Source organism: Triturus cristatus, chromosome 4_2 (assembly GCF_964204655.1).
Source record: "Triturus cristatus chromosome 4_2, aTriCri1.1, whole genome shotgun sequence".
In the NCBI taxonomy this organism is placed as follows: Eukaryota; Metazoa; Chordata; class Amphibia; order Caudata; family Salamandridae; genus Triturus; species Triturus cristatus.
The window spans coordinates 938,539,699-938,683,877 of record NC_140586.1 but is presented as its reverse complement, the minus strand read 5'-3'; the positions used below and the strand labels follow the sequence as shown (position 1 = coordinate 938,683,877).

At 50.0% G+C, this 144,179-nt stretch overlaps 1 protein-coding gene across 1 annotated transcript; it reads right to left on the bottom strand.

The window, feature by feature from the left end:
- Positions 1–63,910: 63,910 nt before the first annotated feature.
- On the bottom strand, positions 63,911–135,122 carry LOC146838985 (uncharacterized). The gene is made up of 4 exons (XM_085603012.1): positions 134,918–135,122; positions 130,590–130,734; positions 125,218–125,342; positions 63,911–66,702 (listed from the first exon to the last, which is right to left on the bottom strand). The coding sequence occupies exon 4, from the start codon at positions 66,191–66,193 to the stop codon at positions 64,523–64,525; it is 1,671 nt and encodes a 556-aa protein (XP_085459138.1). The 5' UTR covers positions 66,194–66,702; positions 125,218–125,342; positions 130,590–130,734; positions 134,918–135,122; the 3' UTR covers positions 63,911–64,522.
- Between the last annotated feature and the right edge of the window lie 9,057 nt (positions 135,123–144,179).

Genomic DNA, 144,179 nt, shown 5'->3' with positions numbered 1-144,179 from the left:
TTTGCTCAATGATCGTGTGGGGCCCAGACCATTTGTCTTTGAGTGCTGCTGGGGCCACTGGCTCCAGCACCCACACCTTCTGTCCAGGCTGGTACACAGTCAGGACAGCCTTTTGGTCGTGCCAAGCTTTTTGTAATTCTTGGCTCGCCTCAAGGTTTTTAGATGCCTTTTCCATGTATTCGGCCATCCGCGAGCGGAGACCGAGCACATAGTCCACAATGTTTGATGCCGGCTTTTTGAGAGGTCTCTCCCATCCTTCCTTTACCAAACAAAGGGGTCCCCTTACAGGATGTCCGAACAGAAGTTCAAAAGGGCTGTAGCCAACCCCCTTCTGCGGGACCTCTCTGTAGGCGAACAAGAGGCAGGGTATCAGGACATCCCATCTCCGCCGGAGCTTTTCAGGTAGTCCGTGAATCATCCCTTTTAGGGTCCTGTTAAATCTCTCAACAAGCCCATTGCATTGTGGGTGATAGGGTGTGGTGAACTTGTAGTTGACACCACACTCCTTCCACATTGCAGTCAGATATCCCGACATAAAGTTTGCACCTCTGTCTGAGACGACCTCCTTAGGGAAGCCCACTCTGGAGAACACTCCAACTAGGGCCCGTGCCACCACAGGTGCTGTAGTGGTCCTAAGGGGAATAGCTTCAGGATACCTGGTGGCGTGGTCCACCACCACCAGTATAAACTTGTGCCCTGATGCTGTCTGGGGTTCCATTGGTCCGACAATGTCGATCCCCACTCGTTCAAAGGGAACCCCCACCACCGGCAGTGGTATGAGGGGGGCCTTTGTCGTGCCACCTGACTTACCACTGGCTTGGCAAGTGACAAAGGAGCGGCAAAACTCCTTCGTATCTTCGGACATGTGGGGCCAGTGAAAGTGTGGAACAATTCTGTCCCAAGTCTTATTCTGGCCTAAGTGACCTGCAAGGGGAATCTCGTGGGCCAAGGTGAGAAGGAAACCTCTCAGAGACAAGGGGATGACCAGCCTCCTGGTCGCGCCAGGTTTGGGGTCTCTTGCCTCGGAGTACAGGAGTCCATCGTCCCAGTACACTTTGTGGGTACCTGTGGCGTTCCCTGCAGCCTCAGCAGCAGCCTGCTGTCTGAGGGGTTCAAGTGAGGGGCAGTCTAACTGTGCCTTCCCCAGGTCTTCCCTAGAGGGTCCCCCTGAGCCCAGAAACTCAACCTGACCAGGTTCAAGCTCTTTTGGCTCAGTTTCCCTCAGTTCTTTAAGGTCAGCCTCCTCAGAGACTTGATCCACGACCTGGGGCAAGGGGGAAGGCGAGGCCTTACCCTTACTGCTCCTTTTCTTGGAAGGTGTCTGGTTCGTTCTTCCAGGATCCAGCACCTGTTCAGTGGGGCATCTTTTGGCCTGTGACCTGGTCACAGCAAGGACATGTGCTGGCAAGCCTAACATTTCCATGTGAGTCCTCTGCTCCACTTCTGACCATTGTGATGTTTCCAAATCATTGCCCAACAGACATTCTACGGGGAGGTCTGAACTAACCACAACTTTCTTTGGGCCACTTACCCCTCCCTAGGAGAAATCAACAACTGCCATACTGTGATTGGTAGTGACATTGCTGGCATTGGTCACTAGGTAATCGGTACCTAGCATGATCTGTCCAGGGTCCACAAAGTTAGGTGTCACCATCGTGACACTGGCACAAGTGTCCCTGTAGGCCTGAGCCACTTTTCCATTGATCAAAGGCGTCTGCCTGTATTTGCCCAAAGTATTGGGACTGGCATCAGGGGACATATCCATATCCCCTGTACAGACAAGGACGGCCTATATGAGCGTGCTGACTAAGTCGTCACCTCCCTCGGTTCCCAAGGTTAACCCAACTAATGCCTTGGGAGGCGCACTACCACTGCTGACTGTACTAGGGGGTGCAGGTGCCTTAGGGGCTGCAGTGGCAGGAGTTTGCCCTCCTTTCTTGGTGCACTCACTAAACCAGTGAGTCTTACTTTTACAGTATTGGCACCACCTTTTTGACTGGCCTTCTTGAGTCTTCTTCTTCTGTGAAGCCTGACCCCCACCCTCTTTGGTTTGTTGGGGACCTGTCGAAGACTTCTGGTCATTTTGTTCGTTCTTGTTACTACCCTTTTGGTCTGCTTTCTTCTGACCACCCTGGTTCTGAGTCTGGTTCTGCTTGACCCTTGTTCTGACCCATCTGTCTGCCTTCTTTCCCAATTCTTGGGGAGAGGTCAGATCCGAGTCGACAAGGTGCTGATGCAACAATTGGTTCTGACAGTTGTTTAAAATCTGTTCTCTCATGATAAGATTGTACAATCCTGTGTAATCAGTAACCTTGCTACCCAGCAACCAGCCTTCCAAAGCCTTAGTGGCACAATCGACAAAGTCAGTCCAATCCTGAGACTGAATTTTCTGGGTGTCCCGGAACAGCAACCTGTACTGTTCCGTGGTTAAGCCAAACCCATCAATCAGTGTATTCTTCAGGACTTGGTAGTTGTTTACATCCTCAGCTCTAGTAGTGAGGAGCTTGTCTCGCCCTTTACCTTCAAAGGAGAGCCACAGTATAGCTGCCCACTGACTTGGGGGGACGCACTGGACAGTGCAGGCCCTCTCCAAAGCAGTTATCCACTTGTGGATGTCGTCCCCTTGTTTAAAGGGGGGCACTATTTTACTCAGGTGTCTAGTGTCTATACCCCTGTCTTTCTCTCTAATGAGAATGCTGCCACCAGTGGGGTCTGACCCACTCAATTTCTGCTCTCGGGCAAAGGCAAGTCTTTCTTTGGCGAGGGCAAGTTCTTCCCGCTCGATCCTCAGATTGACTTCCCTCATCTTCGCTTCATGCTCCCTTCTCTGAGGGGACGTCATTCCTCTCTGAGAAGATGCCTGAGAGACATGTGTTCGAACAGATCTGTTAGAGCCTCTGGAGAGAGACCTAGCTCGTCCGTTCCCAATGTTAGGCCTGCTTGAGCGTGGGCCCGCAGCTCCCCCAGTTCCATTCTCATGCCTGCTTAAGTTGGTCCTCGTAAGCCTGCTGACTACTACTGGACCTTTGTTTGCCTCGTCTCCTGATAATTCCTCCTCGTCTTCCTCCTCTGTATGGAGGTCGAGGTCTGGGTCACCAAGGGTTCCCTCTAAGGGGGGCATGTTCCCATCCTGTTCAGGGGGGCCTGCGCTAGCGGCCCTCCTCGCATCATAAGTCTCTAAGAGACCTATCAGAAATGTGATGGTAGGGTTAGAACCCTGGTTTAGCTTCCTGGAGGCACACAGTTGTCTCATCTCCGTGAAGCTAAGAGCTGCATATCTTGACGTGACCTGTGGAGGGTCAACAACCACTAGGGGAGTCTCTGAAGACTCTCCGTGGTTAGACATGCTTTCTAGTGAGGTGTAAGTGATGCACCTACCTACACTATGTGTTTTCCTACTGATCCCTTGCTAAGAGCTGTAGTCAGGGTGTGCTACTCCCTGTTACACTACAACAGCTGGTTCAGTAGAACTCAGAGTATTCTAAGTTAAGTTATATGTACCTGGGTACTTATGTGATCTTTCAACCGATGTTCTTAGGATACGTGGGTGGCAAAACACAGCAAGCTCAAATCCCAACCGCTGCTCACCAATGTGAGAAGTTGGCCTGATATGTAGTGCTCACTATTCTAGTGATCACTGTGTATCATTCCAAACGACCCTTATCAATGATTGGTTGTAAGTCAACCTTATAGACCAGCTATCCTAGTAGCATGGACAAGAGCAGTCTTTAGGCTAAACTCTAGAGGGCGTGTTAAGCCAGCTGTTTTACCACCACATTTACCCTTTGAACACCACGTGAAATGACACACACAAGTTGTTATGAAAATAAAGGATATTTATTTATAACAAGACTACCCTGGCTCTTTATGAGTCAGGGAGCTAATCACACTACAAAACTCTTATGAAAATACTTCAAGTTGCACAATTTACACAGATGCCCGAGGGGCACGAGAAACCATCTACACTAACAGTGGAATGCGAATGGTTAGAGTCTAAAGTTACTGATTCCGGAGAGATCCGATCAGTGGGACTAAACGAAAAAGTAGCTGGACACTTGTAGAGCGTGTGAGAAGTTGGCCTGATATGTAGTGCTCACTATTCTAGTGATCACTGTGTATCATTCCAAACGACCCTTATTGATGATTGGTTGTAAGTCAACCTTATAGACCAGCTATCCTAGTAACGTGGACAAGAGCAGTCTTCAGGCTAAACTCTAGAGGGCGTGTTAAGCCAGCTGTTTACCACCACATGTACCCCTTGAACGCCAAGTGAAAGGGCACCACACAAGTTGTTATGAAAATAAAGTATATTTATTTATAACAAGACTACCCTGGCTCTTTATGAGTCAGGGAGCTAAGCACAATACAAAACTCTTAGGAAAATACTTCTAGTCGCACAATTTACACAAATGCCCGAAGGCACGAAACCATTTACACTGCAAGTGGGAATGGGAGAGGTTAAAAGAGTCTAAGGGTACTGATTCCGGAGGAATCCGATCAGTTGGACTAAACGGGAAAGGAGCTGGACACTTGTAGAGTGAACCTACGATGGAGCACCAAGATGCTCGAGTTACCTAGCCAGAGGCTGCGGCTGCGTGGGGTTCAGCAAGATGTCGGGAGTCCTTGTTGTAGTCTCGGGAGCCTGAAAGAAGCAGTTGCTGGCAGGCGACCAGTGTCGATGTTCAGCGAGATCCAAGCCAGGATAGGTGATGAAGGAAACCTGAAAGCAGAGGGGACTCAGTTCTCAACCGCTAGCCAGCGATCGGGGGGGGGGGGTACCAGGAAGGTACCGGCTGAAGTCACCTCGACCAGGTGAGTGGATGACGTCGGGCTCGGCTGTTCCTCGGACCAGGAGGCGCGGCGGCGAACAGGATGGAGGGCGAGCTGTCCCACGAAGGTGTCTGCTGTCGATGATGCTGGGCCCAGGAATGGGGCAGCGGATCTTGGCAGTGGCAAGCCCACGCGGGGGAGTCAAGATGGCGTCTGGAGTGGACCAGGAGGGTCCGGGGTACTCCTCTGTTGAAGGGGAGCAAGAGCCAGTCTGGAGCAACCAGACCAGTGATACAAAACTGTCGTGGTGCGTCGTGAAGAGGGCCACAAGCCGGTCGGCGAGTGGCCGGACAACGCGGTGAGCAGCAAGGAGCAGAAGGGCCCCCACGCAGATCTCGTGAATGCTGGGGAGGCGGCCTTCGGTGCTGGAGCCGCTCAGGGTTAGGGCTTCTCAAACCCTAGGTGCACTCACTCGAGGGTCCCTCGGTGGGCGTGCTAGATAAGCGTCGTGCAGGTTCTGAAGATGGCCGGTCCCGCAGGTCTCGTCACACCTACGAATCTCAACTGGGCTGACGATGTAGGTAGAGGTCAGAGATGGCAGGGAACCCGGGTCTCGTCGAGCTGGGCAGTCTTGATCCATGGGAGAGACGTACAGCAAACCGCAAGCGCTTAGGTGGTGCCTGCTGGCGCAGGGTGGCTACTCCTTAGCCACAAGGGAGAGTCTTCGGAAAAAGTCAAGAGTTCCTTTCGTGGAAAGTAGTTCAAGATTCAGAATTATCCAATTTGGGAAGGGACTCGCTCCTACCTTTATTCTAGAAAAAGGGGCTGGCCCATTACTAGGTCCTACCTATGGGTGGGACCAGGAGGGGGGGTGGTTACACCCCTACCCTTTGTCCGGCTTCGCCTCAGCTCAGGGGCTGGTGTGCCCCCGAAACTGGTTTGAGCCGGGCTATGCACAGTGAGCACCGGGGTGCCACTTGCAATCACCTTCCTTTCAGCCCTGCCTACCTGGGATACACAAACCCTGTCTGGGATGGTGCTAACACCGCCCGCGACAGGAAACCCTTTGTCCAAGCTCCCCTCGCTGGAAGGTCTCCCAGCAGCAGGAGGTCAGACTTGTGTCTGGTGGCAGCATCCATTTTGTGATGCTGAGGCTTGAGTCAACTTTAACCGGGGTTTAAGGTTACTTCCATGTCGTGTCCCTCTAGAAGGGTGGAATGCTAACCCCGTCGCCAGAATTGGCGAGGGGTTCGTATTCCAATTCGTATGACACCTCACTCGACATGTGTGGGTGATGCGATGCCAAAGTTAGCAAATAACCGCGAGGGGTATAATGCCGTTTAAGGTAGTTGGCCCGCGTCACCATGGAACGGCTATTAGGACTTGGTTCCGCAAGCCGTCGACGGGCTCAGCTCGCGCCAGAGCACCATCCCACATGATTCCCCACACTCTGCCTTCAGGATTGATAAGGCCTGCCATAGGAGTGACTGATAGGAATCCATGTGTCCATTTTAGGGTTAGGTATAGGAATACTACACCTACAGCAACGGGTGATTACACCACCTTGCCCCAGCTGTCGTGCAGCCAGTTGTGTCAGATTTGGGTGGCCATCCAGGGGTGGCATAATACATGCTGCAGCCCCTGGTAGGCCCTGGGTACACCGATGCCCTGGATACCTGTGGTATGCTGATACAGGGACTGATAAGGCGGCCCAGTTCCAATTAGTGGATGCACCTAAGGCACATGCGTGTTAATTTCGAGAGAGAACAGCTAGGCTGTGGGTCTGATTGGCAGGCCCACAGCCGGGGAAAGTCGTAAACCAATGAAGCAAAAGCAAAAAAATCTGGGTGATCATAGGATTGCAGACCCTACTCTCCTACATGACCCCCCCCCCCCCAAACTTTGGGACAATAAGCTAACCTTGACCAGGTGAGTTTTCTTGCTCTAAGTGGAAATACCTGGAGAGCCCATCTGCATTGCCATAATCAGTGCCAGGTCTATGCTCCACCGTGAAGTCCATCCCCTGTAGGGAAATGGACCACCTAAGTAGTTTGGGGTTTTCACCCTTCATTTGATTTAGCCACAAGAGGGGCTTATGGTCGGTCTGAATCTTGAAGTGAGTGCCAAACAAGTATGGCCTCAACTTCTTCAGGGCCCAAACCACAGCAAAGGCCTCCCTCTCAATAGCTGACCAATTCTTCTCTCTGGGGGTCAGCCTCCTGCTAATAAAAGCTATGGGCTGGTCATAGAACAGCTCCCACACCCAACTCCGAAGCGTCTGTTTGGACAATGAATGTTTTGGAGTAGTCTGGACTCTTTAGGATAGGTGCTGTGCACATGGCCTGCTTTAGGTCATCAAATGCCTTTTGACAGCTTGCTGTCCACTGAACTTTTTTTGGCATCTTTTTACTTGTCAGATCGTTTAGCGGGGTCACAATGGATCCATAATTTCTGACAAATTTCCAGTAATAACCAGTCAGGCCCAAGAAAGCTCGAATCTGAGTCTGGGTGGTTGGAGGAGCCCAGTCCTGGATGGCCTGTATTTTGCTCTCCAATGGCTGAACCTGGCCTCCACCTACAAGGTGGCCCAGGTATACAACCTGTGTCTGCCCTATCTGGCACTTAGTGGCCTTGATAGTGAGGCCTGCCTTTTGCAGGGCCTCTAACACTTTCCTCAGGTGGACCAGGTGATCCTCCCAGGTGGAGCTAAAGACAGCGATATCGTCCAGATACGCCGCGCAGAAGTCGTCCAACCCAGTGAGAACTTGATTCACCAGCCTTTGGAAGGTGGCAGGTGCATTTTTCAAACCAAAGGGCATTACCACGAACTGATAATGCCCACCCGGGGTAGAAAATGTTGTTTTGGGCTTGGCCTCCTCAGCTAACCTGATTTGCCAATACCCAGCTGTCAGGTCAAATGTACTCAAGTAGTTGGCCGAAGCCAACCGGTCTATAAGTTCATCTGCTCTCGGTATCGGGTGGGTGTCAGTCTTAGTGACTGCATTGAGGCCTCTGTAGTCCACGCAGAACCTCATCTCTTTCTTACCGCCCTGGGTGTGAGGTTTCGGCACGAGAACTACTGGACTAGCCCAGGGGCTGTCCGAGGGCTCAATGACTCCCAGCTCCAACATTTTCTGCACCTCTGTCTTGATGCAGTCTCTGACATGATCAGGCTGTCGATAGATTTTACTCTTTACGGGCAGACTGTCCCCAGTGTCGACCTCATGGGTACACCAATTGGTCTGACTGGGTGTCAGAGAGAACATATGTCGGAAGGATTGAAGAACCTGTTTACAATCCTGTTGTTGATGTCCAGAGAGGCTGCCACAAAAGACAACACCATCTACTGACCCATCGTCCGGGTTCTGAGAGAGCAGGTCCGGGAGAGGGTCACTCTCCTCCTCCTGTCCCTCATCTGTGGCCATGAGCAAGCCCATGCCCTCCCTGTCGACATATGCCTTGAGCCTGTTTACATGGAGCACCCGGTGGGGGCTCCGGGGAGTTCCCAGGTCTACCAAGTAGGTGACCTCTCCCTTTTGCTCAATGATTGTGTGGGGCCCAGACAATTTGTCTTTGAGTGCTGCTGGGGCCACCGGCTCCAGCACCCACACTTTCTGTCCAGGCTGATACACAGTCAGGACAGCCTTTTGGTCGTGCCAAGCTTTTTGCAATTCTTGGCTCGCCTCAAGGTTTTTAGAAGCCTTTTCCATGTACTCAGCCATCCGCGAGCGGAGACCGAGCACATAGTCCACAATGTTTGATGCCGGCTTTTTGAGAGGTCTCTCCCATCCTTCCTTTACCAAACAAAGGGGTCCCCTTACAGGATGTCCGAACAGAAGTTCAAAAGGGCTGTAGCCAACCCCCTTCTGCGGGACCTCTCTGTAGGCGAACAAGAGGCAGGGTATCAGGACATCCCATCTCCGCCGAAGCTTTTCAGGTAGTCCATGAATCATCCCTTTTAGGGTCCTGTTGAATCTCTCAACAAGCCCATTGCACTGTGGGTGATAGGGCGTGGTGAATTTGTAGTTGACACCACACTCCTTCCACATAGCAGTCAGATATCCCGACATGAAGTTTGCACCTCTGTCAGAGACAACCTCCTTAGGGAAGCCCACTCTGGAGAACACTCCAACTAGGGCTCGTGCCACAACAGGTGCTGTAGTGGTCCTAAGGGGAATAGCTTCAGGATACCTGGTGGCGTGGTCCACCACCACCAGTATAAACTTGTGCCCTGATGCTGTCTGGGGTTCCATTGGTCCGACAATGTCAATCCCCACCCGTTCAAAGGGTACCCCCACCACCGGCAGTGGTATGAGGGGGGCCTTTGTCGTGCCACCTGACTTACCACTGGCTTGGCAGGTGACGCAGGAGCGACAAAACTCCTTCGTATCTTCGGACATGTGTGGCCAGTGAAAGTGTGGAACAATTCTGTCCCAAGTCTTATTCTGGCCTAAGTGACCTGCAAGGGGAATCTCGTGGGCCAAGGTAAGAAGGAAACCTCTCAGAGACAAGGGGACGACCAGCCTCCTGGTCGCGCCAGGCTTGGGGTCTCTTGCCTCGGAGTACAGGAGTCCATCGTCCCAGTACACTTTGTGGGTACCTGTGGCGTTCCCTGCAGCCTCAGCAGCAGCCTGCTGTCTGAGGGGTTCAAGTGAGGGGCAGTCTAACTGTGCCTTCCCCAGGTCTTCCCTAGAAGGTCCCCCTGAGCCCAGAAACTCAACCTGACCAGGTTCAAGCTCCTTTGGCTCAGTTTCCCTCAGTTCTTTAAGGTCAGCCTCCTCAGAGACTTGATCCATGACCTGGGGCAAGGGGGAAGGCGAGGCCTTACCCTTACTGCTCCTTTTCTTGGATGGTGCCTGGTCCGTTCTTCCAGGATCCAGCACCTGTTCAGTGGGGCATCTTTTGGCCTGTGACCTGGTCACAGCAAGGACATGTGCTGGCAAACCTAACATTTCCATGTGAGTCCTCTGCTCCACTTCTGACCATTGTGACGTTTCTAAATCATTGCCCAACAGACATTCTACGGGGAGGTCTGAACTAACCACAACTTTCTTCGGGCCACTTACCCCTCCCCAGGAGAAATCAACAACTGCCATACTGTGATTGGTAGTGACATTGCTGGCATTGGTCACTAGGTAATTGGTACCTAGCATGATCTGTCCAGGGTCCACAAAGTTAGGTGTCACCATGGTGACACTGGCACAAGTGTCCCTGTAGGCCTGAGCCACTTTTCCATTGATCAAAGGCGTCTGCCTGTATTTGCCCAAAGTATTGGGACTGGCATCAGGGGACATATCCATATCCCCTGTACAGACAAGGACGGCCTGAGTGAGCGTGCCAACTAAGTTGTCACACCCCTCAGTTCCCAAGGTTAACCCAACTAAGGCCTTGGGAGGCGCACTACCACTGCTGACTGTACTAGGGGGTGCAGGTGCCTTCTGGGGCTGCAGTGGCAGGAGTTTGCCCTCATTTCTTGGTGCACTCACTAAACCAGTGAGTCTTACTTTTACAGTATTGGCACCACCTTTTTGACTGGCCTTCTGGAGTCTTCTTTTTCTGCTGTGAAGCCTGACCCCCACCCTCTTTGGTTTGTTGGGGGCCTGTCGAAGACTTCTGGTCATTTTGTTCGTTCTTGTTACTACCCTTTTGGTCTGCTTTCTTCTGACCACCCTGGTTCTGAGTCTGGTTCTGCTTGACCCTTGTTCTGACCCATCTGTCTGCCTTCTTTCCCAATTCTTGGGGAGAGGTCAGCTCCGAGTCGACAAGGTGCTGATGCAACAATTGGTTCTGACAGTTGTTTAAAATCTGTTCTCTCATGATAAGATTGTACAATCCTGTGTAATCAGTAACCTTGCTACCCAGTAACCAGCCTTCTAAAGCCTTAGTGGCACAATCGACAAAGTCAGTCCAATCCTGAGACTGAATTTTCTGGGTGTCTCGGAACAGCACCCGGTACTGCTCCGTGGTTAAGCCGAACCCACCAATCAGTGTATTCTTCAGGACCTGGTAGTTGTTAGCATCCTCAGCTCTCGTAGTGAGGAGCTTGTCTCGTCCTTTACCTTCAAAAGGAGAGCCACAGTATAGCTGCCCACTGACTTGGGGGGACGCACTGGACAGTGCAGGCCCTTTCCAAAGCAGTGATCCACTTGTGGATGTCGTCCCCTTGTTTAAAGGGGGGCACTATTTTACTCAGGTGTCTACTGTCTATACCCCTGTCTTTCTCTCTAATGAGAATGCTGCCACCAGTGGGATCTAACCCACTCAATTTCTGTTCTCGGGCCAAGGCAAGTCTTTCTTTGGCGAGGGCAAGTTCTTCCCGCTCGATCCTCAGATTGACTTCCCTCATCTTCGCTTCGTGCTCCCTTCTCTGAGGGGACGTCATTCCTCTCTGAGAAGATGCCTGAGAAACATGTGTTCGAACAGATATGTTAGAGCCTCTCGAGAGAGACCTAACTCGTCCGTTCCCAAGGTTAAGCCTGCTCAAGCGTGGGCCCGGGGCTCCCCCAGTTCCATTCTCATGCCTGCTTAAGTTGGTCCTTGTGAGCCTACTGACGACTACTGGACCTCTGTCTGCCTCGTCCCCTGCTAACTCTTCTTCCTCTTCCTCCTCACCATGGAGGTCAAGGTCAGGGTCGCCAAGGGTTCCCTCTAAGGGAGGCATGTCCCCATCAGGATTAGGGGGGCCGGTGTTAGAGGCCCTCCTAGCATCATAAGTCTCTAAGAGACCTATCAAAAACGTGATGGTAGGGTTAGAACCCTGGTTTAGTTTCCTGGAGGCACACAATTGTCTCATCTCCGTGAAGCTAAGAGCTGCATATCGTGACACGACCTGTGGAGGGTCGATGACCACCAAGGGAGTCTCTGCAGACTCTCCGTGGCCCGACATGCTTTCTAGTGAGGTGTAAGTGATGCACCTACCTACACTATGTGTTTCCCTACTGATCCCTTGCTAAGAGTTATAGTCAGGGTGTGCTAGTCCCTGTTTCACTATAACAGCTGGTTCAGTAGAACTCAGAGTATTCTAAGTTAAGTTATATGTACCTGGGTACTTATGTGATCTTTCAACTCGATATTCTTAGGATACGTGTGTGGTAAAACAACAGCAAGCTCAAATCCCAACTGCTGCTCACCAATGTGAGAAGTTGGCCTGATATGTAGTGCTCACTATTCTAGTGATCACTGTGTATCATTCCAAACGACCCTTATTGATGATTGGTTGTAAGTCAACCTTATAGACCAGCTATCCTAGTAGCGTGGACAAGAGCAGTCTTCAGGCTAAACTCTAGAGTGCGTGTTAGGCCAGCTGTTTACCACCACATGTACCCCTTGAACGCCAAGTGAAAGGGCACCACACAAGTTGTTATGAAAATAAAGTATATTTATTTATAACAAGACTACCCTGGCTCTTTATGAGTCAGGGAGCTAAGCACAATACAAAACTCTTAGGAAAATACTTCTAGTCGCACAATTTACACAAATGCCCGAAGGCACGAAACCATTTACACTGCAAGTGGGAATGGGAGAGGTTAAAAGAGTCTAAGGGTACTGATTCCGGAGAAATCCGATCAGTTGGACTAAACGGGAAAGGAGCTGGACACTTGTAGAGTGAACCTACGATGGAGCACCGAGATGCTCGAGTTACCTAGCCAGAGGCTGTGGCTGCGTGGGGTTCAGCAAGATGTCGGGAGTCCTTGTTGTAGTCTCGGGAGCCTGAAAGAAGCAGTTGCTGGCAGGCGACCAGTGTCGATGTTCAGCGAGATCCAAGCCTGGATCGGTGATGAAGGAAACCTGAAAGCAGAGGGGACTCAGTTCTCAACCGCTAGCCAGCGATCGGGGGGGGGGTACCAGGAAGGTACCGGCTGAAGTCACCTCGACCAGGTGAGTGGATGACGTCGGGCTCGGCTGTTCCTCGGACCAGGAGGCGCGGCGGCGACCAGGATGGAGGGCGAGCTGTCCCACGAAGGTGTCTGCTGTCGATGATGCTGGGCCCAGGAATGGGGCAGCGGATCTTGGCAGTGGCAAGCCCACGCGGGGGAGTCAAGATGGCGTCTGGAGTGGACCAGGAGGGTCCGGGGTACTCCTCTGTTGAAGGGGAGCAAGAGCCAGTCTGGAGCAACCAGACCAGTGATACAAAACTGTCGTGGTGCGTCGTGAAGAGGGCCACAAGCCGGTCGGCGAGTGGCGGACAACGCGGTGAGCAGCAAGGAGCAGAAGGGCCCCCACGCAGATCTCGTGGATGCTGGGGAGGCGGACTTCCGTGCTGGAGCCGCTCAGGGTTAGGGCTTCTCAAACCCTAGGTGCACTCACTCGAGGGTCCCTCGGTGGGCGTGCTAGATAAGCGTCGTGCAGGTTCTGAAGATGGCCGGTCCCGCAGGTCTCGTCACACCTACGAATCTCAGCTGGGCTGACGATGTAGGTAGAGGTCAGAGATGGCAGGGAACCCGGGTCTCGTCGAGCTGGGCAGTCTTGATCCGTGGGAGAGACGTACAGCAAACAGCAAGCGCTTAGGTGGTGCCTGCTGGCGCAGGGTGGCTACTCCTTAGCCACAAGGGAGAGTCTTCGGAAAATGTCAAGAGTTCCTTTCGTGGAAAGTAGTTCAAGATTCAGAATTATCCAATTTGGGAAGGGGACTCGCTCCTACCTTTATTCTAGAAAAAGGGGCTGGCCCGTGACTAGGTCCTACCTATGGGTGGGACCAGGAGGGGGGTGGTTACACCCCTACCCTTTGTCCGGCTTCGCCTCAGCTCAGGGGCTGGTGTGCCCCCGAAACTGGTTTGAGCCGGGCTATGCACAGTGAGCACCGGGGTGCCACTTGCAATCACCTTCCTTTCAGCCCTGCCTACCTGGGATACACAAACCCTGTCTGGGATGGTGCTAACACCGCCCGCGACAGGAAACCCTTTGTCCAAGCTCCCCTCGCTGGAAGGTCTCCCAGCAGCAGGAGGTCAGACTTGTGTCTGGTGGCAGCATCCATTTTGTGATGCTGAGGCTTGAGTCGACTTTAACCGGGGTTTAAGGTTACTTCCATGTCGTGTCCCTCTAGAAGGGTGGAATGCTAACCCCGTCGCCAGAATTGGCGAGGGGTTCGTATTCCAATTCGTATGACACCTTACTCGACATGTGTGGGTGATGCGATGCCAAAGTTAGCAAATAACCGCGAGGGTATAATGCCGTTTAAGGTAGTTGGCCCGCGTCACCATGGAACGGCTATTAGGACTTGGTTCCGCAAGCCGTCGACGGGCTCAGCTCGCGCCAGAGCACCATCCCACATGATTCCCCGCACTCTGCCTTCAGGATTGATAAGGCCTGCCATAGGAGTGACTGATAGGAATCCATGTGTCCATTTTAGGGTTAGGTATAGGAATACTACACCTAAAGCAACGGGTGATTACACCACCTTGCCCCAGCTGTCGTGCAGCCAGTTGTGTCAGATTTGGGTGGCCATCCAGGGGTGGCATAATACATGCTGCAGCCCCTGGTAGGCCCTGGGTACACCGATGCCCTGGATACCTGTGGTATGCTGATACAGGGACTGATAAGGCGGCCCAGTTCCAATTAGTGGATGCACCTAAGGCACATGCGTGTTAATTTCGAGAGAGAACAGCTAGGCTGTGGGTCTGATTGGCAGGCCCACAGCCGGGGAAAGTCGTAAACCAATGAAGCAAAAGCAAAGAAATCTGGGTGATCATAGGATTGCAGACCCTACTCTCCTACAGAGCGAACCTGCGATGGAGCACCGAAATGCTCGAGTTACCTAGCCCAGAGGCTGCGGCTGCGTGAGGTTCAGCAAGATGTCGGGAGTCCTCGTTGTAGTCTCAGGAGCCTGAAAGAAGAAGTTGCTGGCAGGCGACCAGTGTCGATTTCAGCGCGATCCAAGCCTGGATCGGTGATGAAGGAAACCTGAAAGCAGAGGGGACTCAGTTCTCAACCGCTAGCCAGCGATCGTGTGGGCACCAGGAAGGTACCGGATGAAGTCACCTCGACCAGGTGAGTGGATGACGTCGGACTCGGCTGTTCCTCGGACCAGGAGGCGCGGCGGCGACCAGGATGGAGGGCGAGCTGTCCCACGAAGGTGTCTGCTGTCGATGATGCTGGGCCCAGGAGTGGGGCAGCAGGTCTTGGCAGTGGCAAGCCCCCGCGGTGGAGTCAAGATGGCGTCTGGAGTGGACCAGGGGGGTCCGGGGTACTCCTCTGTTGAAGGGGGAGCAAGAGCCAGTCTGGAGCAACCAGACCAGTGATGAAAAACTGTCGTGGTGCGTCGTGAAGAGGGCCACAAGCCGGTCGGCGAGTGGCCGGACAACGCGGTGAACAGCAAGGAGCAGAAGGGCCCCCACGCAGATCTCGTGGATGCTGGGGAGGCAGACTTCGGTGCTGGAGCTGCTCAGGCTTAGGGCTTCTCAAACCCTAGGTACACTCACTCGAGGGTCCCTCGGTGGCCGTGCTAGATAAGCGTCGTGCAGGTTCTGAAGATGGCCGGTCCCGCAGGTCTCGTCACACCTACGAATCTCAGCTGGGCTGACGATGTAGGTAGAGGTCAGAGATGGCAGGGAATCCGGGTCTCGTCGAGCTGGTCCGTTTGGATCCGGAGGATGGGCGTGCAGCAAACCGCAAGCGCTTAGGTGGTGCCTGCTGGTGCAGGGTGGCTACTCCTTAGCCACAAGGGAGAGTCTTCAGAAAAAGTCAAGAGTTCCTTTCGTGGAAAGTAGTTCAAGATTCAGAATTATCCAATTTGGGAAGGGGACTCGCTCCTACCTTTATTCTAGGAAAAGGGGCTGGCCCGTGACTAGGTCCTACCTATGGGTGGGGCCAGGAGGGGGGTGGTTACACCCCTATCCTTTGTCCGGCTTCGCCCCAGCTCAGGGGCAGGGTTGCCCCCGAAACTGGTTTGAGCCGGGCTATGCACAGTGAGCACCGGGGGTGCCACTTGCAATCACCTTCCTTTCAGCCCTGCCTACCTGGGATACACAAACCCTGTCTGGGATGGTGCTAACACCGCCCTCGACAGGAAACCCTTTGTCCAAGCTCCCCTCGCTGGAAGGTCTCCCAGCAGCAGGAGGTCAGACTTGTGCCTGGTGGCAGCATCCATTTTGTGATGCTGAGGCTTGAGTCAACTTTAACCGGGGTTCAAGGTTACTTCCATGTCGTGCCCCTCTAAAAGGGGGGAATGCTAACCCCATCGCCAGAATTGGCGAGGGGTTCGTATTCCAATTCGTATGACACCTTACTCGACATGTGTGGGTGATGCGATGCCAAAGTTAGCAAATAACCGCGAGGATTATAATGCATTTTAAGGTAGTTGGCACGCGTCACCATGGAACGGCTATTAGGACTTGGTTCCGCAAGCCGTCGACGGGCTCAGCTCGCGCCAGAGCACCATCCTACATGATTCCCAGCACTCTGCCTTCAGGATTGATAAGGCCTGCCATAGGAGTGACTGATAGGAATCCATGTGTCCATTTTAGGGTTAGGTATGGGAATACTACACCTACAGCAACGGGTGATTACACCACCTTGCCCCAGCTGTCGTGCAGCCAGTTGTGTCAGATTTGGGCGGCCATCCAGGGGTGGCATAATACATGCTGCAGCCCCTGATAGGCCCTGGGTACACCGATGCCCTGGATACCTGTGGTATGCTGATACAGGGACTGATACGGCGGCCCAGTTCCAATTAGTGGATGCACCTAATGTACATGTGTGTTAATTTCGAGAGAGAACAGCTAGGCTGTGGGTCTGATTGGCAGGCCCACAGCCAGGGAAAGTCATAAACCAATGAAGCAAAAGCAAAAAATCTGGGTGATCATAGGATTGCAGACCCTACTCTCCTACACTGACGATGAGGCCGGGCCATCCGAACTTTCCCCCGACGAGGCCGCCTCCCTCAGCGAGATCCCCGAGCTGGCCCAGTGGCGCCACGACGGGGGCCCCACCCGCGAACAATTCCAGCAAGAGCAGAAGGCCAGCCCGTCCCTCGAGGGGGCCCGACAGCAAGCGGCCGCCCAGGCCTCGGGGGACCCCACGGGAACCCACTGGATCTATTGGGACAATGACTTGTTGTATAGCGAGCAGAAAGTCGCCGAACTGGGAGCCGGCCGGGTGTTGGTGGTTCCCCTCCGATTCCGAGAGTTCCTCCTGAACCTGGCGCATGACGTGCCCCTCGCCGGACACCTCGGGCGAGACAAAACCTACAGCTGCCTAGTGACCCATTTCTATTGGCCCGAATGCGGAGAGACGTGGACCACCACTGCCGGTCCTGCCAGACCTGCCAGGCCAGCGGGAAGACTGGGGGTCGAGTCAAGGCCCCCCTCCAACCGTTTCCAGCCGTCCACACCCCATTCGAACGAGTAGGGATCGACATCGTGGGGCCCCTCGACCCCCGAACCGCCCTGGGACACCGCTTCATCCTGGTACTGGTCGACCACGCCACCCGATACCCCGAGGCCATCCCGCTCCGCACTGTGACAGCTCCAGTGGTGCGCCGGGCCCTGATGGGCATCTTCTCCAGGGTGGGGTTCCCCCGAGAAGTGGTGAGCGATAGGGGTACGAACTTTATTTCGAAGTACATGAGATCCCTCTGGCAACAATGTGGGGTCACCTACAAATTTACCACCCCTTACCACCCCCAGGGGAACGGACTGGTTGAGCGGTTCAACAGAACCTTGAAGGGGATGATCAAGGGCCTGGAAGAGCCCCTGAGGAGGAGATGGGACGTCCTGCTGTCCTCCTGTTCGCCTATCGAGAGGTACCACAGAAATCCCTGGGCTTCAGCCCCTTCGAACTGTTGTATGGGCACCCCGTCCGAGGGCCCCTCAGCCTGGTCAAGGAGGGCTGGGAGGCGAACGTCCAAGATGCCCCCCCCCCGATGTCTACTGGTACCTCCTGGCCCTGCGGAACCAGACCCGGAAGTTCCGGGCCCTGGCAGAAGCCAACCTCGAAGCCAACCAAGAAGACATGAAACGCTGGTATGACGAAAATGCCTCGACCATCGAGTTCGAGCCGGGCCAGCAAGTCTGGGTCATGTCGCCCGTGGACCCCTGCGCCCTGCAGGACAAGTGGACCGGGCCCTTCAAGGTGGTTGAGAGGAAGAGCTTCGTCACCTACCTGGTCGACATGGAGTCCCCAAGGAACCCCCTCCGGGTCCTACACGCCAACCGGCTCAAGCCCCACTTTGCCCGAACAGAACTAAGCCTGCTGCTGGCTACCGACGATGGGGGCGAAAGTGACTCCGAGCCCCTACCCGACCTCCTGGGGTCGTCGGGCCAAGACGGCTCCTTGGAGGGCGTCCACCTCTCCGCCACCCTGACCCCAGAACAGCGCCATGACTGCCGGAAGCTGCTGCAGCCCTTCGCTGCCCTCTTCTCTCTCACGCCCGGGGTGACCCCCTGGTGCGTCCACGACGTGGACACCGGGGACAGCCCCCCTGTGCGACACCGCGCCTACAGAGTACCCGACCGAGTCCGAGCCTGCATACAGACCGAGGTCTCCAAGATGCTCGCCCTCGGAGTCATCGAGCCATCCGACAGCCCGTGGGCCAGCCCTGTGGTCTTGGTGCCGAAGGCCGCCGCCCCCGGCACCCCCCCGGAACTCAGATTTTGTGTAGACTACAGGGGCCTGAACGCAGTCACCAAGACCGATGCCCACCCCCTGCCACGGGCAGACGAGCTGATCGATCGCTTAGGGGCCGCCCGCTACCTAAGCACCTTTGATCTCACCGCTGGGTACTGGCAGATCAAGCTCACCCCCCGGCGCACAGGAACGATCCGCTTTTTCCACCCCCGATGGGCACTACCACTTTCGGGTGATGCCCTTCGGTATGAAGAACGCCCCAGCGACCTTCCAGAGGCTGGTGAACAAGGTCCTGGCCGGGCTAGAAGCTTTCAGCGCGGCCTACCTCGACGACATTGCAGTCTTCAGCAACCACTGGGCCGCGCACCTAGGACACCTCGGAGAAGTCTTGGCCGCTCTCCAGAGGGCCGGGCTCACGATTAAGGCCAGCAAGTGCCAGATCGGTCAAGGATCTGTGACCTATCTGGGCCATCAGGTGGGGAGTGGCCAGGTGGCGCCCCTCCAGTTAAAGGTCGATGCCATCCAGGCGTGGGAGCCCCCCGCAACCCAAACAGCTGTCCGGGCCTTCTTAGGCCTCACAAGCTACTACCGGCGATTTATCAAGGATTATGGCAGTATTGTGGGGCATCAACCCACAGAGTAGAAGAGACGAGGGATAGCGCTGTCTCTGACTCCCTCAAACAGACTTAATCACACTTAACAGAGACAAAGAGTAACAGGAAAAAGCAAATCTTGCAGTCTAGGATGCTAGAAAGTGGGAAAATCAATAGATTTTATAATACTGCCCTCACACACCCGAGAGTGTCATGCTTCATCATTGGGCCGCATCATACACCAAGGTGCAGACCAACACCTTTGGTGGAGCACAATTTTTTAGAGTGAATGATGAAAGATGGTGGTGAGGGTAGAGTATAAAGACAGAATAGTTAGAATAAACACAAAATTGTGCTTCTCGAAGAGAAAGACAACAGATAGTCTCTCAGAGTCAAGGGACCAAAAGAAAAGCAGAAAGAAATTTAAAACTGTCTAGGGGTTGACTCTCGCACTTTTATTCTTGTCAACCTCTGGCAGGGTGTTGGTCCAAAAAGAGCGAAACGGGTATACTGTCCCGAACGTTTAAGGTAATAAGTACACGACAAGGGGTACACCAAAGGGACCAACACCCTGATGAATGCCAGAGTGACCCGGCTGGGCACGCAAATAGCTGGCAGAAACATGTTGGTTTTAGCAGGGGGATTATAGGGTCGTTACCTGCCCTGGATACCCCATTTTCTTCATTTTAACCCTGCCAGAGGTTGACAAGAATAAAAGTGCGAGAGTCAACCCCTAGACAGTTTTAAATTTCTTTCTGCTTTTCTTTTGGTCCCTTGACTCTGAGAGACTATCTGTTGTCTTTCTCTTCGAGAAGCACAATTTTGTGTTTATTCTAACTATTCTGTCTTTATACTCTACCCTCACCACCATCTTTCATCATTCACTCTAAAAAATTGCGCTCCACCAAAGGTGTTGGTCTGCACCTTGGTGTATGATGCGGCCCAATGATGAAGCATGACACTCTCGGGTGTGTGAGGGCAGGATTATAAAATCTATTGATTTTCCCACTTTCTAGCATCCTAGACTGCAAGATTTGCTTTTTCCTGTTACTCTTTGTCTCTGTTAAGTGTGATTAAGTATTGTGGGGCCCCTCACGGAGCTCACTTCCAAGAAGCAGCCCAAGGCGGTGCACTGGACGCCCCGCTGTCAGACCGCTTTTGAAGCCCTCAAGACGGCCATGTGCGCTGCCCCTGTGCTACAGGCCCCTGACTACAGCAAGGAATTTGTGGTTCAGACCGATGCCTCGGAGTACGGGGTTGGGGCGGTCCTCTCCCAGATGGACACCGAGGGTCTCGACCGACCCTTGGCCTTCATCAGCCGCCGAATGCTGCCACGAGAACAGAGGTGGAGCACCATCGAGCGGGAGGCGTTCGCTGTGGTATGAGCTCTCAAGAAACTCCGGTCCTACCTTTTCGGCACCCACTTCAGAGTCCAAACTGACCACCGGCCCCTGCGGTGGCTAATGCAAATGCGGCGCGAGAACCCCAAGTTGTTGCGATGGTCCATCTCGCTGCAAGGAATGGACTTCACTGTGGAGCACCGGCCCGGCAACGACCACGCCAATGCTGACGGCCTGTCCAGATTCTTCCGCCTCGGCGAGGAGAACCCCCAAGGAGATGGGTGACTCTCCCTGCCTTCAGCTGGGGGGGACGCGTGTTGGAGCCGGCCTCGTGGCGTGGTCCTGTTCCCCCTCGCTAAGCCGCACGAGGTCCCCTGCACCTCAGGGCTCCTCCATTTTGTATTGTACGTGACTCTACGCACCCGCCTACGTGACCCCGCTCCACCCGGCCTCGGTCCCAGCGAGGCCCGACATCGAGGCGCCAACCCCTGGCCAGGGGGATACCACGTGGACCCTTCCCACTCCCGGCGGAGGGCAATATCGATGGGACCCCCAACCGTCCTTCCACACCTAGGTGCGATCGCCCCACAGCTCTCTGGGGCCTGGCGCCTCTCCTGCTGGGCGTCTGGCCACTCCCAACCCGGCCTCTCTGCCCCCCCGGGCGCAAGGGTCCGGACATCAAAGGGCTCCAGACCTATATCTGGGGCGACCCGGCAACAAGACAGTAGTTGTATCCCGGAGTCAAGAGCCCTGCTGATCAGATCGCGGCTGACCCTACGGAGAAAGACTCACCCTGGAACCACGCTCTGAGCCCTGCTGACTACGTCGCGGCTCCACCATGCTTAAAGACCTTCACGAACCTTTGGGGCCCTGCTGACGCTGTCGCGGCCCGACCTTGTTGAACTCACCATCAGAGCCCAGCTGACCTCGTCGCGGCTCGACCGAAGCGAACCTACCACCGGAGCCCTGCTGACTGTGTCGCGGCTCGACCCAAGCGGAACTACCACCCGAGCCCTGCAGACACCGTCTCGGCTCTCCACGTTCGAGCTGCTTTGAGACCAGCACGCAAGGTCTGGCGCAGAGCCTCTCCGTACCAGGCTGGTACTAAGACTGTCCCGCTACCCTGTCCCTACAAAGACATTGAGACTCTTTCTGGATCACTCGATCCCACTGTAAATATATTGAATGTGCTACCATTGATAAAGTACCGAGATAATCAACTGATACGAAGTCCTGTGTGGTGGTGTTACTGGGCCTAGTACGATCACAAGAGAAGGACCTCTCCTAGGAGGCTTCTCAGCGGCGCTCGGCTATAACTTTGCGGTAGGAAGGTGCCCCGGAGTGGTCCCCCCGACTCCCCGGTGGTCCTCCCTCCAACACTCTGCATGAGCTGTCTCAAATTCATAAGGGGTGGGCACCCAGCATGTGTCGCAGGCTGTGCATGAGCTGTCTCAAGATCATAAGGGGGAGCACCCAGCATGTGTCGCAGGCTCTGCATGAGCTGTCTCAAGATCGTAAGGGGGGGCACCCAGCATGTGTCGCAGGTTCTGCATGAGCTGTCTCAAGATCATAAGGGGGAGCACCCAGCATGTGTCGCAGGCTCTGCATGAGCTGTCTCGAGATCGTAAGGGGGGGCACCCAGCATGTGTCGCAGGCTCTGCATGAGCTGTCTCAAGATCATAAGGGGGTGGCTCCCAGCACGTCTTGCAGGCTCTGCATGAGCTATCTCAAGATCATAATGGGGGCACCCAGCATGTGTCACAGGCTCTGCATGAGCTGTCTCAAGATCATAAGGGGGGGAAGCACCCAGCATGTGTCGCAGGCTCTCCATGAGCGGTCTCAAGATCATAAGGGGGGCACCCAGCATGTGTCGCAGGCTCTGCATGAGCTGTCTCAAGATCATAAGGGGGGGCACCCAGCATGTGTCGCAGGCTCTGCATGAGCTGTCTCAAGATCATAAGGGGGTGGCTCCCAGCACATCTTGCAGGCTCTGCATGAGCTGTCTCAAGATCATAAGGGGGGGCACCCAGCATGTGTCGCAGGTTCTGCATGAGCTGTCTCAAGATCATAAGGGGGGGCACCCAGCATTTGTCGCAGGCTCTGCATGAGCTGTCTCAAGATCATAAGGGGGGGCACCCAGCATGTGTCGCAGGCTCTGCATGAGCTGTCTCAAAATCATAAGGGGGGGCACCCAGCATGTGTCGCAGGCTCTGCATGAGCTGTCTCAAGATCATAAGGGGGTGGCTCCCAGCACATCTTGCAGGCTCTGCATGAGCTGTCTCAAGATCATAAGGGGGGGCACCCAGCATTTGTCGCAGGCTCTGCATGAGCTGTCTCAAGATCATAAGGGGGGGCACCCAGCATGTGTCGCAGGCTCTGCATGAGCTGTCTCAAGATCATAAGGGGGAGCGCCCAGCATGTGTCGCAGGCTATGCATAGTCTGTCGGTACTGTCAGTGATGCGATTGTGGCAGCCAATAATCACACATGAGAGTAGCAAAGGGGGTCAACTCACTGTTCCTTACATTATTGTCCACAGAGCGTATCCCTCTGGTCCTCCACTGTGTAATGGGAGTTCAGATCATACTTGGCCCCAAGCAGATCCTTGAGAAGAGCAAGGGTCAGCAATGCGTTATACGTCTGAGTCAGGTGAAACGTGAGGTCAGTCAACCAACACTGTTATGCCTCACAGTGGCACTTATAGGCAGCCAAATCGTTCATCAAATTGCCTCTCAGAGGCCATCCTGCTCTCCCACAGCACCTGTGCAGAGGAGATGGACCCAGCGTTCTCCTCCAAGTACTGGCTCAGATATTGGCACCGTCTGTGCTTGTCTTCAGGGGCTTTATACCGTGCTGTATACATACGCCAACGGGCCTGAGGGGTTTGCAACAGTCGAAGATTATGGTCGAGTAGCACAGGATCATGATCAGAGGTACTGCTCAGGAGGATCAAGGCATAAACGTTTACAATGGACGCAGGAGGTGAAAGTATAGTCCATGTCCCTCAGGTGCGTTAATCACCATGGATCCATCAAGGCATGATCATCAATAATGTCAGAAAGGATGAAACGTCTTGGGGCTGCCTGGACGTATGGTTTCTGGACTTGTCAAGGTGCCATATTCCAGCACCCCCTCCCTCCCCCCCCCCACCATGAGTACCCTGTATGTCCCAAAGGAGAGCAGGAGTTTGGTCAGCCGCCGGGGCATAGATAGAGCCCACACACAAAGGCTCACTGAGTATCTGAACCTTGGCAAAATTATATCTGCCCAGTGGGATCCCGCCATGTCCGCAGTGTGCGAATCTCCAGGGATTTGTGCAATAAGATGTCCAACCCACTCTCCCCATGTTCCAAAGGAGTAGATGGCTGTGTGAGGGTAGCCAGGATCCTGCTGGCATGTATTCATCCAATCCCTTCTGAGTTTATCATGTTCAATAGGTGACAGGTGTGTTTCCTGGAGCAATACTTCATCAAGGTGGTGCATCTTCTGAAATGAGAGGATTTTCTGCCTCTTGATAAAATAGGTCAGGCTGCTGTACTTAAGGGGCATATTTACAAGGAAGTGGTGGAGAACGGCGTTGGCCTCCTTGGCTTAACGCCGCGCTCTCCACTTTTGAAATGCAGGGCTGCACCGTATTTACAAGAATACGGTGCAGCCCTGCGTTTCCTGCAGGTGCTAAATTTAGCTGCCTTGCACCAAGGCAGGCAGCCTTGTACCATAGTGCAAGGATGCCTGCGTTGAGGAGAACAGGCCTGCCAAGTACCACGCATCAGGGGTTATACTAACGCATTTCAATGTGGTGGTCCGCATCACTGTACTGAAATGCAGAGTTACACATTTTTATAGCTTTCTGAGCTGTCAAGTGCTGGAGTGCCACTATAAAAATTAGAAGTCAAACTGAGAAAAGCTGGCAGCGCACATTTAGGGGTTCTGGTTTGGCTACATTCAGGCACGGTACTCCGATCCATCACGTGAGACTGCAAAGATTTGCCCAGTGCTGAGCTGTTTGCCAGGGCCGGTTTCGGTTTCCAGTCGGGCCGTGGCTCGCTCTGTCACAATAGTGCCTGCCACAACCGGTATTTATGTCCTACAGCCCCAATCCTGGGGAGGGAGGCGCTTGCATTATGTTGTCGATTTTACTCAGGTCTGGGTTCTGGCGCAGGCAAAAAGAAAATCCTAAATCATTATTAGTACCGAGTCAGCCCGTGTCTTATCGGCGTGTGTAGCTGCTCCTCAATTGGTGATAACATAACTGCCAACACCTGCAGACAGCACCAGGCATATGTGGATCCGTGGGACAGCACCTTGCCTGTTGATATGTTCTTGCAAGGCTTGCCACGCTATTTCATAATTGCCACAAGACAGACATTCCAGCACCTCCCCAAAGGCCCTTAAGCTTTGCAGCAGGCAGCAGCATTGAATGTACTTTTTCCTGGTGTGCTTGAGTCTGCCATGGTCAGGTCAAGAGAGCAGTCGGTCTGCTGCATCCTAGCGCCAGATATCAGAGTGACAACTCAGACAACTTTATGTTTGCAGCCAGCAGACTCTCATACAGGTGGACTTACAGCAGCCCTGAGCTGGGGCTTCAGCACAAGCACCACTGCCACGTCACCAGTGAAGCGCTCCAATGGGCAGACACACTCCCCCAGGCACTAGTGAACTGGCAGCCTGGGGGAGTCCCGCAATTAGGGCCCGATTCACAACGGTCAACTGAGACGAAAGTCTATCTTTACTACTCGTAAATGCCCTTTGTGAATATCGAAAATCGTAAAGTTAGACTGTTGTCTCAGTATCCCTTTGTGCATCGGGCCGTGAGTCTGTACTGAAGTTCACTCTGACTGCTGCAGGCAGATGTTTTAACAGTCGTAGGACCTAATTCCACTCAGTTTACGCCAAAATGAGACAGAGGCATAGTTTTCTTGATTCATATCTCACTCATTTGAAACGGACAAAATTTTTATGCATGTAGATTAACTTGTTCCATCCACAAAGAGTGAATGAAACATGCATGAAAAATATGAGATGAATGTTGTGTCTTAGGGACTTCTTAGAGTTTCTCGTTGCTCAAATGGGTGTCATTTCTGATATTTATGTTGCCACCAAGATGTTGTCTCTCATGGAAGGAATAGGGTGGAGTTCCCACAGATACAATGCCCACAATTGTGAGTCAGGTGCCCAAATACCCTGCAGAACAAGTACCATATGTGTGCTAGGCTGGGATTACACACATGCATAGTGCTGAAAAGGGAGAATGTCTCCATGAAGGCATTTCAACATACTCAATACACAAGTACAGTGACTAGCAAGTATGGCACAGACGATGCAGCCGGAGACATTGCTGAGCAGGCATGGCCAGAGTTGAAGGGATCCGTCACCAACAAAGGAAATGTAGACACAGGTCAACACAACAATTGTGCAACTCTCTGCAGGGAAGATGTCAGGTGCCACAGAGGAAGGAACACTCCTTGGGACAATGTCTCCAAACACAAAGAGCATACACGACCAAAGAATCTTTGCAGAGACCTTGTGATGGCACGCAGATACTAGGTTCCACCCCATGAGCAGCAGACTACAACATTTCCCTGAAACATAACACATTCCCACAACCCCAACTCCTGTAGCATCAGCATCAACATCAATACCTGAAATGCAAGACTGTTCAAACGAAAAAGAAAATGCTTTATTCAGCATGAAAATAATAATGTGTAAACAAGACTATTCACAAAGGCCAATGGCCAGTCCATATCATTAGTCCTTGGAGGGGACACATGGCCACGCGTCTCCCCTAGCTTGCCTGCACATTCTAACCCTCAGGTTCATCGACTGGGGGGGGGCATCATGTGGGCAAGGACCAGGCACTGCAGGGACAGGAGGGGGAAGGGTAGGTGTGGTGGGTGCAGGGACGGACGACTCCACCACAGGGGGTGGGGCAGCGCCAAATGTGGAGGTCAGCACGGCGCTGCACACTTCCGCAAGCTCATCAAGCGTCTCCTCTGCACCCGGAGAAACAACAGGCCCCAAGGAGGGGGGGTCGGAGGGATGGGTTGCAGCACTACTGGGGGAGGTGGTGGACAGGGGGGGGGACTCAACTCCCCTACCCGTGGAGTGTCTTGACCGTTTGCGGGCTGGTGAACCAGTGGGGCTGAGGCCCAGCCAAGTAGGTCTCCTTCTCCAATTGTGGGACAGGGGAGCCGAGGGGAGTGACATTGGAGGGACTGGGGAGTGAGGCATGCAGACTCGGACTGTGGCTGCGTGTCTGCCTGTGTGCCCCAGACCCAGTGGGTGTGCCTTCTTCCCCCTGAGTGTGCGTGACAGGTGTGCGCTTGCCCTTGCGTGGTGGTGTGCTGCCTGTGTCTGGTGGGGTGCATGCCTGGGAATGTCTGTGTGCGCTTGGGACAGGCATGGGAGTGGGAATTGTGGATGGTGCAGGGGTAGGGGGGGACGCAGCGCTGCAGGAGACTCACTGCTGCCATCAGTGACGAGTCCATGGACCTCAGCAACATCCGTTGGTCAGACATCGCTGATGACATGCCCTCCATGTACGACACCATCTGTGTCAGCAGTCTGGTGTGGCCATGGAGGACAGTCAGCATCGATGTCTGCCCAACCTGCAACTGCCGCTGAATGTCCACAGACTCGGCAGTGAGGGCAGCAGGGGGGACAGGGGCAGGGTGCGGTGCCTGGAACAAAGGAGACGCGGTGTTGCCTAGCACGGACAGAAGGGACCGGAGCAACTGGGAGGGCGGTGATGGGAATGGTGGGGGCGGTGACAGATGTAGTGCTGCTGCCAGCTGTTGGAGCAGCCTCCGCCCCCTCTGGTAGTTCAGCCTCGGACCCGTCAGCGTCGTAGTCGGTGTTGGCACTAGACAGGTCCTCCGCATGACTTCCCTCACCCTCCGTGCCACTTGCTTCCACCAACTCGCCAGCAGTGGAGGCACCAGTGCTGGATCCCTCCTCAGGGTCCGTGCCAGTGTCTCCCTCGGTGTCCTCCGATGATGCTGTGGGCAAGGTGAAGATTCAGAAAAAAATCAGTCACCTGTATACATCTGACACATGAGTCCAAACAAAATAGGTTACAGTGCATATCAGGCAATGCATCATGAGTAGAACTCCCGGTTTTATGGTATTTATTTTTGGGGCATTTCGGTCAGTATTTATCCATATTTATTTTTTGGCCATTTTATCTGGGATTGTGATAACAGTACAGTACATTTCGCTCAGTCACTTGTGCCCAGTTGTCCTCAGAGAAGTACACAGAATAAATGATGGAGCGTTTTCAATGAGGATTTATTGAACCAGTATCATTCTTGTGTAAAACATATGTGCTGCAGCAGTCAATAAGACAGAAGCAAAGGTATAAGATCACTACCGCCAAGAGAATGAATAGTAGACAGATTTCTACCATAGTGCTAAAGCAATAAATATATGCGGGAATATAAACTCAGTAATCTTTGCATACTACTACCAATGCTGACCCTATCTGTGTGTACCTATATGTGCCTATATGTTTACTAACATGTATATAGATGTAAAGCATGTATGTGGATGTAAAAAGCCAAGAATTGCCTGGGAGAAAACCAACCACATTACTTCGTGGGAGAGAATAAAGGACCCCATCTTGGTCTCAAGTAACCCGCGCGGGATGTCAGACCGCTGCGTGTTGATGAGTCAGCATGCAGGACCCCGTGTCAGCATGGAAGTTTGTCCTCTGTAAACCCTGTGATGGTGTGCTTCTTTTATACCACAATGTATCAACAGGGGTTCTATCTCGATCGATATGTTGTGGTTGCAATTATGTAAATAAGCCTCAATCAATAGTTGCAACTTTGCACAGCAGTCCTGTCGTCCAAGGATGACGATGGCTGTGACTTTTGTAGGCCTAACTTATAAAGTATAACACCCACTCCTCATCCAAACTGCGATAAGGTCACCTGATACTAAAAACAAGTTTGCTAGAAGCATTAAAGCATGTATATCAGCCAAATAGATGCCTACGATCAGGGGAGAAATCTCTGCTCCCCATTCCCTGTTTCAAGAAATCTCGCATGGGTGGGAAAGCTATCTTCCACTTAGCCCCCTACTACTGGAATCTACTCCTGATTCATCTCCGTAAGAGCCCATAATATTTTTCATTTTGAAAACTTCTTAACACTGAGCTCTTCTAAATTGTCCGTTTCTGGTCTGTTCTGACAGCTGTCCTTCCTACAGTGCGGAGATACCCCTAGGGGGTTGAATCGGGCGCTCTATAAATAATAAAATTAATATAAAATCAATTGCTAAAAACATAGCATCTTTAAAAAGTGTTAAAATTTAATGTTTCTAGAGGTTAAATGGAGTTCGCAAAGTCAATATATGATCAAGCTCACTGAGCACATCCAGAGCCGAGGTGCTCAGTGCAGAGCAGAAACAAAAAAACCCCGATGTTTTCATTCCAATTTGGCTGTATTGGAAAAAAGGTTGAATTGTTCCCATCACACGGAGAGCCGAATAGTTTTTGTGTCCTGTGAGGGAGACACAACATCACTCTTTCCCCGCATTCGCAGACAACGGACCCTCCAACATGTATAGGGTCAATTGAGCAAACATGGTCCTTTTCCTTTCCCACAGCAGCCAATGAGGAAGCACTCAACACCTGCATGCCCGTTTAAGAGCTGTTATCCGATTCACTAGGCGCTCAAGCATCCTGTGGAGGCTCTAGGAATGCTGTCATCAACATGGGAATACGCTGGGGACATCGATACACGTGGGCCTTTAAGGGGTCCAGGAGTACGTCTATGTCTGGCGGTGCAACCTATGGAAGTGTCAGACACAGGTCTAACATGCATTACAATCCGCAGAAGAGGCAGCAGAACACAGATAAGATGCATTCAAACCAGGCCGGTCTGAATGATAGGAACCAATGCTCACTTAGCTCCCGAAGCCGAGGTGTGCCTAGATGAGGCACCATGTGTTCACGACAACGTCGCACCAGCAGGGCTCTTTCCATCTCCCAATGAGACCGTTTATGGAGGGAAAATTAGAGAATACAGGATCCAGCAGGTGCCCTGCTAAATGCGTTGAGCTGGGAACGCATTGCAGCAGCTGGCAAGCCTCTAGATCCGCTAAAAAACTAGCAATCTCCTTCTTGTGGTCGTCTTCCAGATGGAGATTAAGGTCTCCCAGGATATAAAAATTTGCAGATTTACTGGCCAATATGACGACCTTGTTAACCAACTCTTCCCTAAATGCTTTAGATGGCCCTGGCGGTTGATGACTAAGCAGGCCGGAGATTGTAAGATTGTGGTTTAGGGTAGTTTTAAAAAGAGCACTTTCACAATCTGGGATATCCTCCCCAATGAAACTGCAGAGATAGGACTCTTTAAAATGATTGCGATGTCCCCCCCTCTTTTACGGACTCTGTTTTTTTGCTTCATAGCGTAACCCTGAGGTAGTGCTAACCAAGGTTCGGCAACGGAGTCCTGTGTCAGTCAGGTTTCAATTAAGAACAACACATCTGGGGATTCCCCTAGTATTGCCACTATAAGCCCCCCTAGTCCTTACCAAGGAGCGAATAGTTTCTGGCAACCACTAAACATGACAACCCAGACCCCTCAGGGATTGTGGTAACAGTACAGTACATTTCGCTCAGTCACTTGGTCCAAGTTGTCCTCAGAGAAGTACACAGAATAAATGATGGAGCGTTTTCAATGAGAATTTATTGAACCAGTATCATTCTTGTGTAAAACATATGTGCTGCAGCAATCAATAAGACAGAAGCAAAGGTATAAGATCACTACCGCCAAGAGAATGAATAGGAGACAGATTTCTACTATGGTGCTAAAGCAATAAATATATGCGGGAATATAAACACAGTAATCTTTGCATACTACTACCAATGCTGACCCTATCTAGGTGTACCTAAATGTACCTAACATGTATATTGATGTAAAGCATGTATGTGGATGTAAAAAGCCAAGAATCACCTAGGAGAAAACCAACCCCATTACTTTGTGGGAGAGAATGAAGGACCCCATCTTGGTCTCAAGTAAGACATCCCGCACGGGATGTCAGACCGCTGCGTGTTGATGAGTCAGCATGCAGGACCCTGTGTCAGCATGGAAGTTTGTCCTCTGTAAACCCTGTGATGGTGGGCTTCTTTTATACCACAAGGTATCCACAGGGGTTCTACCTCGATCGATATGTTGTGGTTGCACTTATGTAAATAAGTCTAAATCAATAATTGCAACTTTGCACAGCAGTCCTGTCGTCCAAGGATGACGATGGCTGTGACTTTTGTAGGCCTAATTTATAAAGTATAACACCCACTCCTCATCCAAACGGCGATAAGGTCACCTGATGCTAAAAACAAGTTTGCTAGAAGCATTAAAGCATGTATATCAGCCGAATAGATGCCTTCGATCAGGGGAGAAATCTCTGCTCCTCATTCCCCGTATCAAGAAATCTCGCATGGGTGGGAAAGCTATCTTCGACTTAGCCCCACTACTGGAATCTACTCCTGATTCATCTCCGTAAGAGCCCATATTTTTCATTTTGAAAACTTCTTAACACTGAGCTCTTCTAAATTATCCGCTTCTGGTCTGTTCTGACAGCTGTCCTTCCTATAGTGCAGAGATACCCCTAGGGGGTTGAATCGGGCGCTCTATAAATAAAAAAATAAATATAAAATCAATTGCTAAAAACGTAGCACCTTTAAAAAGTGTTACAATTTAATGTTTCTAGAGGTAAAATGGAGTTTGCAAAGTCAATATATGATCAGGCTCACTGAGCACATCGACAGCCGAGGTGCTCAGTGCAGAGCAGAAACAAAAAAACCCCGATGTTTTCATTCCAATTTGGCTGTATTGGAAAAAAGGTCGAATTGTTCCCATCACACGGAGAGACGAATACTTTTTGTGTCAGTTGAGGGAGACACAACATCACTCTTTCTCGCATTCGCAGACAACGGACCCTCCATCATCTCATGTATAGGGTCAATTGAGTAAACATGGTCCTCTTCCTTTCCCACAGTAGCCACTGAGGAAGCACTCAACACCTGCATGCCCGTTTAAGAGCTGTTATCCGAATCACTAGGCGCTCAAGCATCCTGTGGAGGCTCTAGGAATGCTGTCATCAACATGGGAATACGCTGGTGACATCGATACACGTGGGCCTTTAAGGGGTCCAGGAGTACGTCTATGTCTGGCGGCACAACCTATGGAAGTGTCAGACACAGGTCTAACATGCATTACAATCCGCAGAAGAGGCAGCGGAACACAGATAAGATGCAATCAAACCAGGCTGGTCTGAATGATAGGAACCAATGTTCACTTAGCTCCTGAAGCCGAGGTGTGCCTAGATGAGGCACCATGTGTTCACGACAACGTCGCACCAGCAGGGCTCTTCCCATCTCCCAATGAACTTAGATGTTCATTGCGAAGCAGGTAGATTAAAATCAGGATGCCCACTACAAGTAGTAGGACCAGCGGAAGCCCTCCAAAAATGCTTCCCAATACGGAGTGTATCAACAATGGAATTACTCCGAAGATGGTCTGGAAGATGCTAACTAGTGCGGAGCCCATATGTTTAAATAGGCTCACAATCCGCCTGGTATCAGACATGTTAGAGATACGATGAGCCATTTCTCAGAAATAGAGCGGGAAGTTCGTACAGACTAAACCTGGCATCTCAGATGAAGCATGGAGATCAAAAGTCTCTCGGGCTGAGGTTAAGGCCACATCTGTCTGTAAAAGCATGGCTTTCAGTCTGCTCAGAGAGTCAAACCGTATAAAGGAAACATTTAGTGAAGGCCATAGCTGTGTCTTCCTTACTGTGTAGAGCTGTGGAAACAATAATTGTATAAAACAAGTAACCCTGGAACTAACTGTGACCAGATATGTGATGCCTGGTACCATTCCACAGCAGCCTTGATCATTCAGCATTTTGTAACTCCCATCAGAGAGCAACTCAAACACCGGACGAATCGCTGCAGCTGGGGAGCCCTTCAAATAGCAGGACAAGTTTGCAACTGAAGTATTACAAGCTACGTGAAGTGTTACTTCTTTGAGAACCAAAGATCCACTAAAAGTATTTTCACAGCTCGAACCACTGAGAAAAACTTCAGCGTCCCCATTCCTACATCTGAATCTGTACGGTAGTTCCCAGTACTCATGTATGAGCCCCTCCCCTAACACCTCATACCTGCCTACCTGATGGTGTTGGAGGCAGTACTGAAACTGGAAAGTCGTGGCTGGCAGTGTAATGTAGCCATGGATTAACCATTGTGTGGAAGGTAACTCAGCCACGGTAAAAGGTAATTGGTTCAATTTTTGAATTTGCAACATAGTGTACTTTGCATCTTTTTGTGCCATAATCCTCTGTCTTGCCGATAGATTGTATACGGCAAACAGAGATGTGCTGTTGATCTAACACCAGGGCACATGGCCGTAACACGAGGATTGCAACGTCCAGCTCAGCAACATAATGAAGCGCAATTGCCACTGTCCATGACGTAAAATAGACATATCTTGTTCCATTATGTTGATAGCAAAAGACACAGGGGCCGATTCCGATCCTGTATTTTTTGTGTCCGTACGACCTGTATCAGTAAATTTTTCCCTACGAATCGTACAAGTCCCGTCCGACCCATGAAGTACGATTCATATGTGAAAAATACATACGGATCTGCCCTATCCGTACAAATCAGATCTGGAAAAGTTGTACGAGACGGACCCGGACACTTTTCCGTACGAAGCCTAAAAATACAGTCCGACCGTACAAGTACGATCCGGACTGGCTGTCCGATTTACGAATTGTACGGAAAACGTCCCGTACACGGGGAATGACTTGTACATACGCAATGTCGGTGTACGCACCGTACATACGCAATGTCGGTGTACGCACCAATGTTGATATACGCACCGTACATATGCAATGGTGGTGTACGCACCGTACATACGCATTGTCGGTGTACGCACCGTACATAGCAATGTCGGTGTACGCACCGTACATACGCAATGGCGGTGTACTCACCGCACATACGCAATGTCGGTGTACGCACCGTACATACGCAATGTCGGTGTACGCACTGTACATAGCAATGTCGGTGTACGCACTGTACATACGCAATGGCGGTATACGCACCGTACATACGCAATGTCGGTGTACGCACTGTACATACGCAATGTCGGTGTACGCACCGTACATACGCTTCCGGTGTACACACCGTACATAGCAATGTCAGTGTACGCACCGTACATACGCAATGGCGGTGTACGCACCGTACATACGCAATGTCGGTGTACACACCGTGCATAGCAATGTCGGTGTACGCACCGTACATACGCAATGGCGGTGTACTCACCGTACATACACAATGTCAGTGTACGCACTGTACATACGCAATGGCGGTGTATGCACTGTACATACGCAATGTCGGTGTACGCACCGTACATACGCAATGTTGTTGTACGCACCAATGTTGTTGTACGCACCGTACATACGCAGAATGGATGTCTGGTATGCTGGGAGGGTGGGTGGCACAAAACGCATTGTTAAACTCCAAATCAGATACAATTGCCCTCATCCCATATGGCCCAGGCACATACCCATGCACCATGCGCAATGCACAGGGACTGGAAAAGTACTGACAAGATAGCTCACACTTGGCCCGGGTGTAGGCAGCACAAGGCCCTCCTGTGACCAGTGCAAACACAAACACCAAGACAACAAGGTCAGATATCTAGGACAGGAACTCACACTCACTGTCATGGCAGCATGCTCCATGGGGGGACAGCTACATCACCTGGAAGCCCCAGTGCCAAATCACACCACACACACCAGCAGGCCCTGCCACACACACCCCTTACACAAGCAGACACCCCCGGGACAGGCGATGGATTTACCCACTGTCACAATGGACATGTAACACAACAAGACCAATAGATAGCCGAAGAAGCATCCAAGCCAAAAATCTACATGTCAAAGACTCAGGAGAACATATCAATCTGTCCCTCCCAACATACCCATCCACAAGTGAAAATTGAGGAGAATGCTAGGCACATACAACTAGCTGGAGGAACAGTGCCACTTGAATGTGTATGAAACATGCATGTTGCATGAAACAGCATTAACATTGTCTGTCTCTCACACACAGGGCAACATGATGAATCTCCCCCCAACAATGGGGCTGAAGAATCGCAGTCCCAGGCTCGGGAGGAACCTGATCCCACCGGCAGCGACGCCTCTCAACACTCCGTGGATGACCCCGACCGACCTGGACCCTCTGGTGTCCAAGCCCCTGCAGCACCTGGTTAAGGAACATCTGTGCCAACCACCCCCCCATTCCTGCCACATCCCAGGAGACACCGAGGAGCCGTGCCTGCAGTGAACAACTGAGCCAGTCTGACCAGGAGGGACAAGGTGCGGCGGGCACCCAGGAGGAGGCAGACAACACCACCACTGCCATCCCTCAGGGGTCCCGTAGACCTGATGTGCCCACAACGGCAGGCCAGGCTCGTGTGGGCAGGGGTGGTGGGAGTGGAGGCAGGCGGAGGCAAGAACCTGACCAGCCAGCTGAAGGGACCGGTATGTCACACATACACAACATCATGGACGCATACCGGCGTGACACCAGGAAGTTCAGCCAGGTAGTGGTGACCCTCACAGAGATGAAGAACCAGCAGGCCGAGCAACATGGCAGTCTTTTTTTTAATTTTTTTTTTTTAAATCTGTTTTTTATTAATTTTACACAACCATCCAAGTAGGCAACAAAACGTGGTACAATATCATAGTTGTACATGGCATAATGACATACAGTCTCAAACAGCACAGTAGAATACACAGTTACAGTGTCGAAGCATTATGTGATTCCTCGCTAGACATTGTGTAGTAATTTAACCTTTGCAATTGAATCTCCTATTGCAAACCAGTGCGGATGCTTCCAGCTTTTAGTCCCTCATCCGGAGTCCAATTACAGCCTATCCTGAGTACTCAAATCTATCAGTGCACAATACATTGCCAACAACCCAACTAAAAACAAAAAGAAAAAACTGTACCCACCCTGCCCTCCCCTCCCCGCGTGCAACATGCCAGTCAACAAGAACACCAAGGACAGATGGAGGCAAGACTGGTTGAGCTCCTGGCGGTTGCAAAGGGACATAAGCCATTCACTCCGTCGGATCGCCGACAACATGGGCAACCCTCCCTGTGCCACCAGGCGAAGACCACCACCAGCCACAGGGAGGAAGGAGGAGGATTTGTCCGACGGAACGTCCCAAGCATCATCAAGGCCTGCATCTGAGGGTCCCCCGAGGAAGGTGGGTCGTCCACGGAAAAGATCGTGAGAGGCAGCGGCCCATCCACATCTCCCAGGTCACATGGCCTGGCACCTGGCCTTCATGGGCGACAGCATCACCTCATTGACTGACATCATCTGCCACATGGACTTGCTGGTCACAGTCTGACCAATGATGCCAAACACTGTGGTCTGGACTCTGATGACTTAAAATGCCAAGGATCCCATCTCCCCCTGTGAACTTTGGATTCTATGCTCCCTGTATTGCACCTTTTTCTGTGCACAAATCACGCCCCAGACCTATAATTAAAAAATAAAAAATTGAAATTTTATGTTGCAGTCAGTCAGCATGAGTCCACAACATACGTGTGGGGATATGTCAAAGTATGCCTGAGTGTGGAACTAACTCCAGCCATCCATACACTTGGATCTGAGTCTGGTCGAGGACACACATGGGTCACAATGTATCACCAAATACAGACATGGAGCCCAATACTCACCGGTGATGGCCTCAAGCTGCTGAGGGGGGGCTTGCAATACTGCTCAGACAGACCAATTTGGAAGAGTATCATGAAGGTGTAGAGGTCATGGGTCATGTTGAGGTGCCCGGGGAGGGAGTCCCAGGTCTGTTTGGCGAGGTGGGAGAACTATCTCCTGCATGCAGTTTTTCTGTGGATGTGATGAATGGTGGCCAGGGCAAGGTGGGCTGCACGGAGTTGGGCCAACGGGGTGTTGGATGACAGACGTCCAAGGTCGGTTTTGGGTCTGGGGTTGTGGACTGCCTCCTGAGTGTGGTTGAGGAGTCTGAAGGTGATCCTGCAGCAGACAGTGAGCCATTGTAGCTATCTCAGGTGGACGGTGATGTGGCTGGGGCGGGGGATGTTGAAGATGAGGTGTGTGGATGCACCCTGGATGTGGACAAGTTCTCCTGCAGTTTTGCTGTTGTTCTCCGTAGAGGCCGGTGCTGTAGTTGAGCGGGCTGGTGTCATGGACCTGGGGGACGGTCTGTCTTGCCTTGGAGTGGATCTATCTGTGGATCATTGTAGCATGCGGAGGGTGTTGCAGCATGAGGTACAGATGGTGGTGAGTTGCATGGTAATTGTGAGCGATGAGTCCATGATGAACACCAGCTTGCGTGCGTGGCCACTGGGTGCTGGTGCGGTTCCCAGGCCAGTGGGACACAAGGAGTTGACCCAACCATAAGGGGACAATCCTCAGATGATGACCTCAGTCCTGTCCAAGTCCAGCCTCAGGTGGCTGATGTTCAGCCATTCGTCAACGGATCTCATGCCTTCTTGAGGTTTGGATCTGGCAATGGCTGGGTCTTTGGTGAGGTTGAGGAGCAGCTGGGTGGCAATGGCATATGAGATGATGATGAGGTCGTGTGCGCATGTGATGGTGGAGAGGGGGGTCATGGAGACATTGAAGATCATCACGCTGAGAGATGAGCCCTGGGGCATGGGCCAGATGACCCCAGTGTACTACATGCTGCAGGGTGGAGGCCGACTCCCTGGGCCTTGCTGGTGAGTTACTTGTTGATTTAATCCTGGGCCCTCCTCTGGATACCAGTGTCGGAGATGTGTGAGCTGACAGTGTGGTAGCACATGGTGTAGAATGCCGTTGAGAGGTCAAGGGGGGTGGTCTCACCATTGTTTAGCAGGGCAAAGTTGTCGTTGGTGGTGGCAATGATGACGGTTGCAGTGGTGTGATTACTGTGGAAGATGGTCTGGTGCCGGTTGCCTGGAGTTGTTTGCGTGGAAGAAGTTTGTCAGTTGCTCGTTGAGTGTCTTCCTGATGACATTTGCTGGGTAGGGAAGCAGGGTGATGTTCAAGGAGATCCTGCGGTAGTGCCGTCCGTTGTTTAAGAAGGGCCTGGGTCTCTGCATGCCTCCAGCTCCCATGGAATGTGGCAAACTCAAAGGAGACATTCATGACGCGCTGGACGTGGGCTTCAAGGATGGGGAATGATGTGGTTGAGATGTTGTGTGGGAAGGGGTCTGATGGAGAGCCAGAGTGGATGGTGCACATGAGCCAGGTGGTGTATTTGCTGCTGATGGGAGTCCAGAACCTGAGGGGTGTGTGTCCCGCGGATAATAGTGCTGTTTGCCTCTGTGTGCCAAGGTTGTCGTGTATGGCCATGAGCTTGTAGTGGTAGAAAGCTGCAAGGGATGTGATCTGCCTTGCAAGGGTGGGGTGTCTTTTGGATGGAGATCTGCTGTCAGTTCACTCACCATGCTGATGAGCTCCTTGATGTCGTGTGTTTTGGTGCCTCGGCCCTATCAGAAGGATCTCCACTTGTCCTTGCTGATGATATGGTGATGGCTGTGTGTGGCGTTTTCCAGGGCTGTAAGGTAAATGATGGTTCTTTGTGTTGCAAGGTTTGCACAAGAGTCCCGCTAGATCTGTATGAGTCCAGTAGGACTGCCTTGTCCCAGGTGGCCTAACTGTTGTTGTGCTTCACAGGAAAGTCCATCAATGTGACAAGATTGTTGGATCAGTTGCTGATCCAGTGTGTGAGGTTGCAGGGTGTGGCGGTGGTGTTGTTTTGACTGTCCCACACAGCTTGTCTGTGGTGACTCACATCAAGCATCTTTGGGGGATCGGTAGCGGGGTGTGGGGCAGTGTGTTGCTTGTCGGAGACGTGGATGCAAATGTTGATGGACCAATGATGGATGGTGGTGTGGTTCTCCTCCAGCAAGAAGTTACTGGCCCCCAGCCACATGTAGCCTGTGGAGGTGAGGGCGTGCGTGCAGATGTACGTGTTGATGGCTTAGCGGAATTGTGGATGTAGGCCTGGAGATCTGTAGATGACTGTTACTCTGAGGTTTGCCAGGGGGTTGGTGCTAAATCGGATTTGTGACTCTGAGGGTGTATTTGGGAATAAATTGCAATACATCCTCCGTGATTGTTGGTGCCGTCCCTGCGGGTGATCTTGTATCCGTCTGAGATGGCAATAAAGAAGTTGTGTGCTGAGGATGCTTTTGTCCAGGTTACTGTCATGAAGGTGATGTATGGGGCTGTTGTGTTGAGGAGGTAACAGAGTCCAATGGCGTGCTGGTGGACGGAGCGGGTGTGGAGTAGGAGGCACATGAACTGGTTGTTCTGACAGGCTCTGGTAGGCGGGGCAGCGCTGTGTAGGCAGTTGGAGTTGCACACTCAGCATGCGAAGGTGTCATGTGTGCGCTTAGGGGTTGCCTGATAGCAGGCGGTTGATTGTCTGGAGGACATTGCTTGGAGGGTGGCTGCAGCATGTGCCTGTTGTGTGACGTGGGTCATGCAAAGACCAGAGGGTCGTGCACTGTGCACGTTGCAGGCGCAGACGGTCCTGCCTTTGGCACGGCATTGGCGCAACAGTGGCACAGACAAGCTGCTGCCTGCATTTAGAATGGGTGGAGGGGGAAGGGAGGAGCATTTAGGAGACGTGTGGGTTGTAGAATCAGGGCACTCTGTGGGGCGGTGCTGCAGGTGAGGCAGCAGCAGGCAGAAGGGGTGAGAAACTAGGCAAAAAGTAGCACACAAAGACAAGGAGGTCAGAAAGGCTCAGTGCAACAGGTGTATGTAAAGGAAGGAGTGTCAGGTTACTCATGGGTCACTCTGAGAAAATGTATGAACAATCACCAAAAATGACGGCCACAGGATCAGGCAACAAAATGCAGAGCTGCACACAGGAGACACACCATCAGCAGGCTTTCACATCCCGTTGTGGGGACCAACCTGCACAAATACCTACACAACCAGGTACTTCATGCACAATAGATATTATTAGCCATGAAGAACTGCATGCATGTTGCCGAAGTACACATACACCCATATGCTCAATCTTTGACAATTATGCCATAGATGACGCATGCAAACTGGCAAGAGATCTGCAGTGACAAGAGATGAGGCACTTTGGATTGTGCTGAACACCTTTATTCCACAACCTCACACAAAGGGAAATGCATCCATATGAGCAGACTCACAGGTCAGTTGACATAACATGTGAGACATACGCTGGACCCCCCCTTCACAACACGGATGATGTAAATCCGAATGAACTGCCACACAAGTTAAGGGGATGAGCCAAACACATCCTGCTGCACACGGAGAGGCTGCAATTCCCCATAGAGCCTGTTGTTGTGATGTCCCACACTATGTCCACCCGTACCATCCGCAATGTTTCAGAGGCAAGGTTTACACACATTGATGCCTTCATCAGACTCCACACTCCACTACAGATGACTGACAAGAAGGGTGACTATCATGTCATGTGAGTGATGCTACATGTGATATGCTCCATGGTGATAAGACATGTATGCATGGTACCACAACATGCACAGAAGCAGTCCCCACACATTCCGAACCCGTACCACCACCAAAAAGCCTTGCTGCAATCCTTACCCAAACTGACATTTCCACATGTCCGTGCATGGAACGCTGATTCTGCACACGTTGCAATTCTCATGAGGAATAGCAGGAGGACAACAATGACACGAGCAGACAACAGGCGCAAAAACCTGGGAATGACAGACACACAAGAAGTCACCTAAAACAATTCTCCCCGCACACCTGGTCATTTACGAAACATGAACAATGTTGGACACATGCAAATTTTTAAAAAAGTCTCTCCGCAAAACTGTGTGGCATGACATCATCACTCGAGTGACACATCAGAACACACATCAAAGTCACTTTGCATTCAGTCAGCTGGACACACACATTGCAACACATGCCACTCAATGCTACAAGCTTGCACACTCATACCCAGTGACTCACCATTATGAGAAGAAGTTGCGTATGAGCTGACTCTGGATATCATCCTCCTCCTCCTCCTCATCACTAGCCTCGTGACCAAGCCCTTGATCCTCCACGGGTGGATGTTCCTGCTCATCCAGATCCAGGATGGGTTGCACTGCCTTCTCAACTGCCATGTTGTGCAGCGTGCAGCACACGAAGGAAGATTTGGCAGACCTTCTCCGGTGCATATGGGAGGGACTCGCCTGTCTTGTCAAGGCACCGGAATCGGCTCTTTAGGAGTCCAAACGTCCTCTCAATCACTCGCCTGGTCTGCCCGTGTGCATTGTTGTACCGGTGATCTGCAGCTGTTCTTGGGTTGCGGAGAGGTGTCAGCAGCCATGGCATGTTGGGATATCCAGAGTCCCCTACATGGAAACATCATGTAAATCACTGGGTCAGGAGATGCCGTAAGAGCCAAAGATACCGCAACACACAGGACAGAGTATACCCACCAACAAGACATGCTCGTTCGTTGTGCCGCCGCAGCATCATTTGTGGCACCCTGCTACGCCTCATGATGTAGGCATAGTGTGCTGATCCTGGAAAACGTGCACAGACATGGGAAATCAGCATGTTAGCAAGACACACCACAAGGGCATTTATTGAGTGGTAATGTTTTCTATTGCAATAGGCTTGCTCCTGTGCCTGTGGTGGTACCAAAGCCACATGTGTCCCATCAATGGACCCAATGACATGGGGCATCCCTCCCAGGGCATACAAATCACCCTTGACATCTGTCAACTCCCCAGGAGTAGGAAATTGGATGAATTCATCAAGGTGCTCCAACATGGCTGCCAAAACCTCACGCAGGACACGGCTGAACATTGTCTGTGACATGGTAGGAAGGGGCCTGTTCCAGTCACTTATTGCGATCAGTGAGGATGATTAAGTGGTGATGAACAGGTTCCACATTGAAATCCATCGGCTTTGAGTCTCTGTGCCCTCCCCTTTAAGATTTGACTAACCAACAGTGTTACATCAGGCCCCTCACACCTCTCCGATGAGGAACACCATAGACCAGTGGTCTTAAAACTTTTTAATGCCACCTCCCCATCCTCCCAGCAATCAAAGGGCGCCCCTTAGAACTTTTCACAACTATTCTATTCAATTGGCAATGTTTAAATATGTCTAGACTTATTTGAGCATTGTAGTTAAGTTCTGTTTTAAAAATGCAATCAAATGCATGATTGCCCAACATACTGTTCTAGTCAGGCAGGCCTTACTATAGCTTAATAGCCCACTGCCGAGGGCCTGCGGCTCGGGCCTAAAACTCAGGTTCCGGGCCTTTAACAACCGGTATACCCTGAGGCAGAAAGGCTATAAGGCTATTAGAATATTCCACCCACTGAGGGTAGAATGTTCTAAATTAAAAAGGGAGAAACATGAAGAGAAACATTGGAATGTTGGAGCTCCGGACTTATACCAGCCATTGCAAGCCCGGAGCTGCTTCAGTGGAGCTTCCAACATTCCATTGTTCTAATAACGGGTACAAGTGCCCACAGTGAGTTTATTTGAAGTGGGGGTTTTGAAGAACATTTGGAGTCCCGTCCGTTTTGACACATACTCCCAGCTAGGATATAAACGACAAAACATGTTAGTGATGGCCCACTGGAGAGCAGCTTACTGCCGCTCATTATTTTCACCTTAAAATAAAGCACTGGTATCAGTAGAATGCTTTTTTGGCCAGAGCTTGGCGCCCCATTTGGGATCACCCGATGTCCCCCTAAGGGGGCACACCCCCAGTTTGAGCCCATCTACCCTGGACATACATTTCAAGCATTCATTGTTCCTAAATAAAAAAAATCACAGAAGAGCTGACAGAATGTGAGTGAATGAATCAAACCATATTTATTTCGGAATTAATGAATATTCCATGAAATTGATACAACAATAGCACAGAAGAAAACATCAATGACTAAAATGTATTTTAACATCAACTAATCAATTTATAAACAGTGGTTGGGAACAGGGAACTAGTGCGTCAAAAGGATTACACACATCCAGGTCTAAAAATGATTATACGTTTGATTAAACATTTAAAGATACACAAACAGACTAACTAAAAGAATTCAATCCACCGATAGCTAAATGAAACCTGCGGAGATATGTTACCAGCAGCATCCTTCAACCTATGGGTGATGGGAATTCTTATGCTAATTCAGTCACTCTTTGACCTAAAACTCTCTAGTTTCACTTTGTTTCATACTTTTGGCTAATTACTACAGAACGTCCAGATCATCTGAGGTTAGGAGGGAAGTTACACTCTCACACTAGCTTTCTTAAAAAAAAATGTTTTCATTTTAAGTGCCCTAATACAGTGAAAATGTATCTAAACACAACTGTTGGCAAATTGCTGCTCTGTTATAATTGTATTTGTCGCCTCAATGTCAGCTACTAGGTGTTTCAGAAATTGACGACCTCCTTATTCTGTACACTGCAATGAAAGCTATGGACAGATGTCTTGTTTATCAACCAAACTATCTCTTAACCCCTTCGCTGCTAGGCCTTTTCCCCTCCTGTGCTAAGCCCTTTTTGGGCTATTTGAGGTAGTGCGCGCTTAGGCCCCTGTAACTTTTTGACCACATTAGGTATCCACGCCAAATTTGCGTCCTTTTCTTCCAACATCTTGGGGATTCTAAAGGTACCCAGGGTTTGTGGATTCTCCTAGAGGGGTCACAGAAATTAGTCAAAATACAGCAATTTTTTTTTTTTTTGTGAAAAATGTGAAAAACGGGCTGCAAATGAAAGCTTCTGGGTTTTTCTCTGCAAATGGTATCAAAAAAGGGTTTGTGGGGCTGAAATCACAATTTCTCCAGCTTTTAGGGAATGACAGACTTTTGTTAGAAAACCAACATTTTTTACACAGTTTTGGCATTTTTCTGGGACATACCCTATTTTTGCTATTTTTTGTGCTTTCAACCTCCTTCCAGTTAACGGTAGAAAAGGGTAACAAAACAATAATGGATCCTGGAAAGCTATACATTTTTGAAAAGTAGACAAAATTCTGAATTCAGCAAGGGGTCATTTGCGTAGATCCATCAAGGTTTCTTTATAGAAATTTACAGGCAAATATATGAGAAATTAAAAATTTGTTGAAAAAAGCAGCCTCTTGAGTCAACGTTTTTACCTGTAACTTCTTCGAATTATGACATCTCTTTGAAAGCAATGTACCGTTACATCCGGTAGACCTTCCTGGTTGTGTGGACATATAGGACTTGTAGGTTCATCAAGAGCCCAACGAACCCAGAGTAGAAAAATGAGCAGCATTTTGTAATGTTTTTTTTTTTTGGTCCGGGTATATAGCAATTATTGTGGGAAAATGTATACTTGGAAAAATCGGTATGAAAGTCACCTATGTATTTCTGAAATGGGAACAAATTACAGAGTTCAGAAACAGTGCATATTTGCACATTTTCGAAATTGGGAATACTCATATTTGCATGACAATTATTGGTCATTTTTCAAAATGACTTTTTTTTTACACAATGTCTTTCATTTGGAAGGGAGAAATGCATCAAAAATCAACAGGTAATAACAGTAGCTTTACAAATTTGAACTACCCTAAGTCTCCCGAGAAAAATGGTACCTCACTTGTGTGGGTAGGCATAGTGCCCACGACAGGAAGTGGCTCAAAACCTAAGGTGAACACACCACATTTTCACACTGAAAATTTACACTTTTTTTGCAAAGAGTCTAGCTGTAGTTTTTGAACCCTAGCCCTGCCGGCACCTAGGGAAACCTAGCAAACCTATACATTTTTGAAAACTAGACACCCAGGGGAATCCAGGATGGGGTGACTTGACTGCCTCCCACCATGGTCTGTTACCCAGAATCCCTTGCAAACGTAAAAAATTGAAAAAAAAACCACATTTTCCCCACATTTCTGTGATGCAAAGTTCTGGAATCTGCGTGGATCCACAAATTTCCACCCACCCCGCGTTCCCCAAAGTCCTACGAGAAAAATGGTACCTCACTTGTGCGGGTCGGCCTAGTGCCCGCGACAGGAAACGGCGCAAAACGCAACGTGGTTTTGGAGTGAAAAATGACCCTTTTTTTGGCAAAGTGACTAGCTGTAGATTTTGTACCCTAGCCCTGCCGGCACCTAGGGAAACCTAGCAAACCTATACATTTCTGAAAACTAGACACCCAGGGGAATCCAGGATGGGGTGACTTGACTGCCTCCCACCATGGTCTGTTACCCAGAATCCCTTGCAAACGTAAAAAATTGAAAAAAAAACCACATTTTCCCCACATTTCTGTGATGCAAAGTTCTGGAATCTGCGTGGATCCACAAATTTCCACCCACCCCGCGTTCCCCAAAGTCCTACGAGAAAAATGGTACCTCACTTGTGCGGGTCGGCCTAGTGCCCGCGACAGGAAACGGCGCAAAACGCAACGTGGTTTTGGAGTGAAAAATGACCCTTTTTTTGGCAAAGTGACTAGCTGTAGATTTTGTACCCTAGCCCTGCCGGCACCTAGGGAAACCTAGCAAACCTATACATTTCTGAAAACTAGACACCCAGGGGAATCCAGGATGGGGTGACTTGACTGCCTCCCACCATGGTCTGTTACCCAGAATCCCTTGCAAACGTAAAAAATTGAAAAAAAAACCACATTTTCCCCACATTTCTGTGATGCAAAGTTCTGGAATCTGCGTGGATCCACAAATTTCCACCCACCCCGCGTTCCCCAAAGTCCTACGAGAAAAATGGTACCTCACTTGTGCGGGTCGGCCTAGTGCCCGCGACAGGAAACGGCGCAAAACGCAACGTGGTTTTGGAGTGAAAAATGACCCTTTTTTTGGCAAAGTGACTAGCTGTAGATTTTGTACCCTAGCCCTGCCGGCACCTAGGGAAACCTAGCAAACCTATACATTTCTGAAAACTAGACACCCAGGGGAATCCAGGATGGGGTGACTTGACTGCCTCCCACCATGGTCTGTTACCCAGAATCCCTTGCAAACGTAAAAAATTGACAAAAAAAACACATTTTCCCCACATTTCTGTGATGGAAAGTTCTGGAATCTGCGTGGATCCACAAATTTCCACCCACCCCGCGTTCCCCAAAGTCCTACGAGAAAAATGGTACCTCACTTGTGCGGGTCGGCCTAGTGCCCGCGACAGGAAACGGCGCAAAACGCAACATGGTTTTGGAGTGAAAAATGACCCTTTTTTTGGCAAAGTGACTAGCTGTAGATTTTGTACCCTAGCCCTGCCGGCACCTAGGGAAACCTAGCAAACCTATACATTTCTGAAAACTAGACACCCAGGGGAATCCAGGATGGGGTGACTTGACTGCCTCCCACCATGGTCTGTTACCCAGAATCCCTTGCAAACGTAAAAAATTGACAAAAAAAACACATTTTCCCCACATTTCTGTGATGGAAAGTTCTGGAATCTGTGTGGATCCACAAATTTCCACCCACCCCGCGTTCCCCAAAGTCCTACGAGAAAAATGGTACCTCACTTGTGCGGGTCGGCCTAGTGCCCGCGACAGGAAACGGCGCAAAACGCAACATGGTTTTGGAGTGAAAAATGACCCTTTTTTTGGCAAAGTGACTAGCTGTAGATTTTGTACCCTAGCCCTGCCGGCACCTAGGGAAACCTAGCAAACCTATACATTTCTGAAAACTAGACACCCAGGGGAATCCAGGATGGGGTGACTTGACTGCCTCCCACCATGGTCTGTTACCCAGAATCCCTTGCAAACGTAAAAAATTGACAAAAAAAACACATTTTCCCCACATTTCTGTGATGGAAAGTTCTGGAATCTGCGTGGATCCACAAATTTCCACCCACCCCGCGTTCCCCAAAGTCCTACGAGAAAAATGGTACCTCACTTGTGCGGGTCGGCCTAGTGCCCGCGACAGGAAACGGCGCAAAACGCAACGTGGTTTTGGAGTGAAAAATGACCCTTTTTTTGGCAAAGTGACTAGCTGTAGATTTTGTACCCTAGCCCTGCCGGCACCTAGGGAAACCTAGCAAACCTATACATTTCTGAAAACTAGACACCCAGGGGAATCCAGGATGGGGTGACTTGACTGCCTCCCACCATGGTCTGTTACCCAGAATCCCTTGCAAACGTAAAAAATTGACAAAAAAAACACATTTTCCCCACATTTCTGTGATGGAAAGTTCTGGAATCTGCGTGGATCCACAAATTTCCACCCACCCCGCGTTCCCCAAAGTCCTACGAGAAAAATGGTACCTCACTTGTGCGGGTCGGCCTAGTGCCCGCGACAGGAAACGGCGCAAAACGCAACGTGGTTTTGGAGTGAAAAATGACCCTTTTTTTGGCAAAGTGACTAGCTGTAGATTTTGTACCCTAGCCCTGCCGGCACCTAGGGAAACCTACCAAACCTATACATTTCTGAAAACTAGACACCCGGCGGTTTCCAGGGAGGTATGGCTTGCGTGGATCCCCCAACGTTTCCTTACCCAGAATCCCCTGCAAACCTCAATTTTTGCTCAAAAAATCACTTTTTTAACACATTTTGGGGTGGGAAAGTAGTGGCATCACCGGGCTCACACAAATTTACCACCACCCAGCGTTCCCCCAGGTCTCCCGGTAAAAATGGTGCCTCACTTGTGTGGGAGGCCCAAGTACCCGCGGCAGGCAAGGGCCCCAAACGTAGTGAGGCGACCTTTGGGATAGGCAATGTTGATGTTGCCTCACTACGTTTGGGGCCCTTGCCTGCCGCGGGTACTTGGGCCTCCCACACAAGTGAGGCACCATTTTTACCGGGAGACCTGGGGGAACGCTGGGTGGTGGTAAATTTGTGTGAGCCCGGTGATGCCACTACTTTCCCACCCCAAAATGTGTGAAAAAAGTGATTTTTTGAGCAAAAATTGAGGTTTGCAGGGGATTCTGGGTAAGGAAACGTTGGGGGATCCACGCAAGCCATACCTCCCTGGAAGCCGCCGGGTGTCTAGTTTTCAAAAATGCCTGGGTTTGGTAGGTTTCCCTAGATGGCCGCCGCGCACCGGGCCAAAAACCAAAGTGACCCCCCTTGCAAAACCAGGTGGTTTGGCGATAGGCCATCTTGAGGTGGCCTCACTACGTTTGGGGCCCTTGCCTGCCGCGGGTACTTGGGCCTCCCACACAAGTGAGGCACCATTTTTACCGGGAGACCTGGGGGAACGCTGGGTGGTGGTAAATTTGTGTGAGCCCGGTGATGCCACTACTTTCCCACCCCAAAATGTGTGAAAAAAGTGATTTTTTGAGCAAAAATTGAGGTTTGCAGGGGATTCTGGGTAAGGAAACGTTGGGGGATCCACGCAAGCCATACCTCCCTGGAAGCCGCCGGGTGTCTAGTTTTCAAAAATGCCTGGGTTTGGTAGGTTTCCCTAGATGGCCGCCGCGCACCGGGCCAAAAACCAAAGTGACCCCCCTTGCAAAACCAGGTGGTTTGGCGATAGGCCATCTTGAGGTGGCCTCACTACGTTTGGGGCCCTTGCCTGCCGCGGGTACTTGGGCCTCCCACACAAGTGAGGCACCATTTTTACCGGGAGACCTGGGGGAACGCTGGGTGGTGGTAAATTTGTGTGAGCCCGGTGATGCCACTACTTTCCCACCCCAAAATGTGTGAAAAAAGTGATTTTTTGAGCAAAAATTGAGGTTTGCAGGGGATTCTGGGTAAGGAAACGTTGGGGGATCCACGCAAGCCATACCTCCCTGGAAGCCGCCGGGTGTCTAGTTTTCAAAAATGCCTGGGTTTGGTAGGTTTCCCTAGATGGCCGCCGCGCACCGGGCCAAAAACCAAAGTGACCCCCCTTGCAAAACCAGGTGGTTTGGCGATAGGCCATCTTGAGGTAGCCTCACTACGTTTGGGGCCCTTGCCTGCCGCGGGTACTTGGGCCTCCCACACAAGTGAGGCACCATTTTTACCGGGAGACCTGGGGGAACGCTGGGTGGTGGTAAATTTGTGTGAGCCCGGTGATGCCACTACTTTCCCACCCCAAAATGTGTGAAAAAAGTGATTTTTTGAGCAAAAATTGAGGTTTGCAGGGGATTCTGGGTAAGGAAACGTTGGGGGATCCACGCAAGCCATACCTCCCTGGAAGCCGCCGGGTGTCTAGTTTTCAAAAATGCCTGGGTTTGGTAGGTTTCCCTAGATGGCCGCCGCGCACCGGGCCAAAAACCAAAGTGACCCCCCTTGCAAAACCAGGTGGTTTGGCGATAGGCCATCTTGAGGTGGCCTCACTACGTTTGGGGCCCTTGCCTGCCGCGGGTACTTGGGCCTCCCACACAAGTGAGGCACCATTTTTACCGGGAGACCTGGGGGAACGCTGGGTGGTGGTAAATTTGTGTGAGCCCGGTGATGCCACTACTTTCCCACCCCAAAATGTGTGAAAAAAGTGATTTTTTGAGCAAAAATTGAGGTTTGCAGGGGATTCTGGGTAAGGAAACGTTGGGGGATCCACGCAAGCCATACCTCCCTGGAAGCCGCCGGGTGTCTAGTTTTCAAAAATGCCTGGGTTTGGTAGGTTTCCCTAGATGGCCGCCGCGCACCGGGCCAAAAACCAAAGTGACCCCCCTTGCAAAACCAGGTGGTTTGGCGATAGGCCATCTTGAGGTGGCCTCACTACCTTTGGGGCCCTTGCCTGCCGCGGGTACTTGGGCCTCCCACACAAGTGAGGCACCATTTTTACCGGGAGACCTGGGGGAACGCTGGGTGGTGGTAAATTTGTGTGAGCCCGGTGATGCCACTACTTTCCCACCCCAAAATGTGTGAAAAAAGTGATTTTTTGAGCAAAAATTGAGGTTTGCAGGGGATTCTGGGTAAGGAAACGTTGGGGGATCCACGCAAGCCATACCTCCCTGGAAGCCGCCGGGTGTCTAGTTTTCAAAAATGCCTGGGTTTGGTAGGTTTCCCTAGATGGCCGCCGCGCACCGGGCCAAAAACCAAAGTGACCCCCCTTGCAAAACCAGGTGGTTTGGCGATAGGCCATCTTGAGGTGGCCTCACTACCTTTGGGGCCCTTGCCTGCCGCGGGTACTTGGGCCTCCCACACAAGTGAGGCACCATTTTTACCGGGAGACCTGGGGGAACGCTGGGTGGTGGTAAATTTGTGTGAGCCCGGTGATGCCACTACTTTCCCACCCCAAAATGTGTGAAAAAAGTGATTTTTTGAGCAAAAATTGAGGTTTGCAGGGGATTCTGGGTAAGGAAACTTTGGGGGATCCACGCAAGCCATACCTCCCTGGAAGCCGCCGGGTGTCTAGTTTTCAAAAATGCCTGGGTTTGGTAGGTTTCCCTAGATGGCCGCCGCGCACCGGGCCAAAAACCAAAGTGACCCCCCTTGCAAAACCAGGTGGTTTGGCGATAGGCCATCTTGAGGTGGCCTCACTACCTTTGGGGCCCTTGCCTGCCGCGGGTACTTGGGCCTCCCACACAAGTGAGGCACCATTTTTACCGGGAGACCTGGGGGAACGCTGGGTGGTGGTAAATTTGTGTGAGCCCGGTGATGCCACTACTTTCCCACCCCAAAATGTGTGAAAAAAGTGATTTTTTGGGCAAAAATTGAGGTTTGCAGGGGATTCTGGGTAAGGAAACGTTGGGGGATCCACGCAAGCCATACCTCCCTGGAAGCCGCCGGGTGTCTAGTTTTCAAAAATGCCTGGGTTTGGTAGGTTTCCCTAGATGGCCGCCGAGCCCTGGGCAAAAAACAAAAGTAACCCCCCTTGCATAACCAGATTACCTATTGTTACTACAGCGTGAGAATTTAGGAATAATACTGCAAAGAAAATGTGGCAGACAATTTGAGGTTTACAGGACAATGGGGATAAAAAATATTTTTCAAATCACTAGAGAGACATCACCATGAACTCCCAAAGGTTTTCGACAATATCTACAGTTGGTGGGTTATTCTTACATGGAAAGTGTACCTTGGCAGAGAAACAAAAAAAAAAGATTCCTGCACAACCATCTATTCCTCAAACACACACACATACTGGTTGGATTTGGCACGAGGGCAAGTCATGGTTCAGTGTATTAAATTTTATTAACAAGAGATTTCACAAATATGAAATGCACTGTCAATAATTAAATTCACAAAAATCCAAACCAATGACTTGCAGCTCGTGAGCTGTAAAGCCACGTCAAGGCACCAACCGCTTTACAGGCCATTCACACACCTTTCATACGTGATACAAACAAGACCATTCGCACCACCAGGTACAAAAGCAACACAGTACAAAAATCACCAAAAAGGGACAAGGTACACCCTGCTTCAAAAAAACAAATATTACTGCACAGTCATCTAACCCGCAAGCACACGCACATACTGGTTGGATTTGGCACGAGGGTGAGTGATGGTTCAGTAGATAAAATTGTATTACCAAGTGATTTCACAAAAAATGAAATGCACTGGTAATAATTGAAAGGGCAAGAAACTGAACCATTGACTCACAGCTCGTGAGCTGTAAAGCCACGACAAGGCACCAACCTCTTTACAGGCCATTCATACACCTTTCATACGTGTGAGACATACAAAACCATTCACACCGCCAGCCGCGGGCCCATCACATAACAAAACTCACACCGGCACACAGCGCCATTCAAGGGCCCATCACTTTCACACGCCCACAATCCAGACACAGCAACTACACAGGCAGAAGGATTGCGTGGAGTGGCACTCAGCTAGCAGTGTGTGTAGTGACCAGCAGAAAGTCACTACTCACACACAGCCAGCCAAGCACCGGTCGACACACACCGCTAGCCAAACGCCAGTCCACGCACACCGCTAGCCAAGCGCCAGTCCAGGCACACCACCATCCAATCGCCAGTCCAGGCACACCGGCAGCCAATCGCCAATCCACCTACACCGCCAGCCAAGCTCCAGTCCACGGACACCACCAGACAAGCACCATTCCACACACACCGCCAGCCAAGCTCCAGTCCACACACACCACCAGACAAGCTCCAGTCCACGGACACCACCAGCCAAGCTCCAGTCCACGGACACCACCAGCCAAACACCAGTCCGCACACACCACCAGTCCACACACACTGCCAGCCAAGAACCAGTCCACGCACAGCGCCAGCCAAGCACCATTCCACGCACACCACCAGCCAAGCACCATTCCACGCACACCGCCAGCCAAGCACCATTCCACGCACACCACCAGCCACGCACACCACCAGCCACGCACCAGTCCACGCACACCGCCAGTCCATGCACACCGCCAGTCCACGCACACCGTCAGCCAAGCACCATTCCACGCACACCACCAACCAAGTGCCAGTCCACACACACCAACAGCCAAGCGCAAGCCTACACACACCGCCATCACATTTTGGATTTTTTTAGAAAAAAATAAAAACACAAACAAATCGCAAATAGATACAAATTTTCTAACAGAAAATCAGCAACTAAATACATTGCACTAACACCAACCTTGAAACAGAATCAAATTATCCAAAGAATACAGACCAGCCAGTTCACTTTACCACTCAAGAATCCTCCCAAAAATTTTTTCGCGTGTGGTACGCTCTAAAACAAGCAGAGAGACACAGTGCAGGATGAGAGGGACAATCGGGGCAGTACATACGACACTCCTTCCGCGTACCTCTTCGCCAACAGACTCTACATCTCCTACTGGGAAAATCTTTTGCGGGTGTGGGAGGAATGTGATCTGGAAAGTGGCGTTCTTTCAATCTAGCAACATCCTCCACCAGTCCAACTCTAGGAACACTTGCCTGTTCCACTACAACAAGGCTGCCTATTACAGACTCCTGAAACTTAACAAAAGTCATCGTTGACTCAGGGCAAGAATCCTGGAACACAACAAAAGCATTAAACATTGCCAAGTGGAAAAGATGGATAGCCAACTTCTTGTACCAAATGTAAGCCTTACGAAGAGCAGTGTAAGGTTCCAACCTCTGATCTACTCTGTCAACACCACCCATGTACCTATTATAGTCTAAAACACATACAGGTTTGCGCGCTTCAGCGACCTGACCCCAAACAGTCACAGGTGCAGTGCTTTCATCATGGATGGAAGTCAGCATGTAGACATCTCTCCTGTCTGTAAACTTCACAGCAAGAAGCTCCTGGCAACGCAACGCACTGCACTGTCCCCGCACAAGCTTTTGACAAACAAGTTCTTTCGGAAAACCTTTACGGTTACAGCGGACTGTGCCACAAGCAAAAGTGTCCACTTTGGCCAATTCCCTGAACAACCGTACACCAGTGTAGAAGTTATCTACATATAAATGGTGGCCTTTGTTAAAAAATCCTCTTCCAAGTTCCCAAACAATTTTCTCAGTCACTCCAAAAGTGGACGGACAACCAGGGAGGTTAAACCTAGATTCCTTACCGGTGTACACCCTGAAATTAGAGACATATCCAGTCCTACTGTCACACAGCATATACAGCTTTATTCCATAGCGTGCCCTCTTACTAGGAATGTATTGCCTAAAAACCAAGCGGCCCTTGAACAACACCAAAGACTCATCCACTGCAATTTCTCTACCAGGGGCATAAATCTCAGAAAATCGATCAACAAAGTGATCAAGGACAGGCCTAATCTTAAAAAGACGGTCACAATCAGGGTGATCTCGTGGCAACGCTAAACCATTATCTACAAAGTGCATCATCCGAAGCAGAAGCAAATACCTGTCACGACTCATGACTGCCGGAAAAATAGACGTTGCCATCAAGGGACTGCTAGACCAATATGAAGCCAATGATGGCTTCCTTAGCAAGCCCATCAAAAAAGTTAAACCCAAGAACTTCTTCATCTCTTCAACATTTGTGGGAGTCCACCGGGTAGCTCTAGAGTGTGGCTTAAGACTGGCACTGTTGTCCCTCAAAAACTGTTCGGCATACAAATTAGTCTGCTCAACAATCTCTGCCAAAAACACATCGTCCATAAACAACTGAAAAAAATTTACAGGCAAAAAGTTCTCGGTATTCACTCTAGACCCTGGAACACCAGTAAACTCAGGAAATTCCGGCTGCACCATGCCAGGGGCAACCCAGAGGTCATCACTTTCAACGGGAAGACTTGCAGCCCCAGCCTGCAGCCCAGATGTCTCTTGCCGCACTACACCAACGGAAAGGCTTGCAGCCCCAGCCTGCAGCCCAGATGCCTCTTGCCGCACTACACCAACGGGAAGCCTTGCAGTCCCAGCCTGCAGCCCAGATGTCTCTTGCCGCACTACACCAACGGGAAGCCTTGCAGGCGCAGGCTGCAGCCCAGATGCCTCTTGCCGCACTATCGGCACATCAGTCTCCTCCTCTAACACAGGCACTTCATCCGCGCTAAGAGTATCTTCATCATCCGATGACCCCATACGGAGAGAAAACTCACTGCCAGAATCGTCCCCTGCCCCCTCTCCCTCAGAAGCAGAGTCAGTCTCTGACCCAATATCAGAGGAAGACTCAAACAGCAAACCAACAACCTGCTGAGCAGTCATCCTGCGGCTAGCCATTATACCTACTAAGATGGAAGACTGCACAAACAAGTCAACAACAACCAACAATGTGCAAACCAAGTAAGTAAAGAAATGTGTACCTTATATCAATAAGATCAATGTACTCAAAAACTATACAATCCAAAATCAAAAGAGACAGCTACACTCACCAGAAACAAACTCTGCAGTGACACAGCAAAGACCAACGATATCAAACTAGAAAGAAGAAAAAAAAACAAATTACTCACAAGACAACAAAATACACATCATGCACCAATGCAAAAAGTTTTTGAAACTCAAAAACCAAACATACTGCTATTATTACACCATTTGCAAAAAAAAACAGGCAGAGAAATCAAACACATTTGCATTGTACAAAAAAACAGTCTCTTACCAAACTACACAAACAGCAAAACCACCAGAACCAAAATGTCACCGTGAACAGAAGAAAAGCCTTCACCTAGAACAAAAAAGTAAACAAAAAAAACATTACAATTGGAAATCACAAAACATATAACAATAAACATTATAACATGCCATGTCACTACCCAAATGGTCAATCGGTTTGTGTGCCAGGTCAGGCAGAAAACAGCAGGAAAAAAAAGGCTATTCAGTCCCGGGGCAGGTGACCCAAATACATATAACAAATTGCACCCTGGAAGCGAGGGGTCACTTCTATTTCTAATTGAACTAATTCCCTGGTGTCTAGTGGGCTTTTCTGCCTCCAATGGGAGCAGAAACGGCAAAAAAATAAAACCGATCTGCCCACAGAGGGGGCAGAAAAGTCTTCAAAACATTTAGGGGCCCAAGGAAGCGACCCTTGCCCAAGGGGTCGCTTCCTACAATAATATTTATATCCCTGGTGTCTAGTGGGCTTTTCTGCCCCCCCCCAAAGAGCAGAAACGGACAGAAAGACGACCAATCTGCCCCCAGGGGGGGGCAGAAAAGTATTCTAAAAAATTAGGCCGCAAAGGAAGCGACCCTTGCCCAAGGGGTCGCTTCCTACATAAAGAAAAAGACATCCCTGGTGTCTAGTGGGCTTTTCTGCCCCCCCTGGGGGCAGAAACGGGCAGAAAGACGACCGATCTGCCCCCAGGGGGGGCAGAAAAGTCTCCTAATCACTTTACCACCCTAGGAAGCGACCCTTGCCCAAGGGGTCGCTTCCTACATAACGAAATAGACATCCCTGGTGTCTAGTGGGCTTTTCTGCCCCCCCTAGGGGGAGAAACGGGCAGAAAGAAGACCGATCTGCCCCCAGGGGGGGCAGAAAAGACTTCAAATTATTTGGCCCCCAAAGGAAGCGACCCTTGCCTAAGGGGTCGCTTCCTACATAGCATAACCAATATCCCTGGTGTCTAGTGGGCTTTTCTGCCCCCCCCGGGGGCAGAAACGCGCAGAAAGCGGACCGATCTGCCCCCAGGGGGGGCAGAAAAGACTTCAACAAAATTTGCCCCCAAGGAAGCGACCCTTGCCCAAGGGGTCGCTTCCTACATAGTAGGAACAGCATCCCTGGTGACTAGTGGGCTTTTCTGCCCCCCCCGGGGGCAGAAACGCGCAGAAAGCGGGCCGATCTGCCCCCAGGGGGGGCAGAAAAGACTTTGCAAAATTTTCGTCCCCAAGGAAGCGACCCTTGCCTAAGGGGTCGCTTCCCAAATCCAAATAAACAAATCCCTGGTGTCTAGTGGGGCATCCCTACTCCACGATCGCGACGCTGTGCGCGATCGTGGAGCAGGAATGCCCTGTATTGAGACATCGGGGGAGAGGAAATACTCTTTCCTCTCCCCCGATGCCTCAATACAAAAGAAATCACCCCCGCGGCCCCCACCGGACAACGGAACCTACCTCTTGCTGCCTTGGACGCGCTGGAAGAAATGGATTCCAGCGCGTCCAACGCTTCCTGATGACGCCGGCGCGCGCTGTGCGCGCTGACGTCATCAGAAAGCGTGGGGGGGCTCGGGGGGGGTCGGGGGTGGCAGCGGAAGCTCTTCCGCTGCCACCCCCGTAAAGGGGGGCAAGATCGAGGCAAAAGGGGGGGAGCGCCAGCGCTTCCCCCGGGGGCTGTCCTCATGACGGAACGGTTCCGTCATGAGCACAGCCCAACCGATGCTCATGACGGAACCGTTCCGTCATGAGCATCGAAGGGGTTAAATTAGTTGTAACATCCCCAGTGCCCTCCGCCTAGCTTGAGAAGCCAGTTCTCTATGAACACCCACCATGTCATACAGGACAGGCAGCCAAGTCGATAGGAAGTCGTATTTCTTTACTTGAATGTCATTGGTTCACAAAGCCTTCCATACCAAAAGTGCCATGTTGGACGGAACTCTGGCTCCATGGATGGGCTGTGCTCTTTCTAGCATTTAACACCAACTAAATGTTTCATTTCCAAGTTCTGAAAGTGACCTCGTCCTAGGCTTCCAGACATTGACCTAGTGTGCTAGGCTGTATATCAAACCAGCTTTATAGGCATATCGGCTAGCATCTGCTTTAAAGAGAACCAGGGGCAGAAAACGGTTTGCCCATTCAAAAAACCAAATATAATCATTTTAATTTCCCAATTCTTGCTGGCAAATGTTTTGGTTCTCTAAAATTACCAAATGTCTCAGCCTCACTCTAGTAATTGTATTCAACTGTATTAATTTATAGATATGGTCCCCTGAAGTATTGGTGTAAAAATGTACACGAAATGAGGACATTTTAACACAATTCCATACACAGATTTGAGCAGAATAAACAGTGAGATGACAGTGATCCTTGTTCTAATCATCTACACTCAGTGACAACAAGAACATCAAAATGGTCCTGGGAAGTGGAGCAAGATATGGGGAGCCTGGAACAAGTATAGAGGTGATATCTGTCCCCCACCTTGTCAGCGAACCGATGACTAGGCTCTTGATACCCCCTAACCGCAAAGAAATGATACTTGTAACATATTTTGAAATGTGTAAATTGATACCGAAAGAAACTGAAGTCGCCTGCTTGTATGTAATCGATGTGTCTCAGTCGAAATGCTTTAATAAAAAAGAACATCAAATTGATTCCATGAACTTTCTCCTCTGAATCGCAGCAGAACTCGTCAATAACAAATACATACCTCAATATGGACTACTTACTTTCCCATATCCTGGCCTAGTCCCGGAGAGCTTTTAGTTCCATTCTAGTCAATAAACATTTAAAGATAAGCTCCCATAGGACTATGGAATTATTATACCCCAGAGCAACCCACAGAATTTTCTATACAAAAGAAGCTCAAGCAAGTCCTACTCAGAAACACCAGTGGAGGGCATCATGGATAGCTTTTGCTAGACTTTTAGCACTGTATGTTCTCACAAGGGCTTTGAAATACAGCATTACTTACTATGAAAAAAGTTTAAAATGCCCGGTAAGTCCGGGACATGGGTAGATATGAAATCCAATCCTTAAATAACCTTAGCTTTATAACTGTTCACCCTTCCAAGTTGCTCACAGCTTTCTGAGAAACTCTTTGTACTCGGCTCCTTCATTCCACGTCCATCACAGATACTGTTGGTCTAGCTGTATCCCGATCTAACACCCAGTACATAAAGCTGCACTAAATAAGAACCTTAAAAAAAGTATTTTTTGAATATGACAAATGTATGTTTACATCCCTCTTGTAGCAAAATACATCCAAGTACTGAACATTTTGTGGCATTTATATGGATTATTGACAAGGGGAGTACCAGGCGACACACATGTTTAGCGTTCCTAAAAAATAATGCATTGGTTGGGTAACAATGACTGAATTAAACGTAGTGTGGTACAGATCTCTGTATTACCAGTAGCACTTTTCTTTCCAACAACACAGGAGAGCTAGTACCATCTCAACCAAAGAAACCTTGTCAGTCCCGGGACAGACTGTCAAGTTGGACCCCCTTCAACTGCCATCTGTGCCAGACTCGCCCTAATTATGCTGGGTATGCACAGATATTGGTCTCAGGCTCACTGTGCCATGGTATTCAAGCTAGCCTGGCTGATGAGGAGTGATACCTCGAAACTGATCCTAGGATGCTTGTTTCTAGTCCAGGGAGGACCTGCCTTGGCAGCTAGGGCTGGATTGTTTCCATGAGGAGCAGGGTCAAGACTGATTTGCATATGCCTGGCTCTAAATTGTGGCAGGTTATGTGCTCCATTGCTTCAGAGTGGTAACTTCATTTTCTACATTCGGTACTGAAATTTGGGCGCCGCCATTTAAGTAAATGCTCTAAAAAAGGCCATTCTCCCAATCTCAGGACCATAACTTTTAACTTCTAAAAAAGTGCAAACGTGCATGATAAATAAGATGATTCAACCCCTGGTTTGAAGTCAGAAATAAACGCCCAGGCATGTCTCCGTCTGAACAGTTTTGCCCGGTCTGAATGAAAGGACCATAGCCGGACGCTTCTCTTAACACCAGTCTTTAACGCCGGCTGTGATGGATTTGTTCCCCAGTATTCCTTGACGCCGAGTAGCCGCAAGGAATGGTTGAGATGATGCCGACGTTTTTGGCTAGATTGGCTGGTCAATATTTAATTCCAAAGTCTAACCTCCAAGATGCCTTCCCGGGAATTGCGCAGTCTATTGCAAAGCTTGATAAACGCGCCAGCCTCGACACCATGATGGTCTAATAGTCCAAGTTCAAGTCTGATTTGGGCTGGCGACGAGGATCTTGGCATGCTCGTTTAAAATGTTGGTGGTTAATTTGTTTAGAGGGGCACTTAATGCGCCCATCATGATCTCATGCCCATATGATAGGTAGTTGGCTATCTTTGCCTTCATCACCTTTAGCAATGGGGTAAGGCTTGGGCCAAGTAGTTGTTTCGAAAGTTTCGCTGAGGCAACCTCGAGTGATCAGGCTTTTGCCCTTACTGCCTCTTTCTGCTTTACAAAGGAGCCTCTGGCGTCCCAAAAAATTCCTAAATATTTGTAATGAGATACGGTTGAGCAGACACTATTTGTTTGTCCCTGTATATAGATGATTTGAAGGCTTTTTGTGCTTGCTTGTAGTTGTTAAATAAGCTTGTCTTGCCTGGGGTTTTCCTAGCCAGGAGTAGGGCCAAGTTTCTTTGAGATTTTAACTTTTTTGTTGCTAATAAAATGCGAGGTTGTGTAATGTGCGGACGAGTACGGCTCGTAGACGGAAATTCGGACTATGATCACCATTTTTTCTACAAGTGTGAAAAAACCATTTAGGAAATATAATAACAAAGTGGACCTTTGAATTAGGAAAAGACAAATTGTGAACAACCAAGTATAATGAGTTATCAAAAATATGTTTATTTGTACCAATGTTATTTTTTAATAATATTTATATATAAATTTATCTTTTTGTTTCCAAAAATTGAGACAACAACATATCATGGAGACAGACACTCAATATAAAAAACAGTATCAAAAAAGGATCTGCAATGCAATTGCGATGGAGATGATCAATATTCGGCACATAGTTGGTCCATGGTCCCTACTGAAGATATACAGGCATACTTCCACATTCATCAATTGCCTATTTCTATATAGATGCACTGTCTAATTTTTAACATAATTGTATAACAGTTGCCACATCGTAAGGACAGACCAAAAGAGTAACATCAGTTCAATTGTTGTCACATAGTTTCACAGTTGAAACGTAATCATAATTTTCATGGCTGAAAAATGTTGTGTCCTCATTTGTTCTACATCAGAGCTTCAGAGGTAAATGTCAGCACTGCGAGGGTTAACCCAGAGAGCTGCAGCTCACATTCTCCTGCTTCAGAGGTAAATGTCAGCACTGCAAGGGTTAACCCAGAGATCTGCAGCTCACATTCTCCTGCTTCAGAGGTAAATGTCAGCACTGCAAGGGTTAACCCAGAGAGCTGCAGCTCACATTCTCCTGCTTCAGAGGTAAATGTCACGCACTGCAAGGGTTAACCCAGAGAGCTGCAGCTCACATTCTCCTGCTTCAGAGGTAAATGTCAGCACTGCAAGGGTTAACCCAGAGATCTGCAGCTCACATTCTCCTGCTTCAGAGGTGAATGTCAGCACTGCAAGGGTTAACCCAGGGAGCTGCAGCTCACATTCTCCTGCTTCAGAGGTAAATGTCAGCACTGCAAGGGTTAACCCAGAGATCTGCAGCTCACATTCTCCTGCTTCAGAGGTAAATGTCAGCACTGCAAGGGTTAACCCAGAGAGCTGCAGCTCACATTCTCCTGCTTCAGGGGTAAATGTCACGCACTGCAAGGGTTAACCCAGAGAGCTGCAGCTCACATTCTCCTGCTTCAGAGGTAAATGTCAGCACTGCAAGGGTTAACCCAGAGATCTGCAGCTCACATTCTCCTGCTTCAGAGGTAAATGTCAGCACTGCAAGGGTTAACCCAGGGAGCTGCAGCTCACATTCTCCTGCTTCAGAGGTAAATGTCAGCACTGCAAGGGTTAACCCAGAGATCTGCAGCTCACATTCTCCTGCTTCAGAGGTAAATGTCATGCACTGCAAAGGTTAACCCAGAGAGCGGCAGCTCACATTCTCCTGCTTCAGAGGTAAATGTCATGCACTGCAAGGGTTAACCCAGAGAGCTGCAGCTCACATTCTCCTGCTTCAGAGGTAAATGTCAGCACTGCAAGGGTTAACCCAGAGAGCTGCAGCTCACATTCTCCTGCTTCAGAGGTAAATGTCAGCACTGCAAGGGTTAACCCAGAGATCTGCAGCTCGCATTCTCTTGCTTCAGAGGTAAATGTCAGCACTGCAAGGGTTAACCCAGGGAGCTGCAGCTCACATTCTCCTGCTTCAGAGGTAAATGTCAGCACTGCAAGGGTTAACCCAGAGAGCTGCAGCTCACATTCTCCTGCTTCAGAGGTAAATGTCATGCACTGCAAAGGTTAACCGAGAGAGCTGAAGCTCACATTCTCCTGCTTCAGAGGTAAATGTCATGCACTGCAAGGGTTAACCCAGAGAGCTGCAGCTCACATTCTCCTGCTTCAGAGGTAAATGTCATGCACTCCAAGGGTTAACCCAGAGAGCTGCAGCTCACATTCTCCTGCTTCAGAGGTAAATGTCAGCACTGCAAGGGTTAACCCAGAGATCTGCAGCTCACATTCTCCTGCTTCAGAGGTAAATGTCATGCACTGCAAGGGTTAACCCAGGGAGCTGCAGCTCACATTCTCCTGCTTCAGAGGTAAATGTCAGCACTGCAAGGGTTAACCCAGAGATCTGCAGCTCACATTCTCCTGCTTCAGAGGTAAATGTCATGCACTGCAAGGGTTAACCCAGAGATCTGCAGCTCACATTCTCCTGCTTCAGAGGTAAATGTCATGCACTGCAAGGGTTAATCCAGAGAGCTGCAGCTCACATTCTCCTGCTTCAGAGGTAAATGTCATGCACTGCAAGGGTTAACCCAGAGATCTGCAGCTCACATTCTCCTGCTTCAGAGGTAAATGTCATGCACTGCAAGGGTTAACCCAGAGAGCTGCAGCTCACATTCTCCTGATGCAGAGGTAAATGTCATGCACTGCAAGGGTTAACCCAGAGAGCTGCAGCTCACATTCTCCTGCTTCAGAGGTAAATGTCAGCACTGCAAGGGTTAACCCAGAGATCTGCAGCTCACATTCTCCTGCTTCAGAGGTAAATGTCATGCACTGCAAGGGTTAACCCAGAGATCTGCAGCTCACATTCTCCTGCTTCAGAGGTAAATGTCAGCACTGCAAGGGTTAACCCAGAGAGCTGCAGCTCACATTCTCCTGCTTCAGAGGTAAATGTCACGCACTGCAAGGGTTAACCCAGAGAGCTGCAGCTCACATTCTCCTGCTTCAGAGGTAAATGTCACGCACTGCAAGGGTTAACCCAGAGATCTGCAGCTCACATTCTCCTGCTTCAGAGGTAAATGTCAGCACTGCAAGGGTTAACCCAGGGAGCTGCAGCTCACATTCTCCTGCTTCAGAGGTAAATGTCAGCACTGCAAGGGTTAACCCAGAGATCTGCAGCTCACATTCTCCTGCTTCAGAGGTAAATGTCAGCACTGCAAGGGTTAACACAGAGAGCTGCAGCTCACATTCTCCTGCTTCAGAGGTAAATGTCAGCACTGCAAGGGTTAACCCAGAGAGCTGCAGCTCACATTCTCCTGCTTCAGAGGAAAATGTCATGCACTGCAAGGGTTAACCCAGAGAGCTGCAGCTCACATTCTCCTGCTTCAGAGGTAAATGTCAGCACTGCAAGGGTTAACCCAGAGATCTGCAGCTCACATTCTCCTGCTACAGAGGTAAATGTCATGCACTGCAAGGGTTAACCCAGAGAGCTGCAGCTCACATTCTCCTGCTTCAGAGGTAAATGTCATGCACTCCAAGGGTTAACCCAGAGAGCTGCAGCTCACATTCTCCTGCTTCAGGGGTAAATGTCAGCGCTGCGAGGGTTAACCCAGAGAGATGCAGTTCACATTCTCCTGCTTCAGAGGTAAATGTCAGCACTGCAAGGGTTAACCCAGAGAGCTGCAGCTCACATTCTCCTGCTTCAGAGGTAAATGTCATGCACTGCGAGGGTTAACCCAGAGAGCTGCAGCTCACATTCTCCTGCTTCAGAGGTAAATGTCATGCACTGCGAGGGTTAACCCAGAGAGCTGCAGCTCACATTCTCCTGCTTCAGAGGTAAATGTCAGCACTGCGAGGGTTAACCCAGAGAGCTACAGCTCACATTCTCCTGCTTCAGAGGTAAATGTTGTGCACTGCAAGGGTTAACCCAGAGAGCTGCAGCTCACATTCTCCTGCTTCAGAGGTAAATGTCATGCACTGCGAGGGTTAACCCAGAGAGCTGCAGCTCACATTCTCCTGCTTCAGAGGTAAATGTCATGCACTGCGAGAGTTAACCCAGAGAGCTGCAGTTCACATTCTCCTGCTTCAGAGGTAAATGTCATGGACTGCAAGGGTTAACCCAGAGAGCTGCAGCTCACATTCTCCTGCTTCAGAGGTAAATGTCATGCACTGCAAGGGTTAACCGAGAGAGCTGCAGCTCACATTCTCCTGCTTCAGAGGTAAATGTCATGGACTGCAAGGGTTAACCCAGAGAGCTGCAGCTCACATTCTCCTGCTTCAGAGGTAAATGTCCTGCACTGCGAGGGTTAACCCAGAGAGCTGCAGCTCACATTCTCCTGCTTCAGAGGTAAATGTCATGCACTGCAAGGGTTAAACCAGAGAGATGCAGCTCACATTCTCCTGCTTTCACTTCTGCTTTTCTACACAATTCTCTGGCTGCTGTCACAGAACCATTAATGATGCATAAAATGACCAAAACCACAGCCAGCTCTGAAGAATCTTCATTTTGTGCTTGTTAAATTGTTTTGAGTGTGTTGGGTTTATATGTTTTATCACTAATCTCCAGAATTAGCTGAAAATACCCTTGTTAGTACAAGCATTGTTCATGGTGTTGATTTTACAGGCAGCATGGTCAGGTGTGCTTGGATTTCTTTCGTTTTAACTCTCTCACAGAATAAAAACCAACAATATTTCTTTACTTTTAGTCCACTTTGTGCTAGTCCCCCAATGGGTTTCCTGATATTTCATGTTTATCCTAGCTGTAGGGAAATAAACAATAGCACAGAATAGACACTTTCATTGATGGTGATGGTGGTGTGCTCGCTGATTTGTTTTTAGGTTTGAAGATTGACAAAAGCTTTTTGCACGTTCACTGCCATGATATGGCTTTTCTCCTGTGTGTCTTTGCTGATGAAGCCTTAATGTTGAAGAATCACAAAAGCTACTTCAACATTCACTGCAATGGTATGGTTTTTCTCCAGTGTGTGTCTTCGCTGATGTCTATATAGGACTGATAAGCGACAAAATCTCTTCCCACATTCATTGCACTGGAAGGGTTTTTCCCCTGTGTGTGTTTGTTGATGATACATTAATCCTGAAGGGGAACTAAAACTACTTCCACATTCACTGCATTTGAATGGTTTTGTTGTAGAGATTCTGCACATACAGAACTATGCACAAGAAAATAGCCGTTAGTGCAAGATTGGTTGTACTACACTTACACCTAAGAACCCACAATCCCTAGACCGACTAGCTATAGTGTCTCATTAGCTCCCCAGACCTTCCGAAGATACCTAATGCTTAGACAAACCCAGAACACGAAACTTCCGACCTCTCAGAGTCGCGGTAGCAATGCACACCCTTTTGCTCACTCACCCTTGCTTGTCCACACCAAATAATGCAGCGTCTATGTAAAGTTTAAGATGTTTATTTTTCAACTAACAAACTCTGTGCATTGTTCTATAATGCAGTAAATGAGCTAGCACCAGCGGAATAATACATAAGATTAAAACAATGATCAAAGTTACAATACCATAAAATAAGAAGGGGGAGATCATTCTGAATGACCAGTGGATATTACGGCTATAATGCCTAGACCACCCTCCCAGGTAGGATTATGTATATTATATAAAAGAAGATCTCTGGGCCAATTCTGGGGAACACCTCACCTTAGAACATAGGAGTAAGGTTACATAATAGGCTCAGCAAGGCTCTAGTTCGTAGAAGGAAATCTTCCGACTGTCTTGAGAAAGCTGCTGCGTATTAGAATAATGCAAGCATTTCTCAATCGTGCCAAGAAGTGCCTAATGTTATGTCTAGGTAGTACAGACTGACCAGAACTGGAAAGCACAGCGGCTTGTTTCTCGACCTTGTACACTGCGAGCAAACTATAACAATATGAGCTCATGCGGGCACAAAGGCGTCTTGCTCAAGGAGATAAAGAGTGTCGTGCGCAAAAATAAAAAGACACGCAGCTAAAATGGTTGCTAACTCAGGCTAACTTTAGCAAAGATTAGCGTGACCCTAGGGGCCACAATACAGTTTTTCCCCAGTGTGTGCTCGCTGATGCTGTTTTAGGTTTGATAAGCGACAAAATCTCTTCCCACATTCAGTGCACTGGAATGGTTTTTCCCCAGTGTGTGATTTCTGATGCTGTTTTAGGTTTGATAAGCGACAAAATCTCTTCCCACATTCATTGCACTGGAATGGTTTTTCTCCAGTGTGTGTTTTCTGATGCTGGTTTAGCTTTGATAAGCGACAAAATCTCTTCCCACATTCACTGCAATGGTATGGTTTTTCTCCAGTGTGTGTTCGCTGATGAATCCTTAATGTTGAATAATAACTAAAACTATTTCCACATTCACTGCACTTGAATGGTTTTCCCATTGAGTGTGTTCGCTGATGCTGTTTTAGGTTTGATAAATATATAAAGCCCCTCCCACATTCATTGCACTTGAGCGCTTTTTCCCCTATGTGTGTTCTCTGATGCTTTTTTAGGTGTGTTGATCGAATAAAGCTCTTCAAACATTCACTGCACTTAAATGGTTTTTCTCCTGTGTGTGTTCGCTGATGAATCCTTAATGTTGAAGAATCACTAAAACTACTTCCACATTCACTGCAATGATATGGTTTTTCCCCAGTGTGTACTCGCTGATGTCTATGTAGGTCTGATAAGCGACAAAATCTCCTCCCACATTCATTGCACTTGAATGGTTTTTCCCCAGTGTGTGTTTTCTGATGCTGCTTTAGGTACCATAATTTACAAAAGCTCTTCAGACATTCACTGCAATGATATGGTTTTTCCTCTGTGTGTGTTTGTTGATGATATGTTAATACTGAAGAGGTACTAAAACTACTTCCACATTCACTGCAATAATATGGTTTTTCCCCTGTGTGTCTTCTCTGATGGATTTTTAGGTGTATTAATTGATTAAAGCGCTTCCCACATTCATTGCACTGGAATGGTTTTTCTCCAGTGTGTGTTCGCTGATGTCCATGTAGGACTGATAAGCGAAAAAATCTCTTCCCACATTCATTGCACTGGAATGGTTTTTCCCCAGTGTGTGTTCTCTGATGTTGTTTTAGTTGTGCTAATTGACTAAAGCTCTTCAGACATTCACTGCAAGGATATGGTTTTTCTCCAGTGTGTGTTCTCTGATGCAGTTTTAGGTGTGATAATCGACTAAAGCTCTTCAGACATTCACTGCAAGGATATGGTTTTTCTCCAGTGTGTGTTCGCTGATGTTCATGTAGGACTGATAAGCGACAAAATCTCTTCCCACATTCATTGCACTGGAATGGTTTTTCCCCAGTGTGTGTTCTCTGATGTTGTTTTAGTTGTGCTGATTGAATAAAGCTTTTCAGACATTCACTGCAAGGATATGGTTTTTCTCCAGTGTGTGTTCTCTGATGCCGTTTTAGGTGTGATAATAAACTAAAGCTCTTCAGACATTCACTGCAGGGATGTGGTTTTTCTCCAGTGTGTGTTCTCTGATGTTGTTTTAGGTGTGATAAATAGATAAAGCTCTTCCCACATTCATTGCACTTGAATGGTTTTTCACCAGTGTGTGTTCGCTGATGACTCATGAGTTTAGATGATTCCGTAAAACTACTTTCACATTCACTGCAATTATATGGTTTTTCCCCGTGTGTGTTCGCTAATGCTTTTTTAGGCCTGATAATTGCATAAAGCATTCAGACATTCATTGCATTTGTGTGGCTTTTCCACTGATGCAGTTTTAGGCTTGGTAAATATACTCTGTGTTTTATATAGCAGAACCCCCATTTCAGTTAACTGTGCTTTTCGCTGGTTGCTTTGGAATGGCCTGAAAGAGTTTACAATACACCTCTAGCACTGTGGTCTGATATCACTTTAGGAAGCAGAGTACTGCTGTAACCACCTCATGATCAGAACTGGTATTGGACATGTTTAAACAAAAAGTGGTTGATCAGTGTTGTCTTAATTTTCTCGAGGTCATTTCTTCATCTTGAGGCACGGAGGTGCACAGCTGAGACCCGTAGAACCACCGAATTGCCCTTGACGGTACTTCCAAGATCTGTCAGTTTATGTTCAGGTTCGGCCGCCTCTGTCGGCACTTATGTTTTCCTGAATACTGGAACTCAATGTTTCGGACTTTGCTACTGCAGATTTACAGTATTATCTTCATTATTCTTAAACATTTTTTGCAATCAAGGATTGTTTTCTGTCGGATGTAAAGAGATTTAAATTACTTAAATGGAAAATACCAGAACGTGCATATACAATTTTTAATTGATTGTAAAAGCATCACATTTATTACTATTGTTGAAACTTATGAAGACATATTTAAGACACATTTAACCATACAGAGATATTTGCATAAAAGTTCCTTTGAACATGCCACAATCTTATTTATTTCAGCAAAGGTGTTCATAGAGTAACTTAGCATAGCACACATACACTAGTTACAGCTTTAGGTAGATGCATATGGTCAAGGTTTTGTTAAAACAAGAACAGCTCTTGGAGTAAGAGATGGATCACGAAGACTCAAGACAGCAAGGTGGACATCAGGTCACTGCATCCACTAAAGCCCCCCACGGTCTCAGACTCTCGCTAACTCCCTCTATTGTTCGCCGAGCAGAGGCAATCATCTCCCTTTATAATAATGGGATTATCCTCATCCAAGCATCTGAACGCTGCCTAAGTGGGATGGGTATTCCCAGACGTGGGACCCGTGCTCACTACGCCACTGGAGTCAAGCTATCCTGGCTGATGACGGCTGATAGCCAGAAACCGGTCCTAGGATGCTTGATTCTGGTCCAGGGAAGACATGGCTTGGCAGTTCGGGCTGGACTGTTCCCATGAGGCACAGGGTCAAGACTGATTTGCATATGGCCATGTCTGAACTGGGGTGGCGTAGTGGGCAAAAGAACGATGGATTTAACCCAGATCTCTTGACTGGGGGAGAATGTCTGCATTGTCAGCATTCCGTCCATCATTTGTTTGTTGTAACGCTTTTCGCCCTAAGTGGGATGGGTATTCCCAGACGTGGGACCCGTGCTCACTACGCCACTGGAGTCAAGCTATCCTGGCTGATGACGGCTGATAGCCAGAAACCGGTCCTAGGATGCTTGATTCTGGTCCAGGGAAGACATGGCTTGGCAGTTCGGGCTGGACTGTTCCCATGAGGCACAGGGTCAAGACTGATTTGCATATGGCCATGTCTGAACTGGGGTGGCGTAGTGGGCAAAAGAACGATGGATTTAACCCAGATCTCTTGACTGGGGGAGAATGTCTGCATTGTCAGCATTCCGTCCATCATTTGTTTGTTGTAACGCTTTTCGCCCTAAGTGGGATGGGTATTCCCAGACGTGGGACCCGTGCTCACTACGCCACTGGAGTCAAGCTATCTTGGCTGATGACGGCTGATAGCCAGAAACCGGTCCTAGGATGCTTGATTCTGGTCCAGGGAAGACATGGCTTGGCAGTTCGGGCTGGACTGTTCCCATGAGGCACAGGGTCAAGACTGATTTGCATATGGCCATGTCTGAACTGGGGTGGCGTAGTGGGCAAAAGAACGATGGATTTAACCCAGATCTCTTGACTGGGGGAGAATGTCTGCATTGTCAGCATTCCGTCCATCATTTGTTTGTTGTAACGCTTTTCGCCCTAAGTGGGATGGGTATTCCCAGACGTGGGACCCGTGCTCACTACGCCACTGGAGTCAAGCTATCCTGGCTGATGACGGCTGATAGCCAGAAACTGGTCCTAGGATGCTTGATTCTGGTCCAGGGAAGACATGGCTTGGCAGTTCGGGCTGGACTGTTCCCATGAGGCACAGGGTCAAGACTGATTTGCATATGGCCATGTCTGAACTGGGGTGGCGTAGTGGGCAAAAGAACGATGGATTTAACCCAGATCTCTTGACTGGGGGAGAATGTCTGCATTGTCAGCATTCCGTCCATCATTTGTTTGTTGTAACGCTTTTCGCCCTAAGTGGGATGGGTATTCCCAGACGTGGGACCCGTGCTCACTACGCCACTGGAGTCAAGCTATCCTGGTTGATGACGGCTGATAGCCAGAAACCGGTCCTAGGATGCTTGATTCTGGTCCAGGGAAGACATGGCTTGGCAGTTCGGGCTGGACTGTTCCCATGAGGCACAGGGTCAAGACTGATTTGCATATGGCCATGTCTGAACTGGGGTGGCGTAGTGGGCAAAAGAACGATGGATTTAACCCAGATCTCTTGACTGGGGGAGAATGTCTGCATTGTCAGCATTCCGTCCATCATTTGTTTGTTGTAACGCAATAGAATTACATGATGACATTTTCCTCACTCATCAAACTCTCTGTGATGAATAAGTTTCCTCCCTGACCCAAGCTCATCCTAGCCCTTTAGTCATCCCACGGGTTCCTCGTTCTGTATCCTCCCCTCTCCCCACTTCTTGTATTGCTTCACCCCTTTCCCCTCCTCCCTATCCACCTTTATCAGACTACCCAACAGCATTCATTTACCATTACCCTTGCAGATTGTTTCAACCAACAATTTTCGTCATAATAGCCTGAGCCCTCATCACACCCCAAGAGCAGCGACCACTGAAATACACTGACTCAATACTAACACCTTCACCTCATCTCTGCCCCTTACCTCTGAACATTTATTTATTTATTTTTTTTTTTTTTATAAAGTTTTATATAGCGCGAACATGACCCACAAGGGTATCAGAGCGCTTTACAATATACAGTTATTAAACATTAGATGGTTGAGGTAGTATACATACATTCAGTATTCGCATTCAGTACAAAAGAGGTAGATAGTAGTATATGGATAGCATAGGTGACGAGTAGTCAACAAAGAATGATCCACGAGGGAATCAGAACGCTTCACAATACACAGTTATTAAACATTAGGTGGTTGAAGTAGTAAACATACATTCTGTATTCGCCTTCAATACAAAAGATGTAGGCAATAATATAATATATGGATCGGATAGGAGACTAGAGGTCAACATAGAATTAAAGTCTAAGGATGTGAATTTGTTCATTAGAAGCATTTTTACTTCTTTTTTGAAGGAGGTAAAGGAAGAGATTCCACATACCACTGGAGGTAGGGAGTTCAAAACCTTAGGTGCAATCCCTGAGAATGCTCTGCAACCAGTTCACTTTTTATGGAAGAATTGTGGTTTCAGTAGGAGTGAACTCACACTTCGCAGTTGTCTGCATCCTCCCAATCGCTCAAGCTTTAGAGCGAAGTAACTGGGGGTGTTGCAATGCAGGGCTTTATGGGTCATGCAAGCGATCTTTAGGTGTATTCTTGCCTCGTAGGGCAGCCAGCTCAGAACTTTCAAGGTCGGAGAGATATAGTTATTTCTTTTAGTTCCCGATACCAGTTTGGCCGCAGCGTTAAGCGATGCCCTCAGCGGGGCCGGCCAGTATTTCGGGAGTCCGCATAGAGTGGTACTTCCATAGTCTAATCTTGGTAGCAGTAGGGCTTGTACTGCCATTTTTAAGTCGGGCTGTGGGAGGAAGGGTTTAAGTTTCCTTCGTATACTCATCTGAAGATTAGCACCCTTGGTGGCATTAGTGATTTGCGCCTGCATGTTCAGTTGTTTGTCGATGGTGACTCCCAGGGATTTCGCGGAATCAATGATGTGCGGACCACAGTCAAAGGAAGTTAGATGTTTCAACCATAAGTCTATCTTGGATGTATGATTGGGTGGGGAGATGAGAAGGAATTCCGTTTTTTTGGTGTTAAGCAAGAGGTGGTTGCCAGTGAGCCAACTTGGAGTATTCTGTGGAACAGCGTTGAGGGCGATGACGTTTTCTGGTGAGGAGATTTTCATATATAGTTGGGTGTCGTCCGCATACAGGTGATATAGAATGTTCGCTGAGTTCAATGCATTTGTCAGGGGCTCCATGAGTAGATTAAAAAGAGTGGGTGAAAGTGCTGAGCCCCCGCTGTCAGCACTGATGCATCTGTGAAACACTTGCTATCTCTGAACCCCCTAACATGACCAATAACATGGCGCCTATCTACTCATCAATCAGTTTATGAGTCCCACATCCCCACTCAATCAATCAATCAATCACAGCATTTATATAGCGCACTACTCACCCGGAGGGTCTCAAGGCGCTGGGGGAGGGGGGTCCGCTACTGCTCGAACAGCCAGGTCTTGAGCTGCTTCCTGAAGGCGAGGTGGTCCTGGGTCAGGCGGAGGTGGGTCGGGAGGGAGTTCCAAGTCTTGGCGGCCAGGTAGGCGAAGGACCTTCCTCCTGTGGTGGCTCTTCGGATCCGGGGGACGGCGGCGAGGGCGTGGTCGGTCGATCGAAGTTGGCGTGAGGGAGCGTAGAAGTTGAGGCGGCTGTTGAGGTATCCTGGGCCTTGGTTGTGTAGGGCCTTGTGTGTGTGGGTGAGGAGGCGGAGGGTGATTCTCTTGTTGACCGGGAGCCAGTGCAGATCTCTCAGGTGTCTGGAGATGTGGCTGCGACGGGGGATGTCCAGGATGAGTCGTGCTGAGGCGTTCTGGATCCGCTGGAGTCTCTTCTGGGGTTTGGCGGTGGTTCAGGCGTAGAGAGAGTTGCCGTAGTCCAGACGGCTGGTGACGAGGGCCTGGGTGACCGTCTTCCTAGTCTCGTTGGGGATCCACCGGAAGATCTTGCGTAGCATGCGCAGGATGTTGAAGCATGACGAGGAGACGGCGTTGACTTGTCTGGTCATGGAGAGGGAGGAGTCTAGGATGAAGCCCAGGTTGCGTGCGTGGTCTGTTGGTTTGGGTGCGCTGCCCAGGGCAGGGGGCCACCAGGAGTCGTCCCAGGCGGAGGGTGAAGATCCCAGGATGAGGACTTCCGTCTTGTCCGAGTTCAGTTTCAGGCGGCTGCTCATCATCCACTTGGCTACGTCTGTCATCCCTTCGTGTAGGTTGGCTCTGGCGGTGGCGGGGTCGTTGGTGAGGGACAGGATCAGCTGGGTGTCGTCGGCGTAGGAGATGATGTTGAGGTTGGGTTGGCGTGCGATGGCTGCGAGGGGGCTCATGTAGACGTTGAAGAGGGTTGGGCTGAGCGAGGAGCCTTGAGGAACGCCGCAGATGACTTCGGTGGCTTCTGATCTGAACGGGGGGAGGCGGACTCTCTGTGTCCTTCCGGCGAGGAACGAGGTGATCCATTCCAGTGCCTTCTCCTGGATTCCGACTTTGCAGAGGCGCTGCACTAGGGTTCGGTGGCAGACTGTGTCGAAGGCCGCGGAGAGGTCTAGGAGGATGAGGGCCGCTGTTTCTCAGTTGTCGAGCAGGGCTCGGATGTCATCGGTGGCTGCGATCAGGGCGGTCTCGGTGCTGTGGTTGGCCCGGAAGCCAGACTGCGAGAGGTCGAGGGATCCGTTCGTCTCGAGGAAGGCGGCCAGCTGCTTGTTGACGGTCTTCTCGATGACTTTTGCAGGAAACAGGAGCAGCGAGATGGGGCGGTAGTTCTTGAGGTCGGTGGGGTCGGCTGATGGCTTCTTTAGTAGGGCGCTGAGTTCGGCGTGCTTCCAGCTCTCCGGGAAGGTGGCAGTGTCGAAGGAGGTGTTGATGATGTCCCGCAGGTGGGGTGCGATGACAGTGTCGGCCTTGTTGAAGACGTGGTGAGGGCAGGGGTCGGTCGGAGATCTGGAGTGGATGGAGTTCATTGTGCGGACGGTGTCTTCGGTGCTGATCGGGGTCCAGGCACGGAGGATGGTGGTGGAGGGCGGTGGTTCAGTCGTGGCGTGCGTCGGTTGAGGGCTGAAGCTGTAGGTTGGCTCTGGCGGTGGCGGGGTCGTTGGTGAAGGAGAGGATCAGCTGGGTGTCGTCGGCGTAGGAGATGATGTTGAGGTGGTGTTGGCGTGCGATGGCTGCGAGGGGGCTCATGTAGACGTTGAAGAGGGTTGGGCTGAGCGAGGAGCCTTGAGGAACGCCGCAGATGACTTCGGTGGCTTCTGATCTGAACGGGGGGAGGCGGACTCTCTGTGTCCTTCCGGCGAGGAACGAGGTGATCCATTCCAGTGCCTTCTCCTGGATTCCGACGTTGCTGAGGCGCTGCACTAGGGTTCGGTGGCAGACTGTGTCGAAGGCCGCGGAGAGGTCTAGGAGGATGAGGGCCGCTGTTTCTCAGTTGTCGAGCAGGGCTCGGATGTCATCGGTGGCTGCGATCAGGGCGGTCTCGGTGCTGTGGTTGGCCCGGAAGCCAGACTGCGAGAGGTCGAGGGATCCGTTCGTCTCGAGGAAGGCGGCCAGCTGCTTGTTGACGGTCTTCTCGATGACTTTTGCAGGAAACGGGAGCAGCGAGATGGAGCGGTAGTTCTTGAGGTCGGTGGGGTCGGCTGATGGCTTCTTTAGTAGGGCGCTGAGTTCGGCGTGCTTCCAGCTCTCCGGGAAGGTGGCGGTGTCGAAGGAGGTGTTGATGATGTCCCGCAGGTGGGGTGCGATGACAGTGTCGGCCTTGTTGAAGACGTGGTGAGGGCAGGGGTCGGTTGGAGATCCGGAGTGGATGGAGTTCATCGTGCGGACGGTGTCTTCGGTGCTGATCGGGGTCCAGGCGCGGAGGATGGTGGTGGAGGGCGGTGGTTCAGTCGTGGCGTGCGTCGGTTGAGGGCTGAAGCTCTTGTGTATGTTCGCGATCTTGTTGTGGAAGTAGGAGGCGAGGGAGTTGCAGAGGTCTTGCGAAGGGGTGATGTCGTTGTTTCCGGCGTTGGGGTTGGAGAGCTCTTTAACGATGTTGAAGAGTTCCTTGCTGTTGTGGGCGTTGTTGTCCAGTCGTTCCTTGAAGGCAGTTTTCTTGGTGGCGTGGATCAGCTGGTGGTGTTTTCGGGTGGCGAGCTTGAGGGCAGTCATGGTGTTCCGTGTTGGGTCTCTGCGCCAGGCTTTCTCGAGGGCTCGGCAGTTCTTCTTGGAGCTCTTCAGTTCATCGGTGAACCATGGGGCTTTCTTGCTGCCGGGTCTGCTAGGCGGGGTCTTCAGGGGGGCGAGGTCGTCTGCGCAGTTGCTGATACACTTGGCGAGGTTGGTGGCCGCCTGGCTTGGGTTCGTTGCGCTGGTGGGAGGGTTCATGTTCAGGGAAGTCGCGAGCTGGTCGGCTGTGATCTTGTTCCAGCTTCTGCGTGCAGCCTGTTGCTGGTGGTGGTGGATAGTGGTCCTTCTGAAGCTGAAGTGGACGCAGCTGTGGTCCGTCCAGTGGAGTCCGGTGGCGTGGCTGAAGGTGACGTCCTTGCTAGATGAGAAGACGGGGTTGAGTGTGTGTCCAGCGTAGTGGGTGGGGGTGGTCACCAGCTGCTTGAGACCGAGGTTGGCGAGGTTGTCCAGTAGGGTGGTGGTGTTGCGGTCGTTGTTGTTCTCCAGGTGGAAGTTGAGGTCCCCAAGGAGGATGTAGTCAGCGGAGGGGAGGGCGTGCGGGCTGATGAAGTCGGCGATGTCTTCGCTGAATTGGTTGCGTGGTCCCGGGGGTCTGTAGATGAGGGTGCCTCTGAGGGTGGTCTTGGGGTTGATGAGGATCTGGAAGTGCAGGTGTTCGGCGGGTGCGAGGGTGTCGTCGGTGTTGGTCGTGACGCGGATGGAGTTCCTGTGGATGATGGCGATGCCTCCTCCTGTCTGGTTGACGCGGTCCCTCCGGATGATCTTGTAGCCGTCCGGGATGGCGATGTCGGGTGCTGAGGAGGCGTTCATCCAGGTTTCCGTGAGGAAGGCGACGTCTGGGGCTGTGCTGTCGAGCAGGTTCCAGAGCTGGATGGCGTGTCTGTGGACGGAGCGGGTGTTGAGCAGGATGCACTTGAGGTGGTTGCTGCTGGAGTTCGGCTTGGTCGGTGCTTGAGTGGTGCAGGTCCGAATGCAGGCGAGCTTGCAGGAGAGGCAGCAGAAGGGTCCGTGGGTGCGTCTCGGGGTGGCTCGATAGCAGCCTGGGATTCTGCCGGCGTTGAGTGCGTAGAGTTCGGTAGCGTCGTAGGTCCGGCGGGTGGGCTGGTGTCTGCGGGCGCCAGGGGTCCTGGCTCTGGGCGCGGTCCAGGCGCGGACGGGCGCAGACGGGCTTACCTTTGGCGCACCTTCGGCGCTCAATCGGAGCTCCCGCTGCGCGCGTCCGCTGCGCAGTCGCTCTGGGGGCGTCATAAGAAGGGAGCGGTGAGGGAGGGTCCGCTGGGAGGCGGGAGCGTGGGAGCCAATCGGCTGGCGGGGGGCGGGGCCGCAGGCAGGCAGCGGCGGGAAAACCAGTGCGGGCTTGGCGGGCAGCCCTGTGGCGGCTGGGGCGCCAGAATCGGCGTCGGCGATCAGGCACAGGCAGCAGGTGAGGCTCAGGAGGCAGGAGAGGCGAGGAGCGTGGGGGCGACCAGGCCGATGAAGGCGCAGTGGTCGCTCCCGAGCAGGAGTCTAGGTCCCCTTAAGAAGGGAGCAGTGAGGGAGGGTCCGCTGGGAGGCGGGAGCGTGGGAGCCAATCGGCTGGCGGGGGGGGCGGGGCCGCAGGCAGGCAGCGGCGGGAAAACCAGTGCGGGCTTTGCGGGTGGCCCTGCGGCGGCTGGGGCGCCGGAATCGGCGTCGGCGATCAGGCACAGGCAGCAGGTGAGGCTCAGGAGGCAGGAGAGGCGAGGAGCGTGGGGGCGACCAGGCCGATGAAGGCGCAGTGGACACTCCCGAGCAGGAGTCTAGGTTCCGTTAAGAAGGGGGCGGTGAGGGAGGGTCCGCTGGGAGGCGGGAGCGTGGCAGCCAATCACTGGCGGGGGGGTGGGGCCGCAGGCAGGCAGCGGCTGAAATCCAGTGCGGGCTTGGCGGGCGGCCCTGCAGCGGCTGGGGTGCCGGAATTGGCATCGGCGATCAGGCACAGGCAGCAGGTGAGGCTCAGGATGCAGGAGAGGCGAGGAGCGTGGGGGCAACCAGGCCGATGAAGGCACAGTGGTCGCTCCCGAGCAGGAGTCTAGGTCCCCTTAAGAAGGGAGCGGTGAGGGAGGGTCCGCTGGGAGGCGGGAGCGTGGGAGCCAATCGGCTGGTGGGGGGGGGCGCAGGCAGGCAGCGGCGGGAAAACCAGTGCGGGCTTGGCGGGCGGCCCTGCGGCAGCTGGGGCACCGGAATCGGCGTCGGCGATCAGGCACAGGCAGCAGGTGAGGCTCAGGAGGCAGGAGAGGTGAGAAGCGTGGGGGCGACCAGGCCGATGAAGGCACAGTGGTCACTCAATCATGACTCCATCTCTATTCTCCCTTCCCATGGTTCTCACAACTCAGCTTCTGCCTAACACCATAGATCGGAGCACTGTCTCACCTGGACTGCTGGCTCACATCACGACCTCCTGTTCCCACATTACTAATGACGCCAAACTCACTGAGATATCTCAGGAGCTTCATCAACTTAAGGCTGAGGTTTAAAGCCTAATATCCCTCACCTCTGAGCTCGCTAATTGTTGGTGTCCCACCAGGCCGATGGGTAAGAATAGACACTCTCTTTAGCAATCCAATAACAATCACGTTTGAGGGACGTCACCCCGCACATCCAATGGGATCCCAGCAATCGCAACGTCACCTCATTTGACCTGGAAGACAATTCCGTACCTCAATGCCCCCATCCGACCCATCAGGATGAAAGATACTCTATCGAACAATAATATTTACTCCCTCCTCCTTCAGTCGAATCCACATAGAGATCCTAGGCCCAATCTCAGAGCAGTTAACAATTCCAAGTTCAAGCAAATTCCCATCACTCAGGCTGCCTCCGCTGTCGCCATACCCCACCTGAAATGTACGATACTCAATTGCAGATCGGCATCTAAACACGCGGTGGATATTGCTGACCTTATCTTTACTCATGATCTTGACCTTAGAGTCCTGATTGAAACTTGGCTAAACGACTCCTTTACTTCAACGCTCGACATTCTAGTACCGCCCAGCTACGACATCATCAGATTAGATAGACCAAACAGACCTGATGGAGGTAACCCCTGTACTCACTGCAATAATCTCTGTATGAAGCAAGCACAAAACGTTACTCTCATCTCTTGTGAATATCTAGGCATCGATATCCTGAGTAAAGATAGGCCTCAATACAAATTGCATGCGTTTTACCACCCTCCAGGAGATAACCTCCCATCCATTGAACAAATTATGGATATCATCACAACCAACTCCGGTGTATACTGAGCCCAAATCTTCCTTGGGGACTGCACCCTCTACTGGAATGACCCAAAGAACCAACCAGTGATTAGTGACCCAAAGAACCAACCTTCCTAGCTGACCTAAACTTGATCCAAATATGCGAAACTCCTACAAACAACGAGGGAGTGACCTTGGATCTAATTATCTCTAAAGCTAATTCCATTCAACTTGAATCTATCATTCCAAGTGATTGGACAGACCACCACTGCATCACTTTGCTCATCACTGAATCGCTGTCCTAAAAAAAGGTTCAAATAAAAAAAACAGACACTAGAAAAGGAACCCTAGAAACATAAACCTGAATGAACTTACATCTATCAGCAATTACATCCTACCCCCTCCCGAGGACATGTCAGATGTCCAGGACCTTACTGATCATTACACTAATTCAATGACAAACATTCTAGACTCTATGGCCCCCTCCAACTAAACAGAGTATCCTCCAAAGACTCCGAGCCTTGGTACAATGGTAGTCTAAACGCTGAAAGATGCAATCTAAGATTGAGTGAAGGGTCATGGAGATTCTCCTCCTCGCTCGAACACCTCCAGCACCTGAGATCTCTAAGAATCATTTACAACAAACACATACATAGCTCAAAAGCAAACGTCTTTAGTAAACAGCTAAACAATGCCCGGATTCAACATAAAAACTGTTTGAACCCGTTAAATTGCAATCTAACAGGAAACCCAACCTGCTTTCTGGGTCTAATCTGCACCCTAACCAGTAAGAACTTGCCGCCTTCTTCCTGGGATAGACGAAAATTGAAACTGACTTAAAGACTAGATTGGATCTTCTCCCAGCGCCTTCACACATCAGCCCCCACCCACCCATGTGGCCTGAGCGTCCTACACACCCCCCAAACAATATTGCCGCGTGGTGTTCATTCAAATCCTTTGATGAAATAACCATACTAAAAATCCTAGCAAAGAAAGAACAAACGGCAGACCAAGGTCCTGCACATCCAGTCCACATGTACAATAAATTTGAAAGTGGTGCAATCACTTCCCACACCTGCCGTCCAGAGGTGTCAGAGATCACTGATTTTTCGAAAAAAACGGAGGGTGCACTCGTTGTGAAGTCAAGACGCACAAATCAAAGTCTGTTCCAAAATTACTTCTTTTTATTTGAATTAATCTTTAATACTGGCACACAGCCAACGCGTTTCGTTCCCGATTTTTGCCAGAGGGAACTTCGTCAGGGCTGTCATTTCATAGACAAGACAGGACTTTAGGACTACAATAACCAACATATAAAAAACATTTAAAAACATTTAAAAAGACATTTCAAAATTGATAATGACAAACGGCCCACCGGTTCATAAATTACAACAACTCATATATGTAAAATACATCAGAGATAGACAATTATACCCCAGTTGAATATAAAGAAATCCCACATTAAAGTGCAAATGTCTAATACATAGGTCTATATACAGCTCACAGGAAAAGACAGTGTAAACATCCTAAGCTATCATAAAAAGTACATATGTCTAATACATAAATCTATATACAGCTCACAAAAAGAAAAAGCTCAAGTATCCTAACCTATCAATACTGTGGAACACCAACATGTTCTGGCAAATGTGATAATGGACAGCTCCATACAATAAAAAGCAATGTCCACTGCATAACTGAAACGGATAACTACGGCAGAGAATTCTTCAAGGGAACTTTTTCATATTCTAAAAGATTTTACTACGTCTACAAATTTGCTTACTATACCTATATCCCAAGACTGGACTGGCTCGGTGTCAAATTTTTTTGAGGAAAAAATTATAAATATTCACACGACTTTTCCCCCCATACCCAATCACAACCATTTAAAAGAACCACCCTGTTTTTTATCTAACCCTTCGGGTTATTTAGATAAATTCACCGATTGTGACCATAAATCCGTCACCTTAGCTATGCAAAAAATAAAATCCGGTTCTCCGGCCGACCCTTTTCCCTCTAAATATTTTTCCATAATGGCACCTACTGTCCTAGATAGCTTGATTGCGCTTTTTAATAAATCTCTGTCTGATACGAATTTCCCCTCTAACTGGAAGATGGCTAGAGTCAGGCCGATTTTGAAGAAGCCAACAGCTGATCCCAAGGTGCTTCTGAATTATCGCCCGATTTCCCTGCTTCCCTATTTTGGGATAATATTGGAGTATATTGTAAACCAGCAACTGGTGGAGAAGTGTGGCTCACTGGTTAGAGTAGGCAGACCTGGAAGCAGAGGTCAGCCCGGGACCAGGGTTCAATTCCCGGCTCGGCTGGGTCTTGAGTCCATAAATTGTCCATGGACTCGATAATTCTCGCTCCAGTGCATACTCGATTCATGGGTTCACACTCTGCAACTCTGGGCAATAGCTTGCTTAATCTCCACAATGGCCCCTCGCGGCGGGATGCCTGGCTTTCACCTTGTGGATGCCCTGCTGGGTTATCTCACAGGGGAATACCAGGACGGGTTCCCTAAGCAAGCGCTTAGAGACCGGTTGGTGATTTGCGCTATATAAATATCTGTACATTTACATTTACATTTACATCTTGAGAGGCATGAACTCTTAGATCCCTCTCAATCCGGTTTTAGAGCAGCACACAGTACAGAAACGGCATTGGTTGAGGTTACTGATAATATCAGATTAACCCTAGACAAACAACAATCTGCTATCCTTGTCCTGCTCGACCTGTCTGCTGCTTTTGACACCATCTCCCATAAGATCCTCGAGCAAAGGCTGTGGGAGGTTGGTGTCAGGGGTAATGCCCTTAACTGGTTTATTAGCTACTTATCCGAACGCACCACTACTGTCCAGATGGGAAACTTCGTCACCTGTGCAAGATCAGTAAAAATGGGAGTCCCACAGGGCTCTATTTTGAGCCCCTCCCTCTTCAATCTTTATATGACTCCTTTGGCTGAGGTGATTAGATCACACGGCTTTGATGTCATATCCTATGCAGATGACACGCAGATTCTGATCACCTTAGGTCCTGACCCCATGGATACAAAAAAAACATTTCAAGAACTGTCTTATAAACATTGACGAATGGATGAGATTAAATCATCTCCAGCTAAATGGGGCCAAGTCGGAGATTGTGCTTTTTGGTAAAGCCATCAACCATTGGTCACAGGATTGGTGGCCTTCCAGGCTTGGCCTGTGCCCTATTCCAAAAAATACGGTCCGCAATCTGGGCTTTCACATGGATGACTGCCTATCCATGCGCAGCCATGTGAAACATGTCATTGGCACCTGTTTCGGTGTCATGCGTAGCCTCAGAAAGGTTTTCAGATGGCTCCCAATGGAGGCGCGTAAACCCCTGACACAAGGATTGATAACAAACAGAATGGACTACGGTAACGCTTTATTGCTGTCTATAAATGAAGACCTTACAGACAAACTCCAGGTTTTACAGAACACAGCTGCTAGACTGGTTCTTAACCGTCCGTATAGATCCCCTTCTGCAGCTTGTCTCAATACCCTTCATTGGCTTCCGGTTAAAAAGCGAATTCGCTTTAAAGTATTATGCCTCACGCATAAGTCTATGCATGGAACCGGTCCAAAATACTGGCGAAAAAAGCTACAATGGTATCACCCGTCCAGAATTCTGCGTTCCAGTGATGCGGCATTGCTAACTCCGTTAAGAATTAATACCGTCAGACAAGGAGGCCGTTCATTTTCCTTTTTGGCACCATCGCTCTGGAATCAAATGCCTTTTCATCTTCGCAGCATACCAGAACATGGTAAATTCCGTAAAGAGTTGAAAACCTGGCTCTATGTTAATTAGCCCTAGTCCGTCCACTCGTGTAGTCTGCAAGCGCCATGAGACTCTTGCTGAGTGATATGTGCGCGATATAAATTCTCCTGACTTGACTTGACTTGACATAATGTCGGGTTCACCTATATGTGATCATATGAACAGCCCCCTCTTTTTTAAACCATAGCCCAGTTGGAAACCAAGGAATGAGTAAAAACCTATAAAAGGAATTGTTTTGCAAACAAAATGGTAATAGATTAGTCAACTAGGGAGGGGGATTCCAGGGGAGTAAGAAACTAAAGTGGAGAACAAAACAACTGAATTACAAGAAAATTGACAAATCTCACCTCTTTTGTATAAAGCGGAAAAGTGGCAGTAACAGGTAATTAGAGTCTAGTTGAACCTCAAATGGAAGGAATAACATCCATGAAAATATATGTTGCGAAGTCTATAGTGAGACAGAGAAGAATAAAGACGATTGTAACATGGAGAAGCCGGTGATAAGTTCTGACACTTTAACCAAACATATATGGAATTCATCAAAGTGCCATGGAATGAGTACCCATGGTACAAAAAAGATGCTGTGTATTTGACCACTACTAGGGAAAAGAAGCAAAAAATAAAATAAATTATTGTGTATATAAACCCAATTTCTAATAAGGGTAGACTCACCTAATGCTAAAGAATCAAAGAAACGGAGAAGGTCCAGTAGGCACAGTTCGGTAAAGCTATGTCAAAGTAACAAGATACTGTAGGTAGTGTGAAAAGAAAACCAAAGAAAGGACGAGTATTATCCTAAGCACAAACGCGAATATGCGTCTCTAAGTGACAAGCCTCATGCAAGTATCTATCAGTAAAACGGACACGACCAAGTCCCACCCAGCATCCTTTCTAAAAGATGAATCCGGGAATGCTATGTTCAAGTAACAAGATGCTGTATGTACTGTGAAAAGAAGGGAAAAGAAAGGATGAGTATTAACCCAAGCACATTAATTCAAATAAAAAGAAGTAATTTTGGAACAGACTTTGATTCGTGCGTCTTGACTTCACAACGAGTGCACCTGCTGTATTTTTTCGAAAAATCATACTGAAAATCCTGTCAATACTTAAACCTTCAAACCACTTCAGCGATCTGCTTCCTTCAAATCTCTTCATTGAGATTAAAACCTCTGTTCTCCCACTCTGAACTAAAATACTAAATGATTCATTAATTCAAGGCACTATACCAGACTGCCTCAAGTCTGGACAGATAACCTCCATTCTTAAAAAACCCACAGCAGACCACACTGATCTGCATAACTTCTGCCCGGGGAACAACCTTTACAACGCAACTTTTACAACGCACTACCATTACAACTAAACTGTTACAACGCAAATGCATCGACAACGCATGCCATTACATCGACTTGCACTAGATGGCGTGCTAACATTAAAAATAGTGTAGTTTACTATCCAAACACCTTCCCTACTGTTACGTGGACTGGAGTTAGAATAGTAAATTACACTTTTTTAATGTTAGCACGCCATCTAGTGCAAGTCGTGGTAAAGACTTGCGTTGTAAAGACTTGCGTTGTCACTGCATTTGCGTTGTAAAAATTTCGTTGTAAAAGCATGCGTTGTAACATCATACATCCCTTCTGCCCTATCTCCAGCATCCCGACTCTTTCAAAGCTCCTCTAGAAATGTGCCCATACCCAGCTATGTAATCACAGAGCAATTCCAACTCTTAAACCAATACCAGTCTGGATTCCTTCAGGGACGCAGCACTGAATCAGCCCCGACTCACATAGTTGACGACGTGTTACAAGTGCTTGATAAAAATTAATCTTGCCTTTTAAGCGTCCTTGACCTGTCATCAGCATTTGATAGGGTCAAACATTACTTCCAAATAGGTATGTTAAGGAAAATCAAACTCTTCCACCCCCGATAACTTCAAGTCAGTTGCTCAAGCCCTAGTGTTTTCTCCCTGGACAGAGTGGCGGCTGCTCTCTGCCACCGTTTTTAGCTTGAAAAACTGCGTTTTTTGCACATTGTTTACTTGGTGCACATTGCTGCTGCTAATCTTTAATTTTTAAACATTGATTTTAAGTAGAATTGTCGCTGCTACCCTTCATTTTTAAAACGCCGATTTTAGATGTAAACTGTTGCTGCCACCCTTTAAATCTCAAACACTGACTCTAGACCTGTGAATTTGTAGAAATATTTTTGTTACCTGTGCCGGGGGTTTGAAATTGAAAGTTGGAAGTGAAGGGAACTGTTTTGTGCTTAGACTCGACACCCCCGGTCACCATTTTGGAGCGGTGTGCGGTCTAGTGTTCCAAGGCTGGAACGCATAAAGAGGGAGGCTGCGCGAGCGTGCCCGACCCTGGACAGAGTGGCGGCTGCTCTCTGCCACCGTTTTTAGCTTGAAAAACTGCGTTTTTTGCACATTGTTTACTTGGTGGATATTGCTGCTGCTAATCTTTAATTTTTAAACATTGATTTTAAGTAGAATTGTCGCTGCTACCCTTCATTTTTAAAACGCCGATTTTAGATGTAAACTGCTGCTGCCACCCTTTAAATCTCAAACACTGACTCTAGACCTGTGAATTTGTAGAAATAGTTTTGTTACCTGTGCCAGGGGTTTGAAATTGAAAGTGGGGAGCGAAGGGAACGTGTGGGAACTATTTTGTGCTTGTTCTCGACACCCCCGGTCGCCATTTTGGAGCGGGGTGCGGTCTAGTGTTCCAAGGCTGGAACGCATAAAGAGGAAGGCTGCGCGAGCGCGCAGCGGACGCGCCGCTGGCGCGTCGAAGGCTTGCCCAAGGCAAGCCCGTCTGCGCCCGTCCGCGACCCGGAAACAACCAGCTCCAGCCTAGATGCCGATCTACATCGAGGTAACTCCGAGAACTGTCACCGTACATTAGTTTACAGCAGGAATCAAATACTGATGCTGGATAGTGACATATTGCAATGTCCCCGTCACTTTCTATCTGTTGACTCCAGTTTAGTGGTGTGCAAAAGATGCAATCGAAATTTCGCATCTCAGCCCAATTGCAGTGACTATCAAGGTAGGACAGAGTTTGTAGGGGAGCGGACTGAGGCCAGGACAATGAGAGGAAAGCTGAAAGCCATCCTTTTAAATACGAGGTCTATGAAGAAGCATGAACTTCAGCTTATTGACCTCCTCTCGGAGACTCAGCCGGATGTAATGTTTCTTACAGAAACATGGCTAAATGAAGGGTCAAACCCTACCATCACCGGTGCTCTCCCTCTTGACTATAGGATACTCAGGAAGGACAGAGCGGGGGGCAGAGGAGGGGGGGTTGCGATCATTTACAAACATCCTCTGGTCTGCCAACCGATATCAATGACAGAACCAGAAGGAGCTGAGGGATTGGGTTTTTGTCTAACAGTTTCAGCCCACCAATCTATTGCTGGGGCCCTGCTCTACCGCCCACCTGTGCCGGCCGGAAGGTTCTTGGAATCGATAGGCCTTGCCATTACGCCCATCATGTCCAAATTTGGACAATGTCTGATTTTAGGGGACTTTAATATTCATTTCGACCCAGCAACAGACTCAGATACAACTAAACTCTGTGAACTGTTTAACATTTTTAAGTTGGCTCCATATGTGACACTCCCTACACACGAAAAAGGTCATATTTTAGACCAGATCTTTTCAACTACGGAATTGGAACCAATTGTTCCTGTGCGTATTGCTTGGTCGGACCATTTTCTGGTAAATGTTATAATTAATAAGATGCCAGCCAAGTCTGAGTTTCATTATAAATCTCGGCCAGAAATTTTTAGATCCTTTAGTCAAATGACACCTGAAGCCACAACTCATATGTTTAGTCAACATCCCTTAGCAGTCAGTAATAATCTGGAGCAAGATGAATACGCCCTGGAAAACTGGCTTCACGAGTGTAGCACGCAGCTCGCCCCCATTAAAACACGAGTAGCCAAACAAGGCCGAAATTCGGCACCATGGTTTAATGAGTCCCTTAGGAAAAGCAAAAGTGCCTGTAAGAATTTAGAACGTCGTTGGAGAAAGAACTTCGACCCTGCTGAAAAACTTACATACAAAACAGCTTTGAAAGCACATTATGTAAAGGTCCGCGATGAAAAGAAACAATTCTTGGCCAGACAAATTGAACAAGCAGACAACTGTGCGAAGGAATTGTTTAAGATTGTTAAGCACTTTACTGTTCCTTTAGCCTCAAAGAGCTCCTTTTCTCCCACGGACACCAGGACAAATGAAATTGCACAATACTTTCACAAAAAAATTCAAAAAATTCAGGACTCTTTTGTTAGTCCCTGTCAGGATTGTAGGAGAGTAGGGTCTGCAATCCTATGATCACCCAGATTTTTTGCTTTTGCTTCATTGGTTTACGACTTTCCCCGGCTGTGGGCCTGCCAATCAGACCCCCAGCCTAGCTGTTCTCTCTCGAAATTAACACACATGTACATTAGGTGCATCCACTAATTGGAACTGGGCCGCCTTGTCAGTCCCTGTCTCAGCATACCACAGGTATCCAGGGCATCGGTGTACCCAGGGCCTACCAGGGGCTGCAGCATGTATTATGCCACCCCTGGAATGGCCGTCCAAATCTGACACAACTGGCTGCACGACAGCTGGGGCCACGTGGTGTAATCACCCGTTGCTGTAGGTGTAGTATTCCTACACCTAACCCTAAAATGGACACATGGATTCCTATCAGTCACTCCTATGGCAGGCCTTATCAATCCTGAAGGCAGAGTGCAGGGAATCATGTGGGACGGTGCTCTGGCGCGAGCTGAGCCCGTCGACGGCTTGCGGAACCAAGTCCTAATAGCCGTTCCATGGTGACGCGGGCCAACTACTTTTAAATGCATTGTAATCCTTGCGGTTATTTGCTAACTTTGGCATCGCATCACCTACACATGTCGAGTAAGGTGTCATACGAATTGGAATACGAACCCCTCGCCAGTTCTGGCGACGGGGTTAGCATTCCCCCCTTCTAGAGGGGCACGACATGGAAGTAACCTTGAACCCCGGTTAAAGTTGACTCAAGCCTCAGCATCACAAAATGGATGCTGCCACCAGACACAAGTCTGACCTCCTGCTGCTGGGAGACCTTCCAGCGAAGGGAGTTTGGACAAAGGGTTTCCTGTCGAGGGCGGTGTTAGCACCATCCCAGACAGGGTTTGTGTATCCCAGGTAGGCAGGGCTGAAAGGAAGGTGATTGCAAGTGGCACCCCGGTGCTCACTGTGCATAGCCCGGCTAAAACCAGTTTCGGGGGCACACCAGCCCCTGAGCTGGCGCGAAGCCGGACAAAGCATAGGGGTGTAACCACCCCCCTCCTGGCTCCACCCATAGGTAGAACCTAGTCACGGGCCAACCCCTTTTCTTAGAATAAAGGTAGGAGCGAGTCCCCTTCCCAAATTGGATAATCAGATATTCGGATAACTCTGAATCTTGAACTACTTTCCACGAAAGGAACTCTTGACTATTTCTGAAGACTCTCCCTTGTGGCTAAGGAGTAGCCACCCTGCACCAGCAGGCACACCTAAGCGCTTGCGGTTTGCTGTAAGTCTCTCCTACGGATCAAGACTGCCCAGCTCGACGAGACCCGAGTCCCTGCCATCTCTGACCTTTTACCTACCTCATCAGCCCAGCTGAGAGTCGTAGGTGTGACGAGACCTGCGGGACCGGCCATCTTCAGAACCTGCACGACGCTTATCTAGCACGCCCACCGAGGGACCCTCGAGTGAGTGCACCTAGGGTTTGAGAAGCCCTAACCCTGAGCAGCTCCAGCATCGAAGTCTGCCTCCCCAGCATCCCCGAGATCTGCGTGGGGGCCCTTCCGCTCCTTGCTGTTCACCGCGTTGTTCGACCACTTGCCGACCGGCTTGTGGCCCTCTTCACGACGCACCACGATTGTTTCCTCACTAGTCTGGTTGCTCCAGACTGGCTCTTGCTCCCCTTCAACAGAGGAGTACCACGGACCCTCCTGGTCCACTCCAGACGCCATCTTGACTCCGCCACGGGGGTTTGCCACTGCCAAGATCCGCTGCCCCATCCCTGGGCCCAGCATCATCGACAGCAGACACCTTCGTGGGACAGCTCGCCCTCCATCCTGGTCGCCGCCGCGCCTCCTGGTCCGAGGAACAGCCGAGTCCGACGTCATCCACTCACCTGGTCGAGGTGACTTCAGCCGGTACCCTCCTGGTACCCACACGATCGCTGGCTAGCGGTTGAGAACTGAGTCCCCTCTGCTTTCAGGTTTCCTTCATCACCGATCCAGGCTTGGATCTCGCTGAATATCGACACTGGTCGCCTGCCAGCAACTCTTCTTTCAGGCTCCTGAGACTACAACGAGGACTTCCGACATCTTGCCGAACCTTCCACAGCCGCAGCCTCTGGGCTAGGTAACACGAGCATTTCGGTGCTCCATCGCAGGTTCGCTTTACAAGTGTCCAGTTCCTTGTTCGTTTAGTCCCACTGATCGGATCACTCCGGAATCAGTAACTTTAGACTTTCTAACCTCTCCCCTTCCACTTGCAGTGTAATGGTTTCGTGCCCTCGGGCATTTGTGTAAATTGTGCAACCAGAAGTATTTTCCTAAGAGTTTTGTATTGTGCTTAGCTCCCTGACTCATAAAGAGCCAGGGTAGTCTTGTTATAAATAAATATCCTTTATTTTCATAACAACTTGTGTGGTGTCCTTTCACTTGGTGTTCAAGGGGTATATGTGATGGTAAACAGCTGGCTTAACACGCCCTCTAGAGTTTAGCCTAAGACTGCTCGTATCCACGCTACTAGGATAGCTGGTCTATAAGGTTGACTTACAACCAATCATCAATAAGGGTCGTTTGGAATGATACACAGTGATCACTAGAATAGTGAGCACTACATATCAGGCCAATTTCTCACATTGGTGAGCAGCGGTTGGAATTTGAGCTTGCTGTTTTACCACACACGTATCCTAAGAATATCGCAGTGAAAGATCACATAAGTACCCAGGTACATATAACTTAACTTAGAATACTCCGAGTTCTACTGAACCGGCTGTTGTAGTGTAACAGGGCTTAGCACACCCTGACTACAACTCTTAGCAAGGGATCAGTAGGTAAACACATAGTGTAGGTAGGTGCATCACTTACACCTCACTAGAAAAGCATGTCGGTCCACGGAGAGTCCTCACAGACTCCCTTAGTGGTCAGTGACCCTCCACAGGTCGTGTCACGATATGCAACTCTTAGCTTCAAGGAGATGAGACAACTGTGTGCCTCCAGGAAGCTAAACCAGGGTTCTAACCCTACCATCGCAATTTTGATAGGTCTCTTAGAGGCGTACGATGCTAGGAGGTCCTCTAATACAGGTCCCCCCAGTGCAGATGGGAACATGCCTCCCTTAGAAGGAACCCTCGGTGACCCCGACCTCGACCTCCACACAGAGGAGGAGGACGAGGAGGAGTTATCAGGAGACGAGGAAGACAAAGGTCCAGTGGTAGTCGGCAGGCTTACAAGGACCAACTTAAGCAGGCATGAGAATGGAACTGGGGGAGCCCCGGGCCCACGCTCAAGCAGGCCTAACCTTGGGAACGGACGAGCTAGGTCTTTCTCCAGAGGCTCTGGCAGATCGGTTCATACACATGTCTCTCAGGCATCTTCTCAGAGAGGAATGACGTCCCCTCAGAGAAGGGAGCATGAAGCGAAGATGAGGGAAGTCAATCTGAGGATCGAGCGGGAAGAACTTGCCCTCGCCAAAGAAAGACTTGCCCTGGCCCGAGAGCAGAAGTTAAGTGGGTTAGATCCCACTGGTGGCAGCATTCTCAATAGAGAGAAAGACAGGGGTATAGACACTAGACACCGGAGTAAAATAGTGCCCCCCTTTAAGCAAGGGGATGACATCCACAAGTGGATAACTGCCTTGGAGAGGGCCTGCACTGTCCAGTGCGTCCCCCCAAGTCAGTGGGCAGCTATACTGTGGCTTTCCTTTGAAGGTAAAGGAAGGGACAAGCTCCTCACTACTAGAGCTGAGGATGCTAACAACTACCAAGTCCTGAAGAATACACTGATTGATGGGTTCGGCTTAACCACGGAACAGTACCGGGTGCTGTTCCGGGACACCCAGAAAATTCAGTCTCAGGATTGGACTGACTTTGTCGATTGTGCCACTAAGGCTTTGGAAGGCTGGTTGCTGGGTAGCAAGGTTACTGATTACACAGGATTGTACAATCTTATCATGTGAGAACAGATTTTAAACAACTGTCAGAACCAATTGTTGCATCAGCACCTTGTCGACTCGGATCTGACCTCTCCCCAAGAATTGGGAAAGAAGGCAGACAGATGGGTCAGAACAAGGGTCAAGCAGAACCAGAACCAGAACCAGGGTGGTCAGAAGAAAGCAGACCAAAAGGGTAACAAGAACGAACAAAATGACCAGAAGTCTTCGACAGGTCCCCAACAAACCAAAGAGGGTGGGGGTCAGGCTTCACAAAAGAAGAAGACTCAAGAAGGCCAGTCAAAAAGGTGGTGCCAATACTGTAAAAGTAAGACTCACTGGTTTAGTGAGTGCACCAAGAAAGGAGGGCAAACTCCTACCACTGCAGCCCCTAAGGCACCTGCACCCCCTAGTACAGTCAGCAGTGGTAGTGCGCCTCCCAAGGCATTAGTTGGGTTAACCTTGGGAACCGAGGGGAGTGACGACTTAGTCGGCACGCTCACTCAGGCCGTCCTTGTCTGTACAGGGGATATGGATATGTCCCCTGATGCCAGTCCCAATACTTTGGGCAAATACAGACAGACACCTTTGATTAATGGAAAAGTGGCTCAGGCCTACAGGGACACTTGTGCCAGTGTCACCATGGTGACGCCTAACTTTGTGGACCCTGGACAGATCATGCTAGGTACCAGTTACCTAGTGACCAATGCCAGCAACGTCACTACCAATCACAGTATGGTAGTTGTTGATTTCTCCTGGGGAGGGGTAAGTGGCCCAAAGAAAGTTGTGGTTAGTTCAGACCTCCCCGTAGAATGTCTGTTGGGCAATGATTTGGAAACGTCACAATGGTCAGAAGTGGAGCAGAGGACTCACATGGAAATGTTAGGCTTGCCAGCACATGTCCTTGCTGTGACCAGGTCACAGGCCAAAAGATGCCCCACTGAACAGGTGCTGGATCCTGGAAGAACGGACCAGACACCTTCCAAGAAGAGGAGCAGTAAGGGTAAGGCTTCGCCTTCCCCCTTGCCCCAGGTCGTGGATCAAGTCTCTGAGGAGGCTGACCTTAAAGAACTGAGGGAAACTGAGCCGAAAGAGCTTGAACCTGGTCAGGTTGAGTTTCTGGGCTCAGGGGGACCCTCCAGGGAAGACCTGGGGAAGGCACAGTTAGACTGCCCCTCCCTTGAACCCCTCAGACAGCAGGCTGCTGCTGAGGCTGCAGGGAACGCCACAGGTACCCACAAAGTGTACTGTGACGATGGACTCCTGTACTCCGAAGCAAGAGACCCCAAACCTGGTGCGACCAGGAGGCTGGTCATCCCCTTGTCTCTGAGAGGTTTCCTTCTCACCTTGGCCCACGAGATTCCCCTTGCAGGTCACTTAGGCCAGAATAAGACTTGGGACAGAATTGTTCCACACTTTCACTGGCCCCACATGTCCGAAGATACGAAGGAGTTTTGCCGCTCCTGTGTCACTTGCCAAGCCAGTGGTAAGTCAGGTGGCACGACAAAGGCCCCCCTCATACCACTACCGGTGGTGGGGGTACCCTTTAACGAGTGGGGATCGACATTGTCGGACCAATGGAACCCCAGACAGCATCAGGGCACAAGTTTATACTGGTGGTGGTGGACCACGCCACTAGGTATCCTGAAGCTATCACACTTAGGACCACTACAGCACCTGTGGTGGCACGGGCCCTACTTGGAGTGTTCTCCAGAGTGGGCTTCCCTAAGGAGGTCGTCTCAGACAGAGGTGCAAACTTCATGTCGGGATATCTGACTGCAATGTGGAAGGAGTGTGGTGTCAACTACAAGTTCACCACACCCTATCACCCACAATGCAATGGGCTTGTTGAGAGATTCAACAGGACCCTAAAAGGGATGATTCACAGACTACCTGAAAAGCTTCGGCGGAGATGGGATGTCCTGATACCCTGCCTCTTGTTCGCCTACAGGGAGGTCCCGCAGAAGGGGGTTGGCTACAGCCCTTTTGAGCTTCTGTTCGGACATCCTGTAAGGGGACCCCTTTGTTTGGTAAAGGAAGGATGGGAGAGACCTCTCAGAAAGCCGGCATCGAACATTGTGGACTATGTACTCGGTCTCCGCTCGCGGATGGCGGAGTACATGGAAAAGGCGTCTAAAAACCTTGAGGCGAGCCAAGAATTACAGAAAGCTTGGCACGACCAAAAGGCTGTCCTGACTGTGTACCAGCCTGGACAGAAGGTGTGGGTGCTGGAGCCAGTGGCCCCGGCAGCACTCAAAGACAAATGGTCTGGGCCCCACACAATCATTGAGCAAAAGGGAGAGGTCACCTACCTGGTAGACCTGGGAACTCCCCGGAGCCCCCACAGGGTGCTCCATGTAAACAGGCTCAAAGCGTATGTCGACAGGGAGGGCATGGGCTTGCTCATGGCCACAGATGAGGGACAGGAGGAGGAGAGTGACCCTCTCCCGGACCTGCTCTCTCAGAACCCTGACGATGGGTCAGTAGATGGTGTTGTCTTTTGTGGCAGCCTCTCTGGACATCAACAAAAGGATTGTAAACAGGTTCTTCAATCCTTTCGACATATGTTCTCTCTGACGCCCAGTCAGACCAATTGGTGTACCCATGAGGTCGACACTGGGGGCAGTCTGCCCGTAAAGAGTAAAATCTATCGGCAACCTGATCATGTCAGAGACTGCATCAAGACGGAGGTGCAGAAAATGTTGGAGCTGGGAGTCATTGAACCTTCGGACAGCCCCTGGGCTAGTCCCGTAGTTCTCGTGCTGAAACCTCACACCCAGGGCGGTAAGAAAGAGATGAGGTTTTGCGTGGACTACAGAGGTCTCAATGCAGTCACTAAGACTGACGCCCACCCAATACCAAGAGCAGACGAACTTATCGACCGGTTGGCTTCGGCCAGCTACTTAAGTACGTTTGACCTGACAGCTGGGTATTGGCAAATCAGGTTAGCTGAGGAGGCCAAGCCCAAAACAGCATTTTCTACCCCGGGTGGGCATTATCAGTTCGTGGTAATGCCCTTTGGTTTGAAAAATGCACCTGCCACCTTCCAAAGGCTGGTGAATCGAGTTCTCACTGGGTTGGACGACTTCTGCGCGGCGTATCTGGACGATATCGCTGTCTTTAGCTCCACCTGGGAGGATCACCTGGTCCACCTGAGGAAAGTGTTAGAGGCCCTGCAGAAGGCAGGCCTCACTATCAAGGCCACTAAGTGCCAGATAGGGCAGACACAGGTTGTATACCTGGGCCACCTTGTAGGTGGAGGCCAGGTTCAACCGTTGGAGAGCAAAATACAGGCCATCCAGGACTGGGCTCCTCCAACCACCCAGACTCAGGTTCGAGCTTTCTTGGGCCTGACTGGTTATTACCGGAAATTTGTCAGAAATTATGGATCCATTGTGACCCCGCTAAACGACCTGACAAGTAAAAAGATGCCAAAAAAAGTTCAGTGGACAGCAAGCTGTCAGAAGGCATTCGATGACCTAAAGCAGGCCATGTGCACAGCACCCATCCTAAAGAGTCCAGACTACTCCAGACCATTCATTGTCCAAACAGACGCCTCGGAGCTGGGTGTGGGAGCTGTTCTATCTCAACTGAATTTTGATGGGCATGACCAGCCCATAGCTTTTATTAGCAGGAGGCTGACCCCCAGAGAGAAGAATTGGTCAGCTATTGAGAGGGAGGCCTTTGCTGTGGTTTGGGCCCTGAAGAAGTTGAGGCCATACTTGTTTGGCAATCACTTCAAGATTCAGACCGACCATAAGCCCCTCTTGTGGCTAAATCAAATGAAGGGTGAAAACCCCAAACTACTTTGGTGGTCCATTTCCCTACAGGGGATGGACTTCACAGTGGAGCATAGACCTGGCACTGATCATGGCAATGCAGATGGGCTCTCCAGGTATTTCCACTTAGAGCAAGAAGACTCACCTGGTCAAGGTTAGCTTATTGTCCCAAAGTTTGGGGGGGGGGTCATGTAGGAGAGTAGGGTCTGCAATCCTATGATCACCCAGATTTTTTGCTTTTGCTTCATTGGTTTACGACTTTCCCCGGCTGTGGGCCTGCCAATCAGACCCCCAGCCTAGCTGTTCTCTCTCGAAATTAACACACATGTACATTAGGTGCATCCACTAATTGGAACTGGGCCGCCTTGTCAGTCCCTGTCTCAGCATACCACAGGTATCCAGGGCATCGGTGTACCCAGGGCCTACCAGGGGCTGCGGCATGTATTATGCCACCCCTGGAATGGCCGTCCAAATCTGACACAACTGGCTGCACGACAGCTGGGGCCACGTGGTGTAATCACCCGTTGCTGTAGGTGTAGTATTCCTACACCTAACCCTAAAATGGACACATGGATTCCTATCAGTCACTCCTATGGCAGGCCTTATCAATCCTGAAGGCAGAGTGCAGGGAATCATGTGGGACAGTGCTCTGGCGCGAGCTGAGCCCGTCGACGGCTTGCGGAACCAAGTCCTAATAGCCGTTCCATGGTGACGCGGGCCAACTACTTTTAAATGCATTGTAATCCTTGCGGTTATTTGCTAACTTTGGCATCGCATCACCTACACATGTCGAGTAAGGTGTCATACGAATTGGAATACGAACCCCTCGCCAGTTCTGGCGACGGGGTTAGCATTCCCCCCTTCTAGAGGGGCACGACATGGAAGTAACCTTGAACCCCGGTTAAAGTTGACTCAAGCCTCAGCATCACAAAATGGATGCTGCCACCAGACACAAGTCTGACCTCCTGCTGCTGGGAGACCTTCCAGCGAAGGGAGTTTGGACAAAGGGTTTCCTGTCGAGGGCGGTGTTAGCACCATCCCAGACAGGGTTTGTGTATCCCAGGTAGGCAGGGCTGAAAGGAAGGTGATTGCAAGTGGCACCCCGGTGCTCACTGTGCATAGCCCGGCTCAAACCAGTTTCGGGGGCACACCAGCCCCTGAGCTGGCGCGAAGCCGGACAAAGTATAGGGGTGTAACCACCCCCCTCCTGGCTCCACCCATAGGTAGAACCTAGTCACGGGCCAACCCCTTTTCTTAGAATAAAGGTAGGAGCGAGTCCCCTTCCCAAATTGGATAATCAGATATTCGGATAACTCTGAATCTTGAACTACTTTCCACGAAAGGAACTCTTAACTATTTCTGAAGACTCTCCCTTGTGGCTAAGGAGTAGCCACCCTGCACCAGCAGGCACCACCTAAGCGCTTGCGGTTTGCTGTAAGTCTCTCCTACGGATCAAGACTGCCCAGCTCGACGAGACCCGAGTCCCTGCCATCTCTGACCTTTTACCTACCTCATCAGCCCAGCTGAGAGTCGTAGGTGTGACGAGACCTGCGGGACCGGCCATCTTCAGAACCTGCACGACGCTTATCTAGCACGCCCACCGAGGAACCCTCGAGTGAGTGCACCTAGGGTTTGAGAAGCCCTAACCCTGAGCAGCTCCAGCATCGAAGTCTGCCTCCCCAGCATCCCCGAGATCTGCGTGGGGGCCCTTCCGCTCCTTGCTGTTCACCGCGTTGTTCGACCACTTGCCGACCGGCTTGTGGCCCTCTTCACGACGCACCACGATTGTTTCCTCACTAGTCTGGTTGCTCCAGACTGGCTCTTGCTCCCCTTCAACAGAGGAGTACCACGGACCCTCCTGGTCCACTCCAGACGCCATCTTGACTCCGCCACGGGGGTTTGCCACTGCCAAGATCCGCTGCCCCATCCCTGGGCCCAGCATCATCGACAGCAGACACCTTCGTGGGACAGCTCGCCCTCCATCCTGGTCGCCGCCGCGCCTCCTGGTCCGAGGAACAGCCGAGTCCGACGTCATCCACTCACCTGGTCGAGGTGACTTCAGCCGGTACCCTCCTGGTACCCACACGATCGCTGGCTAGCGGTTGAGAACTGAGTCCCCTCTGCTTTCAGGTTTCCTTCATCACCGATCCAGGCTTGGATCTCGCTGAATATCGACACTGGTCGCCTGCCAGCAACTCTTCTTTCAGGCTCTTGAGACTACAACGAGGACTTCCGACATCTTGCCGAACCTTCCACAGCCGCAGCCTCTGGGCTAGGTAACACGAGCATTTCGGTGCTCCATCGCAGGTTCGCTTTACAAGTGTCCAGTTCCTTGTTCGTTTAGTCCCACTGATCGGATCACTCCGGAATCAGTAACTTTAGACTTTCTAACCTCTCCCCTTCCACTTGCAGTGTAATGGTTTCGTGCCCTCGGGCATTTGTGTAAATTGTGCAACCAGAAGTATTTTCCTAAGAGTTTTGTATTGTGCTTAGCTCCCTGACTCATAAAGAGCCAGGGTAGTCTTGTTATAAATAAATATCCTTTATTTTCATAACAACTTGTGTGGTGTCCTTTCACTTGGTGTTCAAGGGGTATATGTGATGGTAAACAGCTGGCTTAACACGCCCTCTAGAGTTTAGCCTAAGACTGCTCGTATCCACGCTACTAGGATAGCTGGTCTATAAGGTTGACTTACAACCAATCATCAATAAGGGTCGTTTGGAATGATACACAGTGATCACTAGAATAGTGAGCACTACATATCAGGCCAACTTCTCACAAGGATGTGACTAGCAGTTTGCATAGTCCCTCACTCATAAATCTTCCTAGTGTGAACACTTTAACGGAGTTCGTGCCTATGCCCATGGTGATCTCCCTTAAGATTATGAGAGCCTTAACATCCGGATCGCCATCTGATCCGTGTCCGGCAAAAATATTGGCTTCAATTGCTGAAGCAATAAATCCTGCAGTAAATAGAACACTCAATCTTTCTTTGTCCGAAGGAAGGTTGCCCACAATATGGAAGCATGGAAACATTCTCCCTCTTTTAAAAAAAACATCAGCAGATCCACTGGTAGTTAGTAACTATCGGCCCATATCTCTCCTACCTTTTTTCTCCAAGGTGGCGGAGAAATATGTGAATACAATCATGACAGATTTTATTGAAGGAAATCAGACACTCCATCCGAGTCAATCGGGTTTTAGAGCAAACTATAGTACGGAAACTGCTCTACTAGAAATTGTAGAGACAATTAAAAGCACCCTAGACACCGGAGGAAAGGCGGTGCTGATATTATTAGATCTATCAGCGGCTTTTGAAACCGTGCCCCATGACCGGCTCCTTCATAGATTGAGGGAGAGCGGCATAGGGGGCACGGTGCTTAGATGGTTCACTTCCTTCCTAGAAAATCGTCAACAAACAGTTTGGGTCCCTCCTTTTTCTAGCCCCATTCAATCTCTGAATGTAGGGGTCCCGCAGGGTTCGGTGTTAAGCTCAACCCTTTTTAATATATATATGGCCCCTCTTGGTTCTCTGGCCGAAAAATATGGGGCAAAAATCATATCCCCATCATATCTTACGCAGATGATACACAATTGCTTTTCACCTGTGGTAAGGATGAGGTGTTTGATGGAAATTAAGTTAACGTCAGTCTAACCGAGGTGTTCAATTGGTTTAACCAAAACCAGCTACTCGGTAATTCTGATAAATCAAAAATTATCTTTTTCGGGCATACCCCGGACAATGAGTGGCGCAAATGGTGGCCTAAAAATCATTCTCCCCCCGAGAAGCCTGCCCTCACCGTGAAAAATTTAGGAGTAAAAATTGATTCTGATATGGCCATGAAGTCCCAGGTTCAATCAACGGCAGGCACTTGTTTTGGACTATTAAAAATGATGAGAAATGTTCTCCCCGTTCTCCCGATCGCGCACAGGAAAACTGTGGTCCAGGCTCTGATCATGTTCAGGCTGGACAACGTTAACGTGTTGTATCTGGGCCTCCCGAACTTCTTATTAAATCGAATGCAGGTGGTTCAAAATGCAGCGGCGAGGGCAGTTCTTGCTGTTGGACCTAGAGCCCATATGTCCTGCTATCTGAATACTTTGCATTGGCTACCAGTACGACAGAGGATTTGTTTCAAATCCCTGGTTTTAACTTTTAAGGCCTTGAATAATATTGGAGCCCCATATATCAGAAATAAAATCCAACCCTATAAACCCTCCAGAACACTGCGCTCATCATCCCAACAACTAACAATTGTGCCCAAATTCCACCGTTCTCATAAAGGCGGCCGCTCTTTTCAAGTGGTCGCAGCCAGATTATGGAATAGTCTCCCTCTTATCCTGCGGCAAGAATGTGACCTCCTCAACTTTAGAAGAGGCTTAAAGACCTGGCTTTTCCAGAAATAGTGTGGCTGTTATTCACGTTTGCTTTTCTGTTCTGGGGTCAGGCTAGCGCCGGGACACTCTGTGGAGTAGCCGTGCGCTTAAGAAATACCCTATAACATAACATAACATAACATAACATAACAAGGCTGGACTATGGAAATGTAACCCTTTGTGGCCTTCCTAGGTCAAAGTTCGCCCCAAGGCGTATTACTGTATCTAAATGCAATAACCGCATCACACCTTATTCGAAATCACTAAACTGACTCCCTTACGAGGCACAAATTCATTTTTAAATTGCCTGCATGACGCACAAAGCCATACACTCCAACACCCCGAGGTGCACTGCACAAAATCTGGAGCTGCCTGGTGACTCTAGAACATCAAGAAGCACCACGTCTCTACTGTTGAAACCGCGGAAATTCAAGAAGAAAACATACAATCGAGCCTACTCTGGCAATTGCCTGAGAATCTGGAATTCCCTACCATCTGAGATCAGAGTTAACTCTTCACCTGCATCTTTCAGAAGATACGTACTAACAGCATGTGAAGGTCGTTTCCCACTTTTCAAGCGCCAAATAGAGATGTCTTGGAAAGCAGCCTCTGTGCTGGACGCTAAGAGGCAGCTGCATACTGTCCTGCACTGTGCACGAGCAGAGGCCAACACACTACACATGCTACTCACTGGAAGAGTGGATGGGAGGGAACTGGGATATGTATATCCTTAACCTAGAAGCCAAGAACAATATTCGACCACCATGAAGGAACTATGTCCGGGACCTCATGAATGCATAACTTCTGTTCAATTGTACCCAAGTATGATGTATATCATCCTGTTCATCCATCTCTGTTCCCCTGTGGACGGAAGCCGCGCCGGCAGATGGCATGGATAAGATATCATGTTGATCTACCCATATGTGTTCCCTGCAGCCACCCCCTTGCACCTACTTCCTCATAATTTATTGTTCTATTAATGCACTGTCTGCTATTAGCATTGGCATGTTTTATAGTCCTCACCGTCCTCCTCGCCTTGCAATCACCCTTTACCTTAGTAGATCTTGCTCTGACACTGATGTAAATGGCAATGCTGCCCAACCATGATGTGTTTACATATGTCACATATATTGTGTCATTGATGCTCCCTGTAACCTGTATCCCTCAATTCGTTTTGTCTTGTTGATGTTTTAAAAAACACACCATCATTTTGAACCCATGGAAACTGAAAACAGAAAAGCTTATGCATCTTGTTTTCAATGCGCATTATCAGAGAAGAGGACTTGCTGCATGCACAGGAGGATTAACTATGAGATCTAGTGTGCCCTGATGGTGCACCAGGTTCAGTTTTCCGCAGTCATGTATTCCAATGGGCCCTTGGAAGTGCAGTCATTTTGTAACTGTGTTTAACTTGGATGCTGATAAAGCTAGGGATGAAATGCAAAATACTCAAGACTTTCTGACTCTTTGAGGAAATCTACATTCTGTGCATGCATACAACACATAATGTGAAGTGCGCACTTGGATTAGAATAAACAGATGGCAGACAAGAAAAGAAGTGGAGAAGAGCAAAAGGAAAAGAAAGAAGCTTATTGGACACGGCATGAGGCCGGGATGTCCCCTTTCACCCATACTTTTCCTGATAGCCCCAGAGCCCCTCACACTCACCCTATACTGCTCAGAAGACATTTGGGAAACTGAAACCAAAGCCGGCAACCTGGAAATTATGCTGTACGCGGACAACATACTCCTCACTTTAGCCTCCCCAGCACGTTCGCTGCCAGCACTCATGTCCACCATATCAGACTTTAAAGCGTTTTCCAGGTACAAAATGAACTGGACCAAAAGTTGGGAAACAGAGACAAGTTACATTAATGCCGCAACAGGGCATAACAGTCAAATCCAATTCCCCAGCGGCTTGCCTCCTAGGCGTATTTCCTAAACCTAAAGCCAATCGATTTCCTCAGGACTTGCGGATATAGCCCTGGCTCTTGCACAATGCTAGATAAACCTCTTTTGGAACCCCTCAGGGGACCCACACTCCAAGAGTGTGGAAATGAACTAATCAAATGGGCCACATGTGAGGCTGTCCCCATATAGATGATATAGCTGATTACTCCTGCTGTTGGACGATGACTCCACTGAGGAGGAATAGATCGTCACACACCAGGTGATCCAGATGTAGCAGCTAGGTCCTTCCTGAGGGGCCCTCAAAACCTTTGAAACTCTTCGGGAGGAATTCGACCTCTCCAAATTCCAGCATTACCAGCAGTTGAACTGTGACCTGAAGACCTCCGAAGTCAATCAAATATCATCTCTGACTCTACTACTAACTCCTACTAAGACAAAATGGGCAAATATAGGAAACTTGTCAGTGGTCTATACACTACACTAATTGAAGATAATTTTCCTGGCGGCTGCAATCCAAACAGGCTTTGTGCCAGCCATGAATATCCTCCAGCATCCTGCCCCTCTGGAGAGGGATCAGCCCTTGCTGGTGGCTGACTACCTGCCACCAATCACTGTGTCCTGCTGCTGGACCCACCATGAGTGGAGAAGGGGCTGAAAACACAGTCAGCGGCCATTGAACAGACATTGAGGAGGAGTGGTCATGCCACGGGGACTCCTGCTGCGGCGGTTGGGGACAGGGGGGGGGTCGAACTCGGCTCTCTCTCCTACTGCTGCTGGCTCCCCTGAGAGAGGAGACGGGGCTGAGAATATCTGCCAAGATCCCAGAGTGGACCGTGAGGGTGGCAGTCACCCACTGACACTTCCGTTGGGGCTGCGAGAGGTGGATAGGCACCTCTCTCATCTTTTGCCTCCTATATACCTGAGGCAGCCTTCCCCTCACACCAATTCTGACCCACTGTGAGAGTCTCAAAGGGAAGAGGACCAACCTGGCGATGACGCTGGATAACGACGGCCTACTCCTTGCTGACAGACACAGAGGTCAGTAGTGGGGTAAGTGGCATTGATCTGGCCCTGCACCGCAACAGAGGCAACCAATTGCCCTGGGGCAGAGACTGAGGACATGTGGGTGCCCAAGGCAGCAAATGCTCATGCTGGCTATTGGATTGCCAACATGGTGAAGGAGAAGGCTGCAGGGGGCCAGGGACAGATAGATAAATAGACCAAACCGGTGGTACATGGCGGGTCGGTAGAGGGAGGAGCACAGGGCCTCCCCTACTACCACAGGAAGTGACAGTTTCCACAGCAGCAGTAATCCAAGTGATCAAAGACAACCACAAAGACTTGACAGACAAGATTTATGGGGTAGGAGTCTCGCTCCTCTGTCAATACTTGCGTAACTTATCCTCTCGAGCTATGGAGGCAGAGGGGCACATTTCCTCCCTGCAAGATGTGGCAGGCACCACTACACGAGCATAAAAGACTGAATGAGCCGACAACACTCCTCGAACACCGCATGGAAGATGCAGAAGGCCGATCATGCAGAAATAATCTGTGGCTGGTGGGACTGCCGATGGGCACGGAAAGACAACAAACTAAGGAGACTGGTTTAAAACATGAATTCCAGACAGAGAGCTATCCCCGTGCTTTAATATAGAGAGGGCTCACAGGACGCAGGCCCCAAGACTGCCTCCGTCATCATCTGGAGGGAAGTACCCTTTTTGTATGGTCAGCCCCACACTTTTTGCTCCAGATACTGTTGGTTAGGACTCTGAAAGTGCACTGGAGCAGGCCGAAATTGCTATATGTGAATTGGCATCCCCAATTGGCAAAGACTATACCATATAAGCCCCTAGTACATGGTATCAATGGTACCCAGGGCATGGGTGTTAAAGAGGTCACCAGGGCCTGAAGCACTTTTTGGGCCACCCTGAGTAGCCCAAGTAAATTACTAACAAGAGGACGGCCAATGCAGACTGCAGAAGAGTGTAAACTGCTTGATCTCGACTCTACCTTCACCATGTGTGGCAAAGTCAAACACGATTTTTAATATATGTCAGTCACCCCTAAAGAAGGCCTCCTGAGGCAGACAAATGGCTTGGCTTGCTTTGGCCCGAGGATCCGAGTAAACTCTGAGCTGAGCTAAAGCCAGGCTTCCTTCACTGGCTTGCCCACCTCTATAAAATAATGGAAATTAAGGGCACAAAGACATAGTAATGATGTTATTTGACTATCTCCAAAAACATTGATGAAGCAGGAGTACCAACACCAAGGAGCAGAACTCCTTGTTTCAAGATTCATAACTTTGTCACTACATCATATTTTAGTGAGTGTATAATGAGACTGGGTGTTCTCTCCCCAAGAGTCAAATGAATGATCATTGTTTTACAGCGCAGTTTTATCATCACATACTTACTACCAGTGTTTAGTTTGATTTAAGTTTCCATTAGTGTCACTACACAATGGGTTGTGATTTGTTCTGATGGTTGGACTCAGGAACTCCTCTCACCAAGAGATATGCAACTGTGCTGTGGAAACTGCCCAGACTAAGTAAAGATTTCACAACCAGCATATTTTGGTAAAGCGAAGATTAAATGCTAAGCCTCATCGCGAGATGGCTAAAACATTCAATTGCCTCATGTCTTGCGGTGAAGGTTGGGTGTTAAGAATCTGTCCACCACAGAATAGAATAGGGTTAGAGTGTGAAATCAAAGGAGCATAAAGCTTCAACACCAAATTAGAGCAACAGAACTTCCCATAAAGAGTCGTTCATAAGACTCAGCCGAGCCCCAATAAATCCAAGTAAATCAGCAAACAGTTGCAACAGCAATCTGTCAAATCAAATAAGAAAAGGAATACAACGAGGAGAAACAGCAGCAGCAGTTGCCACAACCGTCAAGGGTCTGGGCGGGAAAGGGAATAAGAGTAAGTTGTATCTACCTAGGAACACACTAATATAAAAGTCAAAAACATATGTCGAAAACATTGACATATGTTTGCTCGCTCTCATCGAAAGTGTGTACCTTGAGACCATCCTCCCCCATAAATCTTCGGTCTCCGGCCCACATCACCCACTTACCCCATAGTTGGGCTTCCGCCCCTCATTCTAACGACCCTTCAAGGCCATCCAGATGTAGATCCTCCCTGTCGGATATGGATATCCAATCTCTCCTACCTTCCTATGATCCGGCACACTCCTCCAACATATCCAACTTGCGTCCATCCCCACTGAACCCTTCGGGGAACCAAGGCTAAACTCTAGAGCATTAAATGAGAACAACCTCACGTAAGTCACCACCACACTATCTGCACCAATTGACACAAACACAAAGCTCAAATGTGTGCGCCGGAAACTGTAGATCGGCAGTGAAACATGCTGCTGACATTGCAGAACTCATCCTTGCACAGGACTTGGACCTTGTAATGCGGACTGAAACATGGCTAAATGACTCAGCAGCTCCCATTCTAAACATTTTAGTACCTACTAACTATGATATCATTCGGTAGGATAGAGCAAGCGGTCAGGGTGGAGGCATCGCCTTCTCACATCGCAGCAAATTAACGAACAAGTTACTTACCTTCGGTAACAATATATCTGTAAGAAACATTAGTTAGTGATAGATTCCTTACCTTAGAATTCCCCCCAGGTGTCAGATTGGATCCGGAAAGTTTTCGTCAGTAGTACCCCTGCACGTCGGAAGGTGGCGTCGGTCTGCTCCGCGTCCGGTGTCGTGATTGCCGGCATGACGTCATGGCAGGTACTTATACGCCGCCCTACCGCACTGACGTCAGTTCTGTACACGACATTCCGCGCCAGGAACGCAGAGCCATGCAAGAAACTGGCCACTGGTGCAATGAAACTAGGGCCCTGAAAGGGATGACCTTAACCCTAGAAATCAGTTTGCAGAACGGGGAGGATGGGTGGGGCGGTGAGGAATCTATCACTAACTAATGTTTCTTACAGCTATATCGTTATCGAAGGTAAGTAACTTGCTCATCTAAAAGAAACATGTTAGTGATAGATTCCTTACCTTAGAATAGATACCCCAGCAATACCAACCCTGGTGGTGGGTCTGCGAACCAAGATCACACCAGAAAGTCCTAAAGAACAGAACGACCAAAGAAGCCATCTCTCCGGACTTGGCTGTCCAGGCTGTAGTGCTTGGTAAATGTGTGCAGCGAGGCCCACGTAGCTGCCTGACAGATATCAGGCAAGGGGACTCCCTGTCCCAAAGCAGTAGTGGCTGCCGTCGCTCTGGTTGAATGGGCGTGCAGCCACACAGGAGGCTCTTTTTTATGGTTTAAATCTTTTATTAATTTTCATATCAAACATAGAAAAGGAGAAGCCAGATCCCGGCTCCTGAATACAATGTAGAACAGACACAAGTGCCGCTACTTATCGCATTACCAAGGTAAGAAGCATGGAGCGAGGTTACTAGAGAGAGCAAATTAAGAAACAGAATATTGGAAAGAATAGAAGATAACCCTTCAAAAACATAAACCCGAAAATTCCCCAAACGTGTCCACCCTCTGCCCCCCACCTCCCTCCCCCTCTCGTTCATCAACTATAAACCCACGGGATAGGAAAGGAGAACCCAAGACCACAGCGGATCATCTCAGCCTAGTAGATCTGCGTGGGAGGGCCTTCTGTGGAATCTGTGTATCTACCAGATGCAGTAATCTAAGGTAGCGGGGGCATGTTAGTTCCCTGAATTCAGTTCTGAGGAGTGTGAGGAAGGGACGCCAGAGCTCCGGGAATTCAGATCCTCTGCCTGCCAGAGTGAGAGTAAGCTTCTCCATCCTCAGTACCATCCACAGTCCATGCAACCATCCTGAGCAGGGCGGGGGCGAGGGGGAGCGCCAGTGCGCCAGTATGTTCTGTGTGGCCGCTCCCAGGGCTATGGTGATCAGGCGCCCCCGTCGGGATTTGAGAGGGTACATCAATGGGTTTGGTAGGCCCAACAGTATGTAAGCAGGGAAGCGCGGGAGCTGTGTGTCCAGATGAGTATCTATTTCGTCCAATATTTGGGCCCAGTACGGCTGAATGTGCTCACAACTCCACAATAGATGTTCTAAGGTGCCCACCTCGCCACAACCCCTCCAACAGAGAGCACTCTGGCGGGGGTCAAAGCAGTGGAGATGCTCTGGTGTGTAGTACCAGTAAGTAACTACCTTGGTCATTGTCTCAGTAAGGCCAGCGTGATGCGCTGAATGTCGGGCCCTGTAGTAGATGTTATCCCATTCCTTATAAGTGAGAGATCTGCCAATCTCGCGTTCCCAGCGTGTCCGGCCAGCATTGTACGTGTGTGTGTTAGTAGTCAGTAGGTGCTTGTAAAGATCAGAGATGAGCTTTTTATCTGACGATCTAGTAATAAGCCATTTCTCAAAAGCAGTGAGGGAGCGCTGGGCACCAAGCGTCACTTGGGGTTGCAGAACCCAGTGTCTGAGCTGTATGTATGGGAGCCTCTCGGTCTCTGGAAGGCCATAGTCTGTACGAATCTGTGGGAAGGGAAGAATGCCGTCCGTGTCAAATAGATGCCCGAGGCATCTACACGGAGAAGGCCGCCATTGTGCAAAGGCCTTAGTCGTCATGCCAGGTTGGAAGTCTGGATTGTTAAATAGTGGTGTTAAGGGGGAGGGAAAGGTTGTCAGAGCATATGAGACGGCGGTACGATCCCACGCCTCCAAACTCGTACCCGTAATATAGGAAGCATAGAGATTCGGTGGCCTATGTGCCCTATGCAGAAAGGGGACACCCTGCAGGGTCGTTGCCGCTACCGCTTGGTCTTGGAACAACCAATGCTTCTCGGACTCCAAGCGACTCCACTCCACAAGGTAGCGGAGCTGTGAGGCGTAGTTGTAAAGCTGCAGATCGGGAACCCCCACTCCTCCTCGCTCGGGCGGTAGGATTGCTATTGCATGCTTAAATCTGGGCTTGCGGCCCTGCCAGATAAACTGCGCTAGATTTGCTTGAGTTTGCTGAATCCAGCCAGTCGGAGGGCGAAGAGGGAGCGTCTGAAAAAGATATAGGATCTGAGGAAGGATGGTCATTTTGGTGGCCGCGATTCTGCCTAACCAAGAAAGGGTGTGATGCTTCCATTGACACAGTTTGCTGCGGATGTGGGTACGGAGCCGATCATAATTAGCGGTGACTGTGTCTCGGATGTTGGGGCCTAATTGCACTCCCAAGTAGGGGACCGTGGAAGCCGCCCACTGAGTGCTCCTCCTGTAGACTAGCCAATGTGTATTGGGTAAGGGAGATATTAAGTGCCGTTGACTTTTCCATATTGATTTTAAAACCGGAAGCCTGCCCAAAACTATGAAGTTCGATGAAAAGCGCTCTGAGCGACTGGATCGGATCGGTGAGAGACAATAGGACATCGTCCACGTAGAGGCTGATGGTATGTACATCTCCGCCCGTTATACGGGGGTGATGCCTGATCCGGAGTGCTAACGGTTCCATATATAGCGCAAAGAGGAGGGTGGAGAGGGGGCATCCCTGTCTCGTACCTCTGCTAATGGGGAACCGGGAAGAGGTCTGTCCATTCACCCGGACTGTGGCCATGGGCAGCCAGTAACAATTCAGGATCCGTGTGCGCAGCTTCTCCCCCAAGCCAAACCGCCGCAACACCTGCTCTAGATATGGCCAGTCTACCCTGTTAAAGGCCTTCTCTGCGTCTATGGCCAATAACATGTATTCCCCGGCCGTACGCAACGCTTTTTCAATGAGGTGGAGGACTCTCTTGGTGTTATCACTAGTTTGCCTCTGTGGTATGAATCCTGCCAGGTCCGGCTCCACGAGTTGGGGCATGTATGGCCCAAGTCGGGTTGCGAGGATGCTCTTGTACAATTTAAGATCGATATTGAGTAGGGCGATCAGCCTGTACGCACCACAAAACGTCGTATCTTTCCCAGGCTTGGGGATGACCACGACTGATGCTTCTAGCATCTCCACCGGGATGGCGCCATCCTGAGAGAAGGAATTAAACAGGTCTCTCAGTAAGGGAGCCAACTGTGCACAAAAGGTTTTGTAGAAGGCTGCCGAATAACCATCCGGACCAGGCGATTTGCCTAATTTTAGGCGCAAGATTGCCGCAATGACCTCCTCCGTCCCTATATCCCTATCAAGGTAGTCAGCTTGCGCTGGGGTAAGAGCCGGTTTCTGCGCGGTCTACAGGTAGGCGGAGCAGTGGAGCGGGTCCAGGGAGTCGCTTGAATAAAGAGTCGCCTAGAAATCCCGAAAAGCTTCCACAATCGCCCCATCGTCTAACGTGAGGTCTCCCCCCGGGCCCCGGCGAATGGTTTGCACCCCTGGCACTGCCGGGTCGCTCCCAACCTATGGGCCAGTAGACGACCGCAATTTATCGCCGCCAATGTAAGAGGACTGGCGCAGCCGAAGAGCCGCATACTCGGCTCTATCTTGGTCTAGCGCAGCTAGCTGCTTCCGCTCCAGACACAACCGTCGCCATGCTCTGGCTGCGCCGGTGCGTTGGTGCATCTGCTCCAGTTCAGCCACCCTCTGGGTGAGCTCAGCCCGTTTGCGACTGCGTTCCACGTTACTGGCCGTCGAGATGGCTATAAAGTCCCCTCGCAGGACGGCTTTAAGGGCTGTCCATTGTGTCACTAGAGACGTGTCAGAGTTCGCGTTAAGGGTGAGGTAGTTGGCAATTGCTACCTTGATTTGCTCGACATTAGTTGCAGAGTGTAGCAGCGTGTCACGCAGCCGTCAATGCCGCAGTGGCTGTCGCACTCGGGGGAAATGAAAGGTGGCCACAACTGGGGAATGATCTGAGAGTGATGCAGTAAGGATTTCGGAGCCCGTCGCGAGCGCCTGCAATGGGAGGGAGCTAATGAAATAGTCAAGTCTGGCGTATGTTTTATGTGCCCCAGAGAAGTGCGTGCAAGCTCGACTGCGGGGATGAAAGTGCCACCACAGATCAACGAGGCCAAGATCACCAAGGCGAGCCAACCCCGCCTGAGAGAGAGCTCCCACCTGAGACGTCCTCTTGGCCGAGCGGTCACACAAATTGTCGAAGACTATGTTCAAATCCCCTCCCAGCAACAGGCGGCGCTCCGTGTTGGCCGTGACTTCGGTAAGGATGGTGTGGAAAAATGTATCCTGACCTTCGTTTGGGGCGTAAACAGAGCCCACAATGAGGGAGACCCCCGCCACCAGGAACTGATAGGTAAGTAAGCGGCCCCTTATCTCAGCCTCCTTCTGAAGGACCCTACCTTGAAAGGAACGGGAGACCAAGATAGCAACCCCGGCTGATTTGGTGGGATTAGAAGAGAAGAGTTGCGTGGGGAAGGCGCGCAATTTCATCCTGTGGTGGTCTTTAGGGGTGAGATGCGTTTCCTGTAAGAGGCATATGTCTGCGGCTGAGTGTTCCAGGAAGTAAAGGGCCGCCCTACGCTTGACCGGGTTATTAAGTCCCCGCACATTAAGGGTCAAAATGTTAAGTGGCTTCTGGGGCATCTAGTGTGTGGAGAAGAGACATGCCAAGGAGTAGCGCGCAGCGCCTATGCTGGGATACAACACGGAGGCATTCGGAACATAGCGCATTACCAGAAAACCATCTGTCTGTGGAGGGAAGAAGGATGGACGAGAGGAGCAAACCCCAAGGCAACTCAAAAGCCCCAACAAAAAAAGAGGACATCATCCCCCATAACCCAAGCAACCTACCAACCATACACAACAGTGAACATAGTCCGTTGTCCCAGGACAACTGGACAGTCAAAATACAGGGGTCCATATCGAAGCCTCCGGGTGAGCATCCACCCCCCCCGCCGCCCACCCAGAGCCAGCACAGATGCTGAGAGAGTTCATTCTCCCAAGAGGCGCACTCCAGCTTCACGTGGCCGTGTCGTCGCTCCCCGCAAGCGCCTCCGTTGCTGTGGTCAGTGCCGCCTGCTGACTCTGGACGATCTCCGACTGGGCCGGCCTACGAGAGCGCCGCCGACTAGTCTGCCTCCGCCATCCAGATGAAGGAGTCTCTGAGCCTGATGCAACTTCTCCGCCATCGTCTACGTCTCCTGGCGCCGCCAGGCCCAGAAGCTGCCACGCATCCATCAAAGAGCGCAGTTGGTGGAGCCTGCCATCATGGCGAAATATGAGGCGAAATGGATGCCCCCACGAGTAGGTGATCTCCCGCTGTCGGAGATGCTCCGTCACGGGGCGGAACTGCCGTCGCCTCTGGAGGGTGATCATGGCCAGGTCCTGAAATAGGACAGGAGTGTGGCCCTGGAAGGAGATCGGATGTAGGGCTCGAGCCCTGGTGAGAATGGATTCTTTGATTTTAAAGTCTTGCACACACACCAGGATGTCCGCTGGTGGGGCATTGGGGCCCCGGGGTGGGCCCACTCTATGGGCTCTGTCCAAGAAAACAACCGCGTCCAGACCGCCCCCCAGAATATGCCGGAAGAGGGCGTGGCGAAAGCAAACAGGTCCCTGGTGTCCTCGGTCGGTTTGACCCCCCGAATCCGGATGTTGTGTCTTCGAGACCGGTTTTCAAGGTCCTCCGGGTGTGTTTGCATATCCATGTTCTGATCCCGCAGTCGGAGGATTTCTTGTTGAAGCATAGCTATGTCATTTACCGCCGTATCAGTTTTCTCCTCGAGGGTGGCAACCCGTCCTCCAACTCCATCAACATCCCTACGCAGATCCTGGAGTGCGGCAGCGAATTCGTTTTTTACCAATTGGATGTCTTCACGTAAGGTAAGAAACAGAGACTCCAAGAAAGCTTTCATGATGGGCTCCTCCCCGGTGCTCGGAGGAGGTCTGGAGGGCGCAGTGTCAGGTTTCACACCAGCCATGGAGGCGGGCGACTGGGGCCGACCGAAGATATCTTTCAGAGGCTTCACCTTGGAGGGCCTGGTCTTGGACATGTTCACCCTTCTCCGACGGTCCCCCCCGGGCGCGTGACCAGGGAGGGCAAAGCTCCCTCGGAGACTGGTGCCGTCGCCGGGAAGAGTACGCGGGAGCGCAATCAGGGGCCCTCTAGATGGGCGCGTGCTCCTGGCCCGACGCCCCAGCAGCAGAGCCCACCCCAGCTGAGTCCAGAGTGCGGCCCGGGGTGCAGTCAGTCGAGTCCAGGCTGCAGCAGGAGCGCTAGAGGCCGGGCCAGCGCCCCGAGGCACCACAGAGAGGGGGCCCCCGCTGTTGCCGCCAGAGGGGCTGCACCGCCCTGCCGCGCGACTCCTGCGGCCGATCCTCTGGGCCACGAACCCCACCGGGGGCGCTGACAACCACAGTCCAGAGAAGCGCTGGGGCGCAATACACCGCAACCACTCACAACTGCGTCCCGCGGCATCCACCCGGGGAAGTATTACTCCAGTTCTGCACTGCAATATTGAGGCCGCCCCATCCAAGGGGCCGAAGGTCCATCCCGATCAGCGCCCTCTCCTTTACCGCCACAGCACCCTAGGGCCGCTATCTCCAGTGCTCAGGCCTCGCTGTTTTTCGCCCAGGCCCCGCCGGCCGCATGGGGGCACCGCTGCTCGCTCCGTTAATGCTTCTGGCTGGGCAGGCTGCCTCAGGCGCGTGTGCCGCCCAAGCTCCGGAGGGGCAATCGTCGCTAGGGCATAGCACTGCGGCCTCCCGATAGCCCCGAAGCCGGCCTCGATGCAGCCCGTCAGGGCCCACCGCAGTGTTGAGGCCTCTGCGTACCGGGGAGGCCGGCGCTGGCTCTGCTCGGCGCCGTCGAACCTCACGCCCTCGTCTTCTCTGCTACAGCCGAAAGCCCACCGCAGGACCGGGCCATCCCAGGCAGGGAACACCGGTCCCGATAAGCTGGTAGCGCCCCACACGGGCCGCGCTGTGCTGCTCCGGGCGAGCGGCAGGCAGGAGCAGACGAAAACACGTCTTACCACTCCGCCATCTTGGCCACGCCCCGGAGGCTCTTTTTTAGCCAAAGAATAGCATGCTTTTATGCACAGAACAGCCCACCGAGACATGGTCCGTTTGTGCACAGCCCGACCATTCTTGGCGCCCACGTAGCCAACAAAGAGCTGGTCATCCACCCGGAACAGTTGTGTGCGGTTCAGATAGAATGAGAGCGCACATTTTGGGTCCAGACGTTGGAGCCTCTCTTCCTATTTCGTGGGATGCCGAGGCAGAAAGAAGGTGGGCAAAGTGATGGTCTGCCCGATGTGAAAGGCAGTGACAACCTTTGGCGGAAAAGCTGGATGAGTCCTTAGAACAACTTTGTCCGGATGGACAGAGAGAAAAGGAAGTGTAGAAGAAAGAGCCTGGAGCTCACTCACTCTTCTGGCAGAGGTGATGGCTACCAGGAAAGCAGTCTTTAAAGTAAGGAGAAGTAAAGGACAATTGTGAAGTGGCTCAAAGGGAGCACACATCAGATAGGTTAAGACAGGATTCAAGTCCCACTGAGGCATTACGAAAGGAACAGGAGGGAACATGTGTGTAATGCCTTTCAAGAATCTATTTACAACAGGGGACTTGAAAAGAGGAGGCTGATCAGAAAGCCTTAGAACGGCTGAAGGATAGCACTTGAAAGTGCCAAGAGGAGAGCCCTGCTGGGCCAAAGAAAGAAGGAACAGAAGAACCTCTGAGAGAGGAGCAGAAAGGGGATCCACAGCCTTTGCTGTGCACCATGCCACAAATTTGTTCTACCTGCTGGCTGCCAAGATTACATCACAGACTTCGGGAGGCAGGTCGAAAGATGTCAACTGCCGCCGCTCAATCTCCACGCAAGGAGGTGGAGGCTGGACAGGTTTGGGTGGAGGGTAGTCCCCTGCTGCTGCAACAGAAGATCCTCCCGAAGAGGCAGTCGGATTGGGGGATCGATGGCCATGCTGAGTAGCTCGGGATACCAGACTCTTCGTGCCCAATCCGAAGCCGCAAGAATGAATTGGGCCCGGTCGCGCTTGATCTTCTTCAGCATTTTGGGCAGAAGTGGTATAGGCGGAAATGAAAACAACAGACCGCAACTCCACTTGCGACGAAAAGCGCCGCCTAGCGAGTGCCGCCTTGAAAATTCCAACGCACAGAACTGAGGACATTGCGCGTTCTCTTCGGTGGCGAGTAGATCTAACCAAGGCTCTCCCCACTGCTGAAAGAGACCTTGCGCCACTTCTGAGTTCAGACGCCATTCGAGATCCAACATACATCTGCGGCTGAGTTCGTCCGCCCTGGCGTTCAGAGAACCTGCCAGGTGTTGAATCACCAGGGACATGCCCTGATGTTCCAGCCATGTCCAGAGTTGGAGACCCTCCTGACATAGGGTCCACGACCCCACCCCACCCTGTTTGTTGCAGTACCACATGGCGGTGGTGTTGTCTGTGAACACCTGCACCACACTTTCCCGGACAGAGGGAATGAATGCTTTCAGTGCAAGCTGGATCGCCCTTCTTCACACTAAGCAACATCACAGTCAACAAACCAACGCCTGTCACCTAAACTTAGTACGCCCTCATGAGGCCCAAAGAGGGCGACCATGGCAGCAAGAAAATCTTGCACCTGGGCTGGAGTCGCTCCCAGACCCGGAAAAGGTGGGTAGGCCGGGGTCGACTGCACAGGCTCCACATCTCGCCACGCACTAACCAGTGTAACAACGCCATTCATTCCCTAAAAATCTCATGGCATGTCTAAGGTCACCCGACCCAGGATTTGGGATAGTCTTTTGAACACAGATACTACTCTTATTTACTCAGTGGTGTTTAAATTTTGATTTTAGTTACTGAGCTGTCGCATTTACCCCTGTACTTTGGAGAGGGCAAATATTCTGCAATTTTTTCTTTGCCAGCAGTGACTCTCTGATTCTAAGCAGCCCTTTGACTGATGGTGGGTCGGAGAGGATGAAGTACTGCGGTTCCCCTGTCCTGCCAGCAGAAACTCCCTAGCCAAGGGTCGAAGGCTTCAGCCGTGAGTAACACAAGAGGTTGTTGGGCATTCCCGAACGGGACATCACTAAGCGAGTGCTGGGGGAGGTTTCCCCTCCTCAGATTTTGGGTGGTAGCAGGTATTGCTTCACGTTATAGCAGTAGCAGGTATTGCTCCCCATATGTAGGGTTGAAGCAGGAATTGCTCCCCGGTTTGGCACTGGTATTGAGTGCATGACTATATCGTAGGGGGCTAGTAGGTGGTGCTTCCCCCCGGTTGTTGCAACAGGTATTTTTGTGCCGTTTTTGAGACATCCCTGGTGTTGGTAGCCACACTATAGTGTAGCCAGAGAGCGATCGGCTCTGGTGCACTGCCTCCTGCTGGACACCAAGGGTGGTCTCCAGATGTGAATTGGTGTCCACCTACTCACAACAAGGATGGGGTTGGTATTGTATTATATGCATTCATTTGAAGTACCGTTATTGTATTGTATGCATTTATTCGAAGTGCTTTTTTTTTTATATGCTGTCTTTGATTGTCACATAATGTATTGTGATTCATTGAATTTCGCATTTTGCGACGGACCTTTCATATGCTGTTAGATGTCAAATGACCAATTACCAGCCGCCTTAATACAAATGTTACTTTGAAATGTCACAATACTATGTTGATACAGACTGTCGAATTGACTAACAGACCTCCTGACGTTTACTTTGTATTAGACAGATGACCCTCTGCCTGTGTGATATTTCTCATCACACTTGAGGTCCCGATTATCCTCTTTCTGTTTCCACTATTATTATTTTGGGACTAGGTTGGGAGTGCATCACTCAGCCATAGCGCACAGTACAACACAGTGCTGCTGCGCAGGGACTGAATTCCTGCTTCTGTATTTCATGTGTATGCCTGTCACCTTTTATAAACAACCGCAATGGAGCGCACACCGCTAGCTCCTCCTCTGGGTCGCCCCATGGGAAGCTGGTGCATGAAGTTCTTAAGTGGCTCACCCCAGTGGGTGCAAGTAAGTACTTGTTGATAATCTCTAGACCCGATACATGTCCCGGGTTTTAAAATATCGCCCGAGACATGGCTCGGGTTTCGGGATAACTTCCCTCCTCAGTAGAGAAATAGTTAGGGGTGGAAGAGAGGGCCGCCAAGCAACCGTCAAGGGCCTCAGTGCCCACACAGGCACGCAGGTGCGTCGTCCAGGAGCTCGTCAGCTCAAAGCTCGAGGGAGCCATTTTTATAAACAACCGCAATGGAGCGCACACCGCTAGCTCCTCCTCCGGGTCGCCCCATGGGAAGCTGGTGCATGAAGTTCTTAAGTGGCTCACCCCAGTGGGTGCAAGTAAGTACTTGTTGATAATCTCTAGACCCGATACATGTCCCGGGTTTTAAAATATCGCCCGAGACATGGCTCGGGTTTCGGGATAACTTCCCTCCTCAGTAGAGAAATAGTTAGGGGTGGAAGAGAGGGCCGCCAAGCAACCGTCAAGGGCCTCAGTGCCCACACAGGCACGCAGGTGCGTCGTCCAGGAGCTCGTCAGCTCAAAGCTCGAGGGAGCCATTTTTATAAACAACCGCAATGGAGCGCACACCGCTAGCTCCTCCTCCGGGTCGCCCCATGGGAAGCTGGTGCATGAAGTTCTTAAGTGGCTCACCCCAGTGGGTGCAAGTAAGTACTTGTTGATAATCTCTAGACCCGATACATGTCCCGGGTTTTAAAATATCGCCCGAGACATGGCTCGGGTTTCGGGATAACTTCCCTCCTCAGTAGAGAAATAGTTAGGGGTGGAAGAGAGGGGCGCCAAGCAACCGTCAAGGGCCTCAGTGCCCACACAGGCACGCAGGTGCGTCGTCCAGGAGCTAGTTAGCTCAAAGCTCGAGGGAGCCATTTTTATAAACAACCGCAATGGAGCGCACACCGCTAGCTCCTCCTCCGGGTCGCCCCATGGGAAGCTGGTGCATGAAGTTCTTAAGTGACTCACCCCAGTGGGTGCAAGTAAGTACTTGTTGATAATCTCTAGACCCGATACATGTCCCGGGTTTTAAAATATCGCCCGAGACATGGCTCGGGTTTCGGGATAACTTCCCTCCTCAGTAGAGAAATAGTTAGGGGTGGAAGAGAGGGCCGCCAAGCAACCGTCAAGGGCCTCAGTGCCACTACATGGACCATAGTTCCTTGGGGCAACTTGCTGGTAAGACGAGCAGTGTGCAGTGTGCGGCCAATTGGATATGGCCTGTCACCTTTTAAACTGTCCAAGAAACGCCAGTACCCAGGACGTTTCCTTCCCTTTCCACCTTGTGAATGCTTTAGTGAATTAGTAGCAATTGTATTGTTTGTTGAATGACGGACGGCTTGCTCTGCTTTTTCAAAGGCTTCAGGCTTGTGTGTGGTAATGTTTGTCCTTCCTATTGTGTCACCTGCAATTAACCTAATAAACCACCTTTTGGCATTCTCTGCCACAGGGGCACAACGCACCGAGCTGCCCCATGATGAACAGACCTTTAGCAAACTTCTCGCGCACAAGCTCATGAATGGGGAAGTTAATAGAACTTTCAATAGAATACTTCTCTTGTAACAATGGGACAGGAAGCAGCCTATGCGGCTTCCACGTTCTGTAGAAAGAAAAATGTGCTGTTAAAATTATGCACAGCAAAACAGCCACTAACTCCAGATCATACCAGGATACAGTGCTCTCGCTAGCACGTGCAGAATTAATGGGCAAAGGTCCTGAGGCCCACGGTGCGTATGAGCTGCAAGCCATGGCCCTGAGAGAAGACGGAATACAGGAACAGCCCCCCTCTCCAGATTATAGTTGGGATGTAGCCAAATGTACGTTCACAGATTCCTTTCCAAGTACCAACAACACTTGCATTGATAATGCCCCTGTGAAATGTGTCCCCTCCACCTGGGGAGAAGGAAAATAAAGTGGCATATGTACATGTCTCATGGTCCAGAGCAGATCTCATGTCCTTCACCAAAGACTTTCCGAAATTACGTGAAGAACAAAAAAGAGGGTACACAGAACTAATGAGACAGGAAGGGAGACAATAGGTGGAGTGGAATGCACACTAACTACACCCATTATTCCAGGATCACTAGATTTAAATATAGCAGCTATAGTCTCTCAATTAACGCGCTTGGAGCTGGCCACATCTGATTTCCAGCTTTGAAGGCACAAAAATACACTGGAAAGGACCGCTTGAGGAGACCTGACCTCTCCTGAGACACTTCACACCCCTGATAATTTTGCAGCGCACAAAGAGTGAAAAACAATAGCTACTGAGAAATGTTCTGCCCAGCAAGGCCTTTGATATTAGGATATATTGAAGGGTTAAAGAAAACTCTTTTGGTCTGGCTTTGAAATAACGATCCTGGCTGGCCACTGACTCTGGGCATTGCGCCAAGACCAAACCACACACTACAACAGTTTTCTGTGGGCATGACCAGAACTGGTTAACAAAAATAAATTATTCCTCGCAGCGGAGAATGGAAAGGAGTGGAAATACTTAACGAAGAGAAGTGTTATTTTGTGTATATGCACTTTAATAAGTTTTGGTGCAACGGTTTGTTTCCTAACATTTTCATTTTCAGATGCAAGAACGTCAGAAAAAAGATGATTGTTACTCGTGCGTGTCCGATTTATGTCTGGTCTTGTTTCATGGTATGTCTCTTGTCAATTGACATTGTAAGGGCCAGACTGATGGCATCCACAGGTCTCCCACCCCCATCTCCCAGAGTCATTTTTAGTAGGAGACATTTGCTATTTTAAAGAACAAAAGATTGCATTACATTGTGCAAATAGCTACTTAATTAACAAGCATTTGCAATGCAAATTGGTCTCGCATTTGTGAGAGTTAGACGTATTGGCGTTGTAAATGACAATGTCTTTTATCTACCAAAGGAATGAAAGAGGAAAAATATGTAAAGAGAAAGGATGCTAGAGAAAGGAGGAAAATGAAACAGAAATGGAATGAAACTGAGGAAATGGGATAAATTGAGTGAAAAGAAAATAGGGCGGAAAATAGAAGCGGCACAATAAAGATAGAATGATGAAAAAGAGAAATAAAGAAAGCAAAAATGTCCAAAGATTAACAAAGTAAATAAAGGAGGAAATAGAGAAGAATAAATAGAAACAGGAGAAGAAAATAACAAATCAAAGCAGAGCAAAATAGAAAAAAGCAAGGTGGATAAAATGGAGCAGAAAGACATGGATTGGCAATCCAGCTTTCGAATTACCATGAAATGCCCCCTCACAGATTAACGAAAAAAACAGACGGCCTATGCCAGGGTACAAAACAGAGCCAGACAGTCACATTTCGAGGCCCCCTTTAAAAAACTTCTGACCCACTTCCAAGGGTCCAGGCGGTGACACCAATTGGGCGGGCAGGACTCAGGAATGCCCATTCTCATCCGGAGGCTTTTTGATCAAGAGGCCAGCCAACTAGCCCTTGGAGTCACTCTGGTGGTCTTTGGATCAAGATGTATGTTCAGTTCTTCTCACTTAGACACAAGGGCAGCAGGAAAGAAGGGTGGGCAGCATGGCAGCAGAGTGGCAGTCTTTTTTGCCGCAAAGCAGCACAATATTCTGTCTTCTGAGTGTTCCACAGGTCCAGATGTGTACTGAAGAGTTGGGGGTCTGAGGTCCAATATTTATACCCAGTGCCCACTTTAGAGGAGGCGAAGTTTCTAGAGGCTTACATCCACTTGAGGTGTCGGTCATCCCATTTCTCTTTTTCTTTGCCCCAGCTTGTCTGGGGAAACAAAAGACTAGTGACAAAACCTTTGTGAGAGTGATCAGGCAGAGCCTTTGTGATGTACAACTGTGGTAGGTGACAGCTTCTCCCCGTCGTTACGCCGGAGAGGCCCATCCTGCAAACCCCTAGCTTCCCTTGGTCTCATTGTCTGGGAGCAATACACGAAGATCAACTGTCAGCTACACCTGTCATGTGACCTAGGAATAGGCTGCAGTCATCAAATGGTTAGGACAAGAAACTTTCTAATTGTGGTCTTTTCACATTTGTGGCTAAAAATCTGACTTTACCATTAAAGAGGGATTTTAATTACAATTCTTTGGACCTCAAAATCAACCTGACTACCTGCTCCGAAATTGAAAGTTATCACTTAATAAATGTAATAAGGTAACCCAATGTTTTCCTATGGGAGAGGTAGTTCTAGCAGGAGTGAAAAAATGAATTTTGGAGTTTTTCACTATTTATTATATTTATAGAGCGCAACACTCATCCCCAGGGAGACATCACGGTGCTAGATTAATTGCTACATTGCATTCTGTTTCACAACCTTTTAAAGAGGGAAGAGCCAGGTCTTCAACTTCTCAAGAAACCTGAAAAGATCTGTATTGAGACAGAGATCCAACAGCAGCAAATTCCAATGGGTGGCGGCGAGATGAGAGAATGAACGTCTGCCCATTCTGGCTTTTCTGAAGCGCTTACACAAGCCTACACTAACACTCCTGTAGACTTATAAAAAGCCACTCGGCCACGCGAAGTAGCAGGCCCAGACTTGTATTGTGCCATGTGAGCATGGCACAGCAACTTAAATTTAGCTCCCTTGCATACAGGTAGCCAGGAAAGTGAATTCAGACAGAGAGTGGCTGCCCCTTCCTTCACAAAAACAATCCTGCCTGCAACAGGGGCACCCATGCACCACGGTGCCAGGGTGCCTGCATTGGAGCTAGGAGCCCATTGTGCGCCAGTGCTGGGGAAAGGACAGGAATGCACCACACTATGATAAATATGGCGCATTCCCGCCCTGGCTGTGCTGTGCTGCATCACTTTGCCATAAATATGGCCCCAAGTGTGTTTACAAGGCCTGTTTGATGATTGATTGATTGATTGAAGGCACCCGCAGTACCAGGGTCTGCTACAACGTGTGCCCAGGTCAGGCTGCCTGTCTGCTCAGAGGTCACCTGCTCAGGCTTCTTCATTCCATGAGTCACCCCCTCCCCCACCCCGTATATGACTATACATAAGGTATCAAGTTGCACAAAGTTTTTCGTAAATTCGGTCTGGGCAGAGCGCCATCTGTGCACAAACTGAGAAACCTCGGAAGACCTCTATCAAAATCTCAGGCTGAAGTTCCAAGTCGTGACTTCAAGCACTAGAACGAGTGCTAAAAGTAGAGGAACAATCACTGACAGCTCTCCGAGTGGCTCTCTACAGTCTGGACTAGAGTAAAAGGACATTCTGTTGCCCGGACACAATAGCCAGCCTCCTCCCTGCAGGGAGTGCTACCATGGTGTGCGCTCTCAAAGCTTACACCAAAGGAAGCAATGGAGGGCGAGGCGTGGCGTGACACTCTAGTCCTACCCGGCCAAGAGGTGCTGCAAAGGTTCGAGGCCCTCTCACCTCAGAAGTTCTTCCACTGAGCACCCAGGAAGGAAGGGCTGTGATAAAATAGGTTTAATATAATGCGCTTGAAGCGTCTACAGGACTTCAGGGTGCTTCACACAACATAGTTATTCACAGGTAAATTTGTATCATCCTCGGTAGGCTGAGAGGCGTGATCATTACTGTAAATATTAACAATAGGGTGGGCCTAGGGCCATGCCATCATAACCATAAGCCAGCTCAGAAGGTTAAGTGCTTGCAGCGGAGACCAGAGTGGAGCCTGCAGTAGAGTACATCCGACATTACACACATGTGCAGTAAATATAGCGGAATGTATTTAAAAAAGCTAGACTCCTGTAAACTGGAAAATTATTCTAACAAGAAAACTTACCCAACCTGGTGCCGGCCGGGACATCCTATCCATAAAGTGTGCAGTAAGAACAGCGCTGAAAGAGCCTGGACAGACACTGAGACCAGCTGGAGGTTTGTTATGGGAGGAGTCCAAGAGTGACGGAACCAGTCCAGAGGAGAATCCGCCTCCTCGAGGCATGACCGGTGCGAGCCCATGTGTGCACGATAAACATGTCCCAGAAGAGGACAGCTTAGGGACCCCCCTCTCTCACCCTGACCATGTCTGTGGTGGGGTCAGTGAGTCTCAATGACCCTAGCCCACCTTGTGACATGATGGGAGAGAGTGGGCGGGGCTTACCTGACTGATGTGCAGCCTCAGGAGCTGGAAGGCTAAAGCCAGACGCCCTGGCGGGAGGGAGCTCAGCACAGAAGGTCAGGTGTCCGCTGGGCTTATGACCTTAGAGGCTCCAGGGGTGTCAGATGGTCAGTCCAGCAGACTTTGGCTCAGCAGGGTGGCACGAGCAGATACCACATGGAGTTGGACTGCCTGGTTCTTGCTTGTGAGTGCTGCCTGCCCGATGCTCCAAGCCAGAGTTAGCATAACAACCAGGACAGGCAGCCTTTCTGCATCTTTTACTGTTACTAGAGTACCAAACAGCAAAAGAGGTGGAAAAATGGAGAGGGCGGAGCCCGAGTGTCCTTATCAACAGGCGCCACTTCCGCATCTAGTCTTCAACGGCTCATGAGGTGATGTTTAACCACCTCATTCTAAAGGTGCACAGATGGTGTTTCCTGTTCTCGTGACACAAAATCTTCATAGTACTCCTGCCATTCTATTCTTCACCACATGCGACTGACAGCTGTGACCCTCACATCTGTATGCAGCTCCTGAGCCAGATGCGCCCAAGCTGCGAGTGACAATCACTCGGGTAAACTTACCTTTTTCACATCTTTGTTCCCTCACTGGGACAATGTCGAGAACAGTCAAGACCTTCCTTATCCCCGAGTGGTGTCTGCTGACTCCCTTCATATATCAAGGCCTTGCTGCGCGTCAGTCTCCAGACATCACAGTGCAGGAAGGGAAGCCTTTCACCCTCAACTGTACTCAAAGGACGAACTACCGATACATGCACTGGTAGAGTCAGAAACAGCTTTATTCGATTTTAAAAACAAAACCATAAAAGCACACATATATTACAATTAAGTCAAAGAAGCAAACTTTGAGGATTAAAATATCAACATTTTAAAAATAATCTAATTCATGGAGATTCTGAATCTAATAATAGTTTTTAGGAACATTGAGACCGAAGAAATGAGAAATTCATCATCTAACATTTGTAATCTGACCAACGCCACTCTACATTGTCTCAACCCTAACTTTTTTAAAACGGGTCGAAGAATACTTTTTCTCGGTTCTGAATAAAATTTACAAAAAAGAATACAGTGAAGGGAAGATTGGACAGAAACCTGATCACAGGGACAAGGAATAAGTTCCTTGAGCCAACAATTCTTCTCAGGAAAAGTGACCAGTCTAAAAAAGATGTCAGCCCTAAAGCGAGACAACAACATACGAGAATAGCAGCTGGGGACTAGTTTCAAATATGGTTGGATACCTTGGTTTTTAATAAGTAGATGATTGGCCATAACAGAGCTCTTGCATTTCTCTGACATCCAGCGTTGCTCTGATAGGAAATGCAGGCAGGTTTGCTTAAGCTTCTTCCTTGAAAAATTCATCATGCTATCTGGAGAGTCGAAGAACTCCGGGTGGCCCAACTCCATAAAGAAGTTCCTTAGGTAATTAAACCATGAAATTTTCAGGACTCCATCCAGGCCTAGACAATCCTTAATTATATCCCTGTTCAGGCCTGTCTCAGTTCCAGACCAAACTTTATGCCACAACAAGATGGGCTCCAGTTTGATAAGATCTACAATGTAAGGCACACCCAGCTCTTGGTGACAGACATAAGAAGAAGTGGACCCCGGCACAGCCAGTAAGTAACGCAAAAAAGCATTCTGACAGATCTGAATCTGAATACTTGGGGTATTCACTATCCCCCAAATTCCTGCGCCATATAGTGCTATTGATACACACTTAGACCTATAAATATCAAGCAGGACTGGTACCGGGCGGCCTCCAACCTTGTTTAAAAAATGTTTAACCGCCCCAATTGCTCGCGAGAATGCTAGCTTTCGGGATTCACCTGCTGCTGTCCAAGTTCCCTTTTTATCAAAAGTAATACCTAAATACGAAAAAGTATTTACAGTCTCGATTTTCGTGTTAGATAAAAATGAATTACAGCTAAGATTCTTCTTTTTTGTGCAGCACATGTTGAAGGTTTTGCTTATGTTAATCTTTAGGCCTCTACTACCCATATACTCTGAAAAGCTAGTAATCGATCTCTGGAGACCGATTTGGGTCCGGGCCATGATTACAGCATCGTCTGCATATAAATGAATGGGGATATAGGAGTTACCAATTTTAGGATAATCCTGCTTATCTTCCAAGAGGTGAGACGCGACCGAGTTAATGTATAAATTAAATAAAAAAGGAGCTAAGATGCAGCCTTGTCTCACGCCCTTTTCTATAGGAAATTTGGAAGTGCAGTCCCCCTTGTCCCCGTAGCGTACCCTTGCGCCTGCCTCCCGATATAATTCTCTAATGAATATTAGGAGGTTTGGGTCCACTCCCATATCCTGCATGGTTAGCCAAAGTTTGTTGTGGTTAATACAGTCGAAGGCCGAACTTAAGTCCACAAATGTTAGAAATAAGTTCTCTTTTTTCGCCTCGACGTATTTGGCTACTAGGAGTGCTAGATTCAAACCTTGCTCTATTGTTCCTAGGCCTTCCCTAAAACCATATTGAAATTGGGAGAGAGTACCTGTATCATCCACCCATAATTGCAATTTGTTAAGTATGACTCTCCCCGCGATCTTCATGAGTGAGTCAAGTAAGGAGATCGGTCTGTAGCATTTCGGTAAATTGCGATCTCCTTTCTTGAAAATAGGTACCACGATGGCTTCCTGCCAAGTCTTTGGGAAGCCCGCTTTAGTAAAGCTGTTAAGGACGTTGGTTAAAAGTGGGGCCCATAACTTACTATTGGCCTTAAAAACATCTACGGGAATTCCATCCGGACCCGGGGTCTTTCCCGCAGGGCTCTTATTGATGGCTATCAGAACTTCCTCCATAGTAAAATCAACATTTATTGGATAGGGTACTACACCCTGATTACCTGAGTTTAACCCCCTTTCTATCTCAACCTGAAAGTCCTCTGTGTAAAGCTCCCGAAAAAAAGTCACCCAACCCTCTTCTGAGATAGCTGTTACGATAGAGTCTGTTGGATCATTGGAAAAAAAAGGAGCATTCACCGCTTTCCAAAAAGCGGTATTATTTTTAGAATTACAGGTTTCCCGAAGAGTACTCCAGGCTTCCTGTTTGATTTGTTTTTTCCTTTTTTTACCTGCCTGTTTTACCGGGCCCTTCAAGGTGGTGGAGAAGAAAAGTCCCGTCACCTACCTGGTCGATCTGGAGTCCCCCCGGAACCCCCTCCGGGTCCTACATGCTAACAGGCTAAAACCCCACTTCGCCCGGACCGAACTGAGCCTGCTGCTGGCGACTGACGAAGGGGGCGAGGACGACTCCGAGCCCTTGCCCGACCTCTTGCAATCCGACATTCACGATGGATCGATCGAAGGGGTCCAACTCGCCTCGTCCCTGACCCCGGAACAGCGCAACGACTGCCAGCAATTACTGCGGGACTACGCAGCCCTCTTCTCTCTCACCCCGGGGGTGACCCACTGGTGCGTCCACGATGTCGACACCGGGGAGAGCCCCCCCATACGACACAGAGCCTACCGGGTGCCTGACCGAGTGCGGGCCTGCATCCAGGCCGAAGTAGCGAAGATGCTGGCCCTGGGGGTCATCGAGCCTTCCGACAGCCCGTGGGCCAGCCCTGTCGTCCTGGTGCCCAAGGCCGCAGCTCCCGGTCACCCCCCGGAGTTGCGATTCTGCGTGGACTACCGAGCCCTGAATGCAGTAACCAAGACAGACGCACACCCAATACCCCGGGCCGACGAACTCATCGACCGCCTAGGGGCCGCTCGCTACTTGAGCACGCTGGACCTCACCGCCGGGTACTGGCAAATCCAGCTCACCCCCGGCGCCCAAGAAAGATCCGCCTTTTCGACCCCGGATGGGCATTACCACTTTCGGGTGATGCCCTTCGGAATGAAGAACGCCCCGGCCACCTTCCAAAGACTGGTGAACAAGGTTTTGGCCGGGCTTGAGGCCTTCAGCGCGGCCTACTTAGATGACATTGCCGTGTACAGCAACCACTGGGCCGAGCACCTTCTCCACCTGAAGGCCGTCCTGGCCGCCCTTCAGCGGGCCGGGCTCACAATCAAGGCCAGCAAATGCCAAATCGGCCACGGATCCGTGACCTACCTGGGCCATCAAGTGGGGAGCGGGCAGGTGGCCCCCCTCCAAGCAAAGATAGATGCCATCCAGACCTGGGAACCCCCCACTACCCAGACCGCTGTCCGGGCCTTCCTGGGCCTCACCGGATACTACCGGCGGTTTATCCGGGACTATGGGAGCATTGTTGGCCCCCTCACAGAGTTAACGTCCAAAAAGCAGCCCAAGAAGGTACACTGGACACCCCGCTGCCAAACAGCCTTCGACACCCTAAAGACAGCCATGTGTACTGCTCCGGTGCTGCAGGCCCCGGACTACCAGAAGGAGTTCGTGGTACAGACGGACGCCTCCGAGTATGGGATCGGGGCCGTCCTATCCCAAGCCGACGAAAAGGGGCTCGACCGACCAGTGGCCTTCATCAGCCGACGACTACTGCCCCGAGAGCAACGCTGGAGCACTATTGAGCGTGAGGCCTTCGCTGTGGTGTGGGCCCTCAAGAAGCTCCGGCCCTACCTCTTTGGCACCCACTTCCGGGTCCAGACCGACCACCGGCCCTTGCAATGGTTAATGCAAATGCGGGGCGAGAACCCCAAGCTGCTGCGGTGGTCCATCTCGCTACAAGGGATGGACTTTGACGTCGAACACCGGCCCGGCAATGACCACGCCAACGCCGACGGCCTGTCCCGCTTCTTCCGCCTTGACGAGGAGAATCCCCAAGGAGATGGGTGACTCTCCATGCCTTCGGCTGGGGGGGACGCCTGTTGGACCCGGCCGCGTGGCGTGGTCCTTAACCCCCTGGATTGTGCCCGCTCCCCACCCCGGCCTTCACGGGCCACCCGTCTGAACTGCACCAAGGCCCTTCACCCGGAGCTGCACGTGGTCGCATACTCCTCGTGGCTCCGCCATCTTGTTGGCATCCACGTCACACCGTGCACCCCCGCTCAACCCGGCCTCGACCCCAGCGAAGCCCCGACATCGAGGCACCACGAACTAGCCAGGGGGTGCCGCAGGAACCATTCATCGCCCCCGGCGGAGGACAGTATCGATGGGACCCCCAACTGTCCTCCCCTCTCGAGGTGTGATCGCCCTGCAACTCCCATGGGCCTGGCGCCTCTCCTGCTGGGCGTCTGGCCACCTCCACCCGGCCACTCCGCCCCCTCGGGCGCATAGGTCCGGACATCAAAGGGCTCCAGACCTATATCTGGGGCGACCCCACCACAGCTCGGCAGTTGTATCCCGGAGTCGAGAGCCCTGCTGATTGAATCGCGGCTGACCCTACGGAGAAGAACTCTTGTCGGAACCATCACGAGCCCTGCTGACTGCGTCGCGGCTCCTTCTTGTGAACCCTTTCTGAACCACCTGGAACATCGGAGCCCTGCTGACGCCGTCGCGGCCCAACCTCGCTGAAACCTCCCTCGGAGCCCTGCTGACGACGTCGCGGCTCGAGCTGAGCAGAAACCATCTTGAGAGCCCTGCTGATTTGATCGCGGCTCTCCACGAACTGTACGCCAGAGCCCTGCTGACGCCGTCGCGGCTCGACCCATCCGAGATCCGGAGGTCCTCCAGCTTGAGGATAAGAACTGGGCCCCAGGTACCCTCGTACCGCATTCCTGCCAAAGACTGTCCCGCTACCCCGACCCTTCCAAAGAGACACTGAGACTTTTGGTGGATCCCTCGATCCCTTCGTGTAAATACTGACCTCGTAACCTTTTTATTGCTGATAAAGAATTGCTTGTCACAAGACAACCTCCTTGAGTCCTGTGTGGTGGTGTTACTGTGCTAGTACGTGATAGGAGAAGGATCTCTCAGGAGACTTCTCGGCAGCGCTCGGCTACTTCGTGCAGTGTGAGGGCCCCCCCCCTTGGTGGTCGTACCGACTCCTCGGGGTCCGCCTTCCAACAAAGTACATATGCTTTTTGGGTTCTGACAATGGACCGGCGTTCATCTCACATGTGATTGAGGGTTTGTGCAACCAGCAGTGTGCGCTGTTGAGAGAAAGAACGGAGTGTTGAAAAATAAGATAGGGAAGATTTGTGCATCCACTGAACTGACCTGGATGGATGCACTACCACTTGCTCTGTTGTCCATGAGAAGCACCTCAGACAGAGTGACAAAGCTCAGCACACATGAAATAGTGTTAGGATGGCAAAGGAACATTCCAGGCCACATGTCTATGTTGTGAGAATGCTCTCTCATGCCCGCCTTGCGCCGCATTTCCCATTCTAATGTGGCACAAAGTATGTTTCACCAATAATTTTTAATGTGCCCGGTTATTGTTATATAGCATTTCTTGAGTACAATGTGCCCAGATATCGATGTGTATATATATAAAAATTATAAATTCATCATGTTTTAAAAAAGGTGCTTGACAAAAGTATTCAGGACATGGTACAAAGCACCAACTGTGCAAATAACGAGTATTCAAATACTGAATAGACATGTGCCTCATGAATATTCAATAGCAGGATACACGTGTAGCATTGGACTTCTGAACACTGGGTAGAAAATGCATATGCAGGAGCTGCCTACACGCGTCAACCATCAAGCAGCAGACGCGTGTATGCAAACAACCTGTAACCGTGAATGAGAGGGTATTTAAACGGCTCCCATTCACACTCGAGTGCTTGGCCTCGTTGCCCCGACACTTACCTGGCTCCAGCTGCTGTTTCCGGACCGGCCTCCTCCTCCTCGGGGATTCCCTGGCTCCTGGGACTCGTCGGACGTCTCCAGCCGGGTTTCCTCTTCCTCCAATTACTCAGCAGCTACCGCATATCCTGAAAAAGACGGGCAGTGCAAAATTAAACAAGGTATTCAAAAGACTACAAAGACACCGGTGAGTAAAGAACTCTTAACCAGTGACTTATTAGAATTTGTGATGGCTCAAGTTCATATGCATTACGGATAGAATTACTGTATTTCTTGGTGTTGATGGACATTTGAACTCAAAGACAGAAAACTTTATTTTTTACAACTTGGCAGCCGATTTTGTCGAACCTTATGAGAATTAAGGATTCAATGTTTTATTTTAAGGAGTAAGCAAAGATTATCAATCTCTAACAAAAGAATGTAACTGGCGCATTAATGTCAAAGTAATATTTTGTCTTGTTATTGGTTATTTAGTGACAATTGATGCTGTTTACTTAAAGCAAGAAGACTCACTATCTTGAACCTAGGCACTTCCACAGAGGAACTCCGGTATTACTACTAGTAAAGTATTGTGTATAATAATTAATGAACCAGTAATCGAGCGCTAATGAATGTATTGTTATTTCCAGATTGCTGATCTGGTATCTAGAGTGTAAGCATTCAGTAGTCCCGTGCACAGCCTAAGAAGTAATTAGGTAAGATTTGAAAGTTAGTTATTGTCAGGACAAATACTAGTGACAAATGATAAGAGGTTTACACATATTCTGTTTTTATATATTCTGATATTAGGAATCTAGTGAAAGGTTCAAAAGTCCTTGAAAGTCCCGAGATATACCAGAATCCAATATCCAGTATTCGGTAAACCTGTCGAACCCCTGTCCGTAACGAAGACCTCTGGATTCTTCGTCTTCTCTAGTCCCTCTTGTCATTCCAACCCCTTTCCCCCCTGGAGACTTTCAAAGGGACGACAAGTTATAAACCTTGGTTGTCATGCTGCCTGTTTTTAGAGGGACTGGGGACTTGTCGTCATCAAGGTGGAACAAGCTGGAGAGCAGGTGAGTGCCTTGTAACAGTCTATTGACCCTCTGTTCTTATCTAATGATCTGCTTCTTCAATACTGCAAAAGACTAAGATCGTCAGGTGCTGTAGGCCCTTCCTGAGGCAGACACCAGCAGCCCATGTCCTGCAGCCAGGGTATTGGGTTTGGATAAAAGCCCACACCAGAAGGCACTGTCTTCAACATCGGTGAGAGGGGCCATATCCGGTCCTTTGACTACAGCAACAGCAGTCAAGTGTGAGGGCCTGACTTCCTGGATCCATGGCTCTCATACCAATAAAGCAGTGACTCCGTCGCCACCATAGAAGCCTCCAGTGCCTTCCCCTGCATCACATCAAGTACAACATCATTACAACACGAGTCCCACGAAAGGTACCAAGTGGAAAAGGTATCCAAGCTCATCCTGAAGGGTTGTGCGTGCTGCACACAGCAGAGAAAGGAAGAGTGTTCAAGCGGGCCCCAAAGATACATCAACAAAAGACATCTGGAACATCAATGCTCCAACCCCTCGGTCTACAAGCTGTGACAACAAGACATCTTTACCTTCCTCATCACTTTGTTTTCTAAATATTGAAAGTGCCTAAGTAATAGAAGTGCTTGCTAACCTCTCGAATTACTTGAAGACAGGCACCAACGGTTACTTTTCTGTTTACAGGTATCATTACTGAGTGTTGGACCTGGCCCATCTGGCAGGTCCGCCCCTGAAGTTTTTATGCTATATGTAGCCTGGGGATGGTGATTCCCCCTCTGAGTGAGTGTGAGGAGAGAGCGACCTCCCCTTCCATAGGAATACATGGGGAATGGATGAGTCCTCAGTAGTTCCCGGTGCGTAGGGTGTGCAGGGTCAAGTCTGGTATGGATGAACTCGGGAGGTTGAATGCTGCGCAACGGTATATGAGGTATGAGTGTGTCTAGTGCAGAAGTCCCTCTTTTGGAAGTTGGCATATTTGTGGAATATGTGCCTGGCGTATGATTGGCCGGGGCTGGCTGGTGAGCCTGGCTCCCAGGATCTGGGAGGGTCTGCCCGGTGGTGAATGGAGTGTTTAGCATACTGATGTGAGGGGAGGAGTGAGCCTGGGTCTGCTTGTGGATTGACCGTCTGGTTTGAGTGTCATGAATGAGGCTGGGTTTTCCCCAGACACTGCTGGCTCCACCCCCTGGGGTGCGGCTGATGTTCCTAGCCTGGCCAGTGTAAAGAATCCCCCATAACCAGTTCCAGCTGGTTCTCCCCCTGCCTGCCCCTTCAGACCAAGAATGTGTGTATAAAAAGGGTGCTGGGACACCCTGGACTGGTTCTTGTTCTCCAACTTGAATCTACCCGGAGCTGCTGCTGCTGGGGCTCAGGGGTGGCGTGCCTCCCTGGGCCCTGCCCTACTCCTGGACTAAGGATGGCCCCTTCCCCTCTTTGGTGCTGTTGGGCCCCCCTGAGGTCCTGGACTACCGACGGACTTTGGTAGCCTGCATCTAGCGCTGGGGGAGCGCTGTCCCTTCTGCCCAGCGCCTGGAAGCGCTGCTCCCTGCCCCTGCCGCTTTGGGGTCCTTCACTCCTGCACCAGCGCTGGTAGCGCTACATTCAACGAGCCGGTGCCCACCCGGCGTCTACCCCGTGCTCCCAGTGTTCGATACCCCCAGCGAGTGCCTACCTCGCTTTATTCTCTGCCCGTGTGCCTTACGAGGGAGCCCACTCCTCGTCGATTTCTCCCCGAGTTCACCGCCGCCGCCCGGGACCCTAGTGACGTCATCCCCGGGCCGCGCTGGTATTGGCTGCCGGCCCGGGATTCCCCACTGGCGTCATCCCCCAGGCCGCGCCGTGATTGGCTGCCGGCCCGGGAGAAGGAGGAGAGGCCGGCCGAAGGAAAACGACGTAGCAGGAGCGGCGGGAGCTCACTCCGCGCCCCTGCGATACCCCCGTGAAGCTGCTGACCTTCCCCGGGGCTCCCGAGAGAGAGAGAGCCCCGGAGCACAAGGAGAAGGCTGGCGCAGCGAAGGAGACCGGCGCACCAAAACCGGTGAGTGCTGCTGCGAGCCCCAGGGAGGAGGGGCGTCGGGACACGTTGTCGGTGTCCGCCCCCCTCGAGTGAATCTCCGGTTGTGCCCGAGGCCCAGGAGGCCTCCCACGAAGCCCAGTCCCCCGAGAGGGACTCCGCGTGCCCCCCCCCAATGGTCTGAGCCCTGCGAGGCTCCACCTGTGGCATTGCCCCCAGAGCCCAAGAGGCTCCACCGTATCATTGCCCCCAGAGCCCGAGTGGCCCCACCCGTTGGCACCCTTTTCCCCAGGGCCGGTAAGGCTCCCACGGGGTCCCTCAGTGGCCCAGCACTTAGTGGGCCACTGCTACGTTTAGCTTTGCCCCGGGCTCCCTGCCATGAACATCGAGACACTTGGGCACCTTGCCCCAGAAAGGCCCGCTGGCCTGTGGATTGCCATGGACCAGGTCTAATGTGATCCCTACACGTATTCTGTGTTGCACCTCTACGGGTGCTCCTGTTGTTGTGTACCTTGTCCTATTTTCCCCCCTTGAATACCAGATGTCCCCTATGTGATTCCTGGGCGTGGTCCCTTGGCCCTGTGCTGTACCTTCTTCCCCGAAGCCCCTACCCGTGCCCCTGGCACCTTGTACGATGTGTGTTCCTATGTGTCCTGCTTAATACAGAATCTATTTTTCATATATATATACTTGGTGTGGAGTTCCTTTGTGGGAGGCCCGGGAGGTTGTTGTTGGTGGGTGCGTGCGCAAATGCTTCACACGTCCTCCGAGATAGGCCTGGCTGCCCGCGCCGCGTTGCCTAGAGGGCGAGCAGGGGTCGACCTTTCATAGGAGTGGTGGTCTCTGACTGGCTGTGGCGCAAGCCCCGGCCGGCCGGGGGTCCCATTTCCTACACTGAGGCTCTGCATTATTCCTCAGCAGACTTTTGAAAAGAGTGAAAGTACAGCAGAAGATAAGACATTCTTCCAACAAGTCACACTAGCCACACGTACCAACGGCTGGAACAATGCCTCAAGACTTTCAGAATAATGAGAGCATATGGCCATGAGTGCTACTAGCAATATTCACCCCCACTGCTGCCGTTACAATGACAACGCTCTTTATAGTGTATTGTGCTCACATTGCTATACCTAGCACTGGCCCTGAGATACCGCTTAAATCAATCAATCAGGCGTTTGTTAAGCGCAACTACTCACCCTTGAGGGTCTCAAGGCGCTGGGGACAGGGGGGGTTCAGGTTCCAGTCCATAAAGGAGGGGGGTCTGTCGAGGAGGCAGGTTTTGAGGTTTTGAGGTTTCTTGCGAAGGTGGAGAGCGATAATGTCTGTCTGTGGTGAAGCGGAAGGGCGTTCCAGGCTCTATCTGCGAGGAAGGAGAAGAAGCGGCCTCCCGATCAGGTCTTTCTGGTGCGGGGGACCATGGCGTAGGAGAGCTGGGCTGATTGTAGGGTCCTTTGGGGAGTGTGGAATTTGAGTCTGCTGTTCAGGTATGCTGGTCCGGTGAGGTGGAGTGCCGTGTGTGCATGGGTGAGAATCTTGAAGGTGATTCTAGCCTCGATGGGGAGCCAGTGGAGTGTGCGCAGGTGCAGGGAGATGTGGTGGTGTCTTGACAGGTTGAGGACCAGTCTGACACAGAGATATTGTACCAAAATGAATAAATAGCCATTGATAAAAATAGGGCAGGGGGACAGTTGGCAGTGCAAGAAAGAAATAAGAGAGCAAATTGGGAAAATTACTGTAGGAGAGTAGGATCTGCACTTATGTTGCCCCCACTTTTTTTCTGATGTTAACACTGGTTTCTGGCTATAGTCTGGCTGAGACCCGGCTAATCAGGGCCCCAGCCTCTCTATTCTCTCTAAACAACTTGGAGTGCATATTAGATGCACTAGTGATTGGATACTGTGGTACCTTATGAGCCCCTAGTATATGGTACCTTAGGTACCAAGGGTATAGGTACTTCACAGGCCTACCATGGGCTGAAGCATGTATTATGCCACCCCTGGGAAGCAGACTAAATCTGACACCACAGGCCTGCTACTGCAGCCTGGGTGAGGTAGTGTTAGCACTCCTCACTGAGATATAGGTTCACTATATCTCTACCAACACATACATATAAACCTATCACTCACCCCTAAGTCAGGCCCGATCAATCCTGAGGGCAGGGTGCTTGATTTCCATGTGAGGGGATGCCTCTGCCTGAGAACACATCAGCGGATCCTAATTGACTTCAATGGAGCAAGTTTTAGGATACTTCGAGAGCGTCTACAAGCAAGTCACTTACAGGGTAAGAAGTTCTAGAGCCAACACACACAGGAGCACCGTAGTGCTGGAGTTACCTCACCCAGGGAAGCTGGGTGCTTAGGTGTCTTTTGGTGTCGGGTCGCGGCGTCGTTTTCAATGGGAGCCAAAGAAGACTTGCTGCTTGTGAAGACAGGAGAAGTGTCCGGTGGAATCCAAGGGTGGATTCAGAACAAGGAAGACCTGAAAGCAGAGGAGACAGTGTTCAAAGTCACTTGGCAGTGAACCGGGGCAAGGAAGCTGGATGCCCACAGTCATCGGGTGATTGCAGGGGATCACGGGTGTCTTGACTCTTCATCCACGAGGTCCAGGAGGCGTCGATGACAACCAGGAGCTGGATACAGCGTGTCCCACGAAGTCTGCAGCTTACTGCGGTGTCGGTGACCAGATTGGAGCCAACAAGCCTTGGTAACAGCAAGTCTCGAGGAAAGTGTAAAAATTCAGCAAGGTCTGAGGGACTCACCCAGCGAGGGTAAGTCAGGGCAGGCCTGGAGCAACCAGGGGAGCCCTTTGAAACTGTAGAAAGGTCTTCTGGGGACCCACAAGCCAGCCGGCAAGGGATCGGGAGGATTCACTCACCAGGAGCCCACGGTCACTCGGGACGAGGTAGGCCTCTGATCTTCGTGGGACACGCTGAATCCAGCTCCTGGTTGTCATCGACGCCTCCTGGACCTCATGACTGAAGAGTCAAGACACCTTAAAGAGATTGGGATTAAAGGGCCTGTATTTTTTGATAGATCTGCTTCTTCCTGACAAAAAGAACTCAGACAGTCAACCTGACATCATAGTCCTTGGAAACCAGAAATCTCATCTGCGGAGCACCTCAAGGTTCATCTCTCAGTCGGACCCTCTTCAAAACTTGCATAACCCCACTGGCCAACGTCATCCATACCTAATACATCACCATCCTCTTCTACACTGACGACATGCAACTAATACTGCCCTCTCTGAATAAAACCCACAACACAAGGAACACGTTTACCGCCTGCATGACATGGATGAAATCCAACTGTTTCAAACTCAACAGTGAGAAGACAGATGTGTTCATCTTTGAAAACAACACCTGTCCATGGGACTCCACCTGATGGCCAGCCACTCTAGGACCTACTCCCACTCCCAGCTTGCACACCAGTAACCTAGGGATCATTATCGACAAAAACCTGGACATGTCCGCCCAGGCCAACGTTGTCACTGCTGAAAATGCTGAAGAAAATCTTAAAATGACTCCCAAGCAACACCAGAAGCCCGTCATCCACGCACTGATCACCAGTAGTCTGGACAACGAGAACTCTCTCTATGCAGAAATCATCAAACAGCACACCAGAAGGCTGCAAACCACCCAGAACCCAGCTGTCAGACTCATCCTCAACCTCTCACTCAGAACACATATCCCACCACACCTGAGGGGACTCCACTGGCTCCAGATACATAAGCACCCACAGTTCAAAGTAATCACCCACACATTCAAGTCACTACACAAAAAGGCCCTGATTACATTAACAACCGCAACTACTTCTGTCAACACCCTAGGCACTCCCGCTCAGCCATTCTCATACTCGGACACATCACAGACATACACAGAAACAGATACGGAGGCCACACCTACTCATACATCGCTCCTAAAGCATGGAACGACTTCCCTCAACACATCAGGGCCTCTTCCACGCTTCTTGAGTTAAGCAAGAAGCTGAAGACCTGGCTCTTCAAATGACTCTGCCCTCGAGGCTAGACTGCCACACCTGCACAGCTCCAGGACACCTTCCCTGGTGATAGTGTGCTCTACAAATACACTTAACATAACATTATCCATTGCCTACTTGTTTTCCCCCGTTGTGGTAAAAATCAGTGCCAGGTGCACAGATTAAGTCTGCAGCGAAGTAAAAAGTAATGCAGTGTAGAGGTTTCCTCTTCAGCTAGCTCTGCATACAGCAAGAGTACAACACAGAGCAAGGGTCACAGACTCCCTCATTTATTTAAAACCACTCAGAGTGCCAGTAATAAGTGGTACAGAGTGTGAAAGTGCACACATTTCTTAAACTCTAAACACCATCTTACTGTGAGTGATAATCAGTGCACTGTACAGGTCTGTAAATACCCCTTACAGGGGTGTGAAATTATTTTTAAAATCTCCTTGTTTTAAGGGAAGATTGATACAGGAATCAGCTTGCCCTTTAAAGAAATCCACTTGTCCAACTTACTACCTAATTATAAGCTGGACATAGAACACATTTATAGCTCTTTTTTAAAAGTAAAAACATGTCTAGAGTTTGGACAGCTTGAGGTGGTCTTGGGTGCAAAATTGGTGGAGTACTTTTTAATTAAATTTTTATTAAAAATGTATTAGTATTGGTACTTGTGATGCAAAGGTAACAGATCTTTGCAGTCTGAGCATGAACTCACTTGTACAGGAGGACGGTTGGAACCTGGGATCCCTAGCTATCTCACTAGAGTTGAAATTGGTAACCCGCAGGAAAATACATGGATCCCTCCAGATGGTGCATTTACACTGTTTGGGGACTGGAATTAAATCCCAGATTCATAGCACTAAACGTGGTTCAAGTATTGGTACCACTCAACAGCAAATTACATCTATAACTCTTGAAGAATCACATTCACATGGCACTTAAATCTCATTTTTAGCTCACAACATATATTTAAACTTTTTACAATTTATAAATAATGTTAATTCCATTTCTTTTTCTGCTCTTCTTTTTGAACTCTGGATCCCTCCCCTTCAAACCTATTTCTTTCTTATTTTGGATGATAGCTACAATTTACTTTACCCTTTGTGTTTTTCACTCTGTATCGCTCATACTTCTCTTCTCTTTCCTCTTCTTGCTTTTTCTGCTCACTCATCTTGTTTTCCCCTTCCTGATGAAGCGAGAAGCAGAGCAGAATGACTTTAAGAGTCTCTTGGACTCCTCCACATAGGCTCCTATATCATAGTACAATCCTCTTTAACGCATGATGAGAGAGTGCAGCAACCCTTTGTAGCATTGTCACAAAAAATTGATCCTGGGTGCTTCGGGCACTCACACATTTGGAGGTTAGGCCGAAGTCTCACTCAGACTTCTTCAAACTATGGGGAAGAACTAGAACTTCACGTGACGTTGCTCAGACGTCTGCTGTGTGCCGAGTAGTACCAGACTATTCTGCACAGCGCAGACCTTCTTTTCAGCCAGTGATCCTAAAGATCTCTGTACAGAGAAGAGAGGCCAGGAAGAGTGACTGACAGCCCCACCAACATCTGCTAAGACAGGAACCCTGCAAATAGACACACTGCAGACACGCCTCATACAGACACACACACAACCTGCAAAGACAACCCTGCCCTGTCCACATGCACACACATCCAACCTACACACACACACCCTTACAGAGATACTTTAAGAACACAGACACATACCTTCCACTGCTTGACGGGCCTCCTACATGGCACACCAAAGTCTGTGCACACACACACAATCCCTGCAGCAGGCACACAACCTCTGTAGCGGATAATGCCATAAGCCAACCTAAGGCACAGGAAACTATTGCAATGATTGAAGCTTCTGCCTAGTCTGAGAGATGGAAACTGGACAATGGGAGAAAAAGGGCGCTGGGCAGCACGGGTAGCCTTGAGGTCAACTGCCTGGGGGACATGCTTCGAACATAGGGGCAGGGGTAGCCAAGTCAACAAATTAACAGCGAGAGCAGAGCACAGGGTGTGTACAGATTCCTCACAGTGCAATAAGATCCAGTGCAGCATGCACAGATACCTCACAGTGCAGGAAACGGCAGTGTAGTGGCACAGACTTCTCACAGTATAGTAAGATGCAGTGCAATGCAGATTTATCATAGTGCAGTAGACAGCAATCCAGTGTACACAGATTCCTCGTAGTGCAGTGAGGCGCAGTGAGCACAGATTCCTCACAGTGCAGTAAGATGAAGTGCAGAGTACACAGATTCCTCAGTGCAGTAAGATGCAGTGCAGTATGTACAGATTCCTCATAATGCAGTAAGATGCAGTGCAGTTTGCACAGATTCCTAACAGTGCAGTGTACACAGATTCGTAGGTGCAGTAAGATGCTGTGCTGGGTGGACTGATTCCTTATATTGCAGGAAGGAGAAGTGCAGTGTGCATAGACTCCTCTCAGTGCAGTAAGATGCAGTGCACAGATGCAAACTCCTCACAGTGCAGTAAGATGCAGTGCACAGATGCAGACTCCTCACAGTGCAGTAAAATGCAGTGCAGTGCACAGATCCCCTCAGAAGTAAAGGCCCCCGGATAGAAGAGCCCAGCTCATCCCCGCTCCTGCAGAGATTCCCTCCAGGATTATTCAGCCTATGTCTACAAACACAGCAGAAGGGGCTGACAATCTCCTACCTGAGCAGAAACCTGTGCAGACATGTCCAGGCGCTCTCCTCCCCTGGGGCTGGGGTGGGGGGTGAGGAGCAGATCTGGGGTCTGGGGGGGGGCTGTGAGGGTCTGGAGATGAAGGTAACTGCCCACCAGACAGGGGTCCTTCCTCCTCTGCAGTAGACTGAACACACCAGAAGAGGCTGGAAGTGATATCACCACCGCTGCTGGTGCTGTCTCTGCCGCCGCTGACCCGGAAGAGGAAACCATTCTCACCTTTCATGCAATGTGCTGCTTAGTGGGTTTCATCAGCAGGCTATTAGCGCCCTCTGGTGGCCACTGACGGAACCGCCGCCTCCAGGCTCCAGCAGGGAATACATTTCAAACAAACAAGCCTTTATACCTGTAAAGACCTGGGATTTCAGTTGTCACAGACGTGAATGTTTTTAAGGGTCAGACAGTTCAAGTACAGGGACACCATTGCCGCTCAAAGGGAAGATGCCCATTCAAATAAAAGCAGACTGCCAGGAAGTCACAAACACCTTTCACATCGTCAATAGGGAAGCCGATACCTTTGTCATAAGCTTCACCGCAGAGGACTTGTGCCTAGTATTTTTCGTGCACATAGTAAAAGCCTTCCAAACTGATGAGATTTGAGGCACTTCCTTCATCGGCCTCGGGTGTCTAAAAGCTCCTCCCATCAAGCTGCACATCGATAAGTCCATAAAGCTGGTAGCTCTTCGGCACCGGCGCATACCCTTCCACCAAAGACCCCTGGTTGAGCAAGAACTCTGCAAGCTAAAATCACAAGGCATGATTGAGAAAGTCTCGGACCAACACCGTGAGTGTCCCCCATGGTGATCGCCGAAAAGCTGATGCAACCAGCAAGTGTGGCTGTGTATAGACAAGCGCCTCCCCAATCAAGCCATCAAGCGGGAGAGTCACATAACACCCACGATGGACGATATCATTGCTGACCTTAATGGCTCAAGGTAGTTCTCTAAGCTATACCTCAACGCAGGGTACAACCAACTGATGTTGGAAGAGGAGAGCTGCTATATTACCTCCTTCTCGACACACCTAGGGCTACACTGGTACAAGCAACTAAACTTTGGAATTTCCTCAGCAGCAGAGGTATTCCAGGGGGCAATTAGAGAAACCCAGTCTGGCTTGCAAGATGTGATGAATGTAAGCAATGATATATTAATTCATTCAACCACTACCAAAGAACATCACAGTCACCTTCGAGCGGCATTCTGACCATGGAGTTAATCTCCATAAATGCTCTTTCTTCCAGAATTTAATCGAATTCTTTGGTTATGTGTTTAACCAAGGTGTTCAGGTAGACCCTCGCAAGTCTCAAGCCATCAAGCAGGCACCAGCCCACACTACGGTATCAGAGGTGCGCAGCTTCCTAGGAATGGCCACGTACTGTGGTCGGTTCATCCCAAACCTGACAACCATGACCGATGCTCTATGATCCTTGACTGAGAAAGACGCACCCTGGAAATGGGGCCACAGCAAGGAGGAGGCCTTCCAGAACATCAAGGAAGCCTTACTCAGCACAGTAATCACCCAAGAAATAGAGCCAGGCAAGTGGGCACCCCTCGCCTTTGCCTGTAAAGACCTCAGCCAACTGAGGCGCGATACTCCCAGATAGAACGAGAAGCGCTAGCCATCAAGTGGGAGGGTGGCCACTTCCACCTCTCCCTCAGTGTGCAGCCATACCAAGTGGTCACCGACCACCAACCACTCGTCCTCCTGTTTCGAGGTACAGGGCCACACTCTCCGTCATGGATTGAACAGTGGGTGATCTAACTACAGCATTACCAGATGCAAGTAGTTTACCGGCAAGATAAAAAAAAACTAGCTGTTTTCTCTCCCGTCACCCACCAGTCCAGGCGGACAAGAACAATGACAACACTCACACCACGGAAGAGTACATAACCATGTTGTCTCATGGAGCATGCCCACAGGCACTCACTATCACAGAAGCCACCAAGTCTGATCCCGTCATGATTAAGATCATGGAAGCCCTTCAGCAATGCTTGTGGCAGAACTTCCTAACAGATGCCAATAACTGGCATGGCCCAGATATAGAATGCCTCAGGAAGATATGGAGGGGGCGGGTGCGTGATGACTTGAGTGCCACAGCAGATAGGCTCATATTGCGCAGAGGGCGCAGTATAATTCCTGAGAGTCTGCAGTTCCATGTGACGACCTTAGTACACGGAGGCCACCAAGGTACCGTCTAGATGAAATCCCGGATGAGGGAGAAAGTCTGGTTCCCAGGGCTGGAAGCTGCAGTAGATGACTTTGTACATCAGTGCCCCTCGTGCCAACTCACAAAAACTCAAGGGGACCCAGCCCAGATCATCACGGAGGAACTGTGTACAGCCCCATGGTCCCAAATTAGCCTCGACTTCAGGAGCTTCCCAGATGGACAGATCACTGCTGTGTTAATCGATAGCTACTCTAAATACCCCATAGTCACTGTGATAGTCAACAGCCTTCTACAGCCTTGCCCCAATGCTTGAGAAACATTTGCCCTACTGGGACTCCCCCAATAGATTAAAACGGACAATGGGCCACCATTTCAAGGATCTGACTTCAAAGATCTGCTCGTAACCCTCGGCATCAAGCATCGCCATGTCACACCCCTGTGGCTGCAAGCTAATGGCGAGGCAGAACGCTCTATGCGTACATTAAACAAAGCTCTCCAGATTGTGGTGGCTGAAGGCACTACCCCTGAACTCAACTTGCACCACTTGCTGCGTGAGTACTGAGGACCACCCCACTGCACCACGCAGCGGTCCCTGTGTTCCCTGATGCTGAACGGACATCGGCAAGACACTATCCCTGTCTCCAGCCAGTGGACATTAACCCCATATGAGCCAACAGAGCCCGAAGCCAGGCGCACCCGAACCAACTAACATGCCAGCCTGAAGAGGTGCGCTAAATCTCGACAGCTCCTACCAGGGGTCCTTGTGTTAGTAAAAGACCGACAGTTGGGATGGAAGCTCTGGATGCCGTTTGAACCAGGTATATGGGCAGCCTCCCACTCGAGTGGAACCATGGCTACCACCAAAAGAGGGCATGAGGTCGTCACAAGGAATGTATCATGGTTCCGAAGAGTAGACTGCCCCACCCAAGAAGCAACCCAATCAGAAGTCCAAGGCGTCACTTGGGACATTCAGGGCCCACAGCTTGAACCAAGGAGAAGTCCCTTGAACCCCTCCACACCTGAGCCGTTAAGTACCACTGAAAGCGCTGAACAGACCCCCACCATGAGCCAGGGCCTGGAGAGAGGAGCAGCCACTCCCACCCTCAGTGTTACGAATTGAGGTCAAATCCATTGCCAAGCCAAAGATTCAGAGACTTTGTCTGCTGGAAGCCAGGAAGAGAGTCAACGCCAAGTTGGCGAGGTATGTAAAGATCCCAGCACTGCCCTTGCAGTACTGGAGTGACACGGAAATGACACCCTGTAAAATCCTCAGGCAAGGCGTGGCCACAGGATATATAATAAGTAAGGACCGACGGGGTCTTTTGCCAGCACCCAAGCTGTGTGTGTGTGTGTTTGTGTATACTTTCTTCCGCGCTTCGAAGCTGAGGCTGGCTCCTCATACTTGTTGTATGTCCAGTAATGCTCTAAGAGGGAATCCCCCTCTCACATGTAAAGCACCTTAGCGAGTGCTACACATTTCTCAAAATTACATAATCACTTAAATCTAAGTAATTTGCACCTACACACTTTGGTCCTGAGGAAAGTCAGTTTTAATCGTAAAGGCCTGGCTGAAACATGTAGACCATACCTGGATGTAGGAAACCCTAATTAACATTCCTATAACATCCAACAGCCTTTTTTAATGCTAGCAGTGACCCAGTTATTAAAATATAATTTACCCTCAGGTACTGGGATCCCTGCATAGCTTTTAAATCGTCACCTTCATGTCACTACACTGCACACTCAGATACATACCTGCTCCGCTGTATCCAGGCGTCGAAGCACACCCGGGACACACTCGGTGTCACTGGGTGGGCCCGATGATGAAGCATGCCACCAACTAGGTTGGTGGGTGAGGGCTTCATGAACAAACAAAATGGTTTGTACCCTGCCTTACAGTCTTGAGTCTATGTAAATTCACAAATAGGCTTGTCCTTTTTGATCTCACATATAAACCCCAGGGATACGGACTAGCTACCTAGTCCTCTCTCTCTCCTTTGATAGTGATACACCTTCTATATTTTAACGATTGACTATGACCCACTGCTGCTGGAGCAGTAACTCGAGTCTATCCAAATGCTTTGGCTCAAAAACATCCATCAGCAGTATCTCGATGTTCCCTTCACGGTGAAGGATATTGTAAAGACGATCCAGAGCATGCCTGGTGACAAGTCCCGGGGCTAGTTGGACTCACTGTTTCCTATATAAGGAATATGCTCAGATCATTGTCCCCCCCACTTGCTAGCAGTTTATGATGAAGCTCTCCATGTTGGAAGCCCCCCCTACTATACGTAAATCTGTAATAGTGTCCATCCTGAAACCTAGGAAGCCACCAGATCAATGTCACTTCTCCCGCCCACTTTCAATGATCAATGTTGACAATAAAATACTTTCCAAACTTCTCACCACCCGCCTAAAACCTCTGATACTGGACAGTCCACCCGGACTAGTCAGGGTTTGTATCTGGGTGGAATGCATCACACAATGTATGCACGATGTTCGCACTTGTGCATTCCATCAATTCTCAGCTTAAGGCGGTGTCAATCCTACTTCACCCCACCAAGGACTTTGAGTCTTTAGAATGGCTCTTCTAGTTGCAGCAACTGCAGCGATATGGGCTCAGTCCTTGATTCGTCAGCTGGATTAAATTCTTGTATACATCACCATGCGCCATATTGCGCATCAATGGCAAAATGAAGCCTGATTCCCTGTGGCCAGAGGCACCAGACAGGGCTATCCTGTCACCTATTCTTTTTTCCATTGCCATGGAGCCACTGGCGGCCCGACTACATCAACAAAACTCACAAAGAGGTCTCGCCTTATATGGTAGAAGCGTCCTAGGTTCTATGTATGAGGATGGTTTTGCTCTCTACCTGTGAGATCCTCAGCTTACCACATCACAAGTGATCCGCAAAATCATATGCTTTAGCAGTCTTGCCGGCAACACCATAAACTGGTCTAAGTCAGTATTGTTTCCTCTTACGGAGGTAACTAGCCGCTTCATCATCAATTACCCAGTGGCCGGATGAACCAGTATATAAATGTACATACACACTTTTTAACCATTTTAATCCTTTGTGCGTGTTTTAATAGGAGTGTTTTATAAAAGAATTATTGATCACATCCTCCTATTTATAGGAACTTGAAAGCCTTGACATTCTCAACATTACTCAGCACATTACCGGACCCACCCACACCGATGGACACCTCCCGGACCCTATCTTCCCCACAGTGAGCAACATCACGGTGAACAAACCAACGTCACGGTAAACAAGCCAATGCCTATCACTTGGTCTGAAAAGTCCCTCATCAGATTAACATCACCATCCTGGACCTCAGGAGCCCCACCACCGCGGAACAGGCCCACTGCTGCTGGAAGAACATCTCACAGAAGGACTGGGCTCCACCCTCTCTGCACGCCGCCCTAAGCAAACTAGCAACCTAAAGGGAGATATCAAGAACTTCAACTAATGGATCACTGCCTGCTTCAACACCCTGGCACCCTTCAAGCAAAGCAAAACATCAAATAACGAACACAGGCCAGCTGCTACACAGAAGAACTCAGGATGGGGAAGAAGCATTGCAAGTAACTGGAATGCAAGTGGAGAACGAGCCAAAACATCTCAGACAACAACGTCTTCTAATCCCTCCTGAGACACAACAATCAACAAACTCAGACTGCCAAGCAAACAGCTCTCACAGACCACATCGAAGTCGGCAATAGCAGCAGCAAAGAAAACCATCTCCATCATCAGAGAATTCACAGCACCTACAGCCGCCACCAGCAACATCACCCTCTCACAAGACTCCTTTAATGATCTCTTGGACTTCTTTTGGAACAAGATTCCCCCTATCAGCGAAGTCTTTACTCCTCTACTGAACGACTCCATCCACACAGTCACTTTCATATAAGCCTTGAATCAGGCCACTGTACCGCATACCAAAATACCATGTTCTCCAGAGTTGACGCTACTGATAGAACTGTCCCATGGTGGTAGCTGGGGAGGTCTTGACATCTGAGCTAAAGCAGGGGCGATGCGGGTGGGGAACCTCTTTAGAGATTCTGAGTTGCTTCCCTCTGAAGAGCTCCCAGCAGAATTCAATCTACAGCGAGGACATTTTCTCCTACACAGAGTGCTTGCCAGAGTACTTAGGAAACGCTGGGGTACCGACTCTTGAGAGCCTCCTCCGCTAAATTCTTGCCAATATGTAGCACTATCTACTAAACGGACTCGTGCCTATATGGAGAATTGCGAAAAGATCTCAAGCAGCCATTAGAACAATCACGATCACAGTGGGAGGAGGATCTAGGAGTCCCCATTGCTGCTAAGACATGGGACACTATCCTGGAGACAACGCCCAAAGTCTGCAGAAGTAAACGCTTTAAATTAATCAATTATTTTGTCCTCCATAGGTCATACCTCACCCCGGAGGGGATGGGTAGACATTTCCATCTAGCCAATGCGGCCTGTCCTAGATGTGGGAAAAGGGGAAGTCATATTCTCCATATGTTCTGGTCATGACCCTCACTCCGTGCCTTTTGCGGGGAGGTCATAACTATGATTGGAGCAGCCATTGAGAGAGAAATTCCTTACTCCCGGGTCATTGCCTCCTGGGATGTTTCCCATACACCCAAGACAAAAGGTAAGAGCAAGTTTCAAGACTTGGCATTTGTCCAGGCCAAATGTGAGATTATCAGAAATTGGAAGCCACTGGGGGGGCCTCGAACCCACATGGAGGAAGGAGATGGAGAAGTGGGTGGGTTGTGAAGGGAGATTACTCCTGAGAGAAGTCAGACAAGGGATAGGAACAATAGCATCAGTCCGAGCTTGGGAGACCCTCATGGATAGTTTTACCGTTGGAGAGCCTGACACCCTTATTACTACACCTGCGAGGTCACAAAGATTAACTCCACACTGAGACATGAAGCACCCTCTTATCCTTATCGGATGCCTGGTAGTGCCCGTGAGATGATACCATTTGAGGTGAGAAATCTTTACCCACTGCCCCGTCCCGTGCTTTAGTGCACATGAATACTGTTATGCTTTTTCAACTGCAGAGAAATGTACTGTCTCTTGGGTAGTGGGAGGGTGGGACTGTTGGGTATTGCTTGTGCCTAGATATGATACCTTATTAATTTCTGACATACTAGTACCATTCTCTAATATACACTGCTACTGCCATAACTGTACAGTTTAAGAAAATCCAATAGAATCTAATAACAAAAATAAAATTACCCCACTGGCCAACATCATCCGTTCCCACTACATCAACATCCTCTCCTAAGCCGACGACACGCAGTAACAAATTCACCACCTGCATTACAGGAGTAGCCACCTAGTTGAAGTCCAACTATCTAACAAGACAGAAGTATTGATATCTTAAAATAACACCTGTCCGTGGGACTCCACATGGTGGCCAGCCGACCTATGACCTACTCCCACTCCCCAGCTTGCACATCACAAACATAGGGACCTTCACTGACAAGCTGGACATGTCTGCACAGGTCAAAGCCGTCACTGCTTCTGGACCCTTAAGATTGTGAAGAAAATCTTCTAATGGCTCCGAGCAACACCAGAAGTCTGTGATCCACACACTCACCACAAGCAGACTGGACTATAGGAACTATCTCTACACAGGAATAATTGAAGAGCTCACTAAGGTGGCAAACCAAAAAAAACTGTGAAGAGGCTCATCCTCAAACTCCCACGAAGAACACACATCACACGACACCTGCGAGAGCTCCACTGGATCCAGACACACACGCACAGAGTTCAAACTTCTCACCCACATATTCAAGGCACAACACAAGGTCTTGCCTACCTTAACAATCACATCTCCTTCCATTAACCCTCCAGGCCCCTCGCTTAGCCTGACTTATACACACACACATCCCATGCATGCACATAAACAGATCCAGAGACCAAACCTTCTCATAAATCCCACCAAAACCATGAAGCGACCTCCCTCAACACATCAGAGCCTCCTTCTCACTTCTTGAGTTATGCAAGAAGTTGAAGACCTGGCTCTTCAAATGACGCCGCCTTCGAGGCTAGACTTCCAAACCTGCACAGTGCCAGGACACTCTCCCGGGTAATAGTGCACTCTACAAATACCCTTAGCATAACTTAACATTATCCATGCGTCTATGCAGGACACCCTCCTGGGTGATAGTGCGCTCTACAAATACCCTCAGCATAGCTTAACATTATCCATGTGTCTATGTCAGGGCACCCTCCCTGGGGATAGTGCGCTCTACAAATACCCTTAGCATAACTTAACATTATCCATGCGTCTATGCAGGACACCCTCCCTGGGGATAGTGCGCTCTACAAATACCCTTAGCATAGCTTAACATTATCCATGCGTCTATGCAGGACACCCTCCCGGGTGATAGTGCGCTCTACAAATACCCTCAGCATAGCTTAACATTATCCATGTGTTTATGCAGGACACCCTCCCGGGTGATAGTGCGCTCTACAAATACCCTCAGCATAGCTTAACATTATCCATGCGTCTATGCAGGACACCCTCCCTGGGGATAGTGCGCTCTACAAATACCCTTAGCATAACTTAACATTATCCATGCGTCTAGGCCAGGACACCCTCCCGGGTGAAAGTGCGCTCTACAAATACCCTTAGCATAACTTAACATTATCCATGTGTCTATGCCAGGACACCCTCCAGGGTGATAGTGCGCTCTACAAATACCCTCAGCATAGCTTAACATTATCCATGTGTCTATGCCAGGGCACCCTCCCTGGGGATAGTGCGCTCTACAAATACCCTTAGCATAGCTTAACATTATCCATGTGCTAACTTCTATTTACCTTCATGGGAAAAAGCAGTGCCCGATACACAGATTAAGTCTTCAGCAAATGCTGCCTCGGAGTGAAGTAAAAGTAGCGCAATCTAGAAGTTTCCTCTTCTGTTAGCAGTGCCTACAGTGTGAGAAAATGCAGTGCAATGTACACAGGCATCCTCGTAGTATCGGTAATAAGTGTTACAGTGTGTGAACATTTCTACAATAAATACCCCTCATAGTGTGAGCAAAAACAGCACAGA

Excerpts from the sequence above, each read along its gene's own strand:
- LOC146838985 (XM_085603012.1), bottom strand. The coding sequence starts at position 66,193 with ATGCTTTATGCAATTATCAGGCCTAAAAAAGCATTAGCGAACACACAC.